General features: G+C 41.1%; 1 protein-coding gene and 1 pseudogene across 5 annotated transcripts; both read right to left on the minus strand.

Moving 5' to 3' along the window:
- Window positions 1-1,805: 1,805 nt before the first annotated feature.
- On the minus strand, window positions 1,806-73,437 carry LOC123335168 (adhesion G protein-coupled receptor E2). Of its 5 annotated transcripts, XM_045166742.1 has the most exons (20): window positions 73,154-73,251; window positions 56,812-56,865; window positions 56,378-56,497; window positions 55,683-55,838; window positions 52,234-52,365; window positions 51,210-51,330; window positions 50,559-50,731; window positions 50,426-50,472; window positions 50,235-50,312; window positions 49,661-49,838; window positions 47,496-47,603; window positions 47,093-47,313; window positions 46,723-46,902; window positions 44,912-45,109; window positions 44,403-44,638; window positions 18,446-18,512; window positions 18,086-18,177; window positions 17,030-17,198; window positions 16,838-16,948; window positions 1,826-3,421 (listed from the first exon to the last, which is right to left on the minus strand). In XM_045166742.1, the coding sequence occupies exons 1-20, from the start codon at window positions 73,182-73,184 to the stop codon at window positions 3,386-3,388; spliced, it is 2,508 nt and encodes an 835-aa protein (XP_045022677.1). In that variant the 5' UTR covers window positions 73,185-73,251; the 3' UTR covers window positions 1,826-3,385. The 5 variants fall into 5 exon arrangements, with proteins under 5 accessions (XP_045022675.1, XP_044804179.2, XP_045022674.1 ...); XM_044948244.2 differs by lacking the exons at window positions 51,210-51,330; window positions 52,234-52,365 and having other exon boundaries at window positions 1,809-3,421; window positions 50,559-50,705; window positions 73,154-73,435; XM_045166739.1 differs by lacking the exons at window positions 51,210-51,330; window positions 52,234-52,365 and having other exon boundaries at window positions 1,809-3,534; window positions 50,559-50,705; window positions 73,154-73,435.
- Window positions 73,438-74,563: 1,126 nt separating this feature from the next.
- Window positions 74,564-75,522, minus strand: LOC112587082 (annotated as a pseudogene).
- Window positions 75,523-139,066: the final 63,544 nt, after the last annotated feature.

Consider the following 139,066-nt stretch of genomic DNA (forward strand, 5'->3'; position numbering starts at 1 on the left):
AATTTATAGGATATGCTCTACATGATTATAATGCTATTATATCCAAGAAAATAATTTCATAATAACTTTAAATATCTCATACATATTCAATTTATCCCAATCGTTTCCAAAATATTTTTATAGCATATATCCAAATCAGAGTCCTACTGAAAGCCTGTTGCTGAGCCGTGAAAGACGCCAGGATTCTTGGCCTCCGGAGGAGAGAAATTCACTCTGGGGCCAGTGACGAGGCTTGATCTCTCAGAGCTATTGTGCAATAAAGTTTTATTAAGGTATAAAAGAGATAGAGAAAGCTTCTGACATAGACACCAGAAGGGGGCAGAAAGAGTGCCTCCTGCTAGCCTTTGAAAGTGAAAGTGAAAGTGAAGTCGCTCAGTCGTGTCCGACTCTTTGCGACCTCATGGACTGTATCCTATCAGGCTCCTCCGTCCATGGGATTTTCCAGGCAAGAGTACTGGAGTGGATTGCCATTTCCTTCTCCAGGGGATCTTCCCAATCCAGGGATCAAATCTGGGTCTCCCGCATTGTAGACAGATGCTTTACCGTCTGAAGCACCAGGGAAATCTGCTAGCCTTTAGCTGCATGCTATATACCCATCAGCAAGCTGTTAATTAGAGAAAGGAGGTGTCTCAAAACTCAGAGTGGCACCAGGCCCGTCACCCACAACATGCATTTTGAGATAACATTAGCACCAGGTGAGTCATCCCAGGCCAAAAAACCATTGACATGAATCGTGAAGAAAGGCAGGTTTTCAAGTAAATATATAGTTTCATTAACATAGATTAGGAGAACAATGTGTGAATAAAACATACAGGTTTGTTGAGCCCTCATTGGTCCTGAGTCTTAAGCAAACCGACTTGAAGAAAGACAGAGTCTAGGGTAAATACATAGTTCATTAACATAGCTTAAGACAAACATTTCCATAAGAAAAACGCGTTGATTGGTTAGCTCAAAGTTTGAGAAAAGTTAAGTTCAGATGGAGCCAGGTGTCATCATGGCAACACAGAATTTTAAGAAAAAAGTCTTTTAAAATTTATATAGAGAAGGGGAAAAAATCTAGCACTTGTTTGTTTCCTCCTGTCACTTAAGAAAGAGATAAAAAAATGTCTGACACTTGCAGTCTATTTCCTCTCTTTGGAGACCCCTGGCCTCCTTGCCTGTTACCCTCTCACTACTAAAGTTGACAGTGAATTTGATTGCCATGTCACTTTCATCACTTTTATCTAGATAGCCTTATGCACCTTTTACAATGATACTGACATTAGAAAAATTTCCTGTTTTGTATTTGCCTGACTGCTTCATCATGGTTATTTAACTTGTGTGCCTTTCCCCTGTGTTTCATGTGTACTGAAAGTCTGGTCTCAAAGAACAGGTACCAGAAAGATTTTTCTAGAAAGGGCCAGATGGTAAAAAATTTTGACTCTGTGATCTTGCAGACTGTTTCACAAGCACTCAACTTCACACTGTAGCCTGAAAGCAACTATGGACAATAAACCAGCGAATAGTGTGGTTCTGAACCAGTAAGAGTTTATTTGCAAAGACAGGCAGCTTCCTGGATTTGCTAAGTCTCGGTCTAAAGGTTAGATTAGATATAAGTTAAATTGATTGGGCTTCCCCAATGGCTTAGTGGGTAAAGAATCTGCTTGCAATGCAGGAGACACAGGCAGATGAAGGTTCGATCCCTCAATCAGAAAGATGCCCTGGAAGAGATCAATACTAGAGGCAACCCACTGTTGTATTCTTGCCTGGAGAATGCCATGGACAGAGGAGCCTGGAGGGCTGGACATGACACACACACACACTTATGATATGGATACAAACCTTTATTTAGCACAAACAGGATGTTTTCAGTTTATGTCTTATCAGGAAATATATAACATCAGACTGATATTATTGATGTTAAGATTGATCATTAAGTTCATTTGGTGCCTATCTGATCTAACATTACAAAAATACACTTTGGTCCTTGTAATAAATCAATAATCACTTAAGAGAGTTCTTTAGCATTGTGAGATTGGCCAGTTTTTCAACAAGATTTCCCCCAGTGCTTTTAGTGGTGATTTACTGGATACTGAAAAATTGTCATTATCTACTTCTGTCATATCTTCTACACTTATTTTCAAATATGTTAAGTATCATTATCTACTCATGGATATTTTAAATTTAGCACATTATGATCGTTTAAAGTCATTTTCCATTTGGTTTAAATTGATACAAATCTGGTCAGTGGATGTCCATGGGACATTTCTATGTCCCACTGGACTTGGATCTTGCCAAGATCACATTCTGAGAATGAAATAGTTTGTTATACATGTAAGTAAAACTTAAAATATGTGCAGTAGCAATATATGCTTTCTAACCCAGCACATCTTACAATTGAAAGGATGGAGAGATTTTATTTATTTACAGGGTTCTGATTTTACTCTTAACAAAGCCTTTTCTTTAACATGTAAGCTCTGTTGAAATTAGAAACTAGATCTCTTTTTTTAAAAAAATTTAAATTTATTTATTTTAATTGAAGGCTAATTAATTTACAATATTGTATTGGTTTTGCCATACATCAACATGAATCTGCCACTGGTGTACACGTGTTCCCCATCCTGAACCCCCCTCCCGCTTCCCTCCCCGTACCATCCCTGTGGGTCATCCCAGTGCCCCAGTCCATCGATGCACCCAGTCTGTCGATGCAGGAAACTAGATCTCTTAATTTAGTGCAGTACATGGTATGTACCAAGCTTCCATGGTGGCTCAGATGGTAAAGAATCTGCCTGCAATGCAGGAGGCCTGACTTCAATCTGTGGGTCAGGAAGATTCCCTGAAGAAAGGAATAGCTATCCACTCCAGTATTCTTGTCTGGAGATTTCCATGGACAGAAGAGGCTGGTGGGCTATGGACTATGGGGTCACAAAAAGTTGGACACTATTGAGTAACTTACAAACACCCACACATATGGTGAGTAGTAAAATATATTTTTCTCATGCATAAGTTAGTAATCTTTACATGGAGGGTGAAGAAATTGAAGCATGTATGTATTGAAACCAATTGTCCTGCTTGCTTGTAACTCAAGTGTTTTTAGGACATAATCCAGGAAAAATTTGGTACATCATAGCAATTGTTTACCCTCCATGCAGGAATTTACTTTCCTGTCTTATGGTATTTTAAGACAGTTTTCTGAGGCTCATTTTCCTTATCATTTACCTTCAAATATCTTCATATACCTACAAACTTGAGGAACTTTGTAGAAAAAGGTTGAAGCAGGTGATTTAATCTAAGGCAACTGGAGAATTACATCAGAGCCCTTTGACTATGCTGAGAGTGAGGTGAGCATACCATATGGAGTAGAAAAGCAAAATTCTCCCAGCAATCTAAATATCAACAATTCCCATCATACTTCCTTACACAATGGTTCCGTGAAGAGTTCCTGTAACAAACATGAAAACATATTTAAAAAGTTTTGCTCAAAGATGACGGTTCAGAATTTCCCTTGCCGAACAGGATACAAGATCATCTGATTTAGCTGTTAATTTAAGTCTCCTGAAAAGGAATATGTAAAAATGACACTTCGTTAGAAACTGCAAAACTTTTACGCCGAAAACTAAAGAAGATTGTCAAAAGAAGTCAAAGAAGACCCAAAGAAATGGATCAACATGCCACATTCATGGATCAGAAGACAATACTGTCAAAATGATAGCAGTGCAGCAAATTGACCTATAGATTCAATGCAATCCTTATCAACATCTCAGTAACCTTATGATGTTGAATAAATATCCCCAGTTTCAATCAATTGATATTACTGTGGATGTTTTGTGCACATGGCTTTGTGCTGACCCTGTGCATTAAAAATAACACAGGCAAGATTTCTGATTTCACAAACCTTACCATCTAGTGGGAAGACAAATACAAATGGTCAATTATATTTGCAAAATGGGAGGTCCCTCTGGCCTGGTCCCTCCAATGATGTCCCTATATTTTTCCTCTCCATGAAATGACCTAGAGCATTCTCTGTCCAGATGATTCTCTCTGAGTTAATGAAAAGAAAACAATGGACCTCCCTGGCTTCTTAGAAGATGTGATAAGTGGATAATGAACCTGATTTCACCAGGTACAGTAGTGTGGATGAGGGTAGTGGGAAGTTCATGAATAAAGATATGGTCATGAATTGGTATGCTGGGTCCTAGGTTAGGTATGACATTTATCAGTAAAATGTCAAATAAATAACAAGCCCTCCAGATGATTTTAGATGTACTGTAAGACTTGAGAGTCTTTAGTTTCACCAACAGCATATCTAAAGAGTGTCCCCCAACCCATAAGAAAAGTACTACAAGCTAATAGAAAAATATACCAAGGATATGAACAAATTGTTTCCAGAGATTGAAATATTACTGACTCATAAAGAAAGATGTTCCCTTTCACTAAAAATAAAAAGGATACAAAGATACACATCTTTCCCTAGATATGCTATTTACCTCTCAGATGGGTAAAAGTACAAAATTGGATAAGAACCTTGTGGTGAGGCTGTAGGGAAACATGTGGTTCAGGATAAAAAATCTATCTGCCAATGCAAGAAATGCAAGAGATGTGAGTTTGACCCCTAGGTTGGCAAGATCCTGGAAGTGGACATGGCAATGCACTCTAGTATTCTTGCCCAGAAAATCCCATGGATAGAGGAGCTTGCAGGCTACAGTACATGGAATCACAACAGAGTTCACCAAAAGTGAGCACACACACACATACTACTGTTGGCAGGGTTGACGGAGTGACCTCAAGATGTTGAAATATGGAAGTATCTACAAACATGCAGTTGTGAATTTGACGCAGTATCCAACCTAACTGCATAATCAAAAATGAGATCAATGAAGTAAGTGTAAACAGTTGCAACATTATTTGTATTAGCAAATGATCTAACAAAAACACTCACTATAAGAGCCTTGATATGTAATTTATCCAACAGAATGCCACATGGTCAAAAAATAATGGAGAATCTCTTTGTAGACTCAAGAGAATAATCTATCAGATGTGTGAAAAAAGAAGGAACAAATAAGAAATACACAGATTGTATTTACTGTGTAAAACATCTATTGACACGTGCAGGAGAAGCCAAATTTGGTTTTTAGACCAAGAGGAACTCAGTGTCTGGGGTTCGAAGTGAGATGGAGATGGTTCCTTTCTTATTGTCTTGGCCTTCAAAGCCCAAATATTTTAACTCTTCAATAAATGTAAAATTGTGTATTAAGTATGGATATTTTGACATCTAGTCACATGGCTGTAGGAAACATGGCCTTGGATTGTTGTTCAAACTTCTGGGGGCTCCTGTGACTCTTAAGCATTTTGTGCTACAGTCGTTTCATGCTTACTTTCATTTCAGTGCCACTTTTATTTCAGTAAATTCCCCATTGTTTCAGGTTGCCAGAGAGTGTTGGTTTTGACGAACCAGAGAAAGTAAGCAGCTCATTTGGTCAGGTGAAGAGGTAAAGATTTCTCCTGACTCACCTGTACTCACTGGTTCCTCTGGTCCCCTCTGACCTCTGCCATCATCAAATCTTTTTTTCTACAGCCCCTGTGCACTCGATTCCAGAAGACTCTCATGGTATTGAGAATTCTACTGACAACCATATCACTGTCCCCTGTGGTATACATAACCACTTCCAGGTTTGAAGTCAAATGCGAATCTGGGTGGGCTTCCAAGGTGGTGATAAAGAATGCAGTAAAGAACACAGGAGACATGAGACACAGGCTTCATCCCTGTGTTGGGAAGATCCCATGGAGAAGAGAATGGCTACCCACTGCAGTATTCTTTCCTGGGAAAGTCCATGGAAAAGCAGTCTGGGGGGCTACAGCCTATTGGGTTGCAAGAGTTGGAGGTGACTTAGAGACTAAACCACCATGGCTAATTCACATTGTTTTATCACTGAAACCAAAACAACATTGTAAAGCAATTATCCTCCAGTTTGAGAAAAACAAAAACAAAAACAAAAAAAGAACTTCCTCTACAAAAAAAAGCAAAAACACAAACTGAGCTTTCTTTTTTTTTGGAGAAAACATTCAAAGTTTAGAGAGTTTTCATGTAAGGGAGCTTCTCCTGGTGGCCTCCAGATAGAGACACTGTGAGAGGGTCCAGGAGAGGCCACCTGAGAAGGAACACATATAGGCCCTGAGAGCTATACCAGCTCCCTTGCTGACAGATAGGAAGACAATGAGACCTCAGTCCAACAACCGTAAGGAACTGAACCTTGCCAGAAGTCAGAGGGTTGGATGAGGACTCTGAGCCTCAATAAGAATGCAGTCCAGGTGGACAGAATGATTTCAGCATTGTAAAAATCTGAGCAGCCATCCCAGTTGTACCATGCAAGATTTAATTTTTTTCTTGTTTTACATGGGTGGGAATTTGTTACCCAGCAGCACACATTGAATGTAGCCACTCTGAGGGTTCTCCTCTGCACATCATAGTGGGCCATGAGGACAGCAAAGCTGCTGAGTTGGGTGCACTGGCAGGTGGTTCCCACCATCTTGCAGCCTCTGGTGGTCTGGTGACCACTTACATTCTGGCCACACTCCCAGAAGATGCAGTATGCCTTCTTCTTTGGCCCAAGGATCACTGACTATAGGGACAGGAAGTAGGTGTGAGCTGGTGGGTCTATTGCTCAGAAATGCTGACCCAAAGCTAGCTTATGTTGAGCTTTCCTGGGGATATGATGCACTTGTGGGGGAGCCCCCTGAAACCCAAGGCTCTGCCCAGGACTCAGGACTCTTCCACATCCACAGCTCCATCCCAGCAGGACTCACATGTTGGAAGACCAAGGTGACAGGGGAGCTGAGGTTCTGGGTGTTATTGTTGCTGATAAAGGTGGATACGCCATCTGAGATCAGTATGAGGGAGACTTCCCACAGCAAATCCCTGTGTGTCTCATGTGCAATTGCCTGTTCCTCAGTATCCAGGACCGGGGGACTTTATCCAGCAACTTTCCCATCCCAAGTGTGGAGATAAGCCCTACCACTATAGGACCTGCAGGACAAGGAGAAGATTGACATCTGGGAGTGCCCAAGATGACCCCTCTTTTAGATGGACTTTCTTTGTAGCCCCATCATAACCCGCAATTCCTTTTAAACTTTACTTTTGTTTCTTGGTTAGTGGCCACAAGAGGCTGCTCTTGGTGGGGCAAGGTTTCTCTAATAATTAGATACAGCAAGGTGACTCAGTTATGCACATATATACATTCTTTTAATATTATTTTCCATTATGATTTATCTTAGGTGTTTACAGTTTTTTTGAATGCACTGTTTAGTTCAGTTCAGTTGCTCAGTCATGTCCGACTCTTTGCAACCCTATGAACTGCAGTACGCCAGGCCTCCTTATCCATCACCAACTCCCAGAGTCCACCTAAACCCATGTCCATTGAGTCGGTGATGCCATCCAACTATCTTATCCTCTGTCGTCCCCTTCTTCTCCTGCTCTCAATCTTTCCCAGAATCAGGGTCTTTTCAAATGAGTCAGCTCTTCGCATAAGGTGCCCAAAGTATTGGAGTTTCAGCTTCAACATCAGTCCTTGGGACACAGTAAAATTCCAGATTTGCAGGAATTGAGTAACCAATAAGTCCACCACCATGACTTCTTTCACACTGATGACATGATGAATTTCTTGAAACACACACAACTAAGTATCTTTTGTTCTCACTTAATGGCTCAAAGAATAACACTTCAGGTTTTCCATGCAATAAGAAGATACAGTTCAAATGATTTTTTTCTGCCACTCTGCACAGCTTGAGGGATCTTAATTTCCAGAGCAGGGACTGAAGCTGGGCGCAAAGCAGTGAAAGTGCCAAGTCTTAACCACCGGACTGCCAGGGAATTCCTCCAAAGATCTTTTTAAAATTAATTAATTCATTTTAATTGGAGGCTAATTACTTTACAGTATTGGGGTGGCTTTTGCCATACGTTAACATGAATCAGCCATGGGTGTACATAGGTCTCCCCCCATCCTGAACCCCACTCCCATCTCTCTCCCTTCCGCATCCCTCTGGGTTGTCCCAGAGCACTGGTTCTGTGTGCCCTGTTTCATGCATCAGACTTGTACTGGTTATCTGTGTTACATGTGTAATATACATGTTTCAATGCTAGTCTCTCAAATCATCCCACTTTCACCTCCCACATAGTCCAAAAGTCTGTTCTTTACCTCTGCCTCTCTTTAGCTGTCTTGCAAATAGAGTCATCATTACCATCTTTCTACATTCTATATATATGCATTAATATCCTGTATTGGTGTTTCTCTTTCTGACTTATTTCACTCTATATAATAGGCTCCAGCTTCATCCCCCTCATTAGAACTGACATAAATGCATTCTTTTTAATAGCTGAGTAATATTCCATTCAGTATATGTACCACAACTTCCTTATCCATTCATCTGCCGATGGACATCTATGTCCATCCATGTCCTAGCTACTGTAAACAGGGCAGCAATGAATACTGGGGTACACGTGTTTCTTTCAATTCTGGTTTTTTGGTGTGTATGCCCAGCAGTGGGATTGCTGGGTCATATGGCAGTTCTATTTCCAGCTTTTTAAGGAATCTCCACACTGTTCTCCATAGAGAACAGTGGCCATACTAGTTTGCATTTCCACCAACAGTATAAGAGGGCTCCCTTTTCTCCACACCCTCTGCAGCACTTACTGTTTGTAGACTTTTTGATGGCAGCCATGCTGAAAGGTGTGAGATGGTATCTCATTGAGGTTTTGATTAGCATTTTCTGATAATGAGCAATGTTGAGTATCTTTTCCTGTGTTTGTTAACCATCTATAGGTCTTCTTTGGAGAAACGTCTGTTTAGTTCTTTGGCCCAGTTTTTGATTGGGTCATTTGTTTTTCTGGTATTGAGCTGCATGAGCTGTTTGTATATTTTGGAGTTGAATTCTTTGCTGTCAGTTGCTTCATTTGCTATTATTTTCTTGCATTCTGAAGGCTGCCTTTTCACCTTGTTTATAGTGTCCTTCATTGTGTGAAAGCTTTTAAGTTTAATTAGGCCCAATTTGTTTATTTTGTTTTTATTTCCTTTACTCTGGGAGGTGGGTCATAGAGGATCCTGCTGTGATTTATGTCAGAGACTGTTCTACCATTGTTTTCTTCTAAGAGTTTTATAGTTTCTGGTCTTATGTTTAGATCTTTAAACCATTTTGAGTTTATTTTTGTGCACGGTGTTAGAAAGTGCTCTAGTTTCATTGTTGTATGGGTGGTCAGCCAGTTTTCCCAACACCACTTGTTAAAGAGACTGTCTTTTCTCCATTATATATTTTTGCCTCCTTAGTCAAAGATAAGGTGCCCATAGGTGAATGGATTTATCTCTGGGCTTTCTATTTTATTCCATTGATCTATATTTCTGTCTTTGTGCCAGTACCATACTGTGTTGATGACTGTAGCTTTGTAGCATAGTCTGAAGTCAGGAAGGTTGATTCCTCCAGTCCCATTCTTCTTTCTCAAGATTATTTTGGCTACTCAAAGTTTGTTATGTTTCCATACAAATTGTGAAATTATTTGTCCTAGCTCTGTGAAAAATCAAAGATCTTTTAAAGTAACTTGGAAAGGTAATATTTAAAAATGATACATAAGACCGTGGAAAGATAAATATTTTCTTTGAAAAAAAGGAAAGAAATTTAAGAAGCCTTCAGTTAAAAAAATCTCCTTGTCAGATGGACTTGTCAGGATAAGATCAAAATGCCTATCAGACTGGATGAAATTTGGTTGAGCCTGGCCTTTCTCAGAAGTCCCATCTCCCTATGTTTCCTAACCCTGAAGTTATAGAATATAATAACAGTTAAATGTCCTTCCAAAAAAAAAAAAAAAAAAAAAACCCACAAAAAACCAAAAAACTATCTGTTTCTAAATGTATGTCTTGATTCCTCTAATCAGAGTTTGGGAAATGTTTTCTTCATGGAGTTATAAAATGGCAGTTTGAAAATTGATAAAAGTCTAGAAATGTTATCTGTTGTTAATTGCCTGAGATGTAAAGGAAAAATCACTGAAGTCCTTTTGGACAATCCTTACCATCCCCAGTATGAGTTATTTATTCCTAGGTCTATAGAAAGCTCAGGGAAAATTCTGGTGTTTGGGATGGGCAACTTCACTCAAGAAGGTTTCAAATATTGTGCTCCAGGAAATTATGCACAATGGAACACAGATAAATTATTTTGTTTTTCTTGAACAAGATGACAGGAAGCCATAGAAGAAATTCCAGGATGAAAGATATCCCTAACTTTTAAGCACAAGAGACACCAAATTTTAGGAGACAGTAGAAGATGTAATTACATTAAGCCATGGATTTGTTTGGTCTTTGCCCATAGATAGTAGAAATAGCTGACCAGATTACTTGAAGTTTAGAATCCTTCAATGGCTATCTGATGCCCTTACTGTGTTTCTCTATAGAGAAAGTATATTTCGTTTCTTCACCATGTATATCATCTCTGCAGGAAGTAGGGGACAGTGGCAAATATTTATTCATATATATATATATAAAATATGAAGAAGATTTCAGTGTTTCTACTATAAATCATGAAATTAAAAGATGCTTACTCCTTGGAAGGAAAGTTACAACTTACCTAGACAGCATATTAAAAAGCAGAGACATTACTTTGCCAACAAAGGTCCATCTAGTCAAAGCTATGGTTTTTGCAGTAGTCATGTATGCATGTGAGAGTTGGACTATAAACAAAGCTGAGCGCCAAGGAATTGATGCTTTTGAAGTGTGGTGTTGGAGAAGACTCCTGAGAGTCCCTTGGACAGCAAGGAGATCCAACTAGTCCATCCAAATGGAGATCAGTCCTGAGTGTTTATCAGAGGGACTGATGTTGAAGCCAAAACTCCAGTACTTTGGCCACCTGATGCGAGGAGCTGACTCATTGGAAAAGACCCTGATGCTGGGAAAGATTGAAGGCAGGAGGAGAAGGGGACGACAGAGGATGAGATGGTTGGATGGCATCACTGACTCAATGGAGATAAGTTTGAGTGAACTCCAGGAGTTGGTGATGGACAGCGAGGTCTGGCGTGCTGCAGCCCATGGGACTGCAAAGAGCTGGACATGACTGAGCAACTGAACTGAACTATAAATCAAACCCACGTACAATAGATGTGCTAGCAGAATAATGATCCCACAAAGATGTCAACATCTTAACTCTGGAAGCTGCAAATATATGAGCTTACATGGAAAAAATGAATTTTTATGATCTTGAGGTGGAAAATTTATCCTGGATTACCCTGATGAGCCAATGTAATGATCTGGGTCTTCATAAAGGAGAGAGGGAAGTAAGAGAGTAAGACGCAGGAAAAGATATAATGATGGAGGTGAGGAGGAGAGAGAGAGAGAGATGAAAGAGGAGGAGAAGAAGAAGGGGAAGAAGGAGGAGGAGAATAGAAGTGAGCCGATTGACCTGAAAAGCTACACTAAACAGACTTTGAAGATTGAGTGAATTACGAGGCCACTAACCATGGAACGCAGGCAGCACCAAGAAGTTAAAAAAAGGTGAAGAAATGTGTATTTCCCTAAAGTCTCCAGAAGGGATACAGACATTTTGATTTTAGTTCCATAAGATCCATTTTGAACTTTTTACCTCTAGATCTGTAGGATAAATTTGTTTGTTTTTAGCAGCAAGTGTGTGGTAACCTGTTACAGCAACGGTAGGAAACTACACTATGGAAGTGCAAGTCTTCTTGGATTCTAAAGTGAGGGAAGCTCAGATTCTGTTCTGTGTCTCCCAGGGACAGGGTTATGCCCTTGCTGAGGCTGAGTTGACTCAAGAACATGGAGAGTCACACACCATTAGCATTCCCTTAAGCAGAGACTCAGGAGTTATTTGTTCTATTCTCTCTGAATGAGTGTAATCCATGAGTGGGACAGGGCTGCGGTAGAGCAAGTCATTGACTCTCTTAGATCTGTGGGGTCCTCCCCATGTGGACAGCATCAATTGTATGAGGGAAGCCACATTAACTCAGGCTAGGTTACACTCTGCAACCTTGGCTGAATCAGAATTTAGTGTGAGGAGGATGTTCAGCCCCTCCCACCAAGACTTGACCCACTTAGAGTCTGCAAAGGGAAGCATGTGGTTAGTCCTGATTGAGTTAATCTAAGAAAATGGTCTTAATTTGGAGGGAGGAGACAAATGAGGCAACTGAGAGTTGAAAATGTTTCACAATTTTGAAACAATTTGAAAAGCAATTTGACCTAGCTCACAGAGCAAACACTTGGTTGAGCTAATATTTCATTCCAGATTTGTTTCAGCCTGGGAACTAGGATCTACACAATGCTCTGGGCTCATAAGGAAGTACTTGGGTTTAATTTGTAGACAGTATGGTTAATAATAAAAAAAAATGTAGTAGGAGAGAGAATTACTTTGATATTTCTAAAGGAAAGAGGCACCATAAAATAATCAATAATTTTGTCTGATATTTTACCCCCTTAATGATCAGTTATTCATTCATTCATTTTTGTTTAGTAAGTAATTTCTGATCATTTGGAAAATGTTAAACGCTGGAGAGAGAGATTGATGAATAAGACAGTTTCTGTCCCTTCTTTCAGGTGCAGATTATTCACTCATTAATTTAACCAATCATGTAGCAGTTATGCATTGAGTGTTCTACATGTCTGGCACTGTGTGAAATAGTGAAGATATAACAGACAGGAAAAGCAAAATGGTGCCTGCAGATGGTAAATCTAGAAGGAGACAGATATTAATCAAATACAGAAAATCAAGAGCAAAGTGACGCTGACAAAACTCTCTAGGGGCTATTGGAGAGAAACATGGAAGAATCTGATCTAACCTGAGCAGGTACAGGCTTCATGGAGGAATCGACATATAGAGATATGTCTGAAGGAGTACATAGTTTTGAGTCAAGGAATAAAAAAGAGTGTTTTAAAGAGAAGGAATATGTGCAAAGCCTCTGTCCCAAAGAGGCACATTGAATTTTCAAAATTGAAAGAAATTTGATGTGGCCGGAATAATGGTGAGTACATGGTATATGAAGCTGGAGAGGAAAGCAGGAGATGAATCAAACAAATTCTCACTGATGTATGGCTCTTGGTTTTGACCCTATATGTAATGTTTTTACCAAAGAGTGCAATGATTTTATTTGTGTTTTGAAAAGATCTTTCTGATTTCTGGGTAAAGGATGTATTGGGAGGTGACAAGGATGGAAAGAATAATCAGTGAGGTGAGCATAGCAGGTGTTTAGGCAAGCTGGCAGCCTGGCTAAGGAGGAGGTGATGGAAGTTGAGATAGCAGGAGAGATTGTGGACATATTGAAAAGATAAGAACAAAAAGATCAAAGGTGGTATGTTGTGATGGTAATAAGATAGCTGTTGAGAGTAACTTTCAGGATCCAAACTTGTGCCAAGGGATGAATGTGGTATCATGAAGATTGAGAAGGACACCATGAGAAAGAACTGGATTAGGGTAAAGATTGCAAGCCTTAAATTGGAAAGCTGAGTTGATGAAGACTTTGAGATACCAAAAATGTCAAATACTCCATACTCCTTTAGATTTCAGAGGAGAAGTAAGAGATAAAGAAACTAATGGTCACCATTTGCAGCTATTGTGACTGAATCTAAGGAATAAATGTTGTCTAGGAGAAAAGAATAAAACAGGAATTAAAGTTGCTCTGGAACCAATCACTTGTATGGAACTACAAAGGAGACAGAGATTAGCAAGAGAGAATGGAAGAAAGACAAAGGGGAATGTATAGGTAGAATCTAGTGAGGATAAGGATGGAGTGTTTTATGAGCAAACAGCAGAGAATGATCAGAAATTGTGAAAGACTTTCTGGGAGATGGAGATCATTGTAAATCTAAGAGATATTTGTTTTGGTGAAATATAGGTGAAAGAAACTATAATTTGCATGGGAGCCAGCACGGGAGTTCCCAACCCATGACAAAGGTCATGCGGAGAGGACCTGACATGCAAAGGCGAATCAGGACTCGAGAGGCCGCCTGGACCTGCCCGAGCATCTACCCCAAAACCAAAATCTGTCTATTTTACTATTTCACGACTTTCACCAACTTTTCTGACATTAACGTGGGGGCTATCCCCGACCACCTTTCTCTGAAGAAAATCAACTTAGAGCTCTAGCTAATAAGTCTCCATGGTATAATAGGTGTGTTCCAATTCAAATCCCTCTGATGACTTTTTAGCTTGCCTGACAGGTTTGTTCAGATTCCTGCAGCTACACAAGTGATTGTTCACAGCCTCCCAACCACGAGAGGCACGGGAAGCTTAAGATATTCTAACAATGCAGAGCTTCTCGAGAGTTAAGAAATTATTATAATAACACTGGTGGAGCGTTTTATTGTTGAGCCAATACTTGCTGCCAAGTTTCCACATCCCCTGTATTGTGTCCTTGGGAGTATATTAATTGATATAGTTGGTATATAGGGAAAATAAGTAGTAACCTTGGTGTTAATAACCTTGGACCCTTGAGTTAATTCTTTTATTGTTATAGCCCACCACACTTTTGCCCTATAGGAATGCAACTTTAATGCTTTCGGAGGGTGGCGCCTGACTTTAGAATAATCACCTTTAGAGAAAATAAGTTTTCTGATTGACTAACCATTATTCAGAAGAAAGGGTCATAAAATGTTAACAGGCCTCTTGGCTAGAAGATGATGTAAATCACCTAAAGCCATATGATAAGTTTGCAGAAAGAAAGCCTGGCTTCGATAAGGGTCAAGGACTGCTGACTTTGTATGACTCTCTACCCCCTATTATCCTCTATGCACAACTTAAGGTATAAAAGCTACTTTGGAAAATAAAGTTGTGGGCCTTGCTCATCAGGCTTGGTCTCCCTGTGTCGTTCTTTCTTGTTTCCTTTTCTCTCGTTTTCTTCTCTGTTCTTCCTTCAGGATGACTAATTTGGAGCATGGGGCCCCTCTGAGACCATTTATTTGCCCGGGCTTCTAAGACTCACTCGAGAAGGTGCCTAAGGTGGGCACTTTCCACGATTTGAGAGGGCGCCTGTGGCCTCCGTGGTCAGTGCAAACCTGATGTCACAGGTTTTATTGGCTTTCTGGGTAAACCAGTTAGATCAAGCCTTTGTCTCTCCCCTTTTGCTATTCTTTCGCCAATGCTGTCCTCCCGAGGGAATCCTTGGATCCAACCAGGGCTGGACCCCGGTAGGCTGAAGGCATGAGTTTAAGGCAGGGAAATAAAGACAGAAATGTCAACTCTTGGCTGGTAGCTAGAAGATGGCCAAGTAGTACATATTTGTAAGACAGAAGAGAACCAAACATGTATCCACGGCTATGGGGAAAATACTGTTGAAAATGAGAGGAAAGAGTGAGGGAAGAAGGGTAAGGGGAAGAGAGAATGAGAGAATATGTGTGAAAAAGAATATAAGGGAAATTGATAAGCATTAATAATGGTATTCAAAGCATAGGTGGAATAATTGTCTTCAGAGACGAGAAGGTTCATTGTCTCAATGATACAAGAGGATGCACACTGATATTTTTTATGGCATAGAGTTCACAAAGTATCATCATGACAAGGTTGATTTTCTTTGTGAAATAAGTGCTGAGAACATTTGTTGAGAAAGGGCAAAGTGGTAGAAGATTCAATGGTGGAATCAGTGCTTATGGAAGTTGGGGGGACCCGTAACGTAAGAAATGCAGAAGGGCTTCCAGGCAAATAGTAGTTTCCTTTCAGTGAGATGGAAGATTGAAGACATTAAATAGAAGATGGAAGAGGTCAGAAAATATAAGGAAAATAAGTTTGTAAGCCTAAACCAGTAAGTGTTGTTTCTTGGTCATCACTGTCATGAATTATTGTGTCACTACTGCTTATCTTTTTCGGTTTTGTGGTGGGTAGAGGGAACCAAGGGGCTTTCCCAGTGTCTCAGGGGTAAAGAATCTGTCTGCAGTGCAGGAGACCTGCATTTGATCCCTGGATTGGGAAGATCCCCTGGAGGAGTGCATGACAACCCACTCCAGTATTCTTGCTGGAGAATCCCATGGACAGAGGATCCTGGTGTGCTACAGTCCATAGGAAAGCACGGAATCAGACACGACTGAAGCGACGGAGCACAGCACAGCACAGCACAGCACAGCACAGCACAGCACAGCATAGCACAGCATAGCACAGAGAGTGCCCCAATATCAGGCAGTCTTGTTAAGAAAGTCTAAAATTCCAGCTAACACCTTTCTCTTTGGTGCACAGATAAGTACATAATCTCCCCCCATTTTCTGCATTTTTGAGGGGTGCTGCTGAGTGTTACACAGAGACAGGTGTACAGCAAAATGGTAGGATAATGTGACTCTGAATAGAATGTACATCACCATTTCAGATCATTGATAGTTGCTTATTTAGTTGACCATGCACGGCACATAGTAAGTTTTCAATAAGAATACTGATATGAGTCAAGATGGACACAGTTCCCCAAAGGAATACAAGTGAAATACATTTTGTAAACAAACTGAGACCACTGCTAATGGTTAGTGTGTGTGTGTGTGTGTGTGTGTGTGTGTGCACACGTGTGCATGCTCAGTAGTGTCTGAATGTGTGCAACCCAATGGACTGTACCTGCCAGGCTCCTTTGTGCATGGAATTTTCCAGGCAAGAATACTGGAGTTCATTGCCATTTTCTACCTAGGGGATCTTCCTGACTCAGGGTTCAAACCCAGGTATCTGGCATCTCCTGCATTGACAGGCAGATTCTTTACCACCAATGCCACTTGAGAATGAGTCAAACAGTAAACAAAGGGTAAGCCATCCTAAGACAGCAACAGCTCATGTGCAGTTGTCCAGTGTGCTAGGCGTGTGCTGATCAATGAATTGGTTAGTGAAGTGCTCTGGGGGCAGCGCATGATCTTACCTCACTGTGTTTGCAAACATCAGACATGGTCCTGCTGGAGAGTGTGTAGTTCTCAGACTCGGCTTTGGTTTTCCTGATTCTTTTCAACCACTTCCTATATTGCTCACGGACCTGCAAAGCATGCTCTGAGTCAGCTCACCTGAGTGGAGTGAGGATGGGATGAGTCCTGAGAGGGAGTCAAGACAGTGGTACCTGCTGGCTGAGAAGGCAGTACACCAGGAAGATGAAGACGCCCTGCAGGCTGTTGATGATGGTGAAGAGGTAGGCCATGACGCGGGCAGCCGGTCCCACCTGCAGGATTCCCAGAAACCACGTGCATCCCAAGATGAAGAGCTGAGCTGTGGCTTTAAATGTCAGCATCCTGAGTAGGAGGAGAAAGTAAGTTCCTGATACAACCAGAGCCATTCTCATCTTCACTCATGGATGCTCCTTCCTTTCTCTGTTGGTAATGACTTCTCAGACTGGGTTGTGATTGGTTTTATTCTTTGCTGTCAATGATGCTCCACAATAGAAATGCCACTGAGGTCTAGAATGACATTTTGATTTGGATGGAAAGGGAAGCGACACTTCATAAGTTGCAAAATCTTTATGATCGTCTGTGGAGATACCTAATTTCATTCAACCAATGTTCCTGAGGAAGTACCATGCATCACACTCTGTGTTGGGTCCTGGGCATTAAACATCACAAAGGCGAGATATCTATTTTCATAAAGCTCATGATCTACTCAAATGACTAATACAACAAAACAGTAAGATGCATAATTTAGAAAAGATAATGGTAGAAATGCAAAAGAAAGAGCCTCAGATATGCACAAGATTTCCTGGAACAAAGGTCTGCCTAAACCTCTTAGAAGATTTAATGTTCACTGGGATTTTTACCAGGAAGAGGAGTGGGAGAGAGGTGAGAACGAGCTTGAAATGTGGGGTGTGAAAGTGTACTAGACTGTGGAAGTGGTCACATATTCGTCTAAGTGCTTCATGGGAACATAACTGTTCTCTGCACATTTGTCATAGAACTGCTGACAAAGTCCAGAGAATGTTGCTGAGGGAGTCACAAGGTCACAAACTGGAATTAGAGATGGATAGAGAACACCACTGGTCTGAAGTTGCTGCCTTAGGACACCTCCATTCATTTTACTCTGGCTTTCCTTAGAAAACCTGAGAATGGACACAAGGAACTGTTCAGGCACATGCCTTCACTTTTGCAACCACACATCTGCAGGGCTGTCAGTCTCTTCTCCATCTTACCTCGTGTTCTGGAGGGTGGACACCTCACTATTGAGGGAACAGAGTTTGCTTTTCAAAATCCAAAGGGTCATCAGAAAGAAGGCTAAATTGACCTTCAGGAAACCAGAAAAGATTTTTTGAGTACAATTTCAGTCCCTTGTCCAGCCTGTCCAACATCATTTCCACACGTAGGTAGTTTCTATTTTTAACCATATTAGTGTGTTAAGTTTTAAGAATGGTCTTAGAAAATGCAACCAAACCCATGATAACCCAGGAACACTCCTGTTCTTGTCACCTGTCACCAACCCATGCCCCCCACTTTTAGTTCTCTTTAAATGATGCTTAGCTGAGTATTAAAGATGCTTTGATGTCATCACTCACAGAGAAGATGGCACAGACTGGTCCAAGGAAACCCCATTTAAATCCCTTTTCTGAATGGAGCCAGCAGCTGAGAAGGGAGAGAATAAAAAATGCATTTGTGATCAAGAAGATGTGGTACATATTTACAGTGGAATATTACTCAGTCAGAAAGAACTAAATAATGCCATCTGCAGTTACATGAATGGACCTAGAGATTGTCATACTGAGTGAAGTAAGTCAGATAGAGAAAGACAAATATATGATATTGCTTATATGCAGTATCTTAAAAAAAGTATATAAATGAGCCTATTTACAAAACAGAAATAAAGTCGCAGATGTAGAAAACAAGCTTATACTTACCAAGGGGGAAAGGGGGGAATAAATTGGGTGACTGGGATTGACATATACACGCTACTATATTTAAAACAGATAACTAATAAGGACCTACTATAGAGCTCAGGGTACTGTACTCAATACTTTGTAATGACCTATATGCAAAAAGAATCTGAAAAGGGGCTGAATATATGTATATGGATAATTGATTCACTTTGCTGTACAGCAAAAACTAACACAACATTGTAAATCAACTATATTCCAATGAAAATTAATTTAAAAATGAATTTATATTGCATATTAGTGCATATATATGGAATCTAGAAAAATGGTACTGGTGAATTTATTTGTAGATCAGGAATAGAGACACAGACATAGAGAACAGACTTGCGGACACAATGAGGGGAGAATGTGGGGTGAATTGAGAGAGCAGCATTGAAACGTATACATTACCATGTGTAAAACAGTTAGTGGGAAGTTGTTGTATAACACAGGGAACTCAACCCAATGCCCTGTGACAACCAAGAGGCATGGGATGGGGGTGGGTGGGAGGGAGTATCAAGAAGGGGAAATATATGCATATTTATGGGTGATTCACATTGTTGTATGGCAGAAACAAATAAGACACTGCAAGGCAATTATCCTCCAATTAAAAACAGATATTTAGTTTCATTTTTTTTAACAAGCGGTTGACCAGTTTTCCCAGCACCACTTGTTAAAGAGATTGTCTTTAATCCATTGTATATTCTTGCCTCCTTTGTCAAAGATAAGGTGTCCCTAGGTGCGTGGATTTATCTCTGGGCTTTCTATTTTGTTCCATTGATCTATATTTCTGTCTTTGTGCCAGTACCATACTGTCTTGAAGACTGTGGCTTTGTAGTAGAGCCTGAAGTCAGGCAGGTTGATTCTTCCAGTTCCATTCTTCTTTCTCAAGATTGCTTTGGCTATTTGAGGTTTTTTGTATTTCCATACAAATTGTGAAATTATTTATTCTAGCTCTGTGAAGAATACCATTGGTTGATTGATAGGGATTGCATTGAATCTATAAATTGCTTTGGATAGTATACTCATTTTCACAAGACTGATTCTTCCAATCCATGAACATGGTATATTTCTCCATCTATTAGTGTCCTCTTTGATTTCTTTCACCAGTGTTTTATGCTGCTGCTACTGCTAAGTTGCTTCAGTCATGTCCGACTCTGTGCGACCCCATAGACGGCAGCCCACGTGGCTCCCCCATCCCTGGGATTCTCCAGGCAAGAACACTGGAGTAGGTTGCCATTTCCTTCTCCAATGCATGAAAGTGAAAAGTGAAAGTGAAGTCGCTGAGTCTTGTCCGACTCTTAGTGACCCCATGGACTGCAGCCCACCAGGCTCCTCTGTCCATGGGATTTTCCAGGCCAGAGTACTGGAGTGGGGTGCCATTGCCTTCTCCGAGTGTTTTATAGTTTTATATATATAGGTCTTTAGTTTCTTTAGATAGATATATTCCTAAGTATTTTATTCTTTTCGTTGCAATGGTGAATGGAATTGTTTCCTTAATTTCTCTTTCTATTTTCTCATTATTAGTGTATAGGAATGCAAGGGATTTCTGTCTGTTGATTTTATATCCTGCAATTTTACTATATTCATTGATTAGTTCTAGTAATTTTCTGGTGGAGTCTTTAGGGTTTTCTATGTAGAGGATTATGTCATCTGCAAACAGTGAGAGTTTTACTTCTTCTTTTCCAATTTGGATTTCTTTTATTTCTTTTTCTGCTCTGATTGCTGTGGCCCAAACTTCCAAAACTATGTTGAATAGTAATGGTGAGAGTGGGCACCCTTGTCTTGTTTCTGACTTTAGAGGAAATGCTTTCAATTTTTCACCATTGAGGATAATGTTTGGTGTGGGTTTGTCATGTATAGCTTTTATTATGTTGAGGTATGTTCCTTCTATTCCTGCTTTCTGGAGAGTTTGTATCATAAATGGATGTTGAATTTTGTCAAAGCCTTTCTCTGCATCTATTGAGATAATCATATGGTTTTTATTTTTCAACTTGTTAATGTGGTGTATTACATTGGTTGATTTGTGGATATTGAAGAATCCTGCATCCCTGGAATAAAGCCCACTTGGTCATGGTGTATGATCTTTAACTTGTAAAAAAATGAAACTAGAACACTTTCTAACACCATACACAAAAATAAACTCAAACTGGATTAAAGATCTAAACGTAAGACCAGAAACTATACAACTCCTAGAGGAGAACATAGGCAAAACACTCTCGGACATATAACGCAGCAGGATCCTCTATGACCCACCTCCCAGAATATTGGAAATAAAAGCAAAAATAAACAAATGGAACCTAATTAAACTTAAAAGCTTCTGCACAACAAAGGAAACTATAAGCAAGGTGAAAAGACAGCCTTCAGAACGGCAGAAAATAATAGCAAATGAAGCAACTGACAAACAACTAATCTCAAAAATATACAAGCAACTCCTACAACTGAACTCCAGAAAAATAAATGACCCAATCAAAAAATGGGCCAAAGAACTAAATAGACATTTTTCCAAAGAAGACATACAGATGGCTAACAAACACATGAAAAGATGCTCAACATCACTCATATTCAGAGAAATGCAAATCAAAACCACAATCAGGTACCATTTCATGCCAGTCAGAATGGCTGCAATCCAAAAGTCTACAAACAATAAATGCTGGGGAGGGTGTGGAGAAAAGGGAATCCTCTTACACTGTTGGTGGGAATGCAAACTGGTACAGCCACTATGGAGAACAGTGTGGAGATTCCTTAAAAAACTGGAAATAGAACTGCCTTATAACCCAGCAATCCCACTGCTGGGCATACACACCAAGGAAACCAGAATTGAAAGAGACACGTGTACCCCAATGTTCATCGCAGCACTGTTTATAATAGCCAGGACATGGAAGCAACCTAGATGTCCATCAGCAGATGCATGGATAAGAAAGCAGTGGTACATATACACAATGGAGTATTACTCAGCCATTAAAAAGAATCCATTTGAATCAGTTCTAATGAGGTGGATGAAACTGGAGCCTATTATACAGAGTGAAGTAAGCCAGAAAGCAAAACACCAATACAGTATACTAACGCATATATATGGAATTTAGAAAGATGGTAACAATAACCCTGTATACGAGACAGCAAAAGAGACACAGATGTATAGAACCGTCTTTTGGACTCTGTGGGAGAGGGAGAATGTGGGATGAATTGGGAGAATGGCATTGAAACATGTATAATATCATATATGGAACGAGTCGCCAGTCCAGGTTTGATGCATGACACTGGATGTTTGGGGCTGGTGCTCTGGGACGACCCAGAGGGATGGTATGGAGAGGGAGGAGGGAGGAGGGTTCAGGATGGGCAACACGTGTATACCTGTGGCAGATTCATGTTGATATATGGCAAAACCAATACAATATTGTAAAGTTATAAAATAAAATGAAATATATAAAAAATAATAAAGAAAGTAAAAAACAGATATTTAAAAAGTGACTCCCTTAAAAAATTGCATTTATCCTTAGGGATCTATAATAATTATATAATTCACTCATTACTCAAGAAGTATTGAGTGTCTCTTTTTTGACAGATTCTGTGATTTTCTCTGACAATAAAGTGGTGAAGAGACTATACATGTAAATCCCATATTGGCAGGAGATACACAATTTAATGATAAAAAAAGGGAGGTTATGACAATGTATCTTTGAATGTAATGCTCAGTTTTGGGTCTAAGGAAATAGAATGGTTAAGGAAGATTCCCAAAGAAATCATGTTTCAGTAGAAACAAGACCGATGAGTAGATCAGGGTTGAAGCAGGGAAGTCTGTAAATGTGTTAGTTTTTGAGAGTCCTCTGAACCTAACATAGTTTTAAGAGCCTTTCTTGCATTATTCAATTTAATTTTTTATCTGCTGTAAAACTCATCCACTACTTTTTTTTTTTAAATTATGGTTTTATTGAGATATGATTTAACATCCAATGAAATTTACCCATTAAAACTGTACAGTTGAGTGATCTCTGGATGGTCACAGAGTTGTGCAACCATCACCACAGTCTAACTTCAGAATACTTTCAACTCCTCAAAAAGAAACTGCATTCACAATAGCATGAGGAAATCCTCCTTCCCATTTCCATGCATCCCAACCCTGATTCTAGCCCCCGAGTACAATTAATCAACTTTCTGTCACTATGGATCTGCCTGTTCAGGGTACTCACGTAAATGGAATCATACAGTACGTGGTCTTCTGTGACTAGATTCCTTCACTTAATGTTTTCAAGGTTCATTCATGTTGCTACATGGTTTTATGGCTGAAAACTCATTTTTAGTCTTTCTTCATAGCTGAATAATATTCTATTATGTGGCTATGCTACATTTTGGTATGCCTTCATCAGCTGATGGACATTTATGTCATTCTCAGGCTTTGGGTATTCTGAATATGCTGCAATGAACACTGATGTAATTTTTTTGTGTGGGTTTTCATATGTTTAGTATATATACCCAAGAGCGGAATTGCTGGGTCATTTGGTACCTACATATCAAAACTTTTGAGAAATTGTTTTCTACAAGTGGTTGCACTAATTTCATTTCAGCAAGCAATGTATGAGGGTTCTAACTGGTCCATAACTTTTCATTTTTCTAATTGTCAGTCTTTATTTCCTTTAATCATTTAAGTGAATGAGTATGAAGTGATGTGTCCTTTTGTGGGTTTTGATTTGTATTTTCCTAATGACTAATGATATTGAACATCTTTTCATGCACTTACTGTCATTTACTTATCTTTGGAGAAATCTTTATTCAAAATTAGTGTCCTTTTTTGGGGAATGGTGGCGAGTGGTAAAGAATCTGCTTTCCAATGCAGGAGATGCAAGCGACTCAGGTTTGACCCAGGGTCAGGCAGATTCCCTGGGTATGCCAACCCATTCCAGTATTCTTGCCTGGGAAATCCATGGACAGAGGAGCCTGGACGGCTACAGTCCATGGGGTTGCAAAGAGTTGGATACATCTTAGTGACTAAGCAAGCAGGCAAGGAATCACCGTTGAACTTGGTATTAGAGACAGAAATTCTGTTTTCAGAAGAACAATACTTGACAGGAATACTTAACCAGATTGAGGAGAGGGTCATAACTAGCAAACAGGCAGAAAAATTGAAGAGACAGACCTGGAGTCAAACGGAAAGAGGACTTGGCCTTTCTGAGTCACAACCAAGAAGAGACCTACAACTGAAAGGGAGCATGTCCAGGGCTTCTGGTTCAAGATGGAGGAGTAGAAGGATTCTGCTCATCTCCTCCTGCAAAAGCACCAAAATCACAACTAGCTGTTGAACAACCACAGACAGGAGGACGCTGGAATCTACCAAAGAAAGATACTCCACGCCCAAAGATAAAGAAGAAATGGCAGGAGATGGTAGGAGGGGCACAATCACGATAAAATCAAATCCTATACCCACCGGGTGGGTAACCCACAACCTGGAGAACAATAATACAAAAGATCACCCACCATTGTGAAGGTTTGGAACCGCACGTCAGGCTTCTAGCCTGGGAGCCCAACAAAGGAGCTGGGAATCCTCAGGGAATCTGACTGGGAAGGCTAGTGGGATTTGATTACAAGACTTCCACAGAACTGGGGGAAACAGAGACTCTACTCTTGGAGGGCACAAACAAAACCTTGCATGCACCAAGACTGAAATGAAACGGGCAGTGACTCCACAGGAAACTGAACCAAAACTACCTGCAATGTTGGAGGGTATCCTGAGGAGGTGTGGGTCAGCAGGGGCTCATCACAGGGACAGAGGGGACTGGCAGCAGCTATCTGGGAATGTCTCCTTTGGTGTAAACCCTCTTGGGGAAATTAACCTGACCACAGAGCCCATAGACCTGAGGGTTGGGTCATCTAGGCCAAAAAACTACCAGAGAGGAAGTGCAACCCCATCCATCAGCAGATAATTGGATTAAAGCTTTATTGAGTAAGGCCCTGCCCACCAAAGCACGACACAGGTTTTCCCACCACCAGTCCCTGCCATTAGGAAGCTTACACAAAGAGAAGACGCAAGAAGAACCACAATCCCACAGCAACCAAAACAAAACCACACCACAGAAAGTTAATCAGCATGAAAAAGCAGAAAGTTACATCTCAGATGAAGGGAAACGGTAACCCCCCAGAAAAACAGCTAAATGATGTGGATGAAGGCAACATTCCACAAAAAGTGTTCAGAATAATGATAATGAATATGATTCAGGATCTTGGGAAAAGTATAGAGGCAAAGATTGAGAAGATACAAGAAATGTTTACCAAAGACCTACAAGAACTAAAGAACAAAGAAGCAGAGATGAATAATACCCTAGAAGGAATCCATAACAGAATAACTGAGGCAGAAGCACGGATAAATGACCTGGAGGACAGAATGGTAGAAATCACTGCCATAGAACAGAATATAGAAGAAAGAATGAAAAGAAATGCAGGCAGCCTAAGAGACCTCTGGGACATTAAACGCACGAATATTCACATTATAGGGGTCCCAGAAGGAGAAGAGAGAGATAAGCAACCTGAGAAAGTATTAGCTGAAAACTTCCCTAACATGGGAAAGAAAATAGTCAACCAAGTCCAAGAAGCACATTGAGTCCCAGGCAGGATAAACCCGAGGAGGAACACACTGAGCTGAGACATGTGGTAATCAAATTGGCAAAAATTAAAGACAGAGATAAAATATTAAAAGCAACAAGGGAAAAATGGCAAATGACATACAAGGGAACTCCCATCAGGCTATCAGCTGATTTCTCAACAGAAACTCTACAAGCCAGAAGCAAATGGTATGATGTATTCAGAGTGATGAAAGAGAGAAATCTATAACCAAGAATACTCTACCCAGCAAGACTCTCCTTCAGATTTGATGAAGTCAAATGCTTTCCAGACAACCAAAGTTAAAAGAACTTAGTACCACTAAACCAGCTATACAACAAATGGTAAAGGAACTTCTCTAGGCAGTAAACAGAAAAGGAAAAGCCCTACCTAGAGAAAATGCACCCAAAACAATTACGAAAATGGTAATAGGATCATATATATCAATAATTATCTTAAATGTAAATGAATTAAGTGCACCAACCAAAAGATATAGACTGGCTGAGCAGATGAAAACATGCCCAGGTATATACTTCCACTTACCACATCACTCTGCTTGACTCCCCAAATTGTATGTAATTATTTTATATTGTTAGATTAATCGTGTTCCCATTATGGTTTGCAATTATAATCATCTTTTATTTTTTGTCTGGCTATCAATTGTGAAAACTGATGAGCATCCATTCTGTGATTCTGTAACTATTAAATTGCCAACACCTGTTGGATCATAGAAAAAGCAAGAGAATTCCAGAGAAACATCTACTTCTGTTTCATTAACTACACTAAAGCTTTGACTGTGTGGATCAACACAAACTGTGGAAAATTCTTAAAGAGAGGGGATTATCAGACCACCTTACCTGCTTCCTGAAAAATCTGTATGCAGGTCAAGAAGCAGCAGTTAGAACCAGACATGGTACAACTGACTGGTTCCAAGCTGGGAAAGGAGTATTTTAAGGCTGAACATTGTCACCTTGCTTATTTAACTTGTATGCAGAATACATCTAGTGAAATGCCAGGCAGGATGAAACACAAGATGGATTCAAGACTGCAGGGAAAATTATCATTAACCTCAGATATGCAGGTGACACCACTCTTAGGCAGAAGGCAAAGGGGAGCTAAAGAGCCTCTTGATGAAAGTGAAAAAGGAGAGAGAAAAGCTGACTTAAAACACAACATTCAAAAACTAAGATCATGGCATCTGGTTCCAGCACTTCACTGCAAATAGGTGGGAAAACAGTGGATACAGTGACAGACTTTATTTTCTAGGGTTCAAAAATCACTGCCGAATGTGACTGCACCCATGAAATTAAAAGACACTTGCTCCTTGGAAGAAAAGCTATGACCAACCTAGAGAGCATATTAAAAAACAGAGACATTATTTTGCCAACAAAGGTCCCTCTAGTCAAAGCTATGCTTTTTCCAGTAGTCATGTATAGATGTGAGTGTTGGACCATAAAGAAAGCTGAGCCTTAAAGAAATGATGCTTTTGTACTGTGGTGTTGGAGAAGACTCTTGAGAGTCCCTTGGACAGCAAGGAGATCCAACCAGTCCATCCTAAAGGAAATCAGTGCTGAATATTCATTGGAAGGACTGATGCTCAAGCTGAAACTCCAATACTTTGGCCACCTGATGCGAAAAACTGACTCATTGGTGTCTTTCCAAGACCCTGATGCTTGGAAAGATTGAAGGCAGGAAGAGAAGGGGAAGACAGAGGATGAGACAGTTGAATGGCGTCACTGACTCAATGGACATGAATTTGAGCAAGCTCCAGGAGTTGATGATGGACAGGAAGCCTGAAGTTGTGCAGAGTCAGTCATGACTGAGCGAATGAACTGAACTGAACTATTACTTACTTAGTATTATTGTATCATGATTGGTCAACAAAAAAATTATAGAATTCGATATCACCCAAACTAGCATTTATTAGAAAATCTGTAATCACTTAAAAAAAATTTAATTTATTTTATTTTTTAAATTTACAATATTGTATTGGTTTTGCCATACATCAGCATGAATCTGCCATGGGTATACATGTGTTCCCCATCCTTGTATTTTCCAAATATTCCAAGATGATTCTGATATACATATGGACACACACATTTTAAAGTCCATATGTATATCAGAATCATCTTGGAATATTTGGAAAATACAAATGCCCAGGTATTGCATTTCTTTTTTTTTTTTTTTTTCCAGAGCTCCAAATATGTTTCTAATGAGCAGCCACATTTAAAAACACCTGGACCTTTTACTTTTATCTAGTTTGTTTCACTGTTTCTATTTCATATTCATGGCTCCCATTTCATTTAGTTTATGTTTTCCAATTTCTTCATCTCTTATTTTTTTGACATTCTTTCTCAAGCCTTTATCAAGTGTAGTTCAAAAGGTTTAGTATACATATATAAAAATAATATGTGTAATATATATTTTCAAAAATATTAATTTTTGCCTAACTAAAAATTTTATGACATTTTGATTCCACTTGCTTGACTTAGTATGAATAGAATGCTACATTTCTAATTAAAAAAATGGATATGCAACGAGAAACAAAAGTTTACTGTATAGCACAGGGAACTGTAGTCAATATTTTGTATAATGACTTATAACAGAAAATAATTAAAAAATATTATATGTGTACATGTATAACTGAATCACACACACAAAAATGAATTCTACTTTTGAAATTTAGTAATGTTCATCCTTTTGCCAGTTTTTCTAAATGTCCTATGGACATCTAAGAACAGCATATAAGATTCAAACTTTTAAATATATCTGTGTAGCATATGATTAATATAAATGAATTAAATATGAAGGTCGACACTGAAATCAGATTGATTATATTCGTTGCAGCCAAAGATGGGGAAGCTCTATACAGTCAGCAAAAACAAGACTGGGAGCTGCCTATGGCTGGGATCATGAACTCCTTATTGCCAAATTCAGACTGAAATTGAAGAAAGTGAAGAAAACCACTAGACCATTCAGGTATGACCTAAATCAAATCCCTTATGACTATAGAGTGGAAGTCAGAAATAGATTTAAGGGACTAGATCTGATAGATAGAGTGCCTGATGAACATGGACGTAGGTTCGTGACATTGTACAGGAGACAGGAATCAAGACCATACCCAAGAAAAAGAAATGCAAAAAAGCAAAATGGCTGCCTGAAGAGGCCTTACAAATAGCTGTGAAAAGACGGGAAGTGAAAAGCAAAGGAGAAAAGGAAAGGTATAAGAATCTGAATCCAGATTTCCAAAGAATAGCAAGGAGAGATAAGAAAGCCTTCCTCAGTGATCAATGAAAAGAAATAGAGGAAAACAATAGAATGGGAAAGACTAGATATTTCTTCAAGAAAATTAGAGATACCAAGGGAATATTTCATGCAAAGATGGGCTCAATAAAGGACAGAAATGGTATGGACCTAATAGAAGCAGAAGATATTAAGAGGAGGTGGCAAGAATACACAGAGGAACTGTACAAAAAAGATCTTCATGACCAAGATAGTCACGATGGTGTGATCACTGACCTAGAGCTAGATATCCTGGATTGTGAAGTCAAGTGGGCCTTAGAAAGCATCACTACGAACAAAGCCAGTGGAGGTGATGGAATTCCAGTTGAGCTATTTCAAATCCTGAAAGATGATGCTATGAAAGTGCTGCACTCAATATGCCAGCAAATTTGGAAAACTCAGCAGTGGTCACAGGACTGGAAAAGGTCCGTTTTCATTCCAATCCCAAAGAAAGGCAGTGCCAAAGAATGCTCACACTACCACACAATTGCACTCATCTCACACACTAGTAAAGTAATGCTCAAAATTCTCCAAGCCAGGCTTCAGCAATATGTGAACTGTGAACTTCAAGATGTTCAAGCTGGTTTTAGAAAAGGCAGAGGAACCAGAGACCAAATTGCCAACATCTGTTGGATTATGGAAAAAGCAAGAGAGTTGCAGAAAAACATCTATTTCTGCTTTATTGACTACACCAATGTCTTCGACTGTGTGGACCATAGGAAACTGTGGAAAATTCTGAAAGAGATGGGAATACCAGACCACCTGACCTGCCTCTTGAGAAACCTGTATAGGTTAGTAAGCAACAGTTAGAACTCGACATGGAACAAGAGACTGGTTCCAAATACGAAAAGGAGTACATCAAGGCTGTATATTGTTATCCTGCTTATTTAACTTATACGCAGCGTACATCATGAGAAACGCTGGGCTGGAGGGAGCACAAGTTGGAATCAAGATTGTTGGGAGAAATATCAATAACCTCAGATATGCAGATGACACCACCCTTATGGCAGAAAGTGAAGAGGAACTAAAGAGCCTCTTGATGAAAGTGAAAGAGGAGAGTGAAAAAGTTGGCTTAAAGCTCTACATTTAGAAAACGAAGATCATGGCATCTGGTCCCATCACTTCATGGTAGATAGATGGGGAAACAGTGGAAACAATGTCAGACTTTATTTTTGGGGGCTTCAAAATCACTGCAGATGGTGATTGCAGCAATGAAATTAAAAGACGCTTACTCCTTGGAAGGAAAGTTATGACCAACCTAGATAGCATATTCAAAAGCAGAGACATATTTTGCCAACAAAGGTCCGTCTAGTCAAGGCTATGGTTTTTCCAGTGGTCATGTATGGATATGAGAGTTGGACTATAAAGAAAACTTAAGAGCACCGAAGAATTGATGCTTTTGAACTGTGGTGTTGGAGAAGACTCTTGAGAGTCACCTGGACTGTAAGGAGATCCAACCAGTCCATTCTGAAGGAGATCAGCCCTGGGTATTCATTGGAAGGACTGATGTTGAAGCTGAAACTCCAATACTTTGGCCACGTGATGCGAAGAGCTGACTCATTGGAAAAGACCCTGATGCTGGGGAAGATTGAGGGCAGGAGGAGAAGGGGACGACAGAGGATGAGATGGTTGGATGGCATCATTGACTCGATGGCCATGGGTTTGGGTGGACTCTGGGAGCTGGTGATGGACAGGGAGGCCTAGCGTGCTGTGGTTCATGGGGTCTCAAAGACTCAGACACGACTGAGCGACTGAACTGAACTGAACTATTTAAATGTATTGGTTTTGCCATATATCAAAATTAATCTGCCACAGGTATACATGTGTTCCCCATCCTGAACCCTCCTCCCTCCTCCCTCCCCATTCCATCCCTCTGGGTCGTCCCAGTGCAGCAGCCCCAAGCATCCAGTATCGTGCATCGAACCTGGACTGGCGACTCGTTTCATACATGGTATTATACATGTTTCAATGCCATTCTCCCAATTCATCCCACCCTCTCCCTCTCCCACAGAGTCCAAAGGACTGTTCTATACATCAGTGTCTCTTTTACTGTCTCGTACACAGGGTTATTGTTACTATCTTTCTAAATTCCATATATATGCGTTAGTATACTGTATTGGTGTTTTGCTTTCTGGCTTACTTCACTCTGTATAATAGGCTCCAGTTTCATCCACCTCATTAGAACTGATTCAAATGGATTCTTTTTAATGGCTGAGTAATACTCCATTGTGTATATGTACCACTGCTTTCTTATCCATGCATCTGCTGATGGACATCTAGGTTGCTTCCATGTCCTGGCTATTATAAACAGTGCTGCGATGAACATTGGGGTACACGTGTCTTTCAATTCTGGTTTCCTTGGTGTGTATGCACAGCAGTGGGATTGCTGAGTCACAAGGCAGTTCTATTTCCAGTTTTTTAAGGAATCTCCACACTGTTCTCCATAGTGGCTGTACTAGTTTGCATTCCCACCAACAGTGTGAGAGGATTCCCTTTTCTCCACACCCTCCCCAGCATTTATTGTTTGTAGACTTTTGGATCGCAGCCATTCTGACTGGCATGAAATGGTACCTCATAGTGGTTTTGATTTGCATTTCTCTGGTAATGAGTGATGTTGAGCATCTTTTCATGTGTTTGTTAGCCATCTGTATGTCTTCTTTGGAGAAATGTCTATTTAGTTCTTTGGCCCATTTTTTGATTGGGTCATTTATTTTTCTGGAGTTGAGCTGTAGGAGTTGCTTGTATATTTTTGAGATTAGTTGTTTGTCAGTTGCTTCATTTGCTATTATTTTCTCCCATTCTGAAGGCTGTCTTTTCACCTTGCTTATAGTTTCCTTTGTTGTGCAGAAGCTTTTAAGTTTAATTAGGTCCCATTTGTTTATTTTTGCTTTTATTTCCAATATTCTGGGAGGGGGGTCATAGGGGATCCTACTGTGATTTATGTCGGAGCGTGTTTTGCCTATGTTCTCCTCTAGGAGTTGTATAGTTTCTGGTCTTACGTTTAGATCTTTAATCCATTTTGAGTTTATTTTTGTGTATGGTGTTAGAAAGTGTTCTAGTTTCATTCTTTTACAAGTGGTTGACCAGATTTCCCAGCACCACTTGTGAAAGAGATTGTCTTTAATCCATTGTCTATTCTTGCCTCCTTTGTCAAAGATAAGGTGTCCATATGTGCATGGATTTATCTCTGGGCTTTCTATTTTGTTCCATTGATCTATATTTCTGTCTTTGTGCCAGCACCATACTGTCTTGATGACTGTGGCTTTGTAGTAGAGCCTGAAGTCAGGCAGGTTGATTCCTCCAGTTCCATTCTTCTTTCTCAAGATAGCTTTGGCTATTCAAGGTTTTTTGTGTTTCCATACAAATTATGAAATTATTTAAATTATTAAGACATCATTCAAGATGCTCCTCTATTATTTTTTAAGCAATTGATAAAATATTCTGAGAAATATTAATATGCCTCACTATATATATTTTTTCTTTCTTCATATTTCTTTTGATTCTTGCTTTATGTGTCTTTGTTCTTTGTTGATAAAGTGTTTAATGGTTTATGATGTCTATTGTCTTTGTGAATTGTACCTTTTATCATTAAAATATTAATATTTGTTTCATTTAAAATAAATAAATTAAAAAAATAAGCATGTCCACAGAGACTAATGAGTTAATTTGTCTCAGGATCCAGCACTGTCAAGTCTGGAGCGAGAGGCTGTTCCCACTATGAGCCTGGAGAGTGAACCCATCCTGGGATAGTTTGTGTGGTGAATGTGGGTGGACAGTCATGACTTGGCAGGGGAGGGTCTTATGAGGTCTTAGGACTTTCTCCTCTTCCAACTCCCAAAGGCTGTGTCCATTGTTAAATTAAGTTATTTGTCTATTCTTGTTGAGTTATTCAGTTTAATTTTAACAACAGTGAAAAGCAGAAGTTCTCTTATCGAGTAACTGATTAGAAACTGAAGCATAGAGAACTGACGTCTATTGCTCAAGGTTTTACAGATAGAAATCACTGTTGGTCTTCAGTTCAGTTCAGTTCAGTTCATTCGCTCAGTCGTGTCTGACTCTGTGACCCCGTGAATCGTAGCACTCCAGGCCTCCCTGTCCATCACCAACTCCCGGAGTTCACTCAGACTCATGTCCATCGAATCAGTGATGCCATCCAGCCATCTCATCCACTGTCGTCCCCTTCTCCTCCTGCCCCCAATCCCTCCCAGCATCAGAGTCTTTTCCAATGAGTCAACTCTTTGCATGAGGTGGCCAAAGTACTGGAGTTTCAGGTTTAGCTTCATTCCTTTCAAAGAAAACCCAGGGCTTATCTCCTTCAGAATGGACTGGTTGGATCTCCTTGCAGTCCAAGGGACTCTCAGGAATCTTCTCCAACCCCACAGTTCAAAAGCATCAATTCTTCAGCACTCAGCCTTCTTCACAGTCCAACTCTCATATCCATACATGACCACAGGAAAAACCATAGCCTTGACTAGACGAACCTTTGTTGGCAAAGTAATGTCTCTGCTTTTGAATATGCTATCTAGGTTGGTCATAACTTTCCTTCCAAGGAGTAAGCGTCTTTTAAGTCTTACATTACTGTAAACTAGAGAGTGAGACATTCTAGAACAACAGAGAGCATGGTGGGAAATTTCAGGAAAATATAGCAGCCACTGAGAAGAATGAAGTACACTTCACTGCATTAAGCTTGAGAAAACTGAAGTGTTCAAGTATTCCTGGAGAGAGCTCAGTTGACACAGATAAACATCAACTTTAGCAGCATGGTATGGTTAAGTGTGCATGTTCTGGGAGATTGACTTCCTGAACAGGAGACTGAAGACCTTGGTAAACTTGAACTCCTCCTAAAACAACCAAAATACAAGCAAAACAACTAATACCAACCATTTCAAAACTGGCAGTTATCCAAGGCCACAGAACAAACTGAAAGTCGTTGATCCAAGAGAAACTGTGGAACCTCAATAAGATGGGTGAAAAAAGTCTGCAACATTTCCCTTTGAACTATTTCCATTCCATCTCTCCCCAGCTAAGTGGTGTAGCAGCCAAAAGCTAATAGCATTGCAGGCAGTAAAGATATGTGACTGTTTTTGGATCTTCATTAAAAGCATCATATTATACCCAGAGCACAGTCAATATCTTTTTTCTGACCCTTTAACTCCCTGGGAACTGTTTTTAAAAATAACTAAATTTATTTTTATTTATTTATTTTTTATTTTTTAAAATTTTATTTTATTTTAAAACTTTACAATATTGTATTAGTTTTGCCAAATATCGAGATGAATCTGCCACCGGTATACCTGTGTTCCCCATCCTGAACCCTCCTCCCTCCTCCCTCCCCATACCCTCCCTCTCGGTCGTCCCAGTGCACCAGCAGTTTTTGTCATATATCAACATGAATCAGCTGTCGACTAAAAAAAAAAGGGTGTTTAACTTGAGAGTTGTGAGTTTAGTTTTATTTGGGGCAAAATGAGGACTGCAGCCCGGGGAGGGGCAGCATCTCAGACAGCTCTGAGAGACTGCTCCAAAGCAGAAGTGGGGGAAAGTCAATATATAAGGTTTTGGTGAAGGGGGAGTTCAATGGCATGAAGCACTCATTTTACAAAAGGCTTTTGTTAGTCATGAGGATGTCACCATGAAGGGATTTAGTGCTTCTCTAGATGAGAAGCCCTAAATGAGGAGATGCAAGGATTGAGATAATAAAATCTGTTCCTAAAAACATCCAACTATCTAAAGACCTGTCCCACCAGATTCCCTGGAGCACAGAGTGCCTCACTCCACCTTAAACTCCCTCAGGGATTGTTGAAGGTCAACACTATAGCAGCATGGGGTTCCATCTCCATAGAGGCAGATGGCAAATGCCTTTGTTGTTCAGTCATTAGCAATGCTCTTGGTAAGTGCCGATTTGTAGTTGACACAGCCATAGGTATACCTATGACCCTTCCCTCTTGAACCTCTCTCCCACCCCATCCCACCCCTCTAGGTTGTTACAGAGTCCCGATTTGAGATCCCTGAGCCACACAGCCAATTCCCACTGAGTATCTATTTTACATATGGTAATGTATATGTTTCCATGTTGCACTCTACATACATTCCATCCTCACCTCCTTCCCCCCAACACCATCCATAAGTCTGTTCTCTGTATCTGTGTCCCGACTGCTGTTTAGTCACTCAGTCATGTCTGACTGTTTGTGATGCTCTGGACTGTAGCCCGCCAGGCTCCTCTGTCCATGCAATTCAGAGGCCAAGAATACTGGAAAGGGTTGCAGTTACCTTCTCTGGGGGATCTTCCTGACTCAGGGATTGAGCCTGTGTCCCCTTTATTGGTAGGCAGATTATGGGAAGCCATTGGTGCCCTGAAAATAGGTTCAGCAGTACCAGCTTTCTAGATTCCATGTACATGTGTTAATATATGATTTTTGTTTCCTCTGACTTACTTCAGTCTGTATACTGGGTTCTAGGTTCATCCACCTCACTAGCACGGACTCAAATACATTCCTTATCATGACTGAGTAATATTCCACCGTGTACATGTACCACAGCTTCTTTGTCCATTCATCTGTCGATGGACATCTAGATTGCTTCCATGTTCTAGCTATTGTCAATAGTGTTGCAATGAACATTGGGGTACATTTATTTTTTTCAATTTTGGCTCCCTGAGAACTCTTTAGTCTCCAAATTTGGTGGTTTTTTGATTTGGGTGACAGCTCATCTTAGTGAGGGACATTACAAAAGCCCACCTTTAGGACATTACCAAAATAATACAAATTACTGTCACATCTCCAGTTTCCCAAAGATATGATCTCAGGTGGAGTCAACTAGATTGTGAATTTAAAAAGGAGTACTGGAGAAAATCAGGGACATGGGGAACTTTGAAAAGCTCTGAAATATTCCTAGAAATCCATGGATGCACAAGGATATGCCCATGCTCAGTGAAGACCTGAGAAAGAAGACAACAGTCTCTCATCTCTGGCTGATCTTGAGGCTTGTGCAGTCAGGACGTGAAAGCCCACACTGTTACATAATCTTCCTGAAGTCTGAAGATGTGGCTTCTCACACAGATGCCTTTGTGGAAGTGTGCAAAACATACAGGCAAGGCATTTAAGGAAACCCCTAATTAAAATAAATAAATTAAAAAAAAAAAAAGAAATCGTATGGCCAAACACTGGTTGGCCACTAGATTATACTGAACCAGATATGAGATCCTAGGCACTTAGAACTAAAAAATAAAAACAAGAACCTAAACTAGAACTCAAAGGTCACACACTGCAGGCAATTATCAATACACAGAACTAGTCTAGGAATGTCATTAAACTATTAAACAAAGAGCAGCAAACTAAAAACAGGAAACCTTGGAAGGCAGAGGGATCTGATAACTGGAGTGTTACAATGTATTATCTAAAACATCTAGTGTTAAACAATAATTATAATATCCCTGGTGGCTCAGCTGGTAAAGAATCTGCCTGCAATGTGGGAGACCTGGGTTCGATACCTGGGTTGGGGAGATCCCCTGAAGTGAACCACTACTCATCCCAGTATTCTGGCCTGGGGAATTCCATGGATTCTATAGTCCATGGGGTTGCAAAGAGATGGACATGACTGAGACTTACTTCTAAGCAACATACAAAGAAACACGAAAATATGCTACATACAGAGGAAAAAAAGGAGAAGTGTCTCTGAGAGGCACAGATAAAGAGGATGTGGTACATATACACAATGGAATACTATCCTGACACAAATACAATGAAACTGTGCCATTAGCAGCAACATGGCTGCAACTAGCAATTATGACACTAGAGAAGTCAGTCAGACAGAGAAAGATAAATACCATATGACATCACTTATCTATGAAATCTAAGATATGACACAAACGAACCTATCTATGAAACGGATACAGACTTGTGGATGTAGTGGCCAGACTTGTGGTTGCCAAGGGGGAGGGGGTTGTGATTACATGTGGAATGGATAAACAAGGCCCTGTTGTGTAGCACACAGAATTCTGTTCAATATTCTATCGAATAAAGCAGATGGCTGATAAACACATGAAAAGATGCTCAACATCACTCATTAGAGAAATGAAAATCAAAACTACAGTGAGGTATCAACTCACACTGGTCAGAATTTAGTTCAGTTCAGTTCAGTTCAGTTCAGTCGCTCAGTCGTGTCCAACTCTTTGCAACCCCATGAATCACAGTATGCCAGGCCTCCCTGTCCATCACCAACTCCTGGAGTTCAAACTCATGTCCATCGAGTCAGTGATGCCATCCAGCCATCTCATCCTCTGTTGTCCCTTTCTCCTCCTGCCCGCAATCCCTCCCAGCATCAGAGTGTTTTCCAATGAGTCAACTCTTTGCATGAGGTGGCCAAAGTATTGGAGTTTCAGCTTTAGCAGCAGTCCTTCCAATGAACACCCAGGACTGATCTCCTTTAGAATGGACTGGTTGGATGTCCTTGCAGTCCAAGGGACTCTGAAGGGTCTTCTCCAACACCACAGTTCAAAAGCATCAATTCTTCGGTGCTCAGCTTTCTTCACAGTCCAACTCTCACATCCATACACGACCACTGGAAAAACAGCCTTGACTAGACAGACTTTTGTTGGCAAAGTAATGTCTCTGCTTTTGAATATGCTCTCTAGGTTGGTCATAACTTTACTTCCAAGGAGTAAGTGTCTTTTAATTTCATGACTGCAATCACCATCTGCAGTGACTTTGGAGCCCCCCAAATAAAGTCAGCCACTGTTTCCCCATCTATTTCCCATGAAGTGATGGGACCAGATGCCATGATCTTAGTTTTCTGAATGTTGAGCTTCAAGCCAACTTTTTCACTCTCCACTTTCACTTTCATCAAGAGGCTTTTTAGTTCCTCTTCACTTTCTGCCATAAGGGTGGTGTCATCTGCATATCTGAGGTTATTGATATTTCTTCCGGCAATCTTGATTCCAACTTGTGCTCCTCCAGCTCAGTGTTTCTCATGATGTACTCTGCATATAAGTTAAATAAACAGCCTTGACATACTTCGTTTCCTATTTGGAACCAGTCTGTTGTTCCATGTCTAATTTTAACTAATGCTTCCTGACCTGCATACAGATTTCTCAAGAGGCAGCTCAGGTGGTCTGGTATTCCCATCTCTTTCAGAATTTTCCACAGTTTATTGTGATCCACACAGTCAAAGGCTTTGGCATAGTCAATAAAGCAGAAATAGATGTTTTTTCTGGAACTCTATTGCTTTTTCGACGATCCAGCAGATGTTGGCAATTTGACCTCTGGTTCCTCTGCCTTTTCTAAAATGAGCTTGAACATCAGGAAGTTAATGGTTCATGTATTGCTGAAGCCTGGCTTGGAGAATTTTGAGCATTACTTTACTAGCGTGTGAGATGAGTGCAATTGTGTGGTAGTTTGAGCGTTCTTTGGTATTGGTATTGCCTTTCTTTGGGACTGGAATAAAAACTGACCTTTTCCAGTCCTGTGTCCACTGCTGAGTTTCCCAAATTTGCTGGCATATTGAGTGCAGCACTTTCACAGCATCATCTTTCAGGATTTGGAATAGCTCAACTGGAATTCCATCACCTCCACTAGCTTTGTTCGTAGTGATGCTTTCTAAGGCCCACCTGACTTCACATTCCAGGATGTCTGGCTCTACGTCAGTGATCACACCATCGTTATTATCTGTGTCATGAAGATCTTCTTGTACAGTTCTTCTGTGTATTCTTGCCACCTCTTCCTAATATCTTCTGCTTGTGTTAGGTCCATACCATTTCTGTCCTTTGAGCCCATCTTTGAAACCATCATTACATGAAATGCTCCCTTGGTATCTCTAATTTTCTTGAAGAGATCTCTAGTCTTTCCCATTCTATTGTTTTACTCTCTTTCATTGCATTGATCGCTGAGGAAGGCTGTCTTGTCTCTCCTTGCTATTCTTTGGAACTCTGCATTTCGATGCTTATACCTTTCCTTTTCTCCTTTGCTTTTCGCTTCTCTTCTTTTCACAGCTATTTGTAAGGCCTCCCCAGACAGCCATTTTGCCTTTTTGCATTTCTTTTACATGGGGATGGTCTTGATTCCTGTCTCCTGTACAGTGTCATGACCCTCTGTCCCTAGTTCATCAGGCACTCTATCTATCAGATCTAGGCCCTTAAATCTATTTCTCACTTCAACTGTATAATCATAAGGGATTAGATTTAGGTCATACCTGAATGGCCTAGTGGTTTTCCCCACTTTATTCAATTTAAGTCTGAATTTGGCAATAAGGAGTTCATGATCTGAGCCACAGTTAGCTCCCAGTCTGGTTTTTGCTGATTGTATAGAGCTTCTCCATCTTTGGCTGCAAAGAATATAATCAATGTGATTTTGGTGTTGACCATCTGGTAATGTCCATATGTAGAGTCTTCTCTTGTTGTTGGAAGAGGGTGTTTGCTATGACCAGTGCTTTCTCTTGGCAAAACTCTATTAGCCTTTTCCCTGTTTCATTCCGTATTCAAAGGCCAAATTTGCCCGTTACCCCAGGTGTTTCTTGAGTTCCTACTTTTGCATTCCAGTCCCCTATAATGAAAAGGGACATCTTTTTTGGGTGTTAGTTCTAAAAGATCTTATAGATCTTCACAGAAATGTTCAACTTCAGCTTCTTCAGCATTACTTGTTGGGAAATAGGCTTGGATTACTGTGATATTGAATGGTTTGCCTTGGAAATGAACAGAGATCATTCTACCGTTTTTGAGATTGCATCCAAGTACTGCATTTCGAACTCTTTTGTTGACCATGATGGCTACTCAATTTCTTCCAAGGGGTTCCTGCCCATAGTAGTAGATATAATGGTCATCTGAGTTAAATTCATCAGATCAGATCAGATCAGTCGCTCAGTCATGTCCTACTCTTTGCGACCCTATGAAACGCAGCATGCCAGGCCTCCCGGTCCATCATCAACTCCCGGAGTTCACTCAGACTCACGTCCTTTGAGTCACTGATGCCATCCAGCCATCTCATCCTCTGTCGTCCCCTTCTCCTCTTGCCCCCAATCCCTCCCAGCATCAGAGTCTTTTCCAATGAGTCAACTCTTCGCATGAGGTGGCCAAAGTACTGGAGTTTCAGCTTCAGCATCATTCCTTCCAAAGGAATCCCAGGGCTGATCTCCTTCAGAATGGACTGGTTGGATCTCCTTTGCAGTCCAAGGGACTCTAAAGGGTCTTCTCCAACACCACTGTTCAAAAGCATCAATTCTTCGGCGTTCAGCCTTCTTCACAGTCCAACTCTTACATGATCACATGATACATGATCACGGGAAAAACCATAGCCTTGACTAGACGAACCTTTGTTGGCAAAGTAATGTCTCTGCTTTTGAATATACTATCTAGGTTGGTCATAACTTTCCTTCCAAGGAGTAAGCGCCTTTTAATTTCATAGCTGCAGTCACCATTTCCAGTTATTTTGGAGCCCAGAAAAATAAAGTCTGACACTGTTTCCACTGTTTCCCCATCCATTTCCCATGAAGTAGTGGGACCAGATGCCATGATCTTCGTTTTCTGAATGTTGAGCTTTAAGCCAACCTTTTCACTCTCCTCTTTCCCTTTCATCAAGAGGCTTTTTAGTTCCTCTTCAATTTCTGCCATAAGGGTGGTGACATCTGCATATCTGAGGTTATTGATATTTCTCTTGGCAATCTTGATTCCGGCTTGTGCTTCATCCAGTCCAGCGTTTCTCATGACGTACTCTGCATATAAGTTAAATAAACAGGGTGACAATATACAGCCTTGACGTACTCCTTTTCCTATTTGGAACCAGTCTGTTGTTCCGTGTCCAGTTCTAACTGACCAGTTGCTTCCTGACCTGCATACAGATTTCTCAAGAGGCAGCTCAGGTGGTCTGGTATTCCCATCTCTTTCAGAATTTTCCACAGTTTATTGTGATCCACACAGGCAAAGGCTTTGGCATAGTCAATAAAGCAGAAATAGATGTTTTTCTGGAACTCTCTTGCTTTTTCCATGATCCATTGCATGTTGGCAATTTGATCTCTGGTTCCTCTGCCTTTTCTTAAACCAGCTTGAACATCAGGAAGTTCATGGTTGATGTATTGCTGAAACCTGGCTTGGAGAATTTTGAGCATTACTTTACTAGCGTGTGAGATGAGTGCAATTGTGCGGTAGTGTGAGCATTCTTTGGCATTGCCTTTCTTTGGGATTGGAATGAAAACTGACCTTTTCCAGTCCTGTGTCCACTGCTGAGTTTCCCAAATTTGCTGGCATATTGAGTGCAGCACTTTCACAGCATCATCTTTCAGGATTTGGAATAGCTCAACTGGAATTCCATCACCTCCACTAGCTTTGTTCGTAGTGATGCTTTCTAAGGCCCACTTGACTTCACATTCCAGGATGTCTGGCTCTAGGTCAGTGATCACAGCATTGTGATTACCTGGGTCGTGAAGATCTTTTTTGTACAGTTCTTCTGTGTATTCTTGCCATTTCTTCTTAATATCTCCCGCTTCTGTTAGGTCCATACCTTCTCTGTCCTTTATCGAGCTCATCTTTGCATGAAATGTTCCTTTGGTATCTCTAATTTTCTTGAAGCGATCTCTAGTCTTTCGCATTCTGTTGTTTTCTTCTATTTCTTTGCATTGATCCCTGAAGAAGGCTTTCTTTTCTCTTCTTGCTATTCTTTGGAACTCTGCATTCAGATGTTTATATCTTTCCTTTTCTCCTTTGCTTTTCGCTTCTCTTCTTTTCACAGCTATTCGTAAGGCCTCCCCAGACAACCATTTTGCTTTTTTGCATTTCTTTTCCATGGGAATGGTCTTGATCCCTGTCTCCTGTACAACGTCATGAACCTCATTCCATAGTTCATCAGCTACTCTATCTATCAGATCTAGGCCCTTAAATCTATTTCTTACTTAAATTCATAGCCATCGTCAAAAATCTACAAACAAAAATGCTGGCGAGGGTGTGGGGAAAAGGGAACCTTCTTGCACTGTTGGTGGGAATGTAAATTGATACAGACACTATGAAGAACGGTATGGAGATTCCTTAAAAATCTAGGATTAAAACAAACATATGACCCAGCAATCTCACTACTTTGCAATTACCCTGAGAAAACCATAATTTAAAAGGATACATGTACCCCAGTGTTCACTGCAGTGCTATTTACAATAGCCAGGACATGGAAGCAACCTAGATATCCACTGACAGATGAATAGATAAAGAAGTTGTGGTATAAATATATAATGGAATCTTACTCAGTTGTAAAAAAGAACGAATTTGAATGAGTTGTAGTGCGGTGGATGAACCTAGAGACTCTTACCAAGAGTGAAGTAAGTCAAAAAGAGAAAACGAATATCATATAGTAATGTGGTTATATAGTATCTAGAAAAATAGTACTGATGGAGCTATTTGCAGGGAAGGAATGGAGATGCAGACATGGAGAATAGAATTGTGGATACAGTGAGGGAAGAACAAGGTAGGATGAACTGAGAAAATAACATTGACATATATACACCACCATGTGTACAACAAATAGCTGATAAGAAGTTGTTGTGTAATACAGGGAGCCCAGCCTGGTGCTCTGTGATGACCTGGAGGGGTGGGATAGGGGGAAGGGAGGGAGACTCAAAGGGGCTCAGTATATATGTATGTAATTATGGCTGATTCACACTGTTGTATGGCATAAACCAACACAACATTGTAAAGCAATTATCCTCCAATTTTAAAAAATGCATAATTGGAAAGAATATTGAAAAGAATATATATGCATATGTTCATATATAACTGAATCAGTCTGTTGTACAGAAGAAATTAACATGACTTTGTAAATCAACTATATTTCAGTTTAAAAATAAACCAAAGAAATTATGAAATACTTGATATAGGCCAGTAATTAATATAATACCCTTTGGAAGGATGTGACTTTTTATTCTGAGAAGAGTGAAAATCATTTTCACTTAAGATGGATGACTGCATCCCATAAGGTAAAAACAAAGACTGTATCACTGTTGATGATGGATATGTGCCTATCTTCTTCAAATATGTGTAGAAATATGTACATAGTTCTAAGGATCCCAAGGAGTGGATTCTAGAAGTTACTTTTTGCCTGTTGACTGCAATAACATCCTGCTTTGTTCTGCTTTGTAGTATCATCTTGACCTTATAGACATTTCTTCCTTGAGAGTTTGATTTATGTCATGATTTTATGATAATTCAATGCCATTTTTTTTTCTGAAAAGGCATTACCTGGTATTTTCAATGCCAATATTAATAAAGTCAAAAGTTTCAAAAAAAGGTAAAATATTTGAATATGTGTTTCTTCAAAGAAAATATGCAAATGGTCAATAAGCAGGTGAAAAGATGCTCAACGTCAATAGTCATTGGAGAAATCACAAATTGAAACCACAATGAAATTTGACTCCATTCTCATTACTACTACTACTACAACTGATAATGACATGGAGAAACTGAAACCCTCGTATATTGCTAGTTGGCTTGTAAAATGGTCCAGAAGCTTTGGAAAACAAGTGGTGGTTTGTCAGAAGGCTAACCAGATCTTCCATTTGATCCCAGGATTCTACTTGTAGAGTAGATATATAACCAGGAAAAATGAAACTTGTACATTTATGTTTGTAGTGATCTCACATAATAGCTTTACAAAAAGGTAAATAATCTGTCTATCAGCTTATGGATGGATAAACAAAATGTGACATATCCATATAATGGAATATTATTTGCAAAATGATAGCAACAAAAACAACAACAAAAAGTGAGGTCATGATACATACTACGATATGAATGAACCTTGAAAACTTAAGGCTAAGTAAAAACATCCACGAAAGACCACATGCATAATTGCATTTATGTGAAATATCCAATAGAGACAGAAAGTAGATAAGCATTTGTCAGGGGTTGGGGCAGAGGAGTGGGTAGAAGGAATGAGAAGTGAATTTTATTGTGTATGAGGTTTCTTTGGGGCGTTGAAAATGTTGTAAAATTAGACTGCGATGATAGCTGCAGTACTCTGTGACTATTCTAAAAACCACTGATTTGTACACTTTTAAAGGGTGAATTTTTCAGTGAGTGAGTGAAAGTTGCTCAGTCATGTCTAACTCTTTGTGACCCCCTGGACTATTCAATCCATGGAATTCTCCTGGCCAGAATACTGGAGTGGTAGCCTTTCCCTTCTCCAGCGTTTCTTCCCAACCCAGGGATCGAACCCAGGTCTCCCACATCTCAGGCAGATTCTTTACCAGCTGAGCCACAAGGGAAGCCCTACAATATATGTAGCATATGTCAACAAAAATGCAAAAGCATTAATTCTAGTATTAAAAGCTGAAAATAAAAGTGTAAGCTAAGAATCTTGACTCTGAATTTGAATTAAGCTTGGCTACCTACTAAACTGAATTAAACTGTGCACGTTTCTGCATTTACTTAAACTATTTGTGCTTCAGTTTACTTATCTGCAAAGTGGGGTAAATTACAGTGTCTACTATTACAAATGAAAAATTGAAACATCCTCTAGAATTAGGATAAAAAAGCAGGCTATATTTTTCTAAGTGATGCCCTCAGCACTTCCTTTGATTTCCTCTTTGTTATTTCACAAACAGAGGTTGAAGGCATTCTCCTTAATTATTATCATCCTCTACCAAAGATGACCTAGGGATTATTACTTAGTGTCTGTATATTGTGATCTGTCATAGTCAAATACTACATTTGTTCTACAACACATGATTGTGCTGGAGAGATAAGAACAGTTGGAAGTTAATTTACCTGGTGGGTGTCCCATAAAGATGAGGCCTGGATGCTGCAGAAATGGCCACAATCACAGCAGGGACTCCGTAGCCAACAGGGAACATGGCCTTCTTCATGAACCTGTTGATAGTGGAGTAGTTGACCACCATCAGGTTGCGTGCAGAGAGGAAGAGGTGCAGGCCCACCAGCAGCATCCAGGTGAAGGAGGCCAGGTAGAGATAGTGTAAGGCACCTGCGATGATGGCACACAGCACCTGCGGGAGGAGGAAGGTGTCACCAGGAGGGACTGTCAGGGTGGAGCACGGCCCCGGTACTTCTGTAACTTTCCACTAGGGAGAACTTTGATGTATATGAAGGAGTTGTCAACAGAGTGTTTGTCTTCTAGTCGTGGCAGTCAATGTGAGACTGGTTATTTACCAATTTAACCTTACCTGAAACCCAAGTCATTTTACTAAAGTGTCCAAAGCAGTGTGGCTCCATGAACTCAGAACCCCTGGGGGAGGAGTATTTTGGAAAAGTATAAGTACCTTGTTCTCAGTTCTGTCGATGGCTGTGAGGAAGAGCAGGTGGGCCAGGAAGAGGCAGAGCGAAAGCTGCAGGTGGAGCGAGGTGCTGGTGTTCTGGATGGCTTTGCACAGCAGGAAGGTGAGGGCTGCCAGGAGGAGGCAGAGCAGGGAGAGGCTCAGCCCCACATAGGTGATCACAGTCAGTGTGGGATCCTCCTCCTGGGACCCAGCAGAGAGGGGACCACAGTCATGCTTTCCTTCTCTGGGTAATGACCCTTCCAGCATTTTTATTTTTAGACATAGAAAAATCAGAATAGAAGACCTAGACAGAGTTGGTATATTTGTGGCTAGCTTTCTCCAGCTTCTGAATGTTAGAATTTTATGGGATCTGAATGATTAATTCTGTCCCTGGAAGGACAGAGGGACAGGAGAATCTTTAGTCAAGAACAAACTCTGGAACTCACAAGGGTTTATTTTCCTGTAGACTTTTGTGCATGACTCAGCCTCCCAGTTACCACAGTAGGTACACAGAGGCATGAAACTTCATGCTGAGCACCACCCTCCATCCCCACCATGTGATGGTGTGTGATAGAGTCTGTACCTGAGACTCTCTGTCCAGGTATTAACCACCTGCCTTGGACACCACTCACCCATCCCTGAAATATCCATTCTTAGAAGGGAACTAATGATTATAGATTAGAACTGAACCCTTGATGGAGGAAGTCTACTATATTTTGACAATGGTGGTAGCATAAAATTCATATTTTCTGCAGCCCCTGAGCACCCTGTTGTGAAGACCCCTGGGGTAAACAGAATTTTAATTTGGCAACCACACCCTCATCTCCATCTTCTGCTATATGTTCAGTCAAGAGCCAACCCAGGTGCTGCTCTGAAGAGAGTGTTGCAGGTGAAATCCAAGCCCTCCATCAACTGACTTAGAGAGTTTATCCTGGTTGGACCTGTTGTAACCAGAAGAGCCTTCAGAAGAGGTAGGCTCTTCTTGGAGAAAACGATTCAGAGTTTGAGAGAGTTCTGACATGAGGGAGTTTCTGCTGCTGATCTCCAGACAGATTCACTGGTGCACTGTAAGAGGTCCCAGAGGAGAATTAGGACCAGAAGGAAGGCTGAGCACTGAAGAATTGATGCTTTTGAATTGTGGTGCTGTAGAAGACCGCTGAGAGTCCCTTGGACAGCAAAGAGATCAAACCAGTCAGTCCTAAAGGAAATCAACCCTGAATATTCATTGGAAGGACTGAGCTGAAGCTCCAATACTTTGGCCCCTGATGCGCACAGAGTCCACTCATTGGAGAAGACCCTGATGCTGGGAAAGAATGAAGGCAAAAGGAGAACGGGACAGCAGAGGATGAGATGGTTGGGTGGCATCAATGCCTCAGTGGATATGACTCTGAGTAAAATCTGGGAGATACTGAAGGACAGGGGAACCTGTCCTGCTATAGTATATGGGATTGCAAGATGTGGGACATGACTTAGCAACTGAACAACAGCAACAGATGAGAAGGAATGCAGGCAGCCATGGGAACTGAGCCTGGTTCTCTGCTGCCAGAGATAAAGAAAACACTACCTCAGTCCTACTAACACCAGGAACTGAAATCTGCCATAAATCAGGGAGTTAGGGGATGACCCCAATTTTCTGATGAAAGGTTTATAAGACTTGTAGGAACCTGAACAGAAAGCTCATCTGAACCATGACTATTTGCTAACTTGAAGAAACTATGAGATAGTAATAAATCTTTGTTTCTAAAGCTGCTGTGTGTGTGTGAATTTGTTACACAGCAGTAGCCCTTGGATGCTGCCTGTCCGAGGGTTCTCACCTGAACACTGTAGTGGGCCATGAGGACAGCAAAGATGCTGAGGTGGCTGCACTGGCAGGTGGTGCTGTTGTCTCTGGTGCTGGTCACCCAGCAGCCTCTGGTGTCCCAATGGCCACTTCCATTCTGGCCATGCTCCCAATACACACAGTGCACCTTCTCTCTTGGCCCAGGGGTCACTGACTGTGTTAACAGGAAGAAGAAGTGGGTGTGAGTTCAGGGTGCTGTTGCTCAGAAATGCTGACCCAAAGCTAGCTTGTGAAGGGCTTTCCTAAACAGTTTATGCACGCATGGCACAGCCCCCTGAAGCCCAAGGCTGGGCCCAGGACTCAGGCCTGTTCCACACCCACCACTCCATCCCATCTGGACTCACATGTTGGAAGACAAAAGTGACTGGGGACCTGAGGTTCTCAGTGTCCTTGTTGGTGATAAAGGCAGATATGACATCCGACAGCAGGATGTGGGAGTTTTCCTGCAGCAAACCCCTGTGTGTCTCATATAGAGTTGTCAGTTCCTCAGCATCCAGGACCAGAGGGGCCTCAGCCAGGAATCTGTCCATCCCTGAAGTGGACAGGAGGCCCACCACAGCAAGACCTGCAGGACAAGGCTAAGGTTGACATCTTGCAGTGCCCGAAAGGACCTCTTCTTCTACAGATGAACTATTTCCTTTTGCCCCACCATACCCCACAATTCCCTTTAAACTTCAATATCCCATTTGTCATATCCTTGGGCATCTTGACACACAGTGAAGACTTACCCGCTGTCTCAGCCATTACCTGAGTCACCAGAATCATGCACTGTATCCCAGGTCAGCATCATCTTTGTCTGTTTCTGAATCAAGGTGATATTCCTGTAGCTTGGCGCCTGCACCTCCAGTGACAGTTCTATGAATTGTGGGAGTTAGAGTAGTAATTGTGATTGTTTTGATGACTATAACACCATGCTGTTCAGTTGCTAAGTCGTGTCCAACTCTTTGCAACCCCACGGACTTTTCATGTCAGGCTTCCCAGTGCTTCACTAACCCATGGAGTTTGATCAAATTCATGTCCATTGAGTCAGTGATTTCTATCTAACCATCTCATGCTCTGCTGCCTCTTTCTCCTTTTGCTTTCAATCTGTCCCAGCATCAGGGTCTTTTTCAATGAGACACAGATATACTATATGTGTTTATATAGTATATCTGTTTAATTATTATGATGGAGAATTCCTGGCCATTTAGTGGTTAGAACTTGGGCTTTCACTGTGGTGACCTGGGTTCAATCCCTGGTCAGGGAATTAAGATCCTGCATGCTGCATGCCATGGCCAAAAGAAAAAAAAATAGGCAAAAGGACTTGAGTAGATAGATATATTTCCAAGAAAGGTACAAAAATGCTCAACAATGACATAAAAAAAATTAAACATCCTTAGGTATAGAGAAATGCAGATTAAACCATGATGCAATCTCTCCTGACAGCTACTAGAATGGCTATAATGACAGAAAAAAAATGGAAGCAACAGGTGTCACTGACAATAAGGAGACTGGAACCCTTGTACATTGCTGTTGACACTGGAAAATGGAAAAATAGCCGCTTTGCGAAAATAGTTAGGTAGTTTCTCAAAAAGTTGAAAATAGAACTACTGCATAACTCAGCAATACCACTCCTAGCTTTTAATTCATTTGTGACTCAAATGAATTAAAATAGATACTCAAGCCGATACCTATACATCAATATGCACGGTAACACTGTTCACAACAGTCAAAAGGTAGAAACAACCCAAATGTTTTTGGAAACATATTTATTTCTATTTATAGGAACTATCCAGGATGGAAATCCATAGGGACAGAAAGCCAATAACTGATTGCCAGGGCTGAAGGAAAGGAGAAATTTGTGACTGTTTAGTGGACAGAGAATACCTTTGCGATTATGAAAATATTTTAGAAATAGAGGTGAAGGTTATACACCTCTGTGAATACACTACTACATGTCTCCAAATTGTACACTCTGGTTAAAATGGTGAATTTATATTAAGTGCATTTCAACTTAATAAAACAAATCAGACTTAAATAGCAAGTAATAGTAAATTTATACACTTCCAAATTTAATACCTTGTTTTCTTTTGAAAAGAAAGTGAAAGTATTAGTGACTCTTGTCTGACTCTTCACGATCCCATGGACTGTAGCCCACCAGACTCTTCTGTCCTTGGAATTCTCCAGGCAGGAGTACTGGGAGTGGATTGCCACTTCCTTCTTTAGGGGATATTACTGACCCAGGGATCGAACCCATGTATCCTGCATTGCAGGCAGATTCTTTACCATCTGAGACAGCAGGTAGTCTTGTTTTGAAGCCATTTATATTTTATCATAAATTCTTCAGTATAATTATTTTCTTTGCTGATACTTCATTTTACAATGAAAGTTTAGTTTTTCGTTTCTTTTTAACCTCTTTTTCTCTCTGTTTTTCACTGAAGTGCACTTGAACTAGAATATTATAATAGTTTCAGGTGTATGATACAATGATTTGATATTATCATACATTACAAAATGATCACCACACTAACTCTAGTTACCACTCATTTCCATATATTATTGACTACATTTCCTATGCTGAACATCGTTGGTGGTGGTTTAGTCACTACGTCGTGTCTGACTTCTGCAAACCCCTGGACTGTAGCCCTCCAGGATCTTCTGTCCATGGAATTCCCCATGCAAGAATAGTGGAGCAGGTTGCCATTTCCTTCTCCAGATTCTGTACCTTACATCCTTTTATTTATTTTACAACTACAAGTTTGTACCTATTAATCCCTCTCAACGATTTTGCCCTTAACCTTTTATTTTAATTTGTTTATGACATTAACTGGGAGATATAAGCATGGTCACTTTGCTCTAGTGGGATTGGAAGAGCAAGGAGGCAGGGAACAAGCAAAGCAGGAACCTGTGGTCAGACTCAGGTACTGACTTACCTATGCCTGCAGATGAATTGAAGGTAAATGACCCTTTAGGCAGTGCCTTGCTCACCCCTCTCAGCACATTTTCCAGGCCAAAGGGCAGGTTAGTGACCACAAAGTGCTGCTCTGAGAAGGGCAGGGTTTTCAGGTCCCCGGGGGTCTCCAGCAAATCACCCATCTCCTGTACGAGGTCCTGGGGGGATGGGGACACAAAGCCAGTAGCCCATGCATCTGAGAGGCTGTATGAAGTTATACCCAGTCACAGAGAACAGACTAAAGAGACTGTCTGGGTGATACAGGTGGTACTGGATGGGATTCCCTGTGATTTTTGCCCCTTCAATCCAGCCACTCTGAGGTCAAACTTTTTCATTAGTGTCAAGGATGATGTAAACACAATATCCAGAAATAGGGAAAGGAGAGGGCATTAGTAGGTGTGCCATGGTGTTCAATAGTCACTACACGTGTCCACTCTTCCCACCCATCCTGTGGGAGAGCACACCATTGTTGTTGGGGTGTCCCTTTCCAGATCAAAGTTTCCCAAGGCTTCTATGGGATGCTTCTGCCTGCCTCCCTTGGGCCTGCCCCTTACCTGAACAGTGTTCAGGACTGAGGCTGAACTGAAGTTTCTGCCCAGATCCTGGATTCTTTTATAGAAGTGAGACAGCCCCTAGGGGAGAAGACAAGGTGGTCAGAGAGCCTCATGTGAGTCTGGGAGCTTGGGGGAAATGAACGGGCTTTGCGGAGAGATTTCCTGCTGCCTGTCCCTTTGGGGCCACTCACCTGGCTCTTGATTCCAGAGGGAGCAGTCCAGGTGGGAAAGGAGATCTCTGCAGGGGACAGGTGAGCAACTCATTAGGTGTGGCAGTGTCTGTGTTTGCTGTGGGTGGGTCTTAGATCAGGGCAGGATAGGTACCTTTACAGATGGTGTTCCTTTGCTTATCCTGGAATCCAGGTTTAGGCTCCCAGCCTTGGCGGCAGTGGCACCTGTATGAACCCACAGTGTTGACGCAGACGGTGGAGTTGTGGCACTGATGCCACCCGGAGCTACACTCATCCACATCTGGGGGCAAGAAGGAGGGGGTCAGGCTCTGCCTCAGTCCTGTGAGGCCCCTGTCCTCCTTGTGCCCCTTTTTTTCCCATATTCGTTCCCCAGGAGGTGATGCCACCTCCTAGAATCAAGGACAGCACATCCTTGAGTAGTGGATGCTGTGAAAATATATATAGGGAGTGTGTAAAGTTCTGACAGACAGCAGATGAAGCAAGTACAGCTTGTGAAAATACTGACATATCCTCTTTCCAGTTGGTAATTAGCTGTTGCCTGGGGTCCCTGGGAGCCTTCTGCTTGGTATCCCAGCTCCTTCTCTAGGACCCCCCCACCCCTCCAAGATCTTTTCACATTTAGCCTCAAAATGCATAACACCTTACACAGCAGGGGACCCCCAGTGATCTTTCTGTTTGGTTTGTGTGGGTACCAATGAGTATATAATTAGATGTTTTGAGTGTGGGTCCCCAAGAGTGTATAGCCCCTGAGCTCTAAACCTTTAAACAATCTAAACCAGACTGCTGTTTGGGCCATTGGATCAGCTTCCAGCCAGTGCGACAGCAGCACTCAAAGCTGCCCATGGAGTTGAGGCAGTGGGTGGAGCTGTGGCATGGGTTTCTCCCAGAGGTGCATTCATTCACATCTGAGGAAAAAGCCAGAAGATCAGAGCTACCCCCCTTCACTCACTGCACCCATTCTTCAAGCCCCTTCTCAGATTTCTTAGTGCTGCGCTCTGAGGACACCCTGTCTCTGCAAGTTACCTGGCCTGTTGGGATACAAATGTGTGATAGCATTTTCTATGTAAAAGTTCCATAAGCTCAGATCCTCCCTGCAAGGTGGACAGGGCACAACTTTGTGGGTGCAGGAGGCTCTGTGGGCTTCTAACCAGGCAGGTTGTAGCACTGATCACGACCCACATGTGACGTGGTGGGTGAGGGGGAGGCACCACTGCCATCTGGAGCTGCATCCCTGCCTTTATTAGAACAGAACCCAGAGGACAAGTCCTGTGCAGCCCAGGTCTCCCAGCTCGTCACTGTGCTGAGGACACAGCTCTCCTCATAGTGCTGCTGCCTCTTCATTGCCAAAGATTGTTATGGCAGCTTCCCTTAAGATGATTCCAGCTGGGACGTTGTCCCTATTTTTAAGAAGAAAAATGAGGCAAAGATAGAAACTGAGTCATGGAAGCTTGACTCCTCCATCAATGCTCTTACTCACATTCTCTTTAGCCCTGAACCGAGCTTCCCCCTCTGAAAGCCAGAGGTGACACCTCCCTCTGCTCGAATGTAGCAGATGTGGAAGGGGTGAGGTCTGGGGATGTTCTTGGGGGGCAGGGAACTCTACAAATAAACCCCAGGCCCAGAAGACTCTGCTGTCTCCCTGGTCTGTGGTGGGACCATTTGAGGAGGTGATCCTTGGGCAGGGCCCCAGCAGGCCCTTGGTGTCACAGGAACCTGAGTCTCGTCTCCCTCATTCTTGGGGGTCTCTGAACCCCCTCAGCTCCTTCCTCAGCTCCAGGCCTGCCTCACACTGTCTTCTGAGGGTCTACCTGTGCAATGCCTCGGGTCCTCTGGGCTGAACTCCAAGCCAGGTGGGCACTGGCAGGTGTAGTTGCCCTCAGTGTTGATGCAGACGCTGCGGCCTTTACAGACTCGGGGTCTGTGCTGACATTCGTCCACGTCTGCAAGCGGAAGGAGAGGGTGATGGATACCTGCTGCTGTGGACAGTCTTCTGGTCTGGATGTCAGCCACGTTTCTCAGCATAGAAGCATCCAGAAGGGCCCGCTCTCTCTTTCTTTGTGAGTGGGGGCCTCTCCTCATTCATATTGAGTTATGCTATGGAAGAGCATGGTGACCCGGAGGTTCTGTTGTCTAGAAGTGGCCATAAGTGGCCCAGTTGCCCAATCTGCTATCTCTGACTCCATGAGCCTCCCTGGGAAGAAGCCAGCTGGGATGGGGGCATCACAGCTGCCCGTGTCCAAGGCTAAAGATTTGGACAAAAGGCCTGGGTGGGTCTTCTTGGTAACCGAATACAGCTTTGTTCCTTGAGCAGGGCCCATCTTGGTTCCCAGTGATGCATTTTGTCCTGACTTCCCCAGGGCAAATGCTGCCACTGAGTTCTCCTTGGATCCTGCTGACCCTGGCAGGACAGTGCTTTTCCATTCATGCTAACTCTGAGACCCCAGCTCTGTGGACATGGACAAAGACCCATCCCTGAGTCATGCAGCTCAAGGATGAGGCTTGTGGGCAGTTGTGAAGAAAATGAAAATGAAAGTGAAGTCGTTCAGTCGTGTCCGACTCTTTGCAATTCCGTGGACTGTAGCCCACCAGGCTCCTCTGTCCATGGGATTCTCCAGGCAAGAATACTGGAGTGGGTTGCCATTTCCTTCTCCAGGGGATCTTCCTGACCCAAGGATCGAACCCAGGTCTCCTGCATTGCAGGCAGATGCTTTAACCTCTGAGCTACCAGGGAAGCTCAGTGGGCAGCAGTCTGTGCTGGACAGTGGGTTTGATGTCTGGCTAGTCAGCTTTAGGGCTGTGAAGGTGCCTTTATCTGATTCCCATGAAGGCATACCCCAGACTGGCAGGAAGTGATGAGAATCCACAGCTGAGCAAGGCTTATGATGGGTGAGGGCTGGGTGGCTGGAGCAGGGAGAAGGTGCTCATGGGCGAAGGGTGGCAGGTGTTTCTGCCATCTTGACACTTGGCCTCCCACTAGATATGTGGACATGTGCACACTGCTGGGTGGGGCTCAGCCTCCACCTTCTGTCCTCACATGGTCTGGGTCATTGTGAAGTCTGGGTTGACTTTCTTAGTAGAAGGTCAGACCAGAGGAAATGGTCCCTGGTGACAACTTATCATTTAGACCATATGGAAACCTCTTCATTTACCTGATTCTTCCAGTGAGTTGGGGGTTGACGTCACCCTGCCACACCCCTGACACAACATCCTCCCAGGCCCCAGTCATCAGAGCTACCTCAGGCCCAGTAACTGAAATTACAGGAGAGGGTCAGGTGGAGCCTTGGGTAGGGAAATAAATGGAAGCTGAGCAGTTGAGATGTTGCATCAGGGTGCCAGGAGGCATCTTCTCCAGGCAGTTTGCTGGCAGGGTCAGTGATGGCTGGGGACAGTGGAGCATTCCTTGAGTCTTCCTCCTCTCACATTTCTGGATGGGGCCCCAGAGTCCACCATGACCCAGGGTCTCAGAGGCCCCAGTGGGGGCAGGTCTTCTCCCAGATGGTACTAACAGTGGCAATGAGGACAGATAGTGTTCAGGAACACACGGTGCTGTGACCACACTGAGTATCTTGAATGTCACTTCCTCTTTTGTTTTAAGAAGATAAGAGGCCATGTGACAGTGGGATGTTCTGAACATCCAGAAGAGACCCTTTGCAGAGGTTCTGAGTCTTCGGGTTCAGTGAGGGTTGGGAGACTAGATAGGCACACAGGACAGCTGTCTGATGCCTGGAAAAGTTGAACAAGGAGCCCAGGGTCCCAGCCCAGGTCTTCTTCTCATAGCAGACCTCATGGCCTGAACATGGATGGACATATACTTGGGTGCAGCGAGGGCTGGAATGCTGAGGTGGGGAGTGTAAGACAATCCAGCTAAGCCTGTCACAGATCTAGGTCTTCAGGCAGAAGGTTTTGATGCAAACCAGCAGCTGGCTCTCTCCCTGTCATCCACCTTGAGGTCTGTTGAGGTCCCCTCCCACTTCAGTCTTCTCCATCTATGTCTCTGGAGGGTCTCACAACAATGGGTGAGCAGCCCCCTTAGTGCAGACACACTGAGTGGGATCAGTGATCACCATGTGCAATTGTGCAGGTTGCTTACTGCACAAGAGTATCTGGCCAATGAGGCAAATTGGGGGAGGAAAGTCAACTCAGTCTCCATTCCCCAAACACACAGTAGGCCTGGAGATGAGGGACCTTTACTAATTTACTGAAGGCTCTGTCTTCTGACCAGGTCATGAGTTCAAGCACAACAGCCACCCACCGAGGCTGCTATAGACTAGCAGGGACTCCACACAGATGCAGGTCCCCTCTTCCCTCCCACTAGGGAGGCTCTGCTGCCCTCTGTCTGCAGGGCAGGAGGGAAGGGACTGGGCCCACAGTCACTGGCTCTTCTCCCTGTAGCAGGGTGGTCAAAGAACCCTCTTCAGAGTTCTCTGTACCCTGAGCTCAGCATTCTTCTCACCTCCCACCTTCTCTCTCCTCCCCTCCTCACCCTCAGTATTCAGGTCTATCCCTCTTCATGGACCCCTCTCTGGAGTCCTGTCTGACCCACTGCTGGCCCCTTGCCCCTTTCCCTACCTGCCTGCTCCCCCTGGAAGTGGGGCAAAGCCTGGTGATGTGTGGAGGCCATGCTCCTCCTGGTCCTGGTGAGGGAGTGGGCAGGACAGCTGCTCTTGAGCACCCACCCTGGGGCAGAGCCCCCAAGGATGCCCATTATGGAGAGGGTATGTTAGATCATGATAACCATAATTTAAAATCCCAACAGCCATCAGTGTTTTGTGCTTTATGACCTCATATACCTTTCCAGCAATTCTATGAGGTAAACACCATAATTCCTCCCGCCCCCATTTTTTTATAGTTAGGTAAGCTGGGGCACAGAGAGAGGTGAATTAACTTGTCCAAGGTCACATAGTGATCTTGGCAAAGTTGCTTTTGTTTTTATTTGTGCAAGATAGAGGTACTTAAAAAAGAAAACAGAAAATCACAATAATATTATCACATCTCCCATGTTAACAGTGATTTCTGAATAAGTGTCCTGGCCAGTGTCACACATGCAGCTCTCAGGTGGCAAAGCCGGGACCTGGGTCCCTGGCTCGTACCATCTGCCTCTGTGCGGGTGGCACAGGTACCTGTAAACTGTCCCAACTCAGACCTGGGTGCTACACCTGTAACCAAGGTCCTGTCCCCTGGATGCTTCAGAAATGACTCAGCATTTCGGCCCTGAAACGTCAAAAATGAGAGGCAGGAAATGCAGCCTCATTCTTACCGCGACATGTGTTCTCACTCTCATTCCGGAAGATTGTTGCCCCAGAAACAGGCTCATATCCTGGGCTGCATGTGCAGTGGTAGCCCCCTTCCGTATTCTGGCAGTCTGCTGAACTTCCACAGTACACTGGTGAGGGTGGTCCACACTCATTGATGTCTGGAACACAACAGGGCAAAGGGTCACCTCCCAAAGATGTGTGTCCCCTCAAGACAGAGATCTCCATCCCCTACCTTACTCTGCAGCACTGGGCCTGATATGTAATCCATGTCTTTTTGGGACAATTTAGACTCTTGGTCAATACTGCTGAGTCTAGGATGCAGCTGGAACAAGCCATCCCTGAAGCTTGTGCAGTCAGCTCTGATCTTCCTAGCCCTCTGACTGGCACCCCAGATTGGAACACAGTAGGCAGTGCTGAAGTGGGGAGTGGGTAGAAGTTCTGCATCTCCCTCCTCAGTCCTGAAAGGACAAACTGAGGCTCAGACTCCAGACTCTTGAAGACCTAGCTCCTCTCCAGGAAGCCAGGATTATTCATGTCTCATCTCCCCACCTTTGTATCTTTTTGTTTTCCTTTTTTCTGTGCTTGACAGTTCTGAGGACAAAGCCTGAGGCACCCATCGAATATCCATGTCTCCCATGGGTACTGGGCTGTACCCCACATTCTCTGCATGTCCTGCCACCACCCCAAATCTTCGTACCATCACAGCTCTCCAAGGGGTCTGTGAAGATCTCCCCAGAAGAAGAAATGAATCCTGGAGTGCAGCGGCAGGCGGTGCCATTGACACATGAGGAGTTTGGAGGGCACCGCAGAGCACAGGCTGTGGGGGGCAGAAATGGGGATGGAGACCGTCATCAGAAGTTCCAGAGAATGAAAGAAAACTATCATCTGGGGGTCCATGGGCAGAAAGGAAGGAAGCATGAATGGGGGGAAGGGAGGGAGAAAGGGGGAGAGACAATGCTATCCAAAGGGGTAGAGCTTAGAACACTCTGGGCATTTGGGTAGAAGAAACAATTTCTCTTGTTCCCAGAGAACCATTTCTGAACCTCACTTGAAAAATAAGTCTCCTTCTCTCCCTTGTTGGTGAGAGAACCCAGACCTTGGCATGCATTCTCCACCTTTCCCCAGACTCACCTTTACTGTTCTGGGCTGTAGGTCCCATTGGAAACAGCAGCAGCACCAAGAGTCCTGGGGCAGAAAGACAGAGATGACAAAGATAGGAAAATGGAGCTTCAGTTTCAACGCCTTCCTGTGGCCACTGCCTCCTGGGGGAGATGGTGGTGTCTCCGCTGCCCACCACTTTCCAGCAGCCTCCCCAAGGTTCCTGTGTTTTGCACAGAACTGAGGACTCTGCCTTTCCCCTGCATCTCCTGGGACTCCCCAGGGAATCAGTTACTGACAGGCACAGCCCTCATGGAACCTCAGATGCTAGATGTAAAGGGCCAGAGTATACACAGGCAGCTGATGACAAGGGCACATCTTAGAAACTCCAACCTCTCCCAAATGAGGGGGCATATTTGAAGGAGGAAGAAAGTCCTCAGTTTGGTGCCTTTGCCCATACTCAGGTTCTTGGTCCTCTGGCAATAGCCTAAATCTCTCTGGATTTCTCTCCAGGATGGTTTCTCCTGTTGGAGTTACATGTTTCATGACACATAGAAAGAGCATGGATATTGCAGTCCAAGTTTGGAGTTAGACAGTCCAAGTCCTACCTCATGATGATGTCAGCAGGTCATGGAACCCTGGAATCAGGAGAGGGTGAGGACAGGTAGATATGAGAACTAAGGTATCTGCGGGTAGATCCAGTCTGCCCTGGATAAGTGGCCTCTCTAGGTTCAGCAGCCATGGCTGCTATGGTTCCCTGCAGATGCGCTCCTGGCCTTTCTATAGTGCACTGAGGTCAAAGCTCCTCTCCTTGATCTCAGTCCAGGCCTGAAATGAATCACTGACAGCAGTAGGCTTTGTGATATGAAACCACTGTGGGTGTAAAGGGATCAAGTCTACCCTACAAACAGTACCTAGTCTGTCATCCCATCCAAGTGAGAAGTTGAACCCTAAGAAAAATCTTTTCAGAGCTGTGTGTTTTCCAGGATCTTTCTTCTTAGGCAAAGATAAAAAAAAAAAAAATCCTCCTCCAGGCTGTACTGCCATTTCAACACTGTTATGTGACAGAGGATCCTGGTGAAGAATGGATTTGAAGACCCAAGTCTGAATATAAACTTTCATTTGGTGGCCACATGTCTTTGGAAATGCCACCTGTCCTTTGAAGCACAATTTCCCCAATGCAAAATGAGTTGTTCTTCAGTTGTTAAGTCGTGTCCAATTCTTTTTGGCCCCACAGACTGCAGCACATCAGGCTCTCTGTCCTCCACTACATCCCAGAGTTTGCTCAAACTCATGTCCATTGAGTCAATGATGCTATCCAAACATCTCTTTTATTGCCCCCTTCTCCTCATGCCTTCCTTTTTTCCCAGCTTCAGGGTTTTTTTCCAGTGTGTCAGCTCTTTGCATCAGGTAGCCTAAGTATTGGAGCTTCAGTTTCAGCATCAGTCCTTTCAAAGAATATTCAGAGTTGATTTTCTTTAGAATTGACTGGTTTGATCAAATGAGTGCAATGGTAGTAATAGCATAATAGCATGAGCTTTATTTCAGTTGTAGATGACTGAAGACTAATAAGGTTTAGGTGGAGAAGGCAATGGCAACCCACTCCAGTACTCTTGCCTGGAAAATCCCATGGACAGAGGAGCCTGGTAGGCTGCAGTCCATGGGGTCGCTAAGAGTCAGACACGACTGAGCGACTTCACTTTCACTTTTCACTTTCACGCTTTGGAGAAATGGCAACCCACTATAGTGTTTTTGCCTGGAGAATCCCAGGGACGGAGGAGCCTGGTGGGCTGCTGTCTCTGGGGTCGCACAGAGTCGGACACGACTAAAGCGACTTAGTAGTAATAGTAGTAGTAGTAGATAGTATGGTTAATTTTATGTAACAATGTGGCTGGGCCACTGTACCCACATATTAGGTCTCACACTAGTTGAGATATTGCTGTGAAGGTTTTACATGAACTAGCATTGTTTGGCAGGAAAAAAAATTTCTTTCATCTTTATCTTATAGTGGACCATAGTTGATTAACAATGTTGTGTTAGTTTCATGTGTATAGCAAAGTGATTCAGTTATACATATACATGTATCTAACCTAGATAGCATATTCAAAAGCAGAGACATTACTTTGCCAACAAAGGTCCGTCTAGTCAAGGCTATGGTTTTTCCTGTGGTCACGTAGGGATGTGAGAGTTGGACCGTGAAGAAGGCTGAGTGCCGAAGAATTGATGCTTTTGAACTGTGGTGTTGGAGAAGACTCTTGAGAGTCCCTTGGACTGCAAGGAGATCCAACCAGTCCATTCTGAAGGCGATCAGCCCTGGGATTTCTTTGGAAGGAATGATGCTAAGGCTGAAACTCCAGTACTTTGGCCACCTCATGCAAAGAGTTGACTTATTGGAAAAGACTCTCATGCTGGGAGGGATTGGAGGCAGGAGAAGAAGGGGATGACAGAGGATGAGATGGCTGGATGGCATCACTGACTCGGTGGACGTGAGTCTCAGTGAACTCCGGGAGTTGATGATGGACAAGGAGGCCTGGCGTGCTGTGATTCATGGGGTCGCAAAGACTCAGACACGACTGAGCGACTGATCTGATCTGATCTGATTCTTTTACAAATTATTTTTGCATTTAGGCTATTACAGAATACTGAGCTGAGTTCACTGTGCTATGCAATAGGTGCTTGTTGATTATCTATTTTATTTATTTATTTTTTTCTATTTTTAATTGCCGGGAGCCAGCACAGGAGCCTCCGCCCATAACAAGGTTATGTGGGAGAGTTCTGGTGGGCAAGGCAAGCCAGAACTTGAGGGGTGCCCCTCTGGGCCTGCCTGAGCATCTACCCCAAAACCAGAGTCTGCCTTCTTTACTGCTTTGTGCTCTCACCTACACCTCTGACTTTACTGGGGGCTGTCCCCCCCCCCCCCAATCTCCCTCTCTGAAAAAGAATTAACTTACAGCTCCAGTTAATAAAGTTCCTGGGCGTGACAAGAGTGTTTTAGTTCAGTATTTGTTGGAGAGCTGGTTTGGTGGTGCAGAATTCTCTCAGCTTTTGCTTGTCTGAAAAGCTTTTGATTTCTCCTCATACTTGAATGAGATCCTTGCTGGGTACAATAATCTGGGCTGTAGGTTATTTTCTTTCATCATTTTAAGTATGTCTTGCCATTCTCTCCTGGCTTGAAGAGTTCCTATTGAAAGATCAGCTGTTATCCTTATGGGTATTCCCTTGTGTGTTATTTGTTGTTTTTCCCTTGCTGCTTTTAATATTTGTTCTTTGTGTTTGATCTTTGTTAATTTGATTAATATGTGTCTTGTGGTGTTTCACTTTGCATTCCTATACACTAATAATGAGAAAACAGAAAGAGAAATTAAGGAAACAATTCCATTCACCATTGCAACGGAAAGAATAAAATACTTAGGAATATATCTACCTAAAGAAACTAAAGACCTATATATAGAAAACTATAAAACACTGGTGAAAGAAATCAAAGAGGACACTAACAGATGGAGAAATATACCATGTTCATGGATTGGAAGAATCAATATAGTGAAAATGAGTATACTACCCAAAGCAATTTATAGATTCAATGCAATCCCTATCAAGCTACCAACGGTATTCTTCACAGAGCTAGAACAAATAATTTCACAATTTGTATGGAAACACAAAAAACCTCGAATAGCCAAAGTGATCTTGAGAAAGAAGAATGGAACTGGAGGAATCAACCTACCTGACTTCAGGCTCTACTACAAAGCCACAGTTATCAAGACAGTATGGTACTGGCACAAAGACAGAAATATAGATCAATGGAACAAAATAGAAAGCCCAGAGATAAATCCACGCACCTATGGACACCTTATCTTTGACAAAGGAGGCAAGAATAGACAATGGATTAAAGACAATGTCTTTAACAAGTGGTGCTGGGAAATATGGTCAGCCACTTGTAAAAGAATGAAACTAGAACACTTTCTAACACCATACACAAAAATAAACTCAAAATGGATTAAAGATCTAAACGTAAGACCAGAAACTATAAAGCTCCTAGAGGAGAACATAGGCAAAACACTCTCTGACATACATCACAGCAGGATCCTCTATGACCCACCTCCCAGAATATTGGAAATAAAAGCAAAAATAAACAAATGGGACCTAATTAACCTTAAAAGCTTCTGCACATCAAAGGAAACTATAAGCAAGGTGAAAAGACAGCCTTCAGAATGGGAGAAAATAATAGCAAATGAAGCAACTGACAAACAACTAATCTCGAGAATATACAAGCAACTCCTACAGCTCAACTCCAGAAAAATAAATGACCCAATCAAAAAATGGGCCAAAGAACTAAATAGACATTTCTCCAAAGAAGACATAAAGATGGCTAACAAACACATGAAAAGATGCTCAACATCACTCATTATCAGAGAAATGCAAATCAAAACCACTATGAGGTACCATTTCACGCCAGTCAGAATGGCTGTGATCCAAAACTGTAAAAGCAATAAATGCTGGAGAGGGTGTGGAGAAAAGGGAACCCTCTTACACTGTTGGTGGGAATGCAAACTAGTACAGCCACTATGGAGAACAGTGTGGAGATTCCTTAAAAAACTGGAAATAGAACTGCCTTATGATCCAGAAATCCCACTGCTGGGCATACACACTGAGGAAACCAGAAGGGAAAGAGACACGTGTACCCCAATGTTCATCGCAGCACTGTTTATAATAGGCAGGACATGGAAGCAACCTAGATGTCCATCAGCAGATGAATGGATAAGAAAGCAGTGGTACATATACACAATGGAGTATTACTCAGCCATTAAAAAGAATCCATTTGAATCAGTTCTAATGAGGTGGATGAAACTGGAGCCTATTATACAGAGTGAAGTAAGCCAGAAAGTAAAACACCAATACAGTATACTAATGCATATATATGGAATTTAGAAAGATGGTAATAATAAACCTGTGTACGAGACAGCAAAAGAGACACTGATGTGTAGAACAGTCTTATGGACTCTATGGGAAAGGGAGAGGGTGGGAAGATTTGGGAGAATGGCATTGAAACATGTAAAATATCATGTATGAAACGAGTTGCCAGTCCAGGTTCGATGCACGATACTGGATGCTTGGGGCTGGTGCACTGGGACGACCCAGAGGGATGGTATGGGGAGGGAGGAGGGAGGAGGGTTCAGGATGGGGAACACATGTATACCTGTGGCAGATTCATTTTGATATTTGGCAAAACTAATACAATTATGTTAAGTTAAAAAAAAAAAAAAAGAGTGTTTTAGTTCACAAAACCCTCAGATGGCTCTCTAACTTTCCTGACAGGTTTACCTGGACTCCTACAGCTATGCATAGGATTGTTTACAGTCTCCCAGCTGTAAGAGGCACGGGAAGCTTAAGATATTCAAATAGTATAGAGCCTCTCGAAGAGTTAGAAATTGTCAGAGTAGAACTAGTAGAAGATTTCATTGTTGAGCCAATGCTTGCTGCCAAGTTTCCAGATCCCCTGTATTGTATCCTTGGAAGTGTATTAATTAATATAGTTGGTATGTAGAAAAAATAACTAGTGGCCATCGTGTTAACAACTTTAGACCCTTAAGGTAATAAATTCTTTCCTTTGTTGTAAAGCCATTGCACCCTTGCCCTATAGGAATGCAACTTTATCTAACACCTTCGGAGGATGGCACCAAACTTTAAAATAATTACTCTTAGAGAAAATAAGTCTTATGGTTGACAATCCTTTATCAGAGTCATAAAATGTTAACAGGCCTTCTGGCCAGAAGATGATGTAAATCACCTAAACCATTTGTATACGATAAATTTGCAGAAAAGAAACCCTGGTTTCGATAAGGATCAAAGACTGCTTGACTTTGCATGATTTCACACCCTCTATTATCCTCTATGTGCAACTTAGGGTATAAAAGCCCCTATTGAAAATAAAGCTACGGGCCTTGCTCACCGAACCTTGGTCTCCCCGTGTAGTTCTTTCTTGTTTCCTTTTCCTCCTTTTCTCTTCTGTTCTTTCTTTACGACAAAATAATTTGGAGCACAGGGGTCCTCTGCGACCACTTATTTGCCTGGGCTTCTAAGACCCACTCGAGAAGGTGCCTAAGGTGGGGCACCTTCCGCTATTCTAGAGGGTGCCTGCGGCCTCCGAGGTATCAGAGCAAGTTTGGTGTCATGAACTTTATTGATTTCCCATGTAAACCAGTTATTATTGAGCATCTAAAAATCTCTAAGCCTTTGCTATCCCTTAATCGCCAACACCGTCATCCTGAGGGAATCCCTGGATCCAACTGGGGCTGGACCCTGGTATTTAATTTTTATTTTTATTTTTGGGGCTGATTATCTATTTTAAATATAGCAGTGGGTACATGTGAATCCCGAACTCCCAATCTATCTCTCATCCCCCACTTCCCCCCTGTAATCATAAGCTTATTTTCTAAGTCAGTGAGTCTGTTTGAGTTAACACTTAAATCAGTAGACTCTGAATAAAGCACATTACTCTCCATAATTTAGGTGAACCTCATCCAATCAGCTGAAGGCCTAAGAGGAAAAAGAAAATTGACCTCTTTGAAGAAAAAAAAAAAAAAAAAAAAAAAGCTTCTGGAGGCCCTCGAACGTGAGATGCAACATCAGGTCATCCTGGGTTTCCAGTGTGCTGCTGGTTCTTGAGATTTTTGGATTTTCCAACCTCCACAATTTCATGAATCAGCTTCTTAAATAAAATCCTTTCTCACCTCTATAGATTCATCCTATTGGTTCTGTTCCTCTTGAGAACCTGGGCTAATACAGGTGGTAAAATGAGAAATCTTAGTTAAGTTTCACTAGGAATGCATTAAACCAACTTGGACTTTCCTGGTAGTCCAATGGGCAATAATCTGCCTGCCAACGCAGGGGAAACAAGTTCGATTCCTGGTCTGGATGATCCCACATGCTGCAGAACAACTTAACCCCATGAGCCACAGCCACACACCTAGAGCCCATGCTCTGCAACGAGAAGCCACCAGAGTTTGGAGGAGAATGGGTTCATAGAGATGTATGGCTGAGTCCCTTTGCTGCCCACCTGAAACTATTATAACATTGTTAATCAGCTATGAAAAGTAAAAGTGAAAGTCGCTCAGTTGTGCCTGGCTCTTTGGACCCCATGGACTATACCATCCATGAAATTCTCCAGGCCAGAATAGTAGAGTGGCTAGCCTTTCCCATCTCCCCGGAATCTTTCCAACCTAGGGATCAAACCCAGGTCTCCCACATTGTTTGCGATTCTTTACCAGCTGAACCACAATGGAAGCCCAAGAATATTGGAGTGGCTAGCCTATTCCTTAATCAGCTATATGCCAATATGTAATACAAAGTGTTTTAAAAGAGAGAGTTGCGGGCGGTCCTATGATGGTGGAGGAATAGGACAGGGAGACCACTTTCTCCCCCACAAATTCATGGGAAGAACATTTGAAGACTGAGCAAATTCCACAAAACAACTTCTGAATGCTGGTAGAGGACATCAGGCACCAGAAAGGCAGCCCATTGTCTTTGAAAGGAGATGGGACAAAATATAAAAGATATGAGAGACAAAAGAGGTAGGGACGGAGATCTGTCCCAGGAAGGGAGTCTTAAAAAAGAGAGAAGTTTCCAAACACCAGGAAACACTCTCACCTGCGGGTCTGTGGCAAGTCTTGGAATCTCAGAGGGCAACATAAGTGGAAGGAAAAATAAATAAATACCTACTTAAACCCCACAGATTCCGTGCCTAACAGCAACTTCCAGCAGAAAAGCAGCCCAGATGCTAGCACCCACCGCTAGCAAGCGGGGCCTGGGCAGGGAGGCAAGGGCTGCATTGCTTAGGGTAAGGACCGGGCCTGAATACCCTGAGGACAATCTGATGGAACTAACATGAGATATCAACCCAGACTGTGGGATAGCCAGAGAGAGAGAGAGAGAGAGAGAGAGAGAGAGAGGAAGGGGGGGGGAGGGGGGGAGAGGGGGGGGGGGAGAGAGAGAGAGAGAGAGAGAGAGAGAACTATCCTGTGAAAAGCCCTAACCTATGACACTGCCAGGCCTGTTCACAGAATAAAGGACTGAGCAGAGCTAGCCAGCTGTGGACTGGCCCATCCCCTGCGGGAGACAGGCAGGGGGGAGTAGCCAGAGCTGGAAGGGGGCAATCGTGGCTCCAGAGAGGCATCCTCTACCAAACTGAAAGCAGGCGTCATTGCTAACCAAGACTTCTTGGGATTCTGGATGGTTGACATTCACTGGGAGAGTCATAGCCAGAGATCAGCTCCCTAGAAGAGACACACGGCACACTTGAGAAGGTGCGCCCATTGTGCACCCAGAAAACTGAACGGCTGGGATGAGGGAGGGGATAAGATGCACCCCCGACCTGGGGGTGACTGTGCTCACCAAGCACCTGATCACCTGAGCTGCTTGAACCTGGGAAGGGCACAAAATGCAGACCCAACCCAGTCTGTGCCTTTGTGGAGTACCTGAGAACCTGAACCTGAGCGGCTTAGACCTGGGAAGTGCACGTAACCCAGGGCCCGCCTCAGACAGTTCTGGCAGAGCAACCTAGAGCCTGAGAAGTGTAGACCGTGAAAGCACACATGCTGTGAGCGGGGGCAAACCCAGTGTGGCCGAGACACTGCGAGCACTCCCCACACATGCCAGTGATATTTGTTTGCAGTGTTCCTCCCTCCCCACAGCACGACTGAACAAGTGAGCCTAAAAAAGTGACCATAATCGCCCCCTTATGTCAGGGCAGAAATTAGACACTGAAGAGACCAGCAAACAGAAGAAGCTAAAACAAACAGAGGGAACCACTTTGGAAGTGACAGGTGCAAAAGATTAAAACACTGTAGTTAGCACTGACTACATAGGAAGGGGCCTATAGATCTTGAGAAGTATAAGCTGGATCAAGGAGCTATCTGAAAATGAATTGACCCTACACTGTCCACAACAGCTCCAGAGAAATTCCTCGATATATCTTTACTATTATCATTTTTTAAATTAAAAAGGTAAAAAAATTTGTCTCTATTACATCTTTAATTTTTATTTTTATAACCTACTATTACCTTGAAAAAAAAAAGACCCTATTTTTAAGCAAACTTCACATTTATATTTTATAATTTTTGTGACTTTGTTCTGTTTTTTTTTAATATTGTATTTTTGAGAGTCTAGCCTCTACCCTAGATTTTTAATCTTTGCTTTTCGGTATTTGTTATCAATTTTGTACCTTTAAGAACCCAATCTTTAGTACCCAGTTTTACTTGGGAGCAAGATTACTAGCTTGACTGATCTCTCCCCATTTTGACTCTCCTTTTTCTTCACCAGGTTGCCTCTATCTCCTCCCTCCCCCTTCTCTTCTCTACCCAACTCTGTGAATCTCTTTGTGAGTTCCAGGCTGTGGAGAACACTTAGGGAACTGATTACTGTCTGGATCTGTCTCTCTCCTTTTGATTCCTCCTTTTATCCTCCTGGCCACCTCTGTCTCCTTTCTCCCTTGTCTCTTCTCTGTGTAACTCCGTGAACATCTCTAAGCAGTCCAGACTGTGGAGAGCACATAGGGAAATTAGTACTAGCTAGATTGCTCTCTCCTCTTTTGATCTCCCATCTTCTTCTCCTGGTCACCTTTATCTCCCTCCTCCCTCTTCTCTTCTCCATGTAACACTGTGAACCTCTCTGGGTGTCCCTCACTGTGGAGAAACTTTTCATCATTAACCAAGATGTTTTATCATTGGTGCTATAGAGATGGAGAAGTCTTGAGGCTGCTGTAAGAATAAGACTGAAAACCAGAGGCAGGAGGCTTAAGTCCAAAAGCTGAGAACACCAGAGAACTCCTGACTCCAGGGAACATTAATTGATAAGAGCTCATCAAAAGCCTCCATACCTACACTGAAACCAAGCACCACCCAAGAGCCAACCAGTTCCAGAGCAAGACATACCATGCAAACTCTCCAGCAACACAGGGACATAGCCCTGAGCTTCAATATACAGGTTGCCCAAAGTCACACCAAACCCATAGATATCTCAAAACTCATTACTGGGCACTTCATTGCACTCCAGAGAGAAGAGATCCAGCTCCATCCACCAGAACACTGACACAAGATTTCCTAGCCTAGAAACCTTGACAAGCCACCCTTCCAGCCCCACCCACAGCAAGAAACCTCCACAATAAAGAGGAACCACAAACTGCCAGAATATGGAAAGGCCTCCGGAAAAAGAGCAATATAAACAAGATGCAAAGGCAGAGAAATACTCAGCAAGTAAAGGAACAGGATAAATGCCCACCAAACCAAACAGAAGAGGAAGAGATAGGATATCTACCTGATAAAGAATTCTGAATGATGATAGTAAAAATGATTCAAAATCTTGAAAACAAAATGGAGTTACAGATAAATAACCTGGAGATAAGGATTGAAAAGATGCAAGAAATGTTTAACAAGGGCCTAGAAGAAATAAAAAAGAGTCAATATATAATGAATAATGCAATAATGAGACCAAAAACACTCTGGAGGGAACCAAAAGTAGAATAATAGATGAAGAAGATAGGATAAGTGAGGTAGAAGATAGAATGGTAGAAATAAATGAATCAGAGAGCAAAGAAAAAAGAATTAAAAGAAATGAGGACAATCTCAGAGACCTCGGGGACAATGTTAAATGCCCCAACATTCGAATCATAGGAGTCCCAGAAGAAGAAGATGAAAAGAAAGACCATGAGAAAATACTTGAGGAGATAATGGTTGAAAACGTCCCTAAAATGGGGAAGGAAATAATCACCTAAGTCCAAAAAACCCAGAAAGTCCCAAACAGGATAAACTCAAGGTGAAACACCCCAAGACACATATTAATCAAATTAACAAAGATCAAACACAAAGAACAAATATTAAAAGCAGCAAGGGAAAAACAACAAATAACACACAAGGGGATTCCCATAAGGATAACAGCTGATCTTTCAATAGAATCTCTTCAGGCCAGAAGGGAATGGCAGGACATACTTAAAGTGATGAAAGAGAAAAACCTACAACCCAGATTACTGTACCCAGCAAGGATCTCATTCAAATATGAAGGGGAAATCAAAAGCTTTACAGACAAGCAGAAGCTGAGAGAATTCAGCACCACCAAACCAGCTCTCCAACAAATGTTAAAGGATCTTCTCTAGACAGAAAACACAGAAAAAGTGGATAAACTCGAACCCAAAACAACAAAGTAAATGGCAACAGGATCATACTTATCAATAATTACCTTAAATGTAAATGGGTTGAATGCCCCAACCAAAAGACAAAGACTGGCTGAATGGACACAAAAACAAGACCCCTATATATGCTGTCTACAAGATACCCACCTGTAAACAAGGGAAACATACAGACTGAAAGTGAAGGGCTGAAAAAAGATATTTCATGTAATTGGAGACCAAAAAAAAGCAGGAGCAGCAATACTCGTATCAGATAAAATAGTCATTGAAATAAAGGCTGTGAAGAGACAGAGAAGGATACTACATAATGATCAAAGGATCAATCCAAGAAGAAGATATAACAATTATAAATATATATGCACCCAACATAAGAGCATCACATTATGTAAGGGAAATGCTAACATGCAAAAAGGGGGAAATTAACAATAACACAATAATAGTGGGAGACTTTAATACACCACTCACACCTATGGATAGATCAACTAAACAGAAAATTAACAAGGAAACACAAACTTTAAATGATACAATAGTCAGTTAGACACAACTGATATCTATAGGACATTTCACCCCAAGACAATGAATTTCACCTTTTTCTCAAGTGCACATGGAACCTTCTCCTGGATAGATGACATCCTGGGCCATAAATCTAGCCTTGGTAAATTAAAAAAATTCAATCATTCCAAGCATCTTTTCTGACCACAATGCAGTAAGATTAGATGTCAATTACAGGGGAAAAGCTATTAAAAATTCCAACATATGGAGGCTGAACAACATGCTGCTGAACAACCGACAAATCACAGAAGAAATAAAAGAGAAATCAAAACATGGATAAAAATGAATGAAAATGAAAACACAACAACCCAAAACCTATGGGACACTGTAAAAGCAGTGCTAAGGGGAAGGTTCATAGCAATAATGCTTACCTCAATAAACAAGAAAAAAGTCAAATAACCTAACTCTACACCTAAAGCAACTAGAAAAGGAAGAAATGAAGAACCCCAGGGTTAGTAGAAGGAAAGAAATCTTAAAACCTAAGGCTGAAATAAATGCAAAAGAAACAAAGGAGACCACAGCAAAAATCCACAAAGCCAAGCTGGTTCTTTGAGAAGATAAATACAATTGACAAATCATTAGACAGACTTATCAAGAAACAAAGGGAGAAGAATGAAATCAATAAAATTAGAAATGAAAATGGAGAGATCATAACAGACAAGACAAATACAAAGGATCATAAGAGAATACTATCAGCAACTATATGCCAATAGAATGGAAAACTTGGAAGAAATGGACAAATTCCTAGAAAAGCACAACTTTCCAAAACTGAAACACGAATAAATAGAAAAATCTTAACAGATGCACCACAAGCAGGGAAATTGAAACTGTAATCAGAAATCTTCCAGCAAACAAAAGCCCAGGACCAGACGGCTTCACAGCTGAATTCTACCAAAACTTTAGAGAAGGGCTAAAGTGAAGAGGAGCTAAAAAGCCTCTTGATGAAAGTGAAAGAGGAGTGAAAGAGTTGGCTTAAAGCTCAACATTCAGAAAACGAAGATCATGGCATCTGGTCCCATCACTTCATGGCAAATAGATGGGGAAACAGAGGAAACAGTGTCAGACTTTATTTTTTTGGGCTCCAAAATCACTGCTAATGGTGATTGCAGCTTTGAAATTAAAAGACGCCTACTCCTTGGAAGGAAATTCATGACCAACCTAGATAGCATATTAAAATGCAGAGATATTACCTTGCCAACAAAGGTCCATCTAGTCAAGGCTATGGTTTTTCCAGTGGTCATGTATGGATGTGAGAATTGGACTGTGAAGAAGGCTGAGCACCGAAGAATTGATGCTTTTGAACTGTGGTGTTGAGGAAGACTCTTGAGAGTCCCTTGGACTGCAAGGAGATCCAACCAGTCCATTCTAAAGGAGATCAGTCCTGGGTGTTCATTGGAAGGACTGATGCTAAAGCTGAAACTCAAATACTTTGGCCACTTCATGCATAGAATTGACTCATTGGAAAAGACTCTGATGCTGGGAGGGATTGGGGGCAAGAAGAGAAGGGGATGACAGAGGATGAGATAGCTGGATGGCATTACTGACTCGATGGACGTGAGTTTGAGTGAACTCTGGGAGCTGGTGATGGACAGGGAGGCCTGGCTTGCTGCAATTCATGGGATCGCAGTCGGACACGACTGAGCGACTGAACTGAATTGAACTGAACACCTAGCCTACTCAAACTCTTCCAGAAAATTGCAGGGGAAGGTACACTTCCAAACTCATTCTATGAGGCCACCATCACCCTAATACCAAAACCTGACAAAGACGCCACAGAAAAAGAAAACTACAGGCCAATATCACTGATGAACATAGATGCAAAAATCCTTAACAAAATTCTAGCAATCAGAATCCAACAACATATGAAAAAGATCATACATCATGACCAAGTGGGCTTTATCCCAGGGATACAAGGATTCTTCAATATCCGCAAATCATTGAATGTAATACACCACATTAACTAATTGTAAGATAAAAATCATATGATTATCTCAGTAGATGCAAAGAAAGCCTTTGACAAAATTCAACATCCATTTATGATAAAAACTCTCCAGAAAACAGGAATAGAAAGAACATACCTCAACATAATAAAAGCTATATATGACAAACCCACACCAAACATTATCCTCAATGGTGAAAAATTGAAAGCATTTCCCCTAAAGTCAGGAAAACAACAAGGGTGCCCACTCTCACCACTACTATTCAACATAGTTTTGATAGTTTTGACCACAGCAATCAGAGCAGAAAAAAAAAATAGAAGGAATCCAAATTGGAAAAGAAGAAGTAAAACGCTCACTGTTTGCAGATGACATGATCCTCTACATAGAAAACCCTAAAGACGCCACCAGAAAATTACTAGAGCTAATCAATGAATATAGTAAAGTTTCAGGATATAAAACTAACACACAGAAATCCCTTGCATTCCTATACACTAACAATGAGAAAACAGAAAGAGAAATTAAGGAAACAATTCCATTCACCATTGCAACAAAAAGAATTAAATACTTAGGAATATATCTATCTAAACAAATAAAAGATCTATATATAGAAAACTATAAAACACTGGTGAAAGAAATCAAACAGGACACAAATAGATGGAGAAATACACCATGTTCACGGACCAGAAGAATCAAAATAGTGAAAATGAGTATATTACCCAAAGCAATCTATAGATTCTATGCAATCCCTATCAAGCTACCAACAGTATTTTTCAGAGAACTAGAACAGATAATTTCACAATTTGTATAGAAATACAAAAAACCTCGAATAGCCAAAGCTATCTTGAGAAAGAAGAATGGAACTGGAGGAATCAACTTGCCTGGCTTCAAAGCCACAGTCATCCAGACAGAATGGTACTGGCACAAAGACAGAAATATAGATCAATGGAACAAAATAGAAAGCCCAGAGATAAATCCACGCACCTATGGACACCTTATCTTTGACAAAGGAGGCAAGAATATACAATGGAGAAAAGACAATCTCTTTAACAAGTGGTGCTAGGAAAACTGGTCAACCACTTGTAAAAGAATGAAACTAGAACACTATCTAACACCATACACAAAAATAAACTCAAAATGGATTAAAGATATGAATGTAAGACCAGAAACTATACAACTCCTAGAGAGAACATAGGCAAAACACTCTCTGACATACATCACAGCAGGATCCTCTATGACCCACCTCCCAGAATATTGGAAATAAAAGCAAAAATAAACAAATGGGACCTAATTAAAATTAAAAGCTTCTGCAGGACAAAGAATTAATCTCAAAAATATACAAGCAACTCCTACAGCTCAATTCCAGAAAAATAAATGACCCAATCAAAAAATGGGCCAAAGAACTAAACAGACATCTCTCCAAAGAAGACATACAGATGGCTAACAAACACATGAGAAGATGATCAACATCACTCATTATCAGAGAAATGCAAATCAAAATCACAATGAGGTACCATTTCATGCCAGTCAGAATGGCTGCTATCCAAAAGTCTATGAGCAATAAATGCTGGAGAGGGAGCGGAGAAAAGGGAACCCTCTTACACTGTTGGTGGGAATCCAGACTAATACAGCTAGTATGGAGAACAGTGGAGATTCCTTAAAAAACTGGAAATAGAACTGCCATATGACCCAGCAATCCCACTGCTGGGCACACACACCGAGGAAACCAGAATTGAAAGAGACACATGTACCACAATGTTCATCACAGCACTGTTTATAATAACCAGGGTAAGGAAGCAAACTAGATGTTCATCAGCAGACGAATGGATAAGAAAACTGTGGTACATATACACAATGGAATATTACTCAGCCATTCAAAAGAATACATTTGAATCAGTTCTAATGAGGTGGATGAAACTGGAACCTATTATACAGAGTGAAGTAAGTCAGAAAGAAAAACACCAATACAATATACTAACGCATATAAATGGAATTTAGAAGGGTGGTAACGATAACCCGGTATGCGAGACAGAAGAAGAGACACAGATGTATAGAGCAGTCTTTTGGACTCTGTGGGAGAGGTTGAGGGTGGGATGATTTGCGAGAATGGCCTTGAAACATGAATATTATCATATGTGAAATGGATCGCCAGTCCAGGTTCAACGCATGAGAGAAGGTGCTCGGGGCTGGTGCACTGGGATGACCCAGAGGGATGGGATGGGGAGGGAGGTGGGAGACGTGTTCAGGATGTGGAACACATGTACACCCATGGCAGATTCATGTCAGTGTATGGCAAAACCACTATAATATTGTAAATTAATTAGCCCCCAATTAATATAAATAAATTTATATTAAAAAAATAAAAGAGGGAGTTGCCAAAAAAATGAGAAGCCCTTGGACTGCAACCAAGAGGAGCCCCCATGCATGGCAAACAGAGAAAGCCCACATACAACAGCAAGACCCAGCACAACCAAAAATATAAATTAACCAACTAATTAAAAGTTTCACCAACCTTCTCCTTTAAGAACTTAACGTAATTGAGTTAATACCCTTCTTAAATTTCCTTCCCTGCTTTCCTTTGTAAAGATAGTGGGAAAACCAGAAATAAAACAAAAGCTTTTAAAAGTAAAGAACAGAGGAAATTCTCAAACTGGATAAAGAGTCTCAGACAGCTTTAGTTGTCTAACTCCATTGTTATAATTCTACTTACCTGGAAGCAAACTTAGATACTTGTTTCTCATGGTGCAGAGAGCAGAAAGCCCAGCCACAGAAGATGTCTTATCTTTCTCTGTGTGTGGGGGAGGGACTTCTGGCTTTCAGTATGACTTCTGCTTTTCATGGGGCTCATCCAGGTGGTGCTAGTGGTAAAGAATCTACCTGCCACAGCAGGAGACTGAAGAGACATGGGTTTGATAGCTGTGTTGGGAAGATCCCCTGGAGGAGGGCATGGTGATCCACTCCAGTATTCTTGCCTGGAGAATCCTGTGGACAGAGGAGCCTGGCAGGCTATGGCCCATAGGGTCACAAAGAGTTGGAGATGACTGAAGCAACTTAGCGCACACGCATGCTGCTTTTCATTACTTAACAGGAAATCACTGGTCTGGATGTTTCTTCCTCCTGTTTTGCCTGATGATTACTTCTCTGAAATTTCTAAGCATTTGCATAATATTACTGGTATTTGTACTGCAAGCCTCTTCAAAAGTGGTTTTTATATTGTTTTGATATATGAAGACCTCCTATATCAAACATGAAGACTCATTTTACTGGTCTTTTTGCATGTATGAGGACCTTGGTTCAGAGTGAATAGAATTATTTATTTGCTATATATTAGCAGATTAAAAAATATTTTTGTGTACACATTTAGTTTTATTGTAACTAAGCAACTTGTACACTTTTAACGTTTAAAACTGAGCTTTATCTTTCCTTTCCAGTGAAACAAAAAGAAAAGTTTAAGAATAAACAGGAGCAAAATTACAATAGAGAATTTTGATTGCAAATAAGATCCTACAGGTTCTGCTGATTCTCCCAGCAAGCGGCAGGGCTCAAGTCATCATTAGGAGAGAATTTTATTTTAAAATGTCATCTTAAACTGCAAGAATTTCCATTAAACATCACAATTAAACATGCCAAAGGAGAAGCCATGTTGTCAAAATGCCCACTTAACCCACCCAAACATCTGAAACCCACCCTTTGCTAACCTTCTATAAACCCCATTTTTAAAGTATTTTTTCCTTTTTTAAACAAGAGAAAGTAGACAGATACATGTTGGTAAATGTTAACTGTCCATATTCATATAGAGACACAGTGTTCTCTGAGCCCAATATACAGAGAAGAGAGGAAAAAAAGCTAGAATTCTATGCACTACTACACAGGGGCCTAGCACCCTCCAGTTTCCAGCACAGCTAAGGGAGCAGAAGGTTTTTCTTTTTTCCCCACAGAGCATGGTGATGTTGATTCCATAAAATTTTTGTTGAGACAGGAATGGATAAAAATGAATTTGGAACAGAAATGGGTAGAGATTCTTTACTGAAGAATCTAGTATTCTTCTAGTATCACTGAATTCTGCTCAAGGTATTCCCCACCCCCCCACCCCCCAAATAAGTTTTGAACCATGGTATAAAGGGAAAAGAGACTGCAAAAGCAGGGTGACTGAGAACAAGAGGAGGGAGAAAAAAAAAAAAAAAAAAAAGACTGCTACTTGCTCCCAGGGACTGGAGAAAATAAAAAAAGGTTGGAATCCATCATCGTTCCTTTCATTAGTCATCTATCTTCTTCATCTTCCTCTCCTTCCCTTCTTCATCAGTATCTTCCAATCCTTCATCCTCTTCATCATCGTCTTCTTCTCCTTCCCTTTCCTCATCATCCATGTCAGGAACCAAGTAGTACTGTAATAGATTTGTCAAATATCATCTTTGATGACCTCTCCTAACTCATCTGCACCTGCATCAGAATGATCAGTAAAGCAGATGAAGAAGCTTTCTGGTTCCTGATGCTATCTCTTCCTGCTGGCTTTATTCTGTGTTTGACCTGATTGTTTCATCAAATCCTTTTCAGATTTCCATTTGATTTCAGTGGACTTTGAAGATGGGTCACCACTCTCATTAAGATGAAATTCATTGGAGAGAATTTTGTTTTCAAAGTAAGGGTGTTCATCAAAGTAAAAATCTATTCTGAAACCTGACTTAATGTTTTCAAATTCTGTCACTTTGACTCTTGTCAAATAATGTAGTGCCTCTTCATCCTCCTCCCCAAGCTGTGCAGACACTTGTGGATGGTTATCAAATATTGCTACCCAAAATTTTGGGATTTTTGCCATCAATTCTGACCTCTTTTGAAAAAATGGTTGGTGAAGTTTTTTATATTTCTATTCTACTTTCAAAATCTCCTCACTGGCTTGTTCATTAAGTCTTTCTGATTTTGCACTTCATCAATATGTTCAATTGCTTCTTGCTATTCTTTTTCTTCCTTCAGCAAAGTTGAAGAAGCACATGCCTCATCTGGCCTGGAGGCAGGAGTCAGCCTCGCTTTCTTTGGTTTCTTTGCTTGGGGTGTAAGTGAAGACTGGTGTTTAGGGGCCATGCTGGGGAAAAAAAAAAAGAAGTCAAGAATCCTCCCAGGGGAGGAGAGCAGCACTGCAAGCTCAGAGAACTCAGATTTTTTTATTTTTAAGTTTTACTTTGAAATATAGATTAAGAGGAAGTTGCAAAACAGTACCAAGCGCTCTTGTGTAATCTTCAGTCTTTTTCCCACAAAGATTACATTTTTATATAATGGTAGTCCAATATTTAAATGAAGAAACTGACATTGGTACGATGTGTGTGTGCAATTCCATGTCGTTTTATCATATATGTAGATTCCTGCAACTGTCATTGCAATCAAGATCCGTCAATATTCCATCACCACAAAGATTTCCCTCATGCCACCCCAGCATCCCTAAACCTTGGCAGGTCTAAAACTAAGGATTTTATTCTTCAACAAAGCTCAACATAGTCTGAGATTCATATTTGATGATGAAAGAAAATATTCCTGATATGTTTTTAAAGATAAGAAAAATATATCCCTCAAATTTTCTGGAAGTCTGTGTGATAGAATTATGATAATTTTCTTTCTTTGCATTTTTAAACTTTTACTGTTTTCTATGTGGCTATGATGATCAGTTCTGCTAGAGCTACCACAACAAAATATAGAATGAGTGTCTCAAAGAGCTGAAATTTATTTTGTCACAGTTCTGGGGCTGGATGTCCAAGATCAAGTGCTGGAAGGGTTGGTTTCTGATGAAAGCCCTCTCTGGGCTTGTACCTGGCCCTGTTCTCCCTATGTCCTCATATGACCCTTTCCCATCTATGTGGAAAGGCAGTGATCGCTGGTGTCCTCCAGTTCTAAAGCTTGAGCTCTTTATGCTCCATCTCTTGGACATGACAACACCGGTGTCCTAGTCCCTTCACTCTTCCCTTGGCCTCCATTCCCCTGATGAAGTGCTTCTGTGCTGCTCCTTAGTGCCACTGACACCCCAAAATCTCCATACCAGTTTACATTCCCACCAGCATGTAGGAAGGGTCCCTTTCCCCCACATCCTCTCCAGCACTTGTTGTTTGTAGAATTTTTGGTGATGGCCATCCTGACCAGTGTGAGGTGATACTTCTTTACAGTTTTGATTTGCATGTCTCTAATAATTAGTGATGTTGAGCATCATTCATGTCCTTTTTGGGCATCTCTATGTGGGGTATTTGGGGTAGGCTTCCCAGGTGGCTCAGTGGGTAAAGAATGCTCCTGCAATGCAGGAGACCCAGGTTCACTCCCTGGTTTGGGAAGATCCCCTGGTGGAGGGCATTCCATTCCAGTATTCTTGCCTGGAGAATTCCATGGATAGGGGAAGCTGGTGGGCTGCAGTCCATGGGGGTGCCAAGAGTCCCACATGACTGAAGTAACTGAGCACACACCTATGCATATCTTTTTTTTTAAATTAAATTTAATTTTTTTTTTACTTTACAATATTGTATTGGTTTTGCCATACATCAACATGCATCCGCCACAGGTGTACACGTGTTCCCCATCCTGAACCCCACTCCCACCTCCCTCTCCATCCCATCCCTCTGGGTCATCCCAGCGCACCAGCCCCAAGCTTCCTGTATCCTGCATTGAACCTGGACTGGCGATTTGTTTCTTATATGATATTATACATGTTTTAATGCCATTCTCCCAAATCATCCCCCCTCTCCCTCTCCCAGAGTCCAAAAGACTGTTCTATACATCTGTGTCTCTTTTGCTCTCTCGCATACAGGGTTGTCGTTACCATCTTATATTCATGTAGATCTTCTGCCCATTTTTGTTTTTCTTTTATTTTAGTATTGAGCTGCACAAGCTGTTTGAATATTTTGGAGATTAATGCTTTGTTGTTTGCTTCTTTGGAAAATATTTTCTCCAGTTCTGAAATGGTCTTTCTTTTGAAAAATGTTTATTTGTCTGTTTATTTGGCTATGTCAGATCTTATAAATTGTGGTGGGATGTGGGATCTTTATTGCATCATGTGGGATATTTCATTGCAATGTGGGCTCAGTAGTTGCATGTGGGCTCAGTTGCCCCCAGCATATGAAATCATAGTTCCCCGACCAGGGATTGAACCCACTTCTCCAGCATTAACCAGTGGACCACTAGGGATCAAAAAAGATATTGCTACAATTTATGTCAAGGAGTGTTCTGTCTATGTTTTCCTCTAAGAGTCTTATACTATTTGGCCTTAAATTTAGGTGTTTAAACCATTTGGGTTTAGTTTTCTGCATGGTGATCGAGAATGTTCTAATTTTATTTTATTTTTTTCATGTGGCTGTCCAGTTTCTCAGCACCATTTAATGAAGAGACTGTCTCTTCTCCATTGTATATTTTTTCCTTCTTTGTCATAGAGTACATAACCACAGGTGTATGTGTTTGTTTCTGGACTTTATCCTGTTCCATTGGTGTATACTTTTGTTTTTGTGCTAGTAGCATACTGCTTTGAATAACTGTAGATTTTTAGTATAATCTGATTTCAGGGACCCTCATCCCTCTGGTTCTGTTTTCTTTCTCAAGATTGCTTTTGCTATTTCATACAAATTAAATTTTTTCTGTTTTAGTTTTGTGTAAAAGGCCATATAAGACAAACCCACAGTTAGCATCATACTCAACAGTGAAAAGCTGAGAGCACTTTCTTTAATTAAGAAAATTTTGATGAATCCTCTTAATCATTTCTGTAACAGTCATATCATTTGTGTGTGTGTGCACTGTATGTGTGAGCCAGTGTTCCTGATGGTATATTTGTGGATGATCTTTTAGAGTTTAGGCTTCTTTGTTGTATATCAGCTCTCTCTGGGTTCAAGGAAAGGCATGACTTTGTAGTTTCTATGAATATTTCTCATTACTAGTTTGGTGTTACCTGTTTCCATTTTCTATTTTCTAGCCAGAAATCTAAGTATTCTCTATTTTCTTATACATTTTAATAATTTTATTTTATTTCTAAGTTTTAAACTTTAAATCATCACCACATAGCCATACCAATTCATATATTTATAAGGTGTCTATTTGCTAAGTTAGTTTTCTATTAAAAAAGACATTTTTTGGTCTACCTAAAAATTCATGAGTATGTATGTTTTTAAGGAATTAATAACTGATTATGAATTTGTTTATTTTTATGATATATCTTATTTATAATTTTAAACAGAGAGAATTTGGTACAATGACACACTAAAATCTTGTATAGGCTATACCTTGAAACCACAGTTTTTAACATAGTGCCACATTATAAAATATTTCACAATACATATACACATATGTATATTTTCCTGCTGATACTTGATTTTCAGTGGAGACTTTGCAACACTTTATTCTTTAATACATCTTCATCAAACATCGAAGAATTTATAGACTATGCTGTACATAATTATAATACTATTATTTCGCCCAAGAAAATCAATAGTTTCATAAGTAACTTTAAATATCTGATGCATACTCAAATTATCCCAACTGTCTCCAAAATATTTATATAGCATACATCCAAATCAGAGTCCTACTAAAATTGACATTGAATTTGATTGTCATGTCACTTTTCTCACTTTGATCTAGAATAACCTTATGAACTTTTTACAAGGATACTGACATTAGAAGAGTTTCCTATATTCTGTAATTGCCTGATTGTTTCCTCATGATGTCATTTAACTTGTGTGCATTTCCCCTGTATTTCAAGTGTACTGAAAACTGGGTCTCAAAGAATAGGTTCCTGTAAGCTTTTTCTAGAATGAGCCAGAAGGTAAATATTTTTGTCTTTGTGGTCTTGCATTCTCTTTCACAAGCACTCAACTTGATATTGTAACCTGAAAGCAGCTATGGGCAATGAGCCAGTGAATAGTGTGGTTAGGACCCAATTAGAGTTTATTTACAAAAACAAGCAGTTTATTTCCAGATTTTTCCTGAAAATTGTAGTTTGCCAAACCTTGGGGTAAAGGCTGGATTAGCTTTAGGACAGATGTATTTGTCACAATCCTTTATTCATCACAAATGAGATACTTTAAATTCATGTCTTATCAGGAAATATTCAATGTCACACTGATACTTTTAATGTTGAGATTGATCATTAGTTCATTTGGTGGCTGTCTGATCTAACATTAAAAAAAAAAACCAAAAACACTTTGTTCCTCGTAATTAATCAGTAATCTCTTGGGCAGTTTTGTGGGATTGACCTGTCTTTGAACATAATTTCTCCCAGTGCATTTAGTGGGCATTTACTACTGAAAAGTTATCATGATCTAGTTCTGTCATATCTTCTATATTTATTGGCTGGTATTTTACTAATATCTATCCTCCAAGCTAGGCTTCAGTATGACATGAACTGAGAATCTCCATATGTTTGAGTTGGGTTTAGAAAAGGCAGAGTGACCAGAGATCAAATTACCAACATTTGCTGGATCATAGAGAAAGCAAGAAAATTCCTGAAAAACATGTACCTCTATTTCATGGACTATGCTCCTGACTGTGTGGATTGTAACAAACTGGAAAACTCTTCAAGAGATGGGAATACCGGACCATCTTACCTGTCTCCTGAGAAACCTGAATATGGGTCCAGAAGCAACTGTTAGAACCCTGTATGAAACAATTGACTGGCTCAGGGTTGAAAAAGGATTGCGACACTTTATAAGGCTGTTTATTGTCACTCTGTTTACTTAACTTATACACAGAGCACATCATGCTACATGCCAGGCTGGATGAGTTACAAGCTGGAATTAAGTTCTTGGGGAGAAATAGTGAAAGGTTGTTGTTGAATCATGTGAAGACACCGGGATTCTTGGCCCCCGGAGGAGAATTCAATCCGGGGCCAGAGACGAGGCTTGATTGCTCAGAGCTTTTGTGTAATAAAGTTTTATTAAAGTATAAAGATGACCCAGAGGGATGGTACAGGGAGGGAGGAGGGAGGAGGGTTCAGGATGGGGAACACGTGTATATCTGTGGCAGATTCATGTTGATATATGGCAAAACCAATACAATTTTGTAAAGTTAAAAAATAAAATAAAAAAATAAACAAGTGAATATCATGAAAAAAAAAATAAAGTGTAAAGGAGATAGAGAAAGCTTCTGACATAGGCATCAGAAGGGGGCAGAAAGAGTACACCCTTGCTAGTGTTAGCAATGAAGGTATATACTCTCCAATGAATCCAAAGAATGTCTGGAGGTTGTAAAGACCTCATCAGACCTACTCCCATAATTTACATTCTAAGATAACACAATTATCCAGAAGGTTTAATCCAGAGACTGTCCTCAGGCAGGATACATTATTGTTATATAATCCTTGTAAAGACCAGGTCTACTCCCATTATTTACATTCTAAGATAGCAGACTTAGCCAGAAGGTTTAATCCAGAGACTGTCCTCAGGCAGGATACATTATTGTTATATAATCCTAAGGAATGTAGAGAAGGAAAAAAAAGTTTGCCCTTTCTTCCTCCTTGAGAATTCCAGACCCCTCTCTCCTTGGGGACCCCTAGACTTCTTATCAACCTGCCTAGGAAATGACTCTCTCAATAGCAACAACCTCAGATATGTGGATGATACCCATTTTAATGACAGAAAGCTAAGAGGAACTAAAGAGTCTCTTGATGAGGGTGAAGGAGGAGAGTGAAAAAGCTGGCTTAAAATTTAATATTAAAAAACTAAGATCATGGCATATGGTCCTATCCCTTCATGGCAAATATAAGGGGAAAAGGTGGAAGCAGTGACATATTTCCTCTTTTTAGGCTCTAAAATCACTGTGGATAGTGACTGCAGCCATGAAATTAGAAGATGACTGCTACTTGGCAGGAAAGCTATGACAAACCTAGACAGTGTGTTGAAAACAAAGACATCACTCTGCCATCAAAGGCGTGTATAGTCAAGGCTATGGTTTTTCCAGTAGTCATGTACCTATGTGAGAACTGGACAACAAAGAAGGCAGAGTGCCAAAGAGTTAATGCTTTCAAACCGTAGTGATGGAGAAGACTCTTGAGAGTCCCTTGGAAAGCAAGGAGATCAAACCAGTCAGTCCTAAAGGAAATCAACCCTGAATGCTGATGGTGAAGGGACTGATGCTGAAGCTGAAGCTCCAACACTTTGGTCACCTGATGTGAAGAGCTGACTCATTGGAAGAGACCCTGATGCTGGGAAAGATTGACAGCAGACAGAGCAGAGGAAGACAGAGGATGAGATGGTTGGATGGCATCACCGATTCAATGGATATGAACTTGGGCAAACTCCAGGAGATGGTGAAGGACAGGATGGTGAGGGACATCTTCTGACTCCAGGAGATAGTGAGCTGTGCTGCAGTCAATGGGGTCACAAATAGTCAGACATGACATATCAACTGAACAACATATACCCATTGATGAGGCTTCCCAGGTAACTCAGTGATAAAGAATCTGCCTGCCAATGCAGGAGATATGGGTTTGATCCCTGGAATGAGAAGATCCCCCAGAGAAGAAAATGGCAACCCACTCCAGTATTCTTCTCTGGGAAATCCCATGGACAGAAGAACCTGGTGGGCTGCAGTCCACAGAGTTGAACATGACTTAGTGACAAACAACAGCAACTGAAGGGCATTTTAAATTTAGTGTATTATGATCATTTCCAGTCATTTTCCATTTGGTTTAAAGAGATACAATGGGGTCAGTGGCTGTTTGTAGGGCATTCATTGTAGGTGAAATCTTTTGGTTTAGATCTTGCTTAGGTAACATTCTGAGAAAGAAATAATTTGTTATATATGTAATAATATGTTATATAAGTAAAGAAAGCAAAACTGTGCTGTAACAATATATATTTTTTATCCAGCTCAGCTTATAAGATGTAAGAATCACAGGCTTCCAATTTTACTCTGATAAAGCACTTTATTTATCATTTAAGCTCTGTGAAATTAGAATCCTGATCTCTCTTAGTTTAGTGCAGTGCATGATGAGTAGTAAAATATATTTTTCTAATGAAAATGTTAGTAATCTTTAGAAATGGAGAGTGAAGTTGAAGCATGCATGTATGGAGACCAACTGCCCTAGGTTTCCTGTGACTCAAGTTTTTTTAGGACATAATCCAGAAAAATCTTGGGAAACCATATTAGTTGTTTACCCTCCATGTAGGGTTTGACCTTATTTCCTCTCTTCCTGCATTTTAAGATAGACTTCTGAAGCTCAATTTCCTTGTCATATATCTTCAATTAGAGGCACTTTATAGGAAAAAAGATTGAAGCAGGTGATTTAATCCAAGGAAACTGGGGAATTGGGTCGTGACTCCTTGACTATGCTGGGAGTGAAGTGAGCATACTATGTGGAGCAGAAAACTAAAATTCTCCAGCAATCTGAATAGCAGATGAATGAATTCCTTTCATGCTTTCTTCCACAATGGTTCCATGAAGAGTTACTTGTAAAAACATGAAAAAGTGTCTTTATTTTTTTTCCCACAAAGATGACAGTTCAGAATTTTCCTCATCATCCAAGACAGCAAATTATGTGGTTTACTGGTTAATCCAATTCTGTGAAGGAATGTGTGAAAAATAATACCTTGTTAGAAAATAGTACACTTTTATACTAAAAATTATAAAAGATCATCAAAAGAAGCCAGGGAAGACTCAAAGCAATAGATAAACATACCATATTCATGGATCAGAAGATAATGCAGTTAATATGGCAGCATTCCACCAAATTGACCTGTAGATTCAATACAGTCCTTATCAATATCTCAGTTAATTTTTCTCAGAAATTGACAGGCATATCTTTGAATTTACATGGGACTTCATGGGATCCAAAATAGTTGAAAAATCTTGACAAGAACAAATTGGTAAAGTCAATTCTCCAAAATAAAATTTACTACAAAACAACATGACTCAAGACAGATGAGTGGAAGAGCCAAGAATGCAGGCATAAAAACTTATTGATGGTAACTTATTTTAACAAGCATGTCAGTACAAGTCCCTGGGGAAAGAGTAATCTTTTCAATAAGTGATAATGGGACAACTGTATATCCATATGCTGAAGGTGGACCTCACAAAAAGTTATGAAACTCATACCAATAAAAAGTTAATTCCAAATGGATATACCTATATGCAGTTACTAAAACTACTAAAGTCTTGGAAGAAATGTAAGTGTAAATTTTTATGGTCTTGTGGTAGGTCATTGTTTTTAAGATAAGACAGCCGAAGGAGAAGTGGACAAAAAGTAGAGAAACTGGACTTCTTAAAAATTAAAACTTCTGTGCATCAATGAACACCATCAAGAGAGTAACAATATTGGGAGCAAGGATGGGCTAAAGTCTTTGCACAATTTATATAGACTCCACGGAGAAGGTGATAGCACCCCACTCCAGTACTCTTGCCTGGAAAATCCCATGGACGGAGGAGCCTGGTGGGCTGCAGTCTATGGGGTCGCTAAGAGTTGGACACGACTGAGCGACTTCACTTTTACTTTTCACTTTCATGCATTGGAGAAGGAAATGGCAACCCACTCCAGTGTTCTTGCCTGGAGAATCCTAGGGATGGGGGAGCCTGTTGGGCTGCCATCTATGGGGTCGCACAGAGTCGGACATGACTGAAGCGACTTAGCAGCATGGTCTCAGTTTTTTTACCTATCAAAGGGAAACATAATACTTACCTTACCTTCAAGTGGTGATATGAAGAATATATAAAACAAAAAATATGACAACTGTTTGTGTAAACACAAAAATAAAATTACTTGGTAAGATTCACCTTGCCAGGATCTCTCCTATGAACCCTGTGATTATCATCCTGTTTTGCATTGTTTGTGTGTGTTGCAAATCCCAGGAATGACTACATAATGTGAAGGAAATTCTCCAGTCTAACGTAATGCTTATGTCACCTTACTTTTATGACTATATAAACCATGTATTTACTGTTTTCTATATAGAGGTGGTGTTAGTGGTAAAGAACTCACCTACCAATGCAGGCAGATGCCAGAGACAAGCATTTGATATCTGGGTCAGGAAGATTCCCTGCAGGAGGACATGACAACCCACTCCAGTATACATGACTAGAGAATCCCATGGAAAGAGAAGCCTGATGGGCTATGGTCCATAGGGTTGCAAAGAGTCAGACACAACTGAAGGGATTTGGTAGGCACATACACATATAGAGGGGTACCATGGTTGACATGAGTGCCTCTGGATTGCTTGTGCATCTCTGCTTCAGATCCAGAGTTACTGTTTAAGTTGAGCCTAACATAGGACTATTCTCTGTTTTTTTTTTTTTTTTTTTTTTTAACATATTTTGTGCACGAAAAAGTCCGTGCAGCATGTTATAGAAAATGGGTGCTCAACCCAGGTGGAGAATAAGAAGATAGTTATGTACAAGAGTTAAGATGAGCATAGAAACACAATGAGCAGAAGTAGAGGAAGACCTTTTTCCATGACAGAGAAATGTCCTGAGTGAGCCTAGATATAAACCTAAGTGAGTCATAATAGGGTATCGCCTGCTTTATACCCAATTGTCCAGTGTGATAGGCATGTGCTGCTCAATTGATCAGTGAGTGAAGTGCTCTGGGGAACAGTGCATGATCTTACCTCACTGTGTTTAGAGGGTTCCAACATAGCCCTGCTGGAAAGCGTATACTCCTCAAATTCAGCTTTGGTTTTCTTGATCCCTTTGAACCTTATCTTGTATTGCTTTTGCACCTGTAGAGGCAAATCATGCTCTGGATCAGCTCACAGAGAGGAGTGAGGATTGGACGAGTCCTGGGGTGGAGTCAGATAGTGGTACCTGCTGCCTGAGGAGGCAGTGCCTCAGGAAGATGAAGAAACCCTGCAGACCGTTGATGATGGTGAAGAGGTAGGCCATGACGTGGGCAACCAGTCCCACATGCAGGATTTCCAGCCACCATGTGCATCCCAAGATGAAGAACTGAACTGTGGCTTTAGATGTCAGCATCCGTAGGAGGAGAAAAGAGGCTCACAATGCACCCTGAGCAACACAATCAAGGCCTTTTCTTCTCTACTGCTGGATGTCTCTGACTCGGTTGTAGCCACTCTTGATCTTTACTGTGAATGATTCTCTAAATGTTTCTTTGGGTTCAGAATGGCATTTATCTTGGACTGAAGTTGGTAGTGACACTTCATAATGTGAGTTTCAGTAATATGATGTTGTATGAATATTCTGTTTCAATCAACTGATATTACCATAGATGTTTTGTGCTGGCCCTGTGCATAAACAATAACAAAGGGAAGATTTCTGATTTCACAAACCACCTGGTAAAACCAGGTTGATATCCACATGTCAAATCTTCTAAGAGGCTAGGTATGTCCTTTGCTTTCTTTTCATTTACATAGAGTGAATCATCTGAACAAAGAATGGTCTAGGTCAATTCATGGAAAGGAAAAAGATAGGGACATCATTGAAGGGACAAGGGCAGAGGGATCTCCCATTTAACAAATGTAGTTGACTATTGTCAAATATAATTAACAAATATAAAATTCCACTGTATTTGTCTTCCCAGTAAATGGTAAGGTTTGTGAAATGCAGAGTTCCAAAGAGTAGCAGGGAGAGATAAGAAAGCCTTCTTCAGTGATCAATGAAAAGAAATAGAGGAAAACAACACAATGCGAAAGACTAGAGAGCTCTTCAAGAAAATTAGAGATACCAAGGGAACATTTCATGCAAAGATGGGCTCAATAAAGGACAGAAATGGTATGGACCTAACAGAAGCAGAAGATATTAAGAAGAGATGGCAAGAATACACAGAAGAACTATACAAAAAGATCTTCATGACCCAGATCACAATGGTGTGATCACTCACCTAGAGGCAGACATCCTGGAATGTGAAGTCAAGTGGGCCTTAGAAAGCATCACTACGAACAAAGCTAGTGGGGGTGGTGGAATTCCAGTTGAGCTATTTCAAATCCTGAAAGATGATGCTGTGAAAGTGCTGCACTCAATATGCCAGCAAATTTGGAAACTCAGCAGTGGCACAGGACTGGAAAAGGTCAGTTTTCATTCCAATCCCAAAGAAAGTCAATGCCAAAGAATGCTCAAACTACCACACAATTGCACTCATCTCACACACTATCAAAGAAATGCTCAAAATTTTCCAAGCCAGACTTTAACAGTACGTGAACCATGAACTACCAGATGTTCAAGCTATTCTTAGAAAAGGCAGAGGAACCAGAGATCAAATTGCCAACATCCACTAGATCATTGAAAAAGCAAGAGTTTCCAAAAAAGGTCTATTTCTGCTTTATTGACTATGCCAAAGCCTTTGACTGTGGATCACAATAAACTGTGGAAAATTCTTCAAGAGATGGGAATACCAGACCACTTGACTTGCCTCTTGAGAAACCTGTATGCAGGTCAGGAAGCAACAGTTAGAACTGGACATGTAACAACAGACTGGTTCCAAATAGGAAAAGGAGTATGTCAAGGCTATATATTGTCACTGTGCTTATTTAACTTATATGCAGAGTACATCATGCGAAGTGCTGGGTTGGATGAAGCACAAGCTGGAATCAAGATTGCCGGGAGAAATATCAATAATCTCAGGTATACAGATTACACCACCCTTATGGCAGAAAGTGAAGAAGAACTAAAGAACCTCTTGATGAAAGTGAAAGGGGAGAGAGAAAAAGTTGGCTTAAAGCTCAACATTCAGAAAACTAAGATCATGGCATCTGGTCCCATCACTTCATGGGAAACAGATGGGGAAACAGTGGAAACAGTGTCAGACTTTCTTTTTTTGGGCTCCAAAGTCACTGCAGATGGTGATTGCAGCCATGAAATAAAAAGATGCTTACTCCTTGGAAGGAAAGTTATGACCAACCTAGATAGCATATTGAAAAGCAGAGACATTACTTTGCCAACAAAGGTCCATCTAGTAAGGTTTTTCCAGGAGTCATATATGTATGTGAGAGTTGGACTATAAAGATAGCTGAGAGCTGAGGAATAGATGCTTTTGAACTGTGGTGTTGGAGAAGACTCTTGAGAGTCCCTTGGACTGCAAGGAGATCCAACCAGTCCATCCTAAAGGAAATCAGTCCTGAATGTTCATTGGAAGGTCTGATGCTAAAGCTGAAACTCCAGTACTTTGGCCACTTGATGCAAAGTGCTGACTGATTTGAAAAGACCCTGATGTTGGGAAAGATTGAAGGCAGGAGGAGAAGGGGACGACAGAGGATGAATTGGTTGGATGGCATTAAAAAAAAAAAAGTGTTGGCATTACTGACTCAATGGACATGAGTTTGAGTAAACTCTGCAAGTTGGTGATGGACAGGGAGTCCTGGCATGCTGCAGTCCATACGGTCTCAAAGAGTCGGACATGATTGAGAGACTGAACTGAACTGAACCAGTCATGATGTGCAAGTATCAACTCCTAACTCTGAATTCAACACACTTTATCCCTGTAATACTTCTTCATGGCTGGCCGCTAATCCTTGCAGAATTAGAACTAAATTCTTTGGTAAAATAGGCCACTGATTCGTACAGATTTAGAACTAAATTCATGGGTAAAAGAGGAAAACTACTATACTTAGATGATAGCGGTAGCCTAAAATTCATATTGTCTGTCTCTTTTTGGCCTGGATGCATGCTCAGTCTCTCAACTGTGTCTGACTCTTTACAACCTCATGGACTATAAGCTGCCAGGCTCCTCTGTCCATGGAATTTTCCAGCCAAGAATGCTGAAGTGGGTTGCCATATCCTCCTCTGGGGGATCTTCCCAACCCAGGTTTTTAAACCTGAGTCTCCTGCGTCTTCTGCATTGGTAGGTGGATTCCTTACTACTGAACCACCTGGGAAGCTCCTCTATTTTTGGAAATCATCCAAAGTCCTTGAGGACAAGGAAAAAATACCTGCCAATTGCCTTTTATTACTAGTCTGGGTAGGTAGACAGAGAAAGGCAGTAGTAGATGCACAAAAGATGAAGAAAATGAATGTTAAAACCTGCAAATTACTTCTGGATAATTTGTGCTTCTGGATAAAAAGCAATTGAGTATGGTAGCACCAAATTTATTTTTGCAGCATGTCTCTATGTTTGATTTTTTTTTTTAGGAATAAAATGTTTAAAAATAAATAACAAGCCCTCCAGATGATTCTGATGCACTTTAACTTTTGAGAATACTTGGCTTATTGCATAAAACTAATTTTTGTGCTGTATTAAAGTTCCCAAGACAGTTTCACATGTGAAGAAATGCAGGTAGCCCTAAGAGCTAAACATGGAGACCTGCTGAGAGATAGGAAGTCAAGGAGACCTCAGTCCTACCACCACAAGGAACTGAATTGTGCCAAAAATCAGAGGGTTAGAGGAGGACCCCAAATCTCAGATCAGAATGCAGTCTAGGCTGACAGAATGATTTCAGCCTTGGAAGAACCTGAGCAGACAACCCCGCTATACCATGCCAGATCACTGACCTGCGATAACTGGGAGAGTGTATTTTTTTCAGGTTTTACATGTGTGAGAATTTGTTCCACATCAAGATATTGAATGCAGCCCCTCTGAGGGGTGTCACCTGCGCATCGTAGTGGGCCATGAGGACAGCAAAGCTGCTGAAGTGGGTGCACCGGCAGGTGGTGCTGTCGTCTCTGCTGTCCATCGTCCTGCAGCCTCTGGTTGCCCAATGGCCACTTCCATTCTGGCCCTGCTCCCAGAAGACGCAGTGCACCTTCCCCTTTGTTTCAGGGGTCCTTGACTGTAGAAACAGGAAGTAGGTTTGAGCTGGTGGTTCTGTTGCTCAGAAATGCTGACCCAAATCTAGCTCATGATGGACTTTCCTTGGGATATGATGCACCCGTGATGGACATCCCTGAAGCACAAAGGCTGTGCCCAGGACTCAGGTCTCTCCCACACCCACAGCTTCATCCCCCCAGGACTCACATGTTTGAAGACAAATTTGGAGAACTGAGGTTCTGTGTGTTACTGTTGCTGATAAAGGCAGATATGACATCAGACAGCAGGGTAGGGGGGATTTCCTGCAGCATTTCCTTGTGTGTCCCATGTGGAGCTGCCTGTTCCTCAGCATCCATGATCGGGGGGCTTATTCAGCAACTTTTCAATCCCAGATGTAGAGCTAAGGCCCACCACAATGGGACCTGCAGGACAAGGGCAAGGTTGGTATCTTGGGGTATCCAACATGACTCCTCTTTTAATGAACTATATCCCCGTGGTCCCACCATTACCCATAGTTCCCTTTAAAGTATACATTTCTGTTTATTTCTTCTTTGAGTATTGTGTCCTACTTTGAATCCCTAGGGACCTGTACCCTGCCACAACCATTACCTGAGTCATTAGATTCATGCACTATATCCCAGATCAGTATCATCATTATGTTATTCTGAATCAAGGTGACATTCTTATCTTCTTTATCCAGTCCCTTCAGTGACATTTCTAAGAGTTGTGAAGGTTATAGAAGGGAGTTAAATTAGTAATTGTGCCAATAGTGGAACACATACTTCCATTATTTGCATACATAAAAATAAAAATTTTATAAATATGCAAACATGCCATATATTACATAATGCATATTATATACACATAATGGTATTATTTGTTATAAGTAATACCATTCAGTACACATAATGATGGCATATGTGTATATCATTTGAATTTACAAATGATTGTAAGAGAACATTATAAACAATTATTCAACAACATGTTAGGAAACCTAGGTAAAATGGAGAAATTCCTAGAGACATGGTATACCAAAAAGTGACTTAATAAATTAGAAAATCAGAACAATCCAGTAACAGTTAAGTACATTGAATCAGTATCCAAACCTCTCCAAAATGAAAAGACCAGGACAGCTGGCTTCTACAGTGAATTTTCCCAGCCATGCACGAAATAATTAACACTAATTCTTTGTAAACTCTTCCACAGAATAGAAGAGAAAGAGCACTACCTAAATAATTCTATGAGACCATCATTACCAAAGAACAAAACAAGATAATATATCACAGAAATCTCAATAGAAAGCCAATATCTATTATGAACATAGATACACACATAGTCAACAAAATACAAGGAAAATTCTTATTCAAGGAACTCAAAATTTGTATATTGAAAACTACAAAAGACTTTTGAAAGAAATTAGAAACTCTAAATAAGTCATAAGACATCCTATATTTATGGATTGGAACCATCATATATCTCAAAAGTCCCTGAAATAATCTATAGATTCAATGCAATCTGTATCAAAATTCTGACATCATTTAATTAATTTTTGTTAGAAATGGAAAGTTCATCCTATAATCTATAAAGGATTACAAGTGGCCTGGAAAAACAAAGCAATCTTAAAAATGAAAAACAAATTTGGAGGAGTTATAATTTCTGATTTCAAAACTTACTGCCAAACCACAGTATTCAAAACAGTGTGAAGTTGCCATTTGAATACAGACCAGCAAAACAGAATTGAGGATCCAGTAATAAATTCATTCATCTATGGTCAGTTGATCTTCAAGAAGCAGTAACAAGATCCTTCAATGGCCAAAGAAAAATCTGTTCAACAATGATACTGAGACATCTGGTTTTTCATAAGCAAATGAAGGAATTCAGTGACCTACTTCACACAATAAATGTTTAAAAAATTAACTCAAAGTAGGTTGAAGATCTACATTTAAAAGTTAAAACTAGGGAGGAGCTAAGATGGCAGAGGAATAGGACGGGGAGACCACTTTCTCCCCCACCAATTCATCAAAAGAACATTTAAACGCCAAGTAAATTCCACAAAACAACTTCTGAATGCTGACAGAGGACATCAGGCACCCAGAAAAGCAGCCCATTGTCTTCGAAAGGAGGTATGAAAAAATATAAAAGACAAAAAAAAGAGACAAAAGAGGGAGGGATGGAGCTCCATCCTGGGAAGGGAGTCTTAAAAATAGAGAAGTTTCCAAACACCAGGAAACACTCTCACTGCCGAGTCTGTGCCGAGCCTTGGAAGCACAGAGGGCAACATAACAGAGAGGAAAAATAAACAATTAAAACCCACAGATTACAAGCCCAATGGTAACTCCCCCAGTGGAGAAGCAGCGCAGACGCCTGCACCCACCACTAGCAAGCAGGGGCTGGGCAGGGAGGCACGGGCTGCATCATTTAGAGTAAGAGTAAGGATCTGGCCTGAATGCCCCAAGTGCTACCTGAGTGAAATAACTTGGGCTAGCAAACCAGACTGTGGGATAACTATCACGTGAAAAGCCAGCCCTAACCTAAGACACCATCAGGCCCGTGCACGGAACAAAGGACTGAACAGAGATAGCCAGCTGCAGATCATCCCCCTCCAGTGACAGGCAGCCAGAGCCGGAAGGGGGCATTTGCAGCCCCAGAGAGACATTATCTACAAAACTTTAAGCAGGCTTCTTTGCTAACTAAGACTTCTTGGGGTTCTGGACGGTCAACATCCGCCTGAGAAGGTGCGCCGGTTGTATACCCAGAAAACCGAGCCGGGGGGAGGTGTAAACTCACAGGGACCGCGCTCACCAAAAACCTCATCACCTGAGCTGCTTGGACCTGGGAAGGGCACAAAACGCAAGCCCAACCGAGTCTGCGCCTCTGAAGACTACCCGAGTGCCTGAAACTGAGCGGCTTAGACTTGGGAGGTGCATGCAGCCCAGGGCCGGCCTCGGATGGTTCCCGGCAGAGCAACCTAGAGCCTGAGCAGTGTGGGCAGGGAGGGTACACACGCCGTGAGCAGGGGCAGGCCCAGTGTGGCTGAGGCACTGCGAGCACACGCCAGTGTTATTTGTTTGCAGCGTCCCTCCCTCCCCACAGTGTGACTGAACAAGTGAGCCTAAAAAAAAAAAAAAAAAAAAAGGGTCCACCATTGACCCCTTTGTGTCAGAGCGGAAATCAGACACTGAAGAGACCAGCAAACAGAAGAAGCTATAACAGAGGGAACCGCCTTGGAAGCCACAGGTGCAATAGATTAAAACCCTGTGGTTAGTACCAACTACATAGGAAGGGGCCTATAGATCTTGAGAAATATAAGCTGGACCAAGAAACTAGCCGAAAATGAACTGACCCCACAATACCCACAACAACACCAGAGAAAGTCCTAGATATATTTTTACTATTTTTACGATCATTCATTCTTTCTTTCTTTTTTAAAAATTTTTTAAAAAATTTAAGTCCTCTATTACTCCTTTAATTTTCACTTTTATAACCTACTATTACTTTGCAAAAAAAAAGACCCTATTTTTTTTACTTTATTTTTTTAAATTTTATTTTATTTTTAAACTTTACAAAATTGTATTAGTTTTGCCAAATATCGAAATGAAGCCGCCACAGGTATACATGTGTTCCCCATCCTGAACCCTCCTCCCTCCTCCTTCCCCATACCATCCCTCTGGGTCGTCCCAGTGCACCAGCCCCAAGCATCCAGTATCGTGCATCGAACCTAGACAGGCAACTTGTTTCATACATGATATTACACATGTTTCAATACCATTCTCCCAAATCTTCCCACCCTCTCCCTCTCCAACAGAGTCCATAAGACTGTTCTATACATCAGTGTCTCTTTTGCTGTCTCGTACACCAAAAGCAAACTTCATATATATATATTTTTTATAATTTTTGTGACTTTTTTTTTCTTCTTTTTCTCTTTCTTTTTTTTTTCTTCTTATTTTCTTTAACATTGTAGTTTTGAAATTCCAAACTACTCTAGACTTTTAAATTTAGCTTTTTGGTATTTGTTATCAATTTTATACCTATATTTATTTTATATAATTTTTGTGACTTTTTTTTTCTTTCTTTCCCTTCTTCTTTTCTTTAACATTGTATTTCTGAAATTCCAAACTCTACTCTAGATTTTTAATTTATGTTTTTTGGTATTTGTTATCAGTTTTGTACCCATATTTTCTTTATAATTTTTGTGACTTTTTTTTTCTCTTATTTTTCTTCTTCTTTCCTTTAACATTGTATTTTTGAAATTCTAAACTCTACTCTAGATTTTTAATTTTTGTTTTTTGATATTTGTTATCAATTTTGTACCTTTAAGAACCCAATCTTCAGTATCTATTTTTTTTCTTGGGAGCGCAATTACTGGCTTGACTGCTCTCTCCCCCTTTGGAATCTCCTTTTTCTCCACCAGGTCGCCTGTGTCTCCTCCCTAACCCCTCTCTACTCTACCCAACTCTGTGAATTTCTGTGTGTTCCAGAAGGTGGAGAACACTTAGGGAACTGATTACTGGCTGGATCTGTCTCTCTCCTTTTCATTCCCCCCTTTTATTCTCCTGGCCACCTCTGTCTCCTTCCTCTCTCTTCTCTTCTCTGTATAACTCTGTGAACATCTCTGAGTGGTCCAGTTGTGGAGTGCACATAAGGAAGTGATTACTGGCTAGCCCCTCTCTCCTCTATTGATTCCACCTCATCTCATTTGGGTCACCTCTAACTCCCTCCTCCCTCTTCTCTTCTCCATGTAACTCTGTGAACATTTCTGGGTGTCCCTCACTGTGGAGAAACTTTTCATCTTTAACCTAGATGTTTTATAAATGGTGCTGTATAGAAGGAGTAGTTTTGAGACTACTGTAAAAATAAGACCGACAACTGGAAGCAGGAGGCTTAAGTCCAAACCCTGAATCCAGGGAACTCCTGACTCCAAGGAACATTAATTGACAGGAGCTCATCAAACGCCTCCATACCTACACTGAAACCAAGCACCACACAAGGGCCAACAAGTTCCAGAGCAAGACATACCAAGCAAATTCTCCAGCAACACAGGAACACAGCCCTGAGCTCCAAGATACAGGCTGCCCAAAGTCACCCCAAAACCATAGACATCTCATAACTCATTACTGGACACTTCATTGCACTCCAGAGAGAAGAAATACAGCTCCACCCACCAGAACACCGACACAAGCTTCCCTATCCAGGAAACCTTGACAAGCCACCTGTACAAACCCACACACAGTGAGGAAATGCCACAATAAAGAGAACTCCACAAACTGCCAGAATACAGAAAGGAGACCCCAAACTCAGCAATTTAAACAAGATGAAGAGACAGAGGAATACCCAGCAGATAAAGGAACAGGATAAATGCCCACCAAACCAAATAAAAGAGGAAGAGATAGGGAATCTACCTGAGAAAGAATTCCAAATAATGATAGTGAAATTGATCCAAAATCTTGAAATCAAAATGGAATCACAGATAAATAGCCTGGAGACAAGGATTGAGAAGATGCAAGAAAGGTTTAACAAGGACCTAGAAGAAATAAAAAAGAGTCAATATATAATGAATAATGCAATAAATGAGATCAAAAACACGCTGGAGGGAACAAATAGTAAAATAACAGAGGCAGAAGATAGGATTAGTGAATTAGAAGATAGAATGGTAGAAATAAATGAATCAGAGAGGATAAAAGAAAAACGAATTAAAAGAAATGAGGACAATCTCAGAGACGTCCAGGACAATATTAAATGCTACAACATTCGAATCATAGGGGTCCCAGAAGAAGAAGACAAAAAGGAAGACCATGAGAAAATACTTGAGGAGATAATAGTTGAAAACTTCCCTAAAATGGGGAAGGAAATAATCACCCAAGTCCAAGAAACCCAGAGAGTCCAAAACAGGATAAACCCAAGGCAAAACACCCCAAGACACATATTAATCACATTAACAAAGATCAAACACAAAGAACAAATATTAAAAGCAGCAAGGGAAAAACAACAAATAATACACAAGGGAATTCCCATAAGGATAACAGCTGATCTTTCAATAGAAACTCTTCAGGCCAGGAGGGAATGGCAAGGCATACTTAAAATGATGAAAGAAAATAACCTACAGCCCAGATTATTGTACCCAGCAAGGATCTCATTCAAATATGAAGGAGAAATCAAAAGCTTTTCAGAGAAGCAGAAGCTGAGAGAATTCAGCACCACCAAACCAGCTGTCCAACAAACACTAAAGGATATTCTCTAGACAGGAAACACAAAAACGGTGTATAAATTTGAACCCAAAACGATAAAGTAAATGGCATTGGGATCATACTTATCAGTAATTACCTTAAACATAAATGGGTTGAATGCCCCAACCAAAAGACAAAGACTGGCTGAATGGATACAAAAACAGGACCCCTATATATGTTGTCTACAAGAAACCTACCTCAAAACAGGGGACACATACAGACTGAAAGTGAAGGGCTGGAAAAAGATTTTCCATGCAAATAGGGACCAAAAGAAAGCAGGAGTAGCAATACTCATATCAGATAAAATAGACTTTAAAACAAAGGCTGTGAAAAGAGACAAAGAAGGTCACTACATAATGATCAAAGGATCAATCCAAGAAGAAGATATAACAATTATAAACATATATGCACCCAACACGGGAGCACCACAATATGTAAGACAAATGCTAACAAGTATGAAAGGAGAAATTAACAATAACACAATAATAGTGGGAGACTTTAATACCCCACTCACACCTATGGATAGATCAACTAAACAGAAAATTAACAAGGAAACACAAACTTTAAACGATGCAATAGACCAGTTAGACCTAATTGATATCTATAGGACATTTCACCCCAAAACAATGAATTTCACCTTTTTCTCAAGCTACATGGAACCTTCTCCAGGATAGATCACATCCTGGGCCATAAATCTAGCCTTGGTAAATTCAAAAAAATAGAAATCATTCCAAGCATCTTTTCTGACCACAATGCAGTAAGATTAGATCTCAATTACAGGAGAAAAACTATTAAAGATTCCAACATATGGAGGCTGAACAACACGCTGCTGAATAACCAACAAATCACAGAAGAAATCAAAAAAGAAATCAAAATTTGCATAGAAACGAATGAAAATGAAAACACAACAACCCAAAACCTGTGGGACACTGTAAAAGCAGTCCTAAGGGGAAAGTTCATAGCAATACAGGCATACCTCAAGAAAGAAGAAAAAAGTCAAATAAATAACCTAACTCTACACCTAAAGCAACTAGAAAAGGAAGAAATGAAGAGCCCCAGCGTTAGTAGAAGGAAAGAAATCATAAAAATTAGAGCAGAAATAAATGCAAAAGAAACAAAAGAGACCATAGTAAAAATCAACGAAGCCAAAAGCTGGTTCATCGAAAGAATAAATAAAATTGACAAACCCTTAGCTAGACTCATCAAGAAACAAAGGGAGAAAAATCAAATCAATAAAATAGAAATGAAAATGGAGAGATCACAACAGACAACACAGAAATACAAAGGATCATAAGAGATTACTATCAGCAATTATATGCCAATAAAATGGACAACTTGGAAGAAATGGACAAATTCCTAGAAAAGTACAACTTTCCAAACCTGAGAGGCAAGATAGAAAATCTTAACAAACCCAACACAAGCACGGAAATTGAAACTGAAATCAGAAATCTCCCAGCAAACAAAAGCCCAGGTCCAGACGGCTTCACAGCTGAATTCTACCAAAAATTTAGAGAAGAGCTAACACCTATCCTACGCAAACTCTTCCAGAAAATTGCAGAGGAAGATAAACTTCCAAACTCATTCTATGAGGCCACCATCACCCTAATACCAAAACCTGACAAAGACGCCACAGAAAAAGAAAACTACAGGCCAATATCACTGATGAACATAGATGCAAAAATCCTTAACGAAATTCTAGCAATTAGAATCCAACAACACATTAAAAAGATCATACATCATGGCCAAGTGGGCTTTATCCCAGGGAGGCAAGGATTCTTCAATATCCACAAATCAATCAATGTAATACACCACATTAACAAATTGAAAAATAAAAGCCATATGATTATATCAATAGATGCAGAGAAAGCCTTTGACAAAATTCAACATCCATTTATGATAAAAACTCTCCAGAAAGCAGGAATAGAAGGAACATACCTCAACATAATAAAAGCTATATATGACAAACCCACAGCAAACATTATCCTCAATGGTGAAAAATTGAAAGCATTTCCTCTAAAGTCAGGAACAAGACAAGGGTGCCCACTTTCACTATTACTATTCAACATAGTTTTGGGAGTTTTGGCCACAGCAATCAGAGCAGAAAAAGAAATAGAAGGAATCCAAATTGGAAAAGAAGAAGTAAAACCCTCACTATTTGCAGATGACATGATCCTCTACATAGAAAACCCTAAAGACTCCACCAGAAAATTACTAGAACTAATCGATGACTATAGTAAAGTTGCAGGATATAAAATCAACACACAGAAATCCCTCACATTCCTATACACTAATAATGAGAAAACAGAAAGAGAAATTAAGGAAACAATTCCATTCACCATTGCAACGGAAAGAACAAAATACTTAGGAATATATCTACCTAAAGAAACTAAAGACCTATATATAGAAAACTATAAAACACTGGTGAAAGAAATCAAAGAGGACACTAATAGATGGAGAAATATATCATGTTCATGGATTGGAGAATCAATATAGTGAAAATGAGTATACTACCCAAAGCAATTTATAGATTCAATGCAATCCCTATCAAGCTACCAACAGTATTGTTCACAGAGCTAGAACAAATAATTTCACAATTTGTATGGAAATACATAAAACCTCAAATAGCCAAAGCTATCTTGAGAAAGAAGAATGGAACTGGAGGAATCACCTACCTGACTTCAGGCTCTACTACAAAGCCACGGTTATCAAGACAGTATGGTACTGGCACAAAGACAGAAATATAGATCAATGGAACAAAATAGAAAGCCCAGAGATAAATCCACACACCTATGGACACCTTATCTTAGACAAAGGAGGCAAGAATATACAATGGATTAAAGACAATCTCTTTAACAAGAGGGAAATCTGGTCAACCACTTGTAAAAGAATGAAACTAGAATACTTTCTAACACCATACACAAAAATAAACTCAAAATGGATTAAAGATCTAAACGTAAGACCAGAAACTATAAAACTCCTAGAGGAGAACATAGGCAAATCACTCTCTGACATACATCACAGCAGGATCCTCTATGACCCACCTCCCAGAATATTGGAAATAAAAACAAAAATAAACAAATGGGACCTAATTAAATTTAAAAGCTTCTGCTCATCAAAGGAAACTATTAGCAAGGTGAAAAGGCAGTCTTCAGAATGAGAGAAAATAATAGCAAATGAAGCAACTGACAAACAACTAATCTCAAAAATATAGAAGCAACTCCTACAGCTCAATTCCAGAAAAATAAATGACCCAATCAAACAATGGGCCAAAGAACTAATAGACATTTCTCCAAAGAAGACATACAGATGGTAACAAACACATGAAAAGATGCTCAACATCACTCATTATCAGAGAAATGCAAATCAAAACCACTATGAGGTACCATTTCACGCCAGTCAGAATGGCTGCGATCCAAAAGTGTATAAGCAATACATGCTGGAGAGGGTGTGGAGAAAAGGGAACCCTCTTACAGTGTTGGTGGGAATGCAAACTAGTACAGCCACTATGGAGAACAGTGTGGAGATTCCTTAAAAAACTGTAAATAGAACTGCCTTATGACCCAGCAACCCCACTGCTGGGCATACACACCGAGGAAACAAGAATTGAAAGAGACACGTGTACCCCAATGTTCATTGCAGCACTGTTTATAATAGCCAGGACATGGAAGCAACCTAGATGTCCATCAGCAGATGAATGGATAAGAAAGCAGTGGTACATATACACAATGGAGTATTAAAGTAAAGTAAAAGTCACTCAGTCATGTCCGACTCTTTGTGACCCCGTGGACTATAGACTATCAGGCTCCCCGTCCCTGGGATTGTCTAGGCCAGAACACTGGAGTGGGTTGCCATTTCCTTCTCCAATGCATGAAAGTGAAAAGGGAAAGTGAAGTCGCTCAGTCGTGTCTGACTCTTAGCGACCCCATGGACTGCAGACTACTAGGCTCCTCCATCCATGGGATTTTCCAGGCAAGAGTACTGGAATGGGGTGCCATTGCTTTCTCCAGTGGAGTATTACTCAGCCATTAAAAAGAATACATTTGAATCAGTTCTAATGGGTGGATGAAACTGGAGCCTATTATACAGAGTGAAGTAAGCCAGAAAGAAAAACACCAATACAGTATACTAACGCATATATAGGGAATTTAGAAAGTTGGTAGCAATAACCCTGTATACGAGACAGCAAAAGAGACACTGATGTATAGAACAGTCTTTTGGACTCTTGGGAGAGGGAGAGGGTGGGATGATTTGGGAGAATGGCATTGAAACATGTATAATATCATGTATGAAACGAGTTGCCAGTCCAGGTTCGATGCATGATACTGGATGCTTGGGGCTGGTGCACTGGGACGACCCAGAGGGATGGTATGGGGAGGAAGGAGGGAGGAGGGTTCAGGATGGGGAACACGTGTATACCTGTGGTGAATTCATGTTGATATGTGGCAAAACCAATACAATATTTTAAAGTTTAAAAAAAAAAGTTAAAACTAGAACAAGTAGGACAAAAACACAAGGGTAACTATTCATGACGTTGGATTAGGAAATGAATTATTAGATATGAAAAAATATGCAGAACAGCAAAAGTCCCAATAGATTATATGACCTTCATCAAAATGGAAACATCTATTTTTTAAAGTGAAAAGATCACAAAAAAGTGAAAGGCAATGTACAGAACATATTTGTTAAGACATATCTGATAAGATCTACTATTAGAATATACAAAGATCTCCTACAGCTTAAAAACCACCTGTGGTGGATTCATTTTGATGTTTGGCAAAACTAATACAGTTATGTAAAGTCTAAAAATAAAATAAAATTAAAAAAAAAAAAAACAAAAAACAAATGCCAAATAACTGAATTTGAAAGGAAATAAAAAATACTTGAGTAGATATTCCTCCAATAAAAATAGACAAATTCAACAATGACATGAAAAGATATTTTGACATCTTTAGTTACAGGAAAATGTAGATGAAACCATGAGATATCACCTGACACACACTAGAATGGCTACAAGGAAAAGAAAGCAAAATGGAAGTAACAAGTGTTGCTTAAGGATGAGGAAATTGAAACCCTCATGCATTTCTGTTGAAAATATAAAATGGAGAAATAACCAGTTTGGAAAACTAGTTTTGTGTTTCCTCAAAAAGCTCAAAATAGAACTACCACATCACTAAGCAATTTTAAACACTATTATGTGCCCCAAAGAACTTTATTCAACAGTTATTCAAGCCAAAACTTATACTACAGGGATTTTTTTGAACGGAAATGAAGTGGTAAGATTCATCATCTGAGTGAGGCCAGCTTTGTGTGAGGGCTGGGTGGCCAAACAAGGGAGCAGGTGGTGATGGATGAGGAGTGGCTGGTGCTTCTGTCTTCTTAGCCCTGGGCATCTAACTAAGGATGAAAAATTGTGGGCTGCTTCTGCACAAGTCTCAAGTGGTCTGGGTCAATATGGGGCCTTTGTTGAATTCCGAAGTAGAGAGTTGGGCTAGGGTAATGAAGCCCAGTGACACTCTCTCCATCTGCTCCAGATAGAAGCCACTTTGAGTATGTGTGGTGTGGTTCATGTCAACCTACCCATTCTGACATAACATCCTCCCAGGTCATTTGAGTTTCCCATAGGCCTGTGAATTGAAATTATTGGTCAGGGGCATGGCGGATCCTTGCCAGGAGAAGTAAACAAAGGCTGAGTGGCCAAGGAACTGGGCCAGGGGCCGAATGTGGTTGCTGTCCAGGGACAGGGCTGGCTGGGGAACATGGGACCACCTTGAATATTCCCCTTCTGACATTTCTAGACAGAGTTCTTGGGTCCATCATCACAGCAGAGTCTGAAAGGACCCCTGACTTGCCCAAACCTGTATAGGATCCAGTGCAGGATGGTCTCATCTTGGCAACTGATGAAGAACACAGATAGTGCCCTAGGACTCATTGCACTGAAGGTCAATTCCTGAAATGTCTTTAATACCACCCCTCTGTTTGTTTTAAGAAAATAAGATGCCAAGTGTCAAGGGGGCATTCCAAAATTGCAGAAATGATACTCTGTGAGAGGTTCTGACCCTTGGGGTTTGGAGAGAGAGGGGATATCAGTAGATGCTGAGAACAGACCTCTCTAGCTTGGAGTAAGTGGCCAAATCTCATGAAAGAGGAAATGAAAGTATGGATTCCTTTTTACCAGAACACTCATTCTCAAACACTTCTTGAGAAAGAGATCTGTTTCCTCTGCATTGATGGTAGATCTTGTTTAAGTTCTGGCAGTCTATATATATTCCACAGGACAGTTTCCATGATGGTTCACACTTGTTGATGTCTGGAACACACCAGAGCGAAAGGTCACCTCACAAAGTTGTGAATTCCCTTGTGAATTCACATGGCTCTGGCCTCCATCCTGATCCTGACACAAGGACTGAACTGACTCAGCTCCTCAGTAGCTCTCCTGGAGTTGGGCTGAGCTAGAACCAGCTGCTACAGAAAGCTGGCTTACTATTCTGCTCATCTCTGCTCTCACTGTATCTGAGTGTACCTCAATTCAGACACCCATATGGGGGCTGGAAGGAAGTCTGCATCCCCAGTGTAGGCCTTTCGGGGGATACAGAGGCCATGATTCTGTTCCAGACCATCCTCTTGGTACTGTTTGCATCATCAGGGACCTGCATATGAGCTCCAGTCAGTCCTAAATGTGAGTGACAGCGACATTGAAGGCTTTCCACGATGCTGAGGAAATGGAGGGAAGTTATAGCTGGGGGATTATCCAGAGTAATATCAATCATTTGCACTGAGGTTAGATCTAGGTGGCCAGGCTCCTACACATTGCTCTCCTCCATCTCCCCTTTAGCTATAGAATCCCTAGAATACCCTGAAATCCTCATCAGGCACTTCCCCAGCTCTCAATGTTAAGACTTCTCAAGATGCTCGAGGAAGTCTCTGGGGGAGTCTTGCTGTCTCCACTCCAGGAGAAATCCCATTTTATCAGAGCCTGTTATGCATGGGAAATGAGGAAGCAGCAGGAAGCTGCTCATAGCTGAGTTGTTGTGAGTGTTTTCTGGCATCTTACCTCTTCCTGTTTCTAAACACAAGAAAAAAGGTGCCCATGACCCAGGTCTCCTTGGAGTAGGCCAGGAAACCATACAGCAAGTGTTAGACACCAATGCTAAGAACAACAACAACTTAGTAAAAATGCAGGAATAGGATATTTGGCCTTTGTACATGTTTGAGCTCCTTGCAGTCAGGAGAGTAAAGACTTTTAGAGCCTGGAAGGACTCACAGGGTCATGATCAGTCAGGGAAGACAAATGGTCTTCCCCAGGTCAGAATTTCTTATCCAGACTCTTGATGTTCCCTTCTAAGGCCCCAGGTCCAGGTTGTGGGTAGTATTAACATAAGGATATGAATGGAAGGGGGAGGGATGCATAGCTGAGGAATTCCTCTTCGCCTTCCATCTGAGCACTGCGACTTCCTCCTCTCAGATGATGGCAATAGCTGGAGACCCATATTAAAGGCTGAGGGATAGAAAGCAGTGAGTGGGGGCATATGGGAATGAGTGCTGGAAGGGGAAGACATGAGGATGGGAGATTCCTCAACCTGACAAGCGTAGTCCAAGGAAGAAGCTGGAATCCAGTTACAGCAGCAGTCAGATTTCCTCTCCATGTTCAAAAGTCTGCTTATCTCTGTAAGACACAGACACACTTTGTCTAAGTGCACAAAGGAATCTTTAGGATACCTCCAGGGTCATGTAAGGGCTGTGCAGTAACCATAATATCTTTTTTTTTTCTTTTATAAAATTTACTTTCTCCCAAATTTTAAATAATACATGGATACTTGGAAAACAGAAAAAGTAAAAAAAAAAAAAGTAAAAAAAAAATCACCCAGAAGTCTAGTATCCTAGAATATTGTAGGTTTTTTTTTTTTTTTTTGTAACTCATTGTTTCAAATATACTGCAAATAACTTATTTTATTACCAATAATAAAGACTATTTTAAGTAGATGAAGAGTACTTCACAATGAAAAATCATATAATTTTCCCCCCTTATTTTAAAAATAATTATGGCAAAATGCCCATAGAAAAAGTTTTCATCTTAACATTTATGTTTAATAATTTCCTTTTCTGATTCTATTTTGTTGAAGAATAAAAACTCCTTGGCTTTAAGCATGGTCTGTTTCTATCACATTATTTATATAACTTTGGACCAGTCACTCAATCTCTTTGACCCTGAATTTGATAATTACAAATCAAGAGTATCATGAAAGTATAAAATTCATTAAAAAATCAAAATGAAAGCTCCTTGACCCTGGTCTTGGCAATAACTTTTTTTTTTTAATTTGACAGCAAATGCATACACAACAGGAGAAGGCAATGGCATCCCAATCCAATACTCTTGCCTGGAAACTTCCATGGATGGAGGAGCCTGGTAGGCTGCAATCCATGGGGTCGCTAAAAGTCGGGCACGATTGAGCGGCTTCATTTTCAATTTTCACTTTCTTGCATTGGAGAAGGAACTGGCAACACACTCCAGTGTTCTTGCCTGAAGAATCCCAGGGACCAGGGAGCCTGGTGGGCTCCTGTCTATGGGGTCGCACAGAGTCAGACATGACTGAAGTGACTTAGCAGCAGCAGCAGCAGCAGCAAACACAACAGAAGCAAAAAGAGGGAGGTGAGACTCCATCGAATTACAAAGCTCTGTACAGCAAAGAAAACTATTAAAAAATGAAAAGACAATCTACAATTTAAGAGAATAATTCACAAATCATACATACACAAGGGTTTAATATCCAAAATATATAAAGACTTCATACAAATCAATGGCAAAACAAACAAACAAAGTGATTGAGTAAAAAATGGGTAGATGACCTGACTAGACATTTTTCCAAAGAAGACTACCAAATGGCCAACAGGTACATGAAAAGGTGTTCAACATCACCAGTCATCAATGAAAAGGAAATCAAAACCAGAATCAGATATCACCTCACACTTGTTAGAATAACTATTATCAAAAAGACAAGAAAGAACAAGTGTTAGTGATGATATGGAGGAAAGGACTTTTTTCCATTGTTGGTATCAATTAAATTTGCAGCCCCTCTGGGACTGCTCAGTTCCTTTATGCTTTCTTAAAGTGTCTTCTTTTTATTCTCAACAAAGTGCTTCTGTGCTGTCCTCAGAGCTGAATGCTATAGATGTACCACAGCCTCTCCCCAAATATGTCTGAGCATTTCCACCACCCCAAGGCTCTGTACCATGGTGACTCTTCAAGGGGCTAGTGAAGCTGTCCTCAGATGCAGAACTGAATCGTGGAATGCAGTGGCAGGCATCAGTGTTGACACATGGAGGATTTGGAGGGCACTACCAAGCACAGGCTGTGAGGGAAGAAGCAGTGGGGATGGAGACTTAGTCAGAAAGTCAAGGAATGAACAAAGCCCGCTTCAAGCTGGTGATATAGTAGTAGAGGAAGGGAAGGAATGGATGGCGTGACTTCCATTAGAAGTTGTCGTGGGGAACACGTGTATACTTGTGGCGGATCATGTTGATATATGGGAAAACCAATACAATATTGTAAAGTTAAAAAAAAAAAAAAAAAAGTTGTCGTTTAGTCCCTAAGTCATGTCTGAGTCTTTGTGACCCCATGGACTTTAGCCCACCAGACTCCATGGGATTCTCCTGGCAAGAACACTGGTGTGGGTTGCCATTTCCTTTATCAGGGGCTTTTCATTATTCAGGGATTAAACCTGTGTCTCCTACATTGGCAGGCACATTCTCTATCACTGAGTCACCTGGGAAGCCCTCTGTTGGAATAGGAAGAGACAAGAACTTCTGAGCATGTTGGGGTGGGGAGGAATAACTTCTCTTACATTCATAAAACTGTGTCTGAGCCTTACATTCAGGATAATCCTACCTTCCTCTTCCTTTGTTGGTAAGAGGACGTAGACCCCAGCAAATACTTCACAGTTTAGGTCCCTAATGGGCCTGGCTGAGCAGACTTATGTTTCTTGTTTGAGGATGTGGATTCCAATGGCAAAAACAGCAGCATCAAGAATCCTGGGACAGATAAACAGAAAGAGGACAAAAATAGTAGAGTCGCACACAATTTCACCTCCCGTCACCATAACCATTGCCTCCTGGGGAGGTGGCTCCGGGCCCTGCATCCTTCTTCAATGGCATCCCATATCCTCCTGTACTGTACTCAGAATCGAGAACTCAGCCTTTCACCTCCAACTCTTGGGACTCCCTGAGGAGTCAGTCAGCAATGGATGCGGTCCTCATAGAACCTCAGATGCTACAGTTAAAGGACAGAGCATACATAGACTGACAGCTGATATCAGCAGCATATCTTAGAAATTCCACCCTCTCCCAGTGGAAGTGTTAGACTGTAGAGGAAAAAGTTCTTTAGATTGGTGTACCTAGGTTCTTTGTTCTCTGGCAATGGCAGCAATCTGCTCTGAAGTTTCTCTTCCAGGATCTCTCCTCAGGTTTAACATACATGACACAAGATGAGCATGGATAGTAGAAGTGAAACAGTCTTGAGTTTGAGCTCGAGCTCACAATATGTCAGCAGAGAGTGGAGCCCTGGAATCAGGAGACAGGGAGTTGAGGACAGGTGAGAAGTAAGAACTAAGGCAACTTCTAAGATAGAATAACTAAGGTATAGTCACTGTCCCCTGGTAAAGTGGCTTCTCCACATATAGCACAAATGAATTCTATGAAACTGAAGGAAAATGTTAGTCACTCAGTCGTGTCCGACTCTTTGCGACCCCATGGACTGTAACCCATCAGGCTCCTCTGTCCATGGAATTCTCCAGGCAAGAATACTGGAGCGGGTAGCCATTCCTATGATAGCTTATGGTAACGGTGTCAGATTCATGATCTCCAAAGAAGATTTAACTTCGGGACCAGGGACCAGGCTTGATCACTCAAGAACTTTTGTATCAGATCAGATCAGATCAGTCGCTATGTCGTGTCCGACTCTTTGTGACCCCATGAATCGCAGCACGCCAGGCCTCCCTGTCTATAACCAACTCCCGGAGTTCACTGAAACTCACGTCCATCGAGTCAGTGATGCCATCCAGACATCTCATCCTCTGTCGTCCCCTTCTCCTCCTGCCCCCAATCCCTCCCAGCATCAGAGTCTTTTCCAATGAGTCAACTCTTTGCATGAGGTGGCCAAAGTACTGGAGTCTGAGCTTTAGCATCATTCCTTCCAAAGAAATCCCAGGACTGATCTCCTTCAGAATGGACTGGTTGGATCTCCTTGCAGTCCAAGGGACTGTCAAGAGTCTTCTCCAACACCACAGTTCAAAAGCATCAAATCTTCGGCGCTCAGCCTTCTTCACAGTCCAACTCTCACATCCATACATGACCACAGGAAAAACCATAGCCTTGACTAGACGAACCTTCGTTGGCAAAGTAATGTCTCTGCTTTTGAATATGCTATCTAGGTTGGTCATAACTTCCCTTCCAAGGAGTAAGCGTCTTATTAAGTTATAAAAAGGGGCAGAGAAAGCTTCTGACATAGACATCAGAAGGGGGGTGGAGAGTGCCCCCCCCCCGCTAGTTTTAGCAAGCTGTTTTATGTCTGTTAGAAAGCTATTAATCAGATAAGAGAGACACCTCAAGGCTGAAGGAGTTTCACCAGGCCCCTCTCCTACAATATGCATTTTTGAGGTAGGATTGCACGAGGTGTGCCATCTCCCAGCCATAAAACAATTGATATGAATACTGGTTTGTTGAGCTATTATTAGCCCAAGGTTTGAGAAAAGAAAAAATGTTAGTCTTAGGTAGAACCATTTTAAAGAAAGGCAAATTCCAAAGTAAATGCATAGTTTCATTAACATAGCTTAAGAAAAACATTTCCATAGAGAAACCTCCTTTTAATTTTGTATGGAGAAGGAAAAAAATCTGACACCTGTAGCTTGTTTCTTCCTGCTGCTTAAGGGAGAGATAAAAAATGTCTGACACTTGAAGCCTATTTCCTCCATTTGGAGACCCCTGGCATTCTTGCCTGTTGCTGCTGCTGCTGCTAAGTTGCTTCAGTCGTGTCCGACTCTGTGTGACCCCATAGACGGCAGCCCACCAGGCCCCGCCGTCCCTGGGATTCTCCAGGAAAGAACACTGGAGTGGGTTGCCATTTCCTTCTCCAATGCATGAAAGTGAAAACTGAAAGTGAAGTCGCTCAGTTGTGTCCGACTCTTAGCGACCTCATGGACTGCAGCTTACCAGGCTCCTCCATTCATGGGATTTTCCAGGCAAGAGTACTGTTGTGGGGTGCCATCGCCTTCTTGCCTGTTACCCTCTTACTATCTCCAGGGGATCTTTCCAACCTAAGGATCAAACCTGGGTCTCCTGCATTGCAAGTGCATTCTTTACCATCAGAGCCATGAGAGAAGTCCAATGACCTCCCTGGTTCTTTCCAAGTGAGTTCCTGGTCTTGTGCATCAGGGCACAGCCTTTTTCCTTGATCTCCCAGTTCATTCTGAGAAAATGAGTTACTGATTAAAGTTTTTGTTATGAAAACAACCCTTATATGTGATATCTAAACAGAAATGATACAAATGAGCTAAATTACAAATCAGAAAGTCTCATATACATAGAGATGAACTTATGGTTTCCAGGGGGAAGGATGGAGGGAAGGGATTGTTAGGGAGTTGGGGATAGGCATGTATGCATGGCCATATTTAAAATGCATAACCAACAAGGACCTACTGCAGAGCACATGGAAGTCTGCTCAATGTTATGTGGCATCCTGGATGGGAGGGAGTTTAGGGGAGAATGGATACATGTATATGTATGGCTGAGTCCCTTCACTCTTCACCTGAAACTATCACACAATGTTAATTGGCTTTACTACAATACAAAATAAAAAGTTTAAAAAATTAATAAAAAGAAAACAACTATAGGTGCAAATCGATAGAGTTTATTCTTAGAGGTAATACATGTACCACTTGATAGAGTCTCTCATTGTATCCATACGACCCAGTGAACCCTATGAAAACCTCTTATGGTTTGTGAATCTTTACAGGATTTCCCCCAAATGTATTCAGCATTAAGAAATGTCATGTTCCACTTATCAGAAGAGGAGAAATATGGCTATTCTCATAAAAACCAGGAAACAATTTACAGCCAAGCAGGACAATATGACTTACTAGGTAAAAGAAATTATTCTAAACAATGAAGAAAATAAAGACACATCAGAATCAAGCTGACCTGATAGTTTTTTCACCAATTCACTGTTGAAAATGTTAGTCTCTCAGTTGTGTCCAGTTCTTTGCCTCCCCATGGGCTGTAGCCTGCTAGGCTCCTCTGTCCATGGAATTCTCCAGGCAAGAATACTGGACTGGTTTCCTTCAAATCATTCCATCCCACATAAAGCCTATAGACTATGTAATCTTGCTTTTTCTTATTCCACTAGAATTTTCAACTGGTATGGTTTCCTACTCTTGTGAAAAACAAGACAAAACAAAACAGTTATTTTATCAGCTTTTCTCAGCTGTAGTATCAGATGTTTGGTCAAACACTAGCCTAGATGTTGCTGTGAAGGTTTTTTTTTTGAATGAGATTAACATCTAAATCAGAGCTTCCCAGGTCACTTAGTGGTGAAGAATCCACCTGCCAAGCAGGAGTTGTGGGTTTAGTCCCTGGGCTGGAAAGATCCCCTCAAGAAGGAATTGGCAACTTGCTGGAATATTCTTGCATGGGAAATCGCATGGACAGAGAAGCCTGGAGGGCTACAGTCCACGGGGTCCCAGAGTCCGACACAACTGAGAAACTGAGCACACATGCACACACACAGCATTTAAATCAATAGACTTTGAGTAATGCAGATTACCTTCCGTTATTTAGGTGATCCTTTTTTCAAGCAGTTGAAAAACAGAGTAAAAAGATTGACCTCACTGAGGAAGAGGGAATTCTTCTTCCAGATTGCATTTGGACTTGAGAAGCAGCATCAGGTCATCACTGCCTCTCTGCCCTGCAGATTTTCAACTTTCCAGTCTCCACAATCCCATGAGCTAATCCCTTTCTTTCTTCCTCTCTATACACATTCTAGTGATGTCTGTTTCTCAGGAGAACCTGGACTAATACTTGTGGTAAAATGAGGAATCTTTAAGTCCCCAATTTGCCTAGAAGTAAGTTTCACCATTTTTCTCTTTTGAAACTTGCTATATATGTGCTAATATTCTTAAAATTTCTACTCTCTATTCCCTTATAGAGATAGTGGGAAAGCCAGTCAAATATCAAGGAAGAAAGAAAGAAGAGAATATTCGCAGACTGAATAGGGAGTTCTCAGACAGTTTTACTTGTCTATCCCCCGTGTTATAATTCTGGACATCTGGCATCAACCTTATGCATGCATTTGTCATGATTAGAGACCAGCAAGCCAGCCATAGAAGACATCTGATCTTGGTCTGTGTGTATTGAAAAGGCTTCTTGTTTTAAGTCTAACTTGCACCCTGGAGGCGCTGACTTGGGAAAACGCTGATCTGGATTCTTTCTTCTTCCTGATCTCTCCTATGATTAGCTTCTTAGAAACCCCAGTCTTATTTTTAAACTATTTGCATGGTGAAAGTGAAAGTTGCTCAGTCGTGTCCGACTCTTTGTGACCCTGTGAACTATACAGTCCATGGAATCCTCCAGGACAGAATACTGGAGTGGGTAGCTGTTCCCTTCTCCAGGGGATCTTCCCAACCCAGGGACTTAACCCAGGTCTCCTGCATTGCAGGCCGATTCTTTACCAGCTGAGCACAAGGGAAGCCCAATTGCATGTATTTGTACTGAAATATTCATTGAAGGTGGCTTTCAATTTTTTGATATAAGATAGTGTGATACCAAGTATAAGAACATCTCCCAAACATGAATAATTACTACTGGTCTTTTAATCCCTATGAGGCCCTTAGGTCACAGTGAGCAGTGAACACAGTGAAGTTGCTCAGTCATGTCCTACTCTTTGCAGTCCCATGGACTGTAGCCTACCTGGCTCCTCCATCAGTGGAATTTTCCAGGCAAGAGTACTGGAGTGGGTTGCCAGTGAGCAAATGATGTATTTATTATTTATTAGTGGACATTTAAAAAATTGTGGTATAATGGACACACAACATGATACTAGTTTCAAATGTGGAACACGATTATTTTATATTTATATGTATTGCCAAATAAGTCTAATTAACATCCATCACCACCCATAGTTACAAATCTTTTTGCTTGTGATGGGAACATTTAAGACTTACTTTTTGGTAACCCAGTAACAAAACAGATCAGATCAGATCAGTCACTCAGTCATGTCTGACTCTTTGCGACCCCATGAATCACAGCATGCCAGGCCTCCCTGTCCATCACCAACTCCTGGAGTTCACTAAGACTCACGTCCATCGAGTCAGTGATGCAATCCAGCTATCTCATCCTCTGTCGTTCCCTTCTCCTCTTGCCCCCAATCCCTCCCAGCATCAGAGTCTTTTCCCATGAGTCAACTCTTCGCATGAGGTGGCTAAAGTACTGGAGTTTCAGCTTTCAGAATGGACTGGTTGGATCTCCTTGCAGTCCAAGGGACTCTAAAGAGTCTTCTCCAATACCACAGTTCAAAAGCATCAATTCTTCAGCACTCAGCCTTCTTCACAGTCCAACTCTCACATCCATACATGATCACAGGGAAAACCATAGCCTTGACTGGATGAACCTTTGTTGGCAAAGTAATGTCTCTGCTTTTGAATATGCTATCTAGGTTGGTCATAACTTTCCTTCCAAGGAGTAAGCGTCTTTTAATTTCATGGCTGCAGTCACCATCTGCAGTGATTTTCCAGCCCAGAAAAATAAAGTCTGACACTGTTTCCCCATCTATTTCCCATGAAGTGATGGGACCGGATGCCATGATCTTCATTTTCTGAATGTTGAGCTTTAAGCCAAATTTTTCACTCTCCATTCACTTTCATCAAGAGGCTTTTTAGTTCCTCTTCACTTTCTGCCATAAGGGTGGTGTCATCTGCATATCTGAGGTTATTGATATTTCTCCTGGCGATCTTGATTCCGGCTTGTGTTTCTTCCAGTCCAGCGTTTCTCATGATGTACTCTGCATAGAAGTTAAATAAGCAGGGTGAGAATATACAGCCTTGACGTACTCCTTTTCCTATTTGGAACCAGTCTGTTGTTCCATGCCCAGTTCTAACTGTTGCTTCCTGACTTGCATACAGATTTCTCAAGAGGCACATCAGGTGGTCTGGTATTCCCATCTCTTTCAGAATTTTCCACAGTTTATTGTGATCCACACAGTCAAAGGCTTTGGCATAGTCAATAAAGCAGGAATAGATGTTTTTCTGGAACTCTCTTGCTTTTTTGATGATCCAGTGGATGTTGGCAATTTGGTCTCTGGTTCCTCTTCCTTTTCTAAAACCATCTTGAACATCAGGAATTTCATGGTTCACATATTGCTGAAGCCTGGCTTGGAGAATTTTGAGCATTACTTTACTAGCGTGTGAGATGAGTGCAATTGTGCAGTAGTTTGAGCATTCTTTGGCATTGCCTTTCTTTGGAATTGGAATGAAAACGGAACTTTTCCAGTCCTGTGTCCACTGCTGAGTTTTCCAAATTTGCTGGCATATTGAGTGCAACACTTTCACAGCATCATCTTTCAGGATTTGGAATAGCTCAACTGGAATTCCATCACCTACACTAGCTTTGTTCGTAATGATGCTTTCTAAGGCCCACTTGACTTCACATTCCAGGATGTCTGGCTCTAGGTGAGTGATCACACCATCGTGATTATCTGGATCATGAAGATCTTTTTTGTACAGTTCTGTGTATTCTTGTGGAGAAGGCAATGGCACCCCACTCCAGTACTTTTGTCTGGAAAATTCCATGGATGGAGGAGCCTGGTTGGCTGCAGTCCATGGGGTCGTGAAGAGTCGGACATGGCTGAGCAACTTCACTTTGCCTTTTCACTTTCATGCATTGGAGAAGGAAATGGCAACCCACTCCAGTGTTCTTGCCTGGAGAATCCCAGGGATGGGGGAGCCTGATGGGCTGCCATCTATGGGGTCACACAGAGTCGGACACGACTGAAGTGACTTAGCAGCAGTGTATTCTTGCCATCTCTTCTTAATATCTTCTGCTTCTGTTAGGTCCATACCATTTCTGTCTTTTATCAAGCCCATCTTTGCATGAAATGTTCCTTTGGTATCTCTGATTTTCTTGAAGATATCTCTAGTCTTTCCCATTCTGTTGTTTTCCTCTATTTCTTTGCATTGATTGCTGAAGAAGGCTTTCTTATCACTTCTTGCTATTCTTTGGAACTCTGCATTCAGATGTTTATATCTTTCCTTTTCTCCTTTGCTTTTCACTTCTCTTCTTTTCACAGCTATTTGTAAGGCCTCCCCAGACAGCCATTTTGCATGTCTTTTCCATGGAGATGGTCTTGATCCCTATCTCCTGTACAATGTCACGAACATCATTCCATAGTTCATCAGGCACTCTATCTCTCAGATCTAGGCCCTTAAATCTATTTCTCACTTCCACTGTATAATCATAAGGGATTTGATTTAGGTCATACCTGAATGGTCTAGTGGTTTTCCCTACTTTCTTCAATTTAAGTCTGAATTTGGCAATAAGGAGTTCATGGTCTGAGCCACAGTCAGCTCCTGATCTTGTTTTTGCTAACTGTATAGAGCTTCTCCTTCTTTGGCTGCAAAGAATATAATCAATCTGATTTCGGTGTTGACCATCTGGTGATGTCCATGTATAGAGTCTTCTCTTGTGTTGTTGGAAGAGGGTGTTTGTTATGACCAGTGCATTTTCTTGGCAAAACTCTATTAGTCTTTGCCCTGCTTCATTCTGTATTCCAAGGCCAAATTTGCCTGTTACTCCAGGTGTTTCTTGACTACCTACTTTTGCATTCCAGTCCCCTATAATGAAAAGGACATCTTTTTTGGGTGTTAGTTCTAAAAGGTCTTGTAGATCTTCATAGAACCGTTCAACTTCAGCTTCTTCAGCATTACTGGTTGGGGCATAGACTTGGATTACTGTGATATTGAATGGTTTGCCTTGGAAACAAACAGAGATCATTCTGTCGTTTTTGAGATTGCATCCAAGTACTGCATTTCGGACTCTTTTGTTGACCATGATGGCTACTCCATTTCTTCTGAAGGATTCCTGCCTGCAGTAGTAGATATAATGGTCATTTGAGTTAAATTCACCCATTACAGTCCATTTCAGTTTGCTGATTCCTAAAATATCGACATTCACTCTTGCCATCTCTTGTTTGACCACTTCCAATTTGCCTTGATTCATGGACTTGACATTCCAGGTTCCTATGCAATATTGCTCTTTACAGCATCGGACCTTGCTTCTATCACCAGTCACATCCACAGCTGGGTATTCTTTTTGCTTTGGCTCCATTCCTTCATTCTTTCTGGAGTTATTTCTCCACTGATCTCCATTAGCATATTGGGCACCTACTGACCTGGGGAGTTCCTCTTTCAGTACCTATCATTTTGCCTTTTCATACTGTTCATGGGGTTCTCAAGGCAAGAATACTGAAGTGATTTGCCATTCCCTTCTCCAGTGGACCACATTCTGTCAGATCTCTCCACCATGACCCGCCCATCTTGGGTTGCCCCACGGGCATGGCTTAGTTTCATTGAGTTAGACAAGGCTGTGGCCCTGGTGTGATTAGATTGACTAGTTTTCTGTGAGTATGGTTTCAGTGTGTCTGCCCTCTGATACCCTCTTGCAACACCTACCGTCTTACTTGGATTTCTCTTACCTTGGGCGTGGGGTATCTCTTCACGGCTGTTCCAGCAAAGCGCAGCCATTGTTCCTTACCTTGGACAAAGGGTATCTCCTCACCACCGCCCTTCCTGACCTTCAACATGGGTTAGCTCCTCTAGGCCCTACTGGGCCCGAGCAGCCAGGGCTCCTTGGACGTGGGGTTGGTCCTCCCAGCCACCGCCCCTGGCCTCGGGTGTGGGGGCGTGGGGTAGCTCCTCCTGCCCACCACCCTTGGCCTCTAAATTAGGCAAGTTAACTCACAAGCAGCTGTTCTTTGATGCCCCTCACATTTATTTTCTTAGTCCTCAAGGTCCAAGATCTCTAGTTATGCACAACCACCACCATCACCTGCACCATTTCTAAGGTACATTCTGTATGACCATAAACAATTATGGTCAAACAATTGTTTGACCATAAACAATCTGCCTCATCCCCAGAGATTGGTTTCAGAATGGACTGGTGATTCATTCTTGCAATGAAGACAAAAATCCATGGGGCTACTAGTCAGATTCTGCCTTCCTAAGAAAAAACTCAGAGCCCCTCCCTTTCTAGACATTTCTACGTCTGGATGAAATGCTGGAAAGGTTCCATTAAGCAGCCTGAAGGTGGCGCCAGTGTAGTCAGAAAGGCAGAGCAGAAAAATGGACCTAGATGACACTGTTGACCAGCTAAATCACACAGTGCTGAAGCTTGTTTGGCCTCAGAACTTCCCAATATGTAAGATAATAAATTTCCCTTTTGCTTAAGCTGGGGAGTAGGGAGAGAGAGAGAGAGCCCATCACTGTGATTACTGTCCATAGATAAGAGTGATTTACAATGGAACATTAAAATAAAAAAGAGAGGTTTACTTTGTTAGAAAATTTGCAATACGGTATTATTAACTATTGTCACTTCACTGCACATTATATCTCCATGACTTCTTGATCCTTTTCACCCAATGCACCCACTTCCCCTTCCTGGCCTTTGTCCTCTGTATTTACAAGCTTTTTTTTTTTTTTTTTGTCTTATCTTCTTTCTCTCCACCTTTTTAAGTCTTATTTTTGTCTGATATATGAAATGTTTCTACATATTTTAGCTATTTCTGTGTTTTAAAATAAAATTTTTTATGCTATAAACTTTGTCCTCAAAGTTCCTTTAGTCAGCAATAGTTTTGGGGGAGTTATTTAAAGTCATTGCATGTAAATCCACACTTTTCTCTTTCGCTGCTCTTGCATATATCTAGATTATTCAATATGAAGAAATTATATTTTTCTGTTCTCTATTTTTTGTGCCCATACAATAATGCGGCAGTGAAGGTCTCAAAAGTACCATTAGGAGAACATTTGTTATTTTCCATAGAATAGATATTATATAGTTGTAACTTTGGGTTGTTGAGTTCAGTTCAGTCACTCAGTCGTGTCCAACTCTTTGCGACCCCATGAACTGCAGCACACCAGGCTTCCCTGTCCATCACCAACTGCTGGAGTCCACCCAAGCCCATGTCCATTGTATCGGTGAAGCCATCCAACCATCTCATCCTTTCTCCTCCTGCCCTCAATCTTTCCTAGCATCAGGGTCTTTTCAAATGAGTCAGATATTCACATCAGGTGGCCAAAGTATTGGTGTTTCAGCTTCAACATCGGTCCCTCCAGTGAACATCCAGGACTGATCTCCTTTAGGATGGACTGGCTGGACCTCCTTGCAGTCCAAGGGACTCTCAAGAGTCTTCTCCAGCACCACAGTCCAAAAGCATCAATTCTTTGGTGCTCAGCTTTCTTTATAGTCCAACTCTCACATCCATACATGACTACTGGAAAAACCATAGCCTTGACTAGCTGGACCTTTGTTGGCAAAGTAATGGCTCTGATTTTTAATATGCTGTCTAGGTTGGTCATAACTTTCCTTCTAAGGAGTAAGCGTCTTTTAATTTCATGGCTGCAGTCACCATCTGCACTGATTTTGGAGCCCAGAAAAATAAAGTCTGACACTGTTTCCAGTTTCCCCATCTATTTTCCATGAAGTGATGGGACTGGATGCCACGATCTCCGTTTTCTGAATGTTGAGTTTTAACCCAACTTTTTCACTCTCCTCTTTCAATTTCCTCAAGACGCTCTTTAGTTCTTCTTCACTTTCTGCCATAAGGGTGGTGTCATCTGCATATCTGAGGTTATTGATATTTCTCCCGGCAATCTTGATTCCAGCTTGTGCTTCATGTAGCCCAGCGTTTCTCATGATGTACCCTGCATATAAGTTAAATAAGTAAATATATATGTTTACTCTCTCTCTATATATAGAGTAAATATATATATATACATATAAATATATATTACATTGTGATAAATTCTACAAGTCTTCTATTTAATGGTGCTGCATTACCTAGGTGCTATAGGATAGAATCAACTTCCTATATTCAGTTAAAACTTTTGCTAACATACTTCTTTTGCTTTTCATTTTTAATATAAAAGTTTTTGTTGTCAGTTGGCTTAAGTGACTTATAAGTACTACTTCACCATTTATCTCCTTTAGAAGAAAATTAATAGAAGACTAAGATAGGATTAGATCAGCTCAGATCAGTCGCTCAGTCATGTCCGACTCTTTGCAACCCCATGAATCACAGCATGCCAGGCCTCCCTGTCCATCACCAACTCCCGGAGTTCACTCAGACTCATGTCGAATGAGTCAGTGATGCCATCCAGACATCTCATCCTCTGTCGTCCCCTTCTCCTCTTGCCCCCAATCCCTCCCAGCATCAGAGTCTTTTCCAATGAGTCAACTCTTCACATGAGGTGGCCAAAGTACTGGAGTTTCAGCTTTAGCATCATTCCTTCCAAAGAAATCCCAGGGCTGATCTCCTTCAGAATGGACTGGTTGGATCTCCTTGCAGTCCAAGGGACTCTCAAGAGTCTTCTCCAGCACCACAGTCCAAAAGCATCAATTCTTTGGTGCTCAGCTTTCTTCACAGTCCAACTCTCACATCCATACATGACCACAGGAAAAACCATAGCCTTGACTAGACGGACCTTTGTTGGCAAAGTAATGTCTCTGCTTTTGAATATGCTATCTAGGTTGGTCATAACTTTCCTTCCAAGGAGTAAGCATCTTTTAATTTCATGGCTGCAATCACCATCTGCAGTGATTTTGGAGCCCAGAAAAATAAAGTCTAACACTGTTTCCACTGTTTCCCCATCCATTTCCCATGAAGTGATGGGACCAGATGCCATGATCTTCATTTTCTGAATGTTGAGCTTTAAGCCAACTTTTTCACTCTCCACTTTCACTTTCATCAAGAGGCTTTTTAGTTCCTCTTCACTTTCTGCCATAAGGGTGGTGTCATCTGCATATCTGAAGTTATTGATATTTCTCCCTGCAATCTTGATTTCAGCTTGTGTTTCTTCCAGTCCAGCGTTTCTCATGATGTACTCTGCATAGAAGTTAAATAAGCAGGGTGACAATATACAGCCTTGACATACTCCTTTTCCTATTTGAAACCAGTCTGTTGTTTCGTGTCCAGTTCGAACTGTTGCTTCCTGACCTGCATACAGATTTCTCAAGAGGCAGGTCAGGTGGTCTGGTATTCCCATCTCTTTCAGAATTTTCCACAGTTTATTGATTTTGCAGTGATTTTGGAGCCCCTCAAAATAAAGTCAGCCACTGTTTCCACTGTTTCCCCATGTATTTGCCATGAAGTGATGGGACCGGATGCCATGGTCTTAGTTTTCTGAATGTATTGAGAGGCAGGAAATGTTGAATGGCTCAGGAGAGTATTCTCCTTAGGGAGCAGGGAGAGGGTGATGCTATGGACACTGTTATTGAAACATAGCAGGACGGTCTGGTCCTTGCCCTGTCCTCCCCCTCACCATGTTCTCTGCCTTCCTTTTGCTTGTGGAAGACTTCAGTCAAAGAATAAGTTTAATCAGAGAAGTGAGAGATTCTGAAACAAAGGAAAACAGTCAAAGGAGACTAAATTATAATTTTGTAGTCATTAAGCATTGTCAAGACAATTAGTTCTTTCTCAAGTGCTGTAGATAATATTCTGAGCCATATCCTGTGAGCTGTCTTATAGATACTAAAACCTCAGATGGGAAAGTTAACTACATGATGACCAGACCATCCAGGACATGAGCTACTACAATTCCAGGAACTAACCACAAAGAAATGGGAACAAATCGACCCTGGAACTGAAGATGAACTGTACATAAAACATTCAAAATGATGCTGGTAAGACCATTGATGACCAAATTGAAGATGACTGTTAGAGATGACTGTGCTCTTTCTGCATGTACCCCCACCCCCACAATCTGTCTCTAGAAGCTCTCACTCCATGCTAGTAATAGGGTGGGGAGGAGTCAGCCTTTGAACAGATGTTTGCCACCCTTCCCCAACCAGTTGCTGCATCTGAGATAAAGCAAACTTTCCTTTCCACTAATCTGGCCTGTTTATTGGCTTTTGAGTGATGAACAGCCAAGGCTGCCGCACACACTCCTTTCAGCAACATTATCTTTTGGTTCCCCCTACCCAGAACATCACGACTCCCACACTTAGTTGAGAATTGTGGCTGTCTACAACCACACAGATAAAACCTGGTACACCAGAGATGTCTGTGTTCCCAGTGTACTGCTCTTCCTTATATATTTTAGCATATATATATATATATATATATACATATATATACATATATATATCTTTTCTCTTTGATCTTTATGTCAAAACATCAGTAGTCACAGAGAATACTTGAATTATTTATGCAAACACTCAGAAGATGTCTCTTGTTCTTTACACTCTGTTGATTGTAAAGTACACAAGCACTAGGGCTTCCCTGGTGGCTCAGATTGTAAAGAATCTTCCTGCAATTCAGGAAACCCAGGTTCAATTCCTGGGTTTGGAAGTTCCCCTACCTACTCCAGTATTATTGCCTGGAGAATCCCTTGGATAGAGAAGCCTGGCAGGCTACGTTCATGAGGTCATGAAGAGTTGGACATGACTGAGTGACTAACAGTTTCACTTCACACAGGCACTAAGTGCTTATGTTGTAATTTTAAACAACTTACTAGAAGTGAGAAATTGTTCCAAACTGCTTCTTGAACACTGTTCCAATCCCAGGACCTACAGAAGAATTTTTATCTTTTACAACTAGAATGTGTATTCTATCTTATAAGCTCAAGACAAAATTTGTTGCTCTGTTGTTCAATTGCTAACTTATGTCTGACTCTTTGTGATCCCATGGACACCAGGATTCCCTGTCCTTCACTGTCTGTTGGAGTTTGCTCAGATTCATGTCCACTGAGTCAGTGATGCTATCTAACTAAGCCTCCTCTACAGCCCTCTTCTCCTTTTGCCTTCAATCATTCCCAGCATCAGGGTCTTTTCCAATGAGTCGGTTCTTTTCATCAGGTGGCAAAAATATTGGAGCTTCAGCTTCAGCATCAGATCATTCAATGAATATTCAAGGTTGATTTCCTTTAGGATTGACTGGTTTGACCTCCTCGCTGTCCAAGGGACTTCTAACAGTCTTCTCCAGCCCAACAATTCAAAGGCATCAGTTCTTCAGCACTCTGCCTTCTTTATAGAGGACTTTCACATCTGTATGTGATTACTGGAAAAACCATAGCTTTGACTATTGGGACTTTTGTCAGCAAAGTGATGTCTCTGCTTTTTAATACATAACCTATTAATCACATTAGTAAAATTTATTCTTGCTGAAACATCTCCGACATTGCAAAAGTGGACATGCCTCTAATCACTGCCCCAAAGTTAAGCTTTTTATTTTGCGCCTGTAAAAATAGAATATTTTACACTTTATAAAAAATTAACCCAACAATACTGTGCACATTGTATTTCAAGTTGCTTTATTTTAAACTCAGCTAGGTATATTGAAGACCTTTTCTTGTCTTTATAGAAGCTATGCCACAGATATATGCATTTTATTCTTTTTTATTCATAGAGATACATCCCAATGTATTTTGACATTTTTAAATGAATGGATGCTTGACTATTTTGGAGAAGGCAATGGAACTCCACTCCAGTACTCTTGCCTGAAAAATCCCATGGGTGGAGGAGCCTGGAAGGCTGCAGTCAATGGGGTCGCTGAGGGTCGGACATGACTGAACGAATTCACTTTCACTTTTCACTTTCATGCATGGAGAAGGAAATGGCAACCCACTCCAGTGTTCTTGCTTGGAGAATCCCAGGGATGGGGCATCCTGGTGGGCTGCCGTCTATGGGGTCACACAGAGTCGGACACGACTGAAGTGACTCAGCAGCAGCAGCAGCAGCTTGAATATTTAAAACAAATTGAGAATTATTTTAGTTAAAAAAGTAAAGATCTAAGTAATTGGAAAGTACAATGAACTGTAAACAATTCTGATTTTTTACATTTGATAGAACATCCTTTTCTACAAACTGTAGGAACTTCAATTATTAGCAAACAGGCTACACTGCAAGAACTTTCCAATCTTATCAAGCATTGAGGTCGGATTATCATTTTTTTTGAGACTACTAAAATTTAGAGTCCTCAGAGAACTCCCAAAAACATTGTTTTTAATTTGGATGTATATATATATTTACTTAAATATATAGATTATTTGCAATGCAGTTCGCAAAGCAACAGTTAGAACTGGACATGGAAAAACAGACTGGTTCCAAATAGGAAAAGGAGTACGTCAAGGCTGTATATTGTCACCCTGCTTATTCAACTTATATGCAGAGTACATCATGAGAAACGCTGGGCTGGGAGAAGCACAAGCTACAATCAAGATTGCTGGGAGAAATATCAATAACCTCAGATATGTGGATGACACCACCCTTATGGCAGAAAGTGAAGAAGAACTAAAGAGCCTCTTGATGAAAGTGAGGGAGGAGAGTGAAAGAGTTGGCTGAAAGCTCAACATTCAGAAAACTAAGATCATGGCATCCGGTCCCATAACTTCATGGCAAATAAATGGGGAAACAGTGGAAAAAGTGGCTGACTTTGTTTTTTTGGGCTCCAACACCACACTTCAAAAGCATCGATTCTTCAGCACTCAGCTTTCTTCACAGTCCAACTCTTACATCCATACATGACCACTGGAAAAACCATAGCCTTGACTAGATGGGCCCTTGTTCGCAAAGTAATGTCTCTGCTTTTCAATATGCTGTCTAGGTTGGTCATTGCAGATGGTGATTGCAGCCATGAAATTAAAAGACACTTACTCCTTGGAAGGAAAGTTATGACTAACCTCAGTTCAGTTCAGTTCAGTCGCTCAGTCGTGTCCGACTTTTTGTGACCCCATGAATCACAGCACGCCAGGCATCCCTGTCCATCACCAACTCCCGGAGTTCACTCAAACTCATGTGCATCGAGTTGGTGATGCCATCAAGCCATCTCATCCTCTGTTGTCCCCTTTTCCTTCTGCTCCCAATCTCTCCCAGCATCGGAGTCTTTTCCAATGAGTCAACTCTTCGCATGTAGTAGCCAAAGTACTGGAGTTTCAGCTTTAGCATCATCCCTTCCAAAGAACATCCCAAAGATCTCCTTTAGAATGGACTGGTTGGATCTCCTTGCAGTCCAAGGGACTCTCAAGAGTCTTCTCCAACACCACAGTTCAAAAGCATCAATTCTTTGGCACTCAGAAGAATTGAAGAATTCTCTGAGTTGAATTAAAGAATTCAACTCACTGAAGAATTGATGCTTTTGAACTGTGGTGTTGGAGAAGTCTCTTGAGAGTCCCTTGAACTTCAAGGAGATCCAACCAGTCCATCCTAAAGGAAATCAGTCCTGGGTGTTCATTGGAAGGGCTGATGTTGAAGCTGAAACTCCAGTATTTTGGCTACCTGATGTGAAGAGCTGACTCATTTGAAGAGATCCTATTGTTGGGAAGGATTGAAGGCAGGAGGATGCGACAACAAAGGATGAGATGGTTATATGGCATCATGGACTCGATGGACATGGGTTTGAGTAAACTCCAGGAGTTGGTGATGGACAGGGAGGCTTGGCATGCTGTGGTTCATGGGGTTGCAAAGAGTCAGACACGACTGAGCAACTGAACTGAACTGAACTGAAGTTTTCAGGATTGTGGGTCAAACTTTTCTTCTTATCCCTGCTGACATCCTTAAAGTTGCCACATTTAAAAGGCCATATCATATCCGCATACACCTGTGAAGATGTGGCTCACCCAGAAATTATCAGAGAAGAGTCCTCATTTCAGTGATCCAGTTTCTTCCTTGGATGATAGATGAAGTAAAAATCTCTGACCCAGAAAGTGTAGGGAGACGGAGCCTCTCAGGGTGGTTCTGAAAGATGCATTTGTGTTTCTTCATCACCTAAGTTTGATCTTGTAGTCTCAGGTAAACGTAGGGAAAGAGGTGACATTTTTAGTGTTCATCTTCAAGGGCTGAATTCCCACAGAGCCTAATTAAATATCTTATTGCCTCCTGAAATCATGTGAGAGTTGGTTCTTTAGAGACTAAGGGATTAAAAAAATGTGTAAATTGTTTTGCCAATTTTGACTCTTGGGAAGCAGTTATGAATCTCCATATATTTCCTCTATCTCATTAGACCCTTTTTTCTCCCAGGAAGAGCCCATCTCTTTTTAGATATGATCTCTGGAGTGCAAAGTATCTGTGATGAACTGTTATATCCATCTCTGGGATGCATCTCCTTTTGCAAAGAATTAAAGAAAATAATTGAACATCATTAACTGAAGTTTCAGGATATTGCTGAAATGCTTCCAAGCATTTCTACACACACACACATGCGCACACACACACACACCCCAACACAGGCATTCAAGTATATGTATGTATTATGACTTATATTTCAATGAATTATTGGTGGATTTTTTGAAAGGGAAGTTATTCAGTAAGAAGGAATAAAAATAATAGCATTTTGATTTTGAAATGGAGGGATCCTGCAACATCAAAAAGGAAGAAAGAGCAACAGAAAGAATACAAATATGATTCTAACTGTTTCTGAGGCAACATCAGCTTCTTTACTTTATCCATGTGCTCCTATTTAATTGCTCAGTTGTGCCTGACTCTTTGTGACCCTATGGACTATATCCAAGCAAGCTCCTCTGTCCGTGGGACTTTTCAGGCAAGAAAACTGGAGGGGTTGTCATTTCCTCCTCCAGGGGATCTTACAGACTGAGGATTAGAACCTGGGTCTCCTGCATCCCCTGCTTTGTGGGTGGATTCTTTACCGATATGTCACTTGAAAAGCCACATCCTTTGCTGATTTGGACTTTCCAGAGAAAACAGTTCCCTGGTGGCTCGGTGGTAAAGAATCTGCCTGCCAATGCAGGAGATGCAGGAGACTAGGGTTTGATCCATGGGTGGAGAAGATCTCCTGGAGGAGGAAGTGGCAACCCACTCAAGTATTCTTGCCTGGAAAATCTCATGGACAGAGGAGTCTAAGGGACTGTAGTCTATGGGGTCACAAAGAGTCAGAGAGGTCTTAGTGACTAAACAACAATAACAACAGTCTAACTGCAGATCCTGCTATTCTAACTCTGATGAAATTATTACCCCTAAGTTTGGCTAGACTATATTTCTGAACTTTAATCTATCAGTGAGTCACTCTTGTCAACTTTAAAGATAAAATTAAGTTAAAGCTAAGACTGCTCTTATGTTTCTTTGATATAGCCCCATTATGGTGGAATATTTTCTTTAATACTCCCTTAAAGATAAAGTTAAGACAACACCAATACAATATTGTAATTAGCTTCCAATTAAAATAAATAAATTTAAATTAAAAAAAAAGACAGCCAAGTTTCATCACCTCTTTGCTTCTAGTAGTCCAGTGTCTTCAGAGTAAAAAGAAAATGAAAACCTCAATCTACTGGAGGTACATTTAAATAATTCTGATTCTGCTAAAAATGACAAGTCTAATTTTAGTGGCAATTAAATAATGTTTTCCACACAAGATGTAAATCACTAAATCACTTGACCTCTATGTTCTGTTCTAATTTTTAAACAACCAAAAGCCCACTTAGATATTCCAATAATCCATCAATGTTCTTTTAGAGAATGTTACCAAAGGTGGGGGGGAACGGCAGTGGGCTCAATTTGACCCATACACTGCAGTGTTCCAGCCTATGATCTACAGTTAACTATAAGAATATAGATACATCTTGAAAGTATGAGTGAAAAACAAAACCATTTTCTGAATCATATATACAGAGTGATGCCATTTATTTCACAAAACATAAAATTAAGCATTTACAAGTATACAACCCAGTGACAGTACATTCATAATGTTCAACCTCATGTCTATCTAGTCCAAAACATTTTTATAACCCTCAAGAAAACTCAGTACACACTAGCTTTCCTTTTTAATTTTCACATTCTCCCAGCCTCTGAAAATAACTAATTTTCTTTTTGTCACTATGCATCTGCCTCTTCAGGGTATTTTCTATAAGTATAATCACACAGTATTATGTTTGCTTCTGGCTTCTTTCACTTAACATGATGTATTTGAGATTTGCCTATGTTGTGGAATATATGGTTTTTCCAATAGTCACGTATGGATGTGAGGGTTGGACCATAAAGAAGCCTGAGCACCGAAGAATTGATACTTTTGAACTGTGATGCTGGAGAAGACTCTTTCAAGTCCCTTGGACAGCAAGGAGATCAAACAAGTCAATGCTAAAGGAAAAAAACCCTGAATATTCATTGGAAGGACTGATGCTGAAGCTGAAGCTCCAATACTTTGGCCACCTGATGTGAAGAGCTGACTCACTGGAAAAGACCCTGATTCTGGGAAAGATTGGAGGCAAAAATGGAAGGGGATGTTAGAGGATGAGATGGTTAGATAGCATCATTAATTTAATGGACATGAATGTGACTGAAACTCCAGGAGATAATGAAGGACAAGGAAGCCTGACATGCTGCAGTCCATGAGGTCACAGAGTCAGACACAACTTAGCAACTGAAGAACAGTGTGTTATCAGCACTTTATTTTTTACTGTTGATAATATTTTATCATATGGATATACCAAATTTTCTTTAATGATGTATTAACTGGTAGCTATTTGGCTAGACATTTGGATGGACATTCTTTTGTCAGTGTATATTTTCCACAATATTGAGATGTCCAACTTTATTCTTTAGATCTTTGGAGAAGGAAATGCTCCTCAGAGATGGATAGGGCAATCATGGAGTACTCTGCATATTAGAGATCACACCTAAAGAAAAGTAACTTCCTCCTGGGAGGGAAGAGCCCAATGGTATAAGAAATGCACATGAGTTCCAAAGATATATACCAAGGTTCAAAACTGTCACAAGTATGTATTCTATAGTTATTTCCTCCAGAGAACCAGGTCTCTCAGAGAGTAGAAGATAAAAAAACAAAACAAAACAACAACAAAACACACCTCATTAGTGAAACTCTTGAGAATTCATCCCCTAAAATTACAGAAACTGTAAATGTTTCTGCTACATTCCCTTAGGACTACTCTACTAATAACAGATGGTGAGAAAACTCAACAGTGTCTTCCAGGAGCTTATGAGTGGGTCCATCTTGCTGCCCTTGCTGAGTGTAGAGCCACCAACCCCAGCCATCATCCAAGAGAGAAACTGGATCACTGAATTCAGGCTGCTACCTGATAATTTCTGGGTGAGGTACAGAATTTTCACAGGTGTTGGGGGTGTGGCATAGCACAAGGGGCTCTATTTCTTGGTAGTAACCTTGGGGGTAATCCACAGAGACAAGTAAAACCTTGATGATACAAAGCCCTGTGGCGCTACTGGCCCTGATTCCAGATAGAGATTCCATATGCACTAAAATAACCTTTTTGTTCAATCTGTCTCCTCTGGTTGCTGGTTCTCCCTCAGAATATTTCCTCTGGCCTCACTGCTTCTTCTTCTCCCTCACTGATGGAAATATACATCTAATCTCATTCCACTACTTGTCCTTTCAGATGTTCAACAAATTTTTATTTAGTAATTACTCTATATTAGGCACCAAGCTGTATTCTAGAGTTGAAGGAAACAATGAAAACATTGTTTTTCCTCTCAAGGAGCTTACAGCTGAAACAGGGGTAAGAGACATGAAAAGAAAGTTATATCCTAAGCCAGTGCGGCAATCCTGGTTCAGTGGATGTGAAAGTGTTTGACCTTTTCTGAGGAAATTAGTGAAGGCTTCACAAGCAAGCACATACTTTTACTGAACTTTAAAGTAGGACTTGAATTCTTCCAGTGGGGAAAGGGTGTGTGGTGTCAGGGGAAAAATGTGGAGATTACTTAAATTGTAAAGTGTTTTCAGATCAGATCAGATCAGTCGCTCAGTCATGTCCGACTCTTTGCGACCCCATGAATCGCAGTACACCAGGCCTCCCTGTCCATCATCAACTCCCGGAGTTCACTGAGACTCACGTCCATCGAGTCAGTGATGCCATCCAACCGTCTCATCCTCTGTCGTCCCCTTCTCCTCTTGTCCCCCAATCCCTCCCAGCATCAGAGTCTTTTCCAATGAGTCAACTCTTCGCATGAGGTGGCCAAAGTACTGGAGGAAATTGCAAATAGTTCTTAATACTGGACCAATAATGAGGGCCGGGAAAGAAAACTGAAAGCATGAATTGGGCCAGTGAAGCAGCAGGCTGATAATAGAGACCTTATATTTTCATTATTGAATCTATACTTAATTCTTTTTTTAATTAAATTTTTTTTTTTTTTTTTTTTTTTTTTTTTTTTGCTGGATGGCATGTGAGATCTTAGGTCCCTGGCCAGGGATGGAACCCCATGGCCCTGCAGTGGAAGCCCAGAATCTTAACCACTGTCCCACCAGGGCATGCTAAGTTGCTTTAGTTATGTTTGACACTTTGTCAGGCTTCTCTGTCCATGGGATTTCTCAGGCAAGAATACTAGAGTGGGTTATCATGCCCTTCTCCAGGGGAATCTTTCTGACTCAGAGATTGAACCTGCATCTCTTACATCTCCTGCATTGGTAGGTGGGTTCTTTACCACTGGAGCCACCTCGGAAGCCAGTCCTGATAATTCTGAAGTTAGGGGAGTCAGGGCAAGATTTATAGTGGATGGGGCTCATGATCAGCTCACTCTGTGTAAAGATCACTCAGGTCAATGTGAGCAACAGAGTATTGAAGCTGTCAAAGCTGTATATAGATGATGAGTGGAAATAGAAAAATGGAGGTAGGACTGTGAGGTGGGAAACAGATCTGTGAGTGATTGAAACAGTATGTCTGAAAATTCACTGATTAATTGTAGTCATACAAGGGCATTTATATTAGTTGTTTTATTTATATCTTGCAGTGCTCAGTTGCTTCATTCATGTCCAACTCTTTGCAACTCTACAGACTGTGGTCCACTGGGTTCTTCTGTTCATGGTATTCTCCAGGCAAGCATACTGCAGTGGGTTGCCATGCCCTCCTCTAGGGAGTCTTCTTGACCAAGGGATGGAACCCATGTCTCCTGCATCTCCTGCATTGGCAGGCAGATTCTTTACCCACTGAGCCACCTGGGAAGCCCTTTTCTTGAAATAACGTTATACAATTGGATGTCATTATTCCAATTTTATGGGTAAAGAATGTGAGTCTCACTGCAGTGATATTGCTTGTCCAAGGCAAGTATTAGACTCTGGAGTCGAATTCAGAACCTGCTGTTTCCAAGGTGCTTACATTTCACTAAAATTTTAAATAAACATTATTTGTTAAACAGCTTTAGACTTAAGAAAAATTGTAAAGATAGCACACAGAATTTTCATAAACTCCATACCCAGTTTCCCTTATTTGTAGTCTCTGTCTAGGATACCACATTACATTTAGACATTTCTTTCTTCTTGATTCTTCTTGGCAGTGACAGTTTCTCAGATTTCCCTTGTTTTCAATGAACTTAAATTTTGAGGAGTACTGGTCAGGCAATTGGTGATTGCAGCCATGAAATTAAAAGATGCTTACTTCTTGGAAGGAAAGTTATGACCCACCTAGATAGCATATTCAAAAGCAGAGACATTACTTTGCCAACAAAGGTCCATCTAGTCAAGGCTATGGTTTTTCCAGTAGTCATGTATGGGTTGAGAGTTGGACTGTGAAGAAGGCTGAGCACCGAAGAATTGATGCCTTTGAACTGTGGTGTTGGAGAAGACTCTTGAGAGTCCCTTGGACTGCAAGGAGATCCAACCAGTCCATTCTAAAGGAGATAAGTCCTGGGTGTTCTTTGGAAGGACTGACGCTAAAGCTGAAAATAATACTTTGGCCACCTCATTTGAAGAGTTGACTCATTGGAAAGACCCTGATCCTGGGAGGGGCTGAGGGCAGGAGGAAAGTGGACGACAGAGGATGAGATGGCTGGATGGCATCACTGACTCGATGGACATGAGTTTGGGGAAGCTCCGGGACTTGATGATAGACAGGGAGGCTTGGCGTGCTGCAATTCATGGGGTCACGAAGAGTCGAATACGACTGATCGACAACTGAACTGATCAGGTATTTTATAAAACATTCATTGATAGGAAGTAGTCTGATGTATTCTCATGTTTGGAGTGGTTTATGATTTTGAAGAGGAAGACTATACAAGTGAAATGCTTTATTCATCATACCATATCAAGGGTACATATACTATCAGCACAAGTAATCACTGTTCACTGTGACACTGATTACCTGGCTGACTGTCAGGTTTCTTTGCTGTAAATTTACTCTTTTTCCTCCTCTCAAATTGTATTCTTTGTAAGAGGGTTATTGCATATACCTTCCATTTCAAGAATGACAACTTACATTCCACCTCTTTGGGAGTACAGTGTCTACATAATTTATTGGATTTCTTTTGCATTAGGGATTTGTCTCTATTAATATTATTGATCATTTACTTTATCAGTGTGAACTTAAGGATATTTATTTTAAATGCTTAATTATAATCCAATACCACTTTATTTAGCTTGTTGCTCAAATTTTTCTAGCTTTGGGTATTGGGAGTTCTTTCAGATGGCACCTATGTCCCTTTGATATAATATACTCCATTATGATAGAGTTTCCTTTCTTTTTTTTTTTTTAATACTCCCTTACTTTATCAATGGCACCCCACTCCAGTACTCTTGCCTGGAAAATTCCATGGACGGAGGAGCCTGGTAAGCTGCAGTCCATGGGGTTGCTAAGAGTCAGACACGACTGAGAGACTTCACTTTCACTTTTCACTTTCATGCATTGGAGGAGGAAATGGCAATCCACTCCAGTGTTCTTGCCTGGAGAATCCCAGGAACGGCGGGGCCTGGTGGGCTGCCATCTGTGGGGTCGCACAGAGTCGGACATGACTGAAGTGACTTAGCAGTAGCAGTACTTTATGGAACCATCAGATGCTCCTGGCTTATCTCATCTTTCTAGCTCCAGACCTAGAAATAGTTACTCCTCCAAGGAGCCCTGGTTCCTTCTGTTGGAGAATGGTATTAGAAATCAATATCTGGGACTTCCCTGGTGGTTTAGTGGTTGAGACTCTGAGCTTCCTATGCAGAGGGCACAGGTTTGATCATTGGTTGAGGAACTAAGACTCTTGTTAGGGAACTAAGATACCACATCTTACACAACATGGGCACAACACAAACAAAAAAGATCTGGATTCCAGTTGTCTGTTTATACAAGAGTCATTAGCCCTCTCAGTTGATGAGATAAATGCATGTGTGTTTGGTTTCCCTGGTGGCTCAGTGGTAAAGAATTGGCCTGTGATGTAGGTAATGCAAATTTGATCCCTAGGCAGAGAAGATCCCCTGGAAAAGGAAATGGCAACCCACTCCAGTATTCTTTCCTGGAGAATCCTATGGACAGTGGAGCCAGAGTCCATGGAGTCACAAAAGATTTGGACATGACTTAGTGACTAAGCAACGACAACAACTCATGTGTGTATACTAATCTGTGTGCATATATGTATGGTTAGTCATTCAGTTGTGTCCACCTCTGGGTCTCCATAGACTGTAGCCTGCTTGGTTTCGTGTCCATGTGATTCTTCAGGCAAGAATACTTGAGCGGGTTGCCATGCCCTCCTCCAGGGTACCTTCCTGACCCAGGGACTAAACCCAGGTCTCCTGCATTGGCAGGCAGATTATTTACCTCTGAACCACCAGGGAAGCCCTATACCAATCTATGTATGTATGTACATATATGTATACACATACCTGTTTATATACACATATATAAAACCTGTGTCTAAATAACTTGTCTCTAACTTGATTTATTACCATATAGTTACTCCAGCCCTTTCCCTTTTCTTATGTGCAAAAACCACTGCAGTAGTGAGATTATGGGTTTCCACATCTGTCATCTACTTATTTAATTGTTCCATTCCAGTATATACCTATGCTGCTGCTGCTGCTAAGTCACTTTAGTCGTGTCCGACTCTGTGCGACCCCATAGACGGCAGCCCACCAGGCTCCGCCATTCCTGGGATTCGCCAGGAAAGAACACTGGAGTGGGTTGCCATTTCCTTCTCCAATGCATTAAAAAGTGAAAAGTGAAAGTGAAGTCGCTCAGTCGTGTCCATTCTTCGTGACCCCATGGACTGCAGCGAGCATCATAATTGTTAACTCATATTATGGTGGAATGCAACTGTATCAACTTGAGTACAGTTCAGTTCAGTCAATCAATCGTGTCCAACTCTTTGTGACCCCATGAATCGCAGCACGCCAGGCCTCCCTGTCCATCACCAACTCCTGGAGTTCACTCAGACTCATGTCCATTGAGTCAGTGATGCCATCCAACCATTTCATCCTCTGTCATCCCCTTCTCCTCCTGCCCCCAATCCCTCCCAGCATCAGAGTCTTTTCCAATGAGTCAACTCTTTGCATGAGGTGGCCAAAGTACTGGAGTTTCAGCTTTAGTATCATTCCTTCCAAAGAAATCCCAGGGCTGATCTCCTTCAGAATGGACTGGTTGGATCTCCTTGCAGTCCAAGGGACTCTGAAGAGTCTTCTCCAACACCACAGTTCAAAAGCATCAATTCCTCGGTGCTCAGCTTTCTTCACAGTCCAGCTCTCACATCCATATGACCACTGGAAAAACCATAGACTTGACTAGATGGACCTCTGTTGGCAAAGTAAGGTCTCAGCTTTTGAATATGCTATCTAGGTTGGTCATAACTTTCCTTCCAAGGAGTAAACATATTTTAATTTCATGGCTGCCATCACCATCTGCAGTGATTTTGGAGCCCAGAAAAATAAAGCCTGACACTGTTTCCCCATCTATTTCCCATGAAGTGATGGGACCGGATGCCATGATCTTCATTTTCTGAATGTTGAGCTTTAAGCCAACTTTTTCAATCTCCACTTTCACTTTCATCAAGAGGCTTTTGAGTTCCTCTTCACTTTCTGCCATCAGGGTGGTGTCATCTGCATATCTGAGGTTATTGATATTTCTCCCGGCAATCTTGATTCCAGCTTGTGTTTCTTCCAGTCCAGCATTTCTCATGATGTTCTCTGCATATAAGTTAAATAAGCAGGGTGACAATATACAGCCTTGACCTACTCCTTTTCTTATTTGGAACCAGTCTGTTGTTCCATGTCCAGTTCTAACTGTTGCTTCCTCACCTGCATATAGGTTTCTTAAGAGGCACGTCAGGTTGTCTGGTATTCTCATCTCTTTCAGAATTTTCCACAGTTTATTGTGATCGACACAGTCAAAGGCTTTGGCATATTCAATAAAGCAGAAACAGATGTTTTTCTGGAACTGTCTTGCTTTTTACATGATTCAGCAGATGTTGGCAATTTGATCTCTGGTTCCTCTGCCTTTTCTCAAACCAGCTTGAACATCTGTAAGTTCATGGTTCATGTACTGCTGAAGCCTGGCTTGGAGAATTTTGAGCATTACTTTACTAGTGTATGAGATGAGTGCAATTGTCCGGTAGTATGAACATTCTTTGGCATTGCCTTTCTTTGGAATTGGAATGAAAACTGACCTTTTCCAGTCCTGTGGCCACTGCTGAGTTTTCCAAATTTGCTGGCATATTGAGTGCAGCACTTTCACAGCATCATCTTTCAGGATTTGGAATAGCTCAACTGGAACTCCATCACCTCCGCTTGCTTTGTTCGTAATGATGCTTTGTAAGGCCCACTTGACTTCACACTCCATGATGTCTGGCTCTAGGTGAGTCATGATTATCTGGGTCATGAAGATCTTTTTTGTTCAGTTTTTCTGTGTATTCCTGCCACCTCTTCTTAATATCTACTGCTTCTGTTAGATCCATACCATTTCTGTCCTTTATGAAGCCCATCTTTGTGTGAAATGTTCCCTTGGTATCTCTAATTTTCACCTGAGTTAAATTCACCCATTCCAGTCCATATTAGTTCACTGATTCCTAGAATGTCAATGTTCACTCTTGCCATCTCCTGTTTGACCACTTCCAATTTGCCTTGATTCATGGACCTGACATTCCAGGTTCCTATGCAAATATTGCTTTTTACAGCATCGGACCTTGCTTCTATCACCAGTCACCTCCACAACTGGGTATTGTTTTTGCTTTGGCTCCCTCCCTTCATTCTTTCTGGAGTTATTTCTCCACTGATCTCCAGTAGCATATTGGGCACCTACTGACCTGGGGAGTTCCTCTTCCAGTAGCCTATCATTTTGCCTTTTCATACTGTTCATGGGGTTCTCAAGGCAAGAATACTGAAGTGGTTTGCCATTCCTTTCTCCAGTGGACCACATTGTGTCAGACCTCTCCACCGTGCCTGCCTGACTTGGGTTGCCCCACGGGCATGGCCTAGTTTCATGGAGTTAGATAAGGCTGTGGTCCTAGTGTGATTAGATTGACTAGTTTTCTGTGATTATGGTTTCAGTGTGTCTGCCCTCTGATGCCCTCTTGCAACACCTACCGTCTTACTTGGGTTTCTCTCACTTTGGACGAGGGGTGTCTCCTCACCGCCGCCCCTCCTGACCTTGAACGTGGAATAGCTCCTCTAGGCCCTCCTGCGCTTGCACAGCCACCACTCCTTGGATGAGGGTTGCTCATCTGGGCTCTCGCCCCTGGCCTCGGGCAGTGGGTAGCTCCTTCCAGCTGTCATCCTTGACCTTGGATGTGGGATAGCTCATCTTGGCTGCTTCTGTGCTGTTGCAGCCTGGCACTCTTGGCCGCTGCCCCTGACCTCGGACGTGGGGTAGCTCCTTTCGGCTGCCACCCCTGACCTCGGACGTGGGGGTAACTCCTCTTGGCCCCTGCCCCTCAGGCATGGGGTCCTCCTGGCTTCTGCCCCTGACCTCAGCCATGAGGGAAGGGCACCTGAGTACAGTAATTATGTACAATTCTTTGCCTTTAATTTTATAGTCTCTACTCATTTCCAGTAATACTAAGTTCACCACTGTTTCCCCTTCTTCCTTCAGTGAAGGTGTTCCATTTATTTGAGTACAATTAGATTTTTTCCTCCACAGTCTGCATTCCATCCTGGAATTCCTTTAACCTTCTAACTGATGTCTTTATTTGCATACCTAGATATTTACTCTTTGTAAAGTTTAATACATTTTGACAAATACATACTCTCACATGTTCACAGTTACAGTATCTTATGGAATAGTTTCACTGCTGGAAAAACTGCTTGTCTTTTAACTTTTCATTGTTTCTTCCTCAGAGTCATACAACCTTAACTTTTCAATCTGACTTCATTCATTAAGAAACAAGCATATAAGATTTATCCATGCTATTTTATGGTTCCCATGAATCAAGGCAAATTGGAAATGGTCAAACAAGAGATGGCAAGAGTGAATGTCGACATTTTAGGAATCAGTGAACTAAAATGGACTGGAATGGGTGAATTTAACTCAGATGACCATTATATCTACTACTGTGGGCAGGAATCCCTTAGAAGAAATGGAGTAGCCATTATGGTCAACAAAAGAGTCCGAAATGCAGTACTTGGATGCAATCTACAAAACGACAGAATGATCTCTGTTTGTTTCCAAGGCAAACCATTCAATATCACAGTAATCCAAGTCTATGCCCCAATCAGTAACGCTGAAGAAGCTGAAGTTGAACGGTTCAATGAAGACCTACAAGACCTTTTAGAACCAACACCCAAAAAAGATGTCATTTTCATTAAAGGTGACTGGAATGCAAAAGTAGAAAGTCAAGAACACCTGGAGTAACAGTCAAATTTGGCCTTGGAATACAGAATGAAGCAGGGCAAAGACTAATAGAGTTTTGCCAAGAAAATGCACTGGTCATAACAAACACCCTCTTCCAACAACACAAGAGAAGACTCTACACATGGACATCACCAGATGGTCAACACCAAAATCAGATTGATTATATTCTTTGCAGCCAAGATGGAGAGGCTCTATACAGTCAACAAAAACAAGACCAGGAGCTGACTGTGGCTCAGATCATGAACTCCTTATTGCCAAATTCAGATTGAAATTGAAGAAAGTAGGGAAAACCACTAGACCATACAGGTATGACCTAAATAATATCCCTTATGATTATACAATTAAAGTGAGAAATACATTTAAGGGCCTAGATCTGATAGATAGAGTGCCTGATGAACTATGGAATGAGGTTCGTGACATTGTACAGGAGACAGGGATCAAGACCATCCCCATGGAAAAGAAATGCAAAAAAGCAAAATGGCTATCTGGGTAGGCCTTACAAATAGCTGTGAAAAGAAGAGAAGCAAAAAGCAAAGGAGAAAAGGAAAGATATAAGCATCTGAATGCAGAGTTCCAAAGAATAGCAAGAAGAGATAAGAAAGCCTTCTGCAGCAATCAATGCAAAGAAATAGAGGAAAACAACAGAATGAGAAAGACTAGAGATCTCTTCAAGAAAATTAGAGATAGCAAGGGAACATTTCATGCAAAGATGGGCTCGATAAAGGACAGAAATGGTATGGACCTAACAGAAGCAGAAGATATTAAGAAGAGATGGCAAGTATACACAGAAGAACTGTACAAAAAAGATCTTCACGACCCAGATAATCACGATGGTGTGATCACTGACCTAGAGCCAGACATCCTGGAATGTGAAGTCAAGTGGGCCTTAGAAAGCATCACTATGAACAAAGCTAGTGGAGGTGATGGAATTTCAGTTGAGCTATTCCAAATCCTGAAAGATGATGCTGTGAAAGTGCTGCACTCAATATGCCAGCAAATTTGGAAAACTCAGCAGTGGCCACAGGACTGGAAAAGGTCAGTTTTCATTCCAATTCCAAAGAAAGGCAATGCCAAAGAATGCTCAAACCACCACACAATTGCACTCATCTCACATGCTAGTAAAGTAATGCTCAAAATTCTCCAAGCCTGGCTTCAGCAATATGTGAACCGTGAACTTCCTGATGTTCAAGCTGGTTTTAGAAAAGGCAGAGGAACCAGAGATCAAATTGCCAACATCTGCTGGATCATGGAAAAAGCACGAGAGTTCCAGAAAAACATCTATTTCTGCTTTATTGACTATGCCAAAGCCTTTGACTGTGTGGATCACAATAAACTGTGGAAAATTCTGAAAGAGATTGGAATACCAGGCCACCTGATCTGCCTTTTGAGAAATTTGTATGCAGGTGAGGACGCAACAGTTAGAACTGGACATGGAACCACAGACTGGTTTCAAATAGGAAAAGGAGTATGTCAAGGCTGTATATTGTCACTCTGCTTATTTAACTTATATGCAGAGTACATAATGAGAAACGCTGGACTGGGAGAAGCACAAGCTGGAATCAAGATTGCCAGGAGAAATATCAATAACCTCAGATATGCAGATGACACCACCCTGATGGCAGAAAGTGAAGAGGAACTCAAAAGCCTCTTGATGAAAGTGGAGATTGAAAAAGTTGGCTTAAAGCTCAACATTCAGAAAACGAAGATCATGGCATCTGGTCCCATCACTTCATGGGAAATAGATGGGGAAACAGTGGAAACAATGTCAGGCTTTATTTTTTTGGGCTCCAAAATCACTGCAGATGGTGACTGCAGCTATGAAATTAAAATACACTTACTCCTTGGAAGGAAAGTTATGACCAACCTAGATAGCATATTCAAAAACAGAGACATTACTTTGCCAACAAAGGTTCGTCTAGTCAAGGCTATGGTTTTTCCTATGGTCATGTATGGATGTGAGAGTTGGACTGTGAAGAAGGCTGAGCACCGAAGAATTGATGCCTTTGAACTGTGGTGTTGGAGAAGACTCTTGAGAGTCCTTTGGACTGCAAGGAGATCCAACCAGTCCATTCTGAAGGAGATCAGCCCTGGGGTTTCTTTGGAAGGAATGAAGCTAAAGCTGAAACTCCAGTACTTTGGCCACCTCATGCGAAGAGTTGACTCATTGGAAAAGACTCTGATGCTGGAAGGGATTGGGGGCAGGAGGAGAAGGGGACGACAGAGGATGAGATGGCTGGATGGCATCACTGACTCGGTGGACGTGAGTCTGGGTGAACTCCGGTAGTTGGTGATGGACAGGGAGGCCAGGCATGCTGCGTCATGGGTTCACAAAGAGTCGAAGACGACTGAGTGACTGAACTGAACTGAATTTATTTGTATCACTAGTTTTTTTTTTATCAAGAATTTATTTTTTTTCGTTTGTACAGGTGTAACACATTATATTTGTACATTTACTTAATTTAAGGGCCCCTTGGTTGCTTTCAATTTTAGAGACCATGAATAAAGCTGCTATAATCATTTGAATGCAGATTTTTGTGTGGACATGTTTTTGGATTAGTTGGGTATATACCTTAGCTGTACATCCCAGGTTTCACAGTGGTAAAGGATTTGCCTGCCAATGCAGGAGATGCGTGTTTGATCCCTGGGTCGGGAAGACACCTTGGAGGAGGTAATGGCAACCCACTCCTTCATTCTTGCCTGAAAAATTCCATGGACAGAGGACCTGCCAGGCTACAGTCCATGGGGTCACAGAGTAGGACATGACAAATGACTATGTAGACATGCACATACCTAGTAGTTACACCTCTGTATTTTATGGTAAGATTATATTTAACTTCAGAAGAATCTACCAAGCCATCCTCCTAAGTGGCTATGCTATTTTTTAATCCCACTGGCAATGAATGAGAGTTTGTATTGCTTCACATACTTGTCAATTGGTATGTCTAGTGTTTTTGTTTGTTTTCAGCCATTCTAATTTGTGTATATTGGTTGTTGTATATTCTAATTATCTAATGATAAAAGATGCTGTGAGTTTTTCCAGAAGCTTTCTTGCCATCAGTGTTTCTTTGGTGAGATGTCTTTACCTTCGTTCATGCTAAGTCACTGCAGTGGTGTCCATTTTAAATTGGGTTATTTGTTTTCTTATTGTTGAATTTATGAGTTCTATGTATAATTTGGATTCAAGTCCTTTATTAGACACATTTTTTCAAGTACTATTTCTAAGATTGCTGCTTGACTATTGTCACTCTTAGCAACTTTTACAAAGCAGATTTTTAAAGGAATGAAATACTACTTATTTTTTTTATGAATTATTATTTTGGTGCTGTGTCTAAAACCTCATTGTCAAATCTAAGACACTCTAGATTTCCCTCAGTGTTTTCTTCTAGATGACTTATGGTTTTGTGTTTTAAGTATATGATACATCTTGAGGTAATTTTTGTGAAAGGGCTTTGTCCCATTTTCTCACCATCAAGTAGGATTTTTAGTTTCAGCTCTGTGTTACACATTCTCTACAAAACAGAGGAAGTTCCTATACTCAATCTACTGCAGGTTTGTTATTATTATTATGAACGTGTTTTGGGTTTTATCAACTGCTCTTTCTACATAAATTGATATGATTTCTCTTCATTAGCTTGTTGACATAGTAGATTAAATTGATTTTCTTTTTAGCATTTTAAAAATTAACATGAAAAGTTGTAGTTTTTTCAGAATTTGTCCATTTCTTCCAAGTTGTTCATTTTATTATTAACAAAATTTAAGGTTAACACTATTGTTAACTGAAGGAAGGAAGAGATTACATTTATTTTCACATTTTTAACCCATCCTGCATACCTGGAATAAATTCTCCTTGGTCTTGGTATAAAATTCCCTCTATTGTTTGTTTTGATTTGATAATATTTTGTTGAGGACCTTTGTACCTATATTTGTGAGTTATACTGATCTGCAGCTTTCATTTCCTGTAATATGTCTACGTAGCTTTCTGTTAGTTAAGGCTGGCTTTACAGAATGAATTAGGAAGTATCTTAACTGTTTCTACTTTCTGGAAACATTGTGGGGAACTGAAATAATTTCTTTCTGAAATTATCACTAGAATTCACTTTCATTTCAGCAATATTTTAAAAATAACCGTTTAACCTATCAAAACATTTCCCAGGTCACTAGATTTTGGGGAAAAAAAAAGCTTTAAAATGTTTTGCTTTAATTCTATCAATTTTACTATATATATTTAAAATTTTTAATTAATCTTTTTTCTTTTTTTTTCTTTTTTAACTTTACAATATTGTATTGGTTTTGCCATATATCAACATGAATAACATGAATCTGCCACAGGTGTACACGTGTTCCCCATTCTGAACCCTCCTCCCTCCTCCATCCCTGTACCATCCCTCTGGGTCGTCCCAGTGCACCAGCCTCAAGCATCCAGTATCATGCATTGAACCTGGACTGGTGACTTTTTTCATATATGGTATTATACATGTTATTTAAACAGATAAATAGAATGTGAGGATAAATGGTAGTGTGAGGCTATGAATCATTTTAGGTCATAAAGATTGAAAATATTTTTATAGTTGGGTATTCATATTATTATTATTGGGGGCATTCAGGGAGCTATAAGATAGATGTATAATACTGCTATCACCCAAAGAAAGTGATTCCCCATCGTTTCTTCTTTCAGTGAAATACAGTCTTTTGCTTCTTTTCCTCCCTTTTTGTCTATTTCATTTCTCTCTCCTTCTCTGTATTTTCTATCTCTTTTCATGCACGTAGAAGAACACTTGTACAGTTCCCTGCTTCATGTCTGGCTCATTCTTGAGATCCCAGTAGACATGGCTACCCCATTAGGATACTTGAACTAAAAACCGGATTCTCAGAGTAAAGCAAACTAATAGATTTATCCTATAGAAGACTTCTGCTGGCCCTATCAACTGCTTCAGATGCAGGAGGACTCAGTGACACCGTAGTGCATTGTTTGGATGTGCCCAAGTTTACTTATCCAATTG

The sequence above is a fragment of the Bubalus bubalis genome, chromosome 9 (assembly GCF_019923935.1).
Source record: "Bubalus bubalis isolate 160015118507 breed Murrah chromosome 9, NDDB_SH_1, whole genome shotgun sequence".
NCBI lineage: Eukaryota > Metazoa > Chordata > Mammalia > Artiodactyla > Bovidae > Bubalus > Bubalus bubalis.

What these genes read in the sequence shown, in the direction of transcription:
- LOC123335168 (XM_045166742.1), bottom strand. Translation starts at nt 73,184, where the DNA reads ATGAGAAACAAGTATCTAAGTTTGCTTCCAG. An exon ending in CCTCTGGAATCAAGAGCCAG is followed by an intron (nt 50,313 to 50,425) that starts GTGAGTGGCCCC and finishes CTTCTCCCCTAG; the next exon opens with GGGCTGTCTCACTTCTATAA. An exon ending in TCCACCCTCCAGAACACGAG is followed by an intron (nt 17,199 to 18,085) that starts GTAAGATGGAGA and finishes CCTCCTACTCAG; the next exon opens with GATGCTGACATTTAAAGCCA.